At 42.1% G+C, this 144,179-nt stretch overlaps 1 protein-coding gene across 3 annotated transcripts; it reads right to left on the bottom strand.

The window, feature by feature from the left end:
- Positions 1-34,087: 34,087 nt before the first annotated feature.
- Positions 34,088-128,765, bottom strand: WNT7B (Wnt family member 7B). Of its 3 annotated transcripts, none has more exons than XM_058853076.1 (4): positions 128,355-128,765; positions 76,403-76,629; positions 49,564-49,835; positions 34,088-37,447 (listed from the first exon to the last, which is right to left on the bottom strand). In XM_058853076.1, exons 1-4 carry the CDS (start codon positions 128,423-128,425, stop codon positions 36,968-36,970), a joined length of 1,050 nt encoding a protein of 349 aa, XP_058709059.1. In that variant the 5' UTR covers positions 128,426-128,765; the 3' UTR covers positions 34,088-36,967. The 3 variants fall into 3 exon arrangements, with proteins under 3 accessions (XP_058709059.1, XP_058709060.1, XP_058709058.1); XM_058853077.1 differs by lacking the exon at positions 128,355-128,765 and adding an exon at positions 120,878-122,041; XM_058853075.1 differs by lacking the exon at positions 128,355-128,765 and adding an exon at positions 121,504-122,041.
- Positions 128,766-144,179: the final 15,414 nt, after the last annotated feature.

Genomic DNA, 144,179 nt, shown 5'->3' with positions numbered 1-144,179 from the left:
GTTACCCCAAGGGTAAATTTTTGGGGGTGTTTACAAAGTTTCTGCTTTTCATGGGGAAAGCTGTCAGGTGGTTATGTCTAGTCCAACCAACCCAGTTCAATTCTGCTTGACAATAGGAGTGCAAAAAGCACATGATCTGAGGCTGTTAATTTAGGCATTAAGTTAGGCTTTTTGCTGCACGAGTGTCTTGCACACCCACCAGTGTTCCAGAGCCTGATGGAGAGGAGCACAGTTTGTTTTGTGGAACATTGCTGTCCTGTTCTCATCTCCACTCTCATGGAGGCCTCACGATAGTCCAGGTGCAGCCAGGGCCAGGTGAGGTCACTGAATCACCCAGACTGTGCAGTGCAGTCCCCTGGGGAAGGAGTGGACCAGGCACACAGTGGTTGCTGGGCTTCAAAGGAATGCTCCTTTTCCTGGTTGATGCTGCCCAGTAGGACCATTGGGAGGGCAAGCCTCTCTATGGGATCCAGTCAGAAACTGACAGTGTTGGGAGCATCTCAGCTGCCATCCTTGTAAAGGTTCTGCTTGCTGGCTCAGTAGTCCTGAAGCTGCAGTTTTGGATGACAGGAGGTGGTGCTGTGCAGGGATAGTTTTGAGGAAGGATAGATCAGAAAGGAGGACATTGGCTAAGAAGTGAAATATGTCTCCAGTCTTGGCTTCATTACAGATTTATTCTGTAATCATAAAACTCTTTCTCAAGGTACAGTAGTCAAGTTAGCCCAGGAAAGTAACTCCTAAATTAATATAGACCAGTAGGAGCAGTTCCACAACAAAGTTTTTGCCTGCTGCTACTCTATGGGTACTGGACTATGTTTTATTTTCCTTTGGACTGAAGTGCTTTTCCCTAAATATCCTTAGAGCAAATAGTGCCTCGAAAATGTTCAGATGTTTTTTTGCTTTTTTGCTCATTGTTTTTCTGGATTAACAGTTCTCCATCTTATAAACCCAATGGCATTCCGCAGATTTAATGGTAAATATATGAAATATTTTAAAATAGACCTTTTGGTGGTGGAATCATAAGGTGGAACCATAATACATATATTAGATAAATGAAACTTTGGAATCCCACTCTAAAGCAATATGCTGCAGTCCAGAAATACTTGGAAACTGGATGAAGTTATGGAACTGTGATGTGGCACTCACCTACTTCTGGTATCATTTAGAGGTCTTGTAGCTGTATTTATTACACCCAGCTTTGTGCCATGTGGATGCCTCTTCACATCTTGGTCCTGCGCCATCTGGGTTTACCCAGCTACTCGTTTCCCAATGAGCAAATTATGTGACTGGTGGAGATTTAAACTGCTCATGGCAACTTGAGCAATTGCTGCCAAATGATGTGGAATTATAATCCATCAGATAGGCATTCCTGTCAAGATCTTTGAGCCCACAAATGAAAACCTGTAATTCTAATTTGCTATTTAGGAACATGAAAACAGGATCTATGTTTTCCATAAAGCTGGCCCTGCACCTGATACCTCCTGTCAGCAGATGCCTGATACTCCAAATCTTTGAAAACCAAAACCAGTTAACAAAGTGCTCCAATAAGAGTTTAGGAAAGGAGAATTAGGCACCACTTAGGGAATTTCATCTCTGAACAGAAGGAGCTTGGCATAAAACCACACTGACAATGACTCAGTGCAGTCTTTCCCAAAAGAAGTGAAAGATGGCATGGAAGCTGGCCAATGTGAGATCAAAGCAACAAATCAAGGCTGCAGAGAAGTCAGCTGCAGATGAAAAGCAGAGATAAAAAGCTTTGCATATTTTTGTCTGAAATCCTAAGAGCTTGCATTTATGTGGGTGAGTATTACTGATTTTATAATGAGTCACTAGGGCAGTTGAAGGAAATGATTAAATGAGGAGTAATTGTGTGTTGCAACAAAAGTCTGAAGGAAGTGGTGTGTCCACAGTCTCCTGATGTCTTCAGACAAATCTCCTTCTGGAAGGTGAGCCCTGACAAGACAGAAGTTACTGACCCAGGTGCAGAGTAGTTCAGGGGTGTTTGGCTGCGCTTCTCTGCTGACTGGCTGTGGGACTGGGAGGCTGCCAAGTACCCACTGAATTGCTAATTTGGCTCTGAGGGGAGAACTTCATCTCACTGGCCTAGTCCAAATAGCTCCTTCACAAGTTTTCTGATCATAGAACAAGCTTAGATAGACTGTTACAACCACAAACTGGATATTTTCCATATTGAGTTAAAATTCTACAGGACTCAACCAGGTGGTGGATACCCTCTACAACTTCCAACTTTACCCTAGGAAAATGAATGGGCTCTGTTGTTTCAGAGGCTTGTTTTTATGCTCATTTGCTTTGCTGTATCACAGCATAAGTGACTTCACCTGCAAATCTGTCAAAAGCCTGACAAAATTCAGAGTATATCAGTCTGCACTTACCTCATCCCACTGGTAAAATTCGTTCCCATTTTATTCAATCACTTTATTTCATTTATTTCAAAGTAGTTTTGCAGAAGTTAGGCTGGTCTATGTGCATTTCTTCAGTAAGGAGAAATCCTGAATAACTTACAGTTTTTTTATGACTGTACCTTTACATGCAAAGAAAACTGGATAAATCTACAGAGTTCTGGGGAAAGGGTTGTTTTCTTCTATGTGCAGCTTTCAATAAATTAGAAATACTATTAACTTGAGGGCTTTTTCATTTCTTGTTGAACAGTGATATTCATTTTGGCTACTGGAAAAACTTAAATTCAGTGCCACCATGTAGATTTTCAGTTGGACAAAATGATGCCATTGCCCTGTATATTATTATAAAATGACCACATGAAACTAGGCAAGTGTCTTGTAATGTCATGATTGGAGTGTTAGGCTCATACCAGTTGAAAAATATGACTAATTGAATATTAGAATATTCCTTCAATTATATATTTGGTTGTCCACATAGATGTAGGTAATCTGTTAAAATACTGTATCAATTTGTACTATGGCAAGCTTGGAAGGTTCCTGAGAAGGGAAGGGGAGGCTGGAAGTGCAGGTTTTAGTATGTATTGTGCACCTAATTCTGCCATCCCATCAGTGACTGCTCATGGAGAAAGCTATGGGAAAGAAGATCCCAAAGAACACCCATGCTGGTGCTGGTGGTCATCAGTGACAGGCCTACGTTTTCCAACCCAAACCCATTCCTTGCTGTGGCATGAAGTGGCATTCTGAAGTGGCAGGTGGAGCCTGTTTTGGATGATTGGAGAAACAGTGGGGCTGGTCATGGCACAGCTTCTATATGTGTCTTTTTGTGAGAACTTATAAAATCATAGAATCATTTAGGTTGGCAAAGACTTCTAAAATCATCAAGTACAACCATTAATGCATCATTGCCAACTCCATCAGTAGACAATGCCTGTAAGTGTCTCATCTATACATTTACAGGGACAATGATTCTACCACTTCCCTATTTCAATGTTTGATAATCCTTTCAGTGAAGCAATATTTCTTGATATCCAACACAAACATTCCCTGGCACTACTTGAGGTCATTTCCTCTTGTCCTGTTCCTTGCTACCAACCCCTCACCTTGCTACAACCTTCTTCCAGCCTGTCTGTGCAGAGCACCCAACACTCCCACCCAAAAGAGACTGAGGGTCATTGATGAAGGTGTTAAAAAGCTGACCCCAGTTCTGACCCTCAGGAACACCACTGGTGCCTGGCCCCAGCTGGATGTAGCTCCATTCCCCACCACTCTCTGGGCCCAGATGTCCAGCCAGTTCTCCTACCCAGTGAACAGTGTGTGTCCCTGCCCAAGCCATGAGGAAAATGCTGTGGGAAACAATGTCAAGGGCTTTCCTAAAGTCCAGGCAGACACATCCACTGAAGAGGTCACTCTGTCCTAGGAGATCAGGTGGGTCAAGCAGGATCCATAAACCCTGGCTGGCTGATGCCCTGGTTGTCCTGCACGTGTTGCATGATGACACTCAAGAGGATCTGCTCCATGACCTTTCCCAGCACTGAGGTCAGGCTGACAGGCCGGTAGTTCCCTGCATCCTCCTTCCAGCCCTTCTTACAGGAGTATCCCACTGGCCAACTCCCCTTCACCTGGGACCTCCCTGGTGAGCCAGCTCAGCTGGGAAATGATGGAAAGTGGCTCTATGAGCACTGTCACCAGCTCCCTCAGTACCCTTGGGTGGATCTCATCTGGCACTGTGGACTTGAAATTCTTTTTGAAAGAACATGATTTCTACTGCCAAATTGCCGCCTCTGTAATTATATTCTGGTTGCCTCCAGTAATCCTGCTATTTCATTTTAATGCATAAATAATAAATAAATAAATAAATAAATAAATAAATAAATAAATAAATAAATAAATAAAGTGCTTTAAAAATGCTAACTGGACAGAATGGCAGGAGGCAGAGGGGTGTGGCCATTTGGTTTGTAAAAGCATACTTTATTTTTTGATACTTTAGCCTGAAATAGCCTCATATTTTCAGGTCAGCGTATGGCCAAGAAAAACGCAAGAAAAGCCCACAGGAAAATGTAACAACTCTAAGAAAGACCAGCTAATGAAGGTTGTAGAAAAATCACTGTGAATTATATCATTGACCACTGGCAGTGGGAAAGTCTGAGGACTTGTAGCTGATCATGAAAAGTAACTGGGGAAATGAAATGTTAAAATATTCTGGATTTTTATTTATTTATCTTCTGTTTTCTAAGAATCCTGGGAAAAACAATTTTGTTATGATTACCACCCATTGCTTTCTGACTTTTAAGGTCCCACAAATGCAATTTATGCTTCTGAGTTGCTATAGATAGATATACAGGCCATGAAATCTCTTCCTGGCCTTGCTAAAGTTGCTGGGAGTTTTGACATTCAGTAGGGGACAGATTTCACTGTAGATTTTCAGTGCCACAATCTCAGCTTCTGACGGAGTCAAAATACTGCCACTTCAAAGAGCAACGCTTTGCAAAGAAAAAAAGCTCCCATGTACCTGTTTGTAGAATTGCTTCTGTGACTTTATTGGCATCGTGTGTGCTGGCACAGTGTGAAGAAAGTGCATGGGATAAGAATTTGGGTGGTTCATTGGAAACAGCTTTTCTCAGGTTTGATGTGGACCTCTTGCTAGAAAGCAAATGTGAGGAAGCACAGAAGCAAAGTGAGAGTGCTCCAGGTGCATATTGAGCTGGACTTATTAGATAACAATCATCTTCTGATGCCACAAAAGGGCTTTGTGTTCAAATATCTTTATGTGACTGGCCCTAATCTTTTGTTAATGCATCTGAATGCCCTGGTTTGTGGGTTGGGGTTGTATTGCTCTCCTCTCCTGTCTTTCAGAGACTTGATTGCGTTCGTGTGGTGGACTACATTTTCACACAAAGCTTGTATCACAGATCACCTTTCCTGCTGTTTCTAAGCACAGACTGTGCTTCTGTAGTATCTGTTGCAATGATTTTAATAGAAATGTGATACTGGGAAAGCAGGAAAGATATTGCATATATGGTTTCCACTGCTCAAAAGTCAAGGAGCAAATGCCATACGATGAGGCAATTCTCAGCCTACCTCAGCCTGGGGAATGTGGAAAGTGGCTGCACTACCCTGATGCTTTCCCTGTGGGAGAGGTGGGAGTTTCTGAGCTGTTCCTGTTCTTTGGTGTGAGTGCACCCTCTGAACAGCATCCATGGCACAGTCTGTTTGGTGCTTTGCTGCTGCTCTTGGGGCTGTGTGTAGCACAGAGAAGCCCCAGCCTTCCCCCCACAGCTGCAGATATTCCTACAAAAGTGTGCTGCAAGATCACCAAAGCTAAAATCGGAGCCAAGTGAACCAGGGCCAGGAGTGAGTGAACCCAGGACAAATCCATAGCTCTGTGTCCCAGTCTAATGCCTTTTCCACCAAACTCGGTGGGTTGGGGCACCTTTCCAAGCTTCAGCATCTGGCTAATGCTAGAATTAACTGGCTGAATTTCAGTCCAAACAAACTGAAGGTGACAGGCAGGTGTTGGTGTGGCTCATCTCATAGAGATGGTGAAGGAACCATGTTAAATACCACAGTTTCCACTATTTTTCTTGCTATCATTGTTCCCCAGAGTCCAAAATACTTTTCAATGTTAAATTATCTGTATTAAAACTGATCTCCAATTCAACTGGAGACCACCCAGAACTGATCCTAGATACAGCAGCATTCTCTCCAAGGAGATAGGCTGAAATTATTTGGAGTTCACTGCCCATAGGGCATTTTCTGGGCTGGATTTATGCATGCAGGCAGTGCTCAGGGGACTTTTCTCAGAGCAGTGTTTCTGGCGTGCTTTGTTTCCATTTGTGTAATGGAACCATTTAAAAAATAAATATCGGTTTAAAAATAAGTGAGTGATCTTCATAGCTAATGTTTATCTAGGACAACTGGCATCCATGTCCATGCTAAAAAACCTTTGCTGGCTTTATGAATCTGTTTATTTAAATATCTTTATTTGAAATGAGGCTTATAATATTTGCATGTTGACTAGCACAGAATTTCTTCTATCAAGAAAGCTTCTTCCATATATCATTCTATCCTGAAAAGAGAAAGTTGTGCTTTATAACAAAGCACCAGTTGCTCCAGTTTAGTTTTGCTGTGCCTTAATTTTTTGTCATAGAGTCCAGACATGGTGTTAAATCAAGAGTCTGAATTGGAATTGTTATTTTGCTCAGCTGTACCTGAAAAAAGGTCGTGTGTGCGAGGCCATCATCAGAGGACTTTAGAGAGTTTTCTGTGTGATTTTTTAATTGAAAGACAAATGGCTTATCATACATTGATTCTGCATATGCAATTTTTATGGTCAAAGGCAATGTGGAATATTAGAGAAGGGTTAATAACAAATTAAGAAGATAAGAAGATGTGAGACACTTTTAGCACCTGTGTGTTTTGTACGTCTCTGTGTGGATTTTCCTTCCATTTTACATTTGTCATTTGATGAATTTGCCATACTGTTCCAAATGCTCACTTCCTCAATGGAGCTGCCTCCATCTAGGTCCCCTTTTGGGCTGTGAGTGTTAAATGTCCTCTTGCTGAAATATACCTGATTCTCGTTTCAGCTGTGTTAGCTGGTGTCCATGGTGCTAATAGGAAATACAACACAAGTGATGTAATTTAATTATCTAAAGCCATTTTGAAAAAGCTTGGATCTTTCTTAGCCAGCCCTAGTGTAAATTACATTGGAGTGAGCTTACTGAGGGGATTTGAAAGACAGTTGCAGGGATCAGACACTGAGAGTTCATACCCATACCAAAGGAACAGAAGAATTACAATGCTCTGTGGAGCTTTGATTAACTGTCTCCAGAGTAAATACAACCTCTGGAAACAAAAGCTTTCTCTCACACCAGGCCCCAGAATTGGCAACTTTAGCACATTCTCTTTGTTCACCTCCAGGATGGCTGGCAGGTTCAGCCAAAGGAGAGAGACTGTAAATTGCAACAAAAAGGGAATTAGAAGATGTTATTTTAATCAGACTACTGAATGACTTCACTGCTGAACTAGTGCACTGTGTGCACAGTAATCAGACTTCTGTGGGCCCGAGCAGTAGCTTTCTCTGTGGGGTTGTGCCGGAGGAGGCTCAGAAAGAAATCTTTCAGCACACCCTTACGGTTGAATGATCAGGCAAGTCCTGTATCCCTTCCCTTGTATTTCTATTGTATCTACCTCAGACCACTCTTTGCATAAACAATAAGGCCGGATTGTTTTAGCTGGCATATCAGGCACCAATTTTGCAAAACATGATCTACTTATGTAGACCTGAGTGCCCACAAAGCATCCAACACATTCTGAAAGTGATTCAGGGAATCCTTGCTAGGAGCTGCTGTTGAATGATTAATTTTCACCCAAGCCCCCTGCATTATTTTAAACTCTACCCTTGTTCTTACAGAGAAATGCAAAATATTACAAGGTTCCTTATGCTGTGCTATGCTTTACGTTGTCAGAGTTATAATCTCACTGTTAATTACTGTGTTTAGTTTCTCGGTCTGCCATAGCTCTCCCATGCAAGCAAGCTGAATTTCCTTGCAGTATTTCAAGTGAGATATTTACTGCCAGTGTTAGCCAAAGAAAGGATTTTTGAATGCTCCCTTATCTTGAATTATCTTCTCTTTTCTTTGTATGCTGCTTCACACTCACTTTCCCTAGGCTCCAAACAGCTCTCAGCAAAAGCTGCCTTTCCCACAGCAAAGTTAAGGAGTTGTCCCCCAGAGTCTGTTCCTGAGAGTTGGCATGTTTGAAGCAAAACCAAACTGCAGGATTGGATTTTTCGAGAGAAGATATCCGCCATTATTCAAAAGAAAAGTATGTTTTCTGTTGAATATTGCCATCACATAGCTGGCAGCTGTGTGAGCAAGAAGGAGCAGGACTAACAGACTGTGCCATACTTAAAAACAAAGTTGATTTTAAATTGTCTATTGCGAATCTGTTTAACAGGATTATTTACAGAAGAGCATTAGTCACCTGAGTGTTTCTGTGGAGCTTAGTGGAGTGGATAGCATGACTATTTGAGCTTCTCTTATGGGAAAGAACAGCTGGTGGTGCAAATTTGGAATATTCTTTACTGCAAGGCTGTGTATTTGAGGAAAATATGTGTGCAGCCCTGATTTCCAGGTGAAGATGCACACCAGATGTGACCAGAGGAGGTCCATATTGCCTCACTCAATTCTCCACAAGCTTCTCTGTTCAGGGCAATCTCCACTTTTGTACCTCTGTCATCCACTTCCTTTTGCTAAAACCACTGGCACATGTCCTTGCCCTTGAATTTCCCCAGTGCTCCTTGTGTCACGAGGCAAGGCAAGGAGGACTTGACAAAATTAATCTTCTGCACTTGCAGATGTGTGTTGGGTGCCCTGTAGTCATGGAGTGGCCACATGAGGCTGTGCATGTGCAGATGTGTGGTGTGCCCAGGCAGCAGCTGGGGCTTGGCAGCTCCACTGGTCATTTCTCCAAACACAGCATAAACGTTTCCCCTGCCTGGTCTTTTGGGGCTGTCTAGAGAAAGTCTTGAAAAGTTCTGATAGTTTTGTTGGACTATGCTTAACCCACTCCCTGGTGAAGGCTGGGACTGATTGGCCTTCACACTGATTGTCCCTCAGCACCTTAAAGCCAGGACACCCCTTGGAAGGGCAGTTGTCTGAGGCATTAGGAACTCTGGTTTTACCACTTCATTTCTTACCTGGACAGACATCTCTTGCAGCATATAGTTTGCATCATGCTAGAATAAAAACACACTATAAGAAAAAATAAAATACTGTATAAAAGAAAATCCAAACCAGAACTCAAGATTTTTCCTTAAATTTGTGATTTTCTGTTCCTTGTATGAGAGAAATTAGGGACCTGGGTTTGTTCCCTCCCCCTTAGCCCTGTTGAAAGTAAGTGAGACTTCTGCTCCTAAAGTGCTTCAGCCTTTTGGAGTGCTGTTCAATGTCTTTGCCATCTGTTTGTCCTCCCACCTCTTCTCCTTGCTCATGCTGCCAGCTCTCTGGAGCACTGCTGCTTCTTGCTGCTGTTCCTGTGCCTTTGGACTAGTATGGTGGGATCCTGGTCACAGCTCATGGTGACAGCACCTCGGAGCAAGGACCAAACTGGAGCCCCCTGTAGACAAATCTAAAATCTAGGCTGGAATGACCTGACCAGGGGATGTTGATATTAAATGTTCTTTTCTGTTAATCGGTTACATATGGTGGCCTGACTAAATGGGTGCATACAGGGCTGGGTGCAGCAGTTTAAGATTCAGGAGGTTGTGTCTGCAAGCAGTCAAACACAATGGGGTCACAAATAATGAGGATGGACGAAGCAGGAGCCTCCACAAGTTGTGGAGGGGTCCAGGGCACATGGACAGGGCAGCAGCTGCTCCTCAGGGCTTGCAGATTCCACACATCCAGGTACAAGAGATGCCCTGATCCAGCCAGGCAAAGCAATGCTGCTGCAGCTGCTGCAAGGAAGCAACAGCAGAGGCCCAGTAGCTGCCCTTGTGTAATGTGCCCATCTGGAATGGAAAGGAAGGTGCAGAAGGTATGGGTGAGACTGTGATACAGATATATTTTTTTTTTTTCAATCTCATTTCGGTTGTGGAAACAGAAAATGCTGCTATGTAAAATAGAACATTATTTATTAAAAACAAACAAAACCCCAAAAAAACCCAATAGAAATTGGCAGGGAGTTTATTCCTCCAGCATTTTCATGTGCAAGTTAAGATACTTGAATCAATGTTTTAAAGAGAGGAATTTAAATCAAGAAAAGCCAAGATGTAAGTTTACCTAATTTAAAGCAGAAAACCCAATATATGAGTTCACCTAAATGAATGACAAATATGCATCAGTTCCATCAGAGGTTGATGTGAGGCGCACAAGAGATACTATTGGATAGTGGGAGTTGTTACTCACTGGGCTGTGTCTTTGCAAGTGGGAGTTTGAGGTCATAACTTTATGGCTTTAAATCCAGTATCACATTGCTCAGTGGAAAATGTTACAATCTCTGCAAACTGTAAGTATTCTGTGCCACAAGCCTCAGACTTTCACCACTTGACTGTCACACCACCTGTGTGTAATTAGCAGCTTGACATCAGAGGGTAAGTAGACAATTATATTAAAATGGAAAACCTAGGCAACCTGATTTCCTATTTTCATTTTTCACAGACAAGAATGGACAACACGAATGTATAGTCCCTTGTGCACATATTCTCTCAAACATTTTGCAGTGGCTTTACTCTTTTAACCAAGGATATAGCTGTCTGAATGCACATGAAATACATTGTAATTCATCCAAATATTAGCTATCTGTGTTAAATTTTACAGAAATTGCTTCAGTGTTAGCACAGCACTGCCACATGAAACCCACCTGGCCAACCATGAGGTTTCTGGTTTCAGAGCCAGCTTCACTGAACCTGGCCCTTGTTGCAGAGTTAATTGGAAATATTTGTCCAGGGAACTTGCCTGGCAGATTTTGTGTGGTGTGTGATTTCCTCATTCTTGGTGTTTAATCTGTCATATCAGAATGTGTGGTTTGGTGCAGTTCTAGAGGAGGGGATGGAGCTGGCAGTGCAGCTCCTGGTCCCGTGGATCCCCAGCAGCTGGCAAGCCTGACCAGGAGGAGGGGGACAAGACTGTGGCCAGGGATTTTGGAGGAGGAGGAGGGCTGATGGATGGCTGCCTGCTGATAGCAGACACAGGCTGGATCTTTGGCATTCAATCCAATGCCATCCTTAGGGTAAAAGTGATACCAGCACGATATCTCTGTGTGGGATTCCTGCTTCAGTTCCCCAGTGTAATTGCCAAGTAATCCTAATTGTGTTTGTTCTTTAATACAAAATTAATCTGAGCTAAATCATCTGGACTCTTGAAAGTAAAAGCGTTTCTTTCATTGATGCTCTAAGAATAGGTAAATCTCTTCTTTCTTGCTCTTTTTAAACTTTTGAGCAATACCTTGACTTTTTTTTATAAAACCCTTTTGCCAACATTTTTTTCTTAAATACCAGTGACAAGAATATGAAAGGAATTAGAAAATTATTATGGGATTAAGACTCATGCACAAAAGACATGCTGATTCCTTGTCCTCCAAAGAGGGCAGTATCAGTTCTGCAATCAAACCTGGTGTAGATGAGTACAAAAGGGGCTCATGTGCCATAATGTATGTGCTAGGCAGGGTAGTGTGTAAGGTAGGAAAGTAACACATGGAAAAATCTTTGATTAAAAAACCGAACACCTCCCTCCCCCAGACAGTCTAAAAGGGAATAGTCAAAAACCTCTTTCAATTTTTAGAACTGAAGAAAATTGATTCTTCAACTCTGTGAAAAAATGTTATCTGTCAGTGGTAAATAGCAAACTGGGTGCATTTCTGACTTTACTGATTTTGTAACCCCTTATTTCTATCTCTTTCTCATCAGCAAAGTGATGCTTTGCTGCATGGACAGATATCTTTCAAATTCCATATTAAATTCCCATATAGTGTAACATTAGCTGAGATACAAAAAATATTTATTTGATGCTTCTTTGATAGTTGTCCTCCCCACCTACTTCTCAGCAAATGGAAATGTTACTGTCCATCTTCTTCCTTCTAACCACAGATATGCCAACAGTTTTCATATCAGTGCTGTGTACATGAGAAGAAAACTGTTTTTTGAGGAAATTTACATACAGGTCTATGGATTCCTGCTTGTTACAAATTACAGATCATAAAATCTGACCAAGAAATAATTACTTTAAAACTCCACTGACTGGACTTCGGGCTCTTTGGAACTCCCAGCTAACTGAGGGCCAGTCTTAAACCATGAACTCTAAGCTTAGTGCTTGGAAACCATATAGGTAATGTCATTGGTAATTTTGCATCAGTGAGGGCTTCAGGATGTGGCTGTGTACATTACTCTGCACCTTCACCCAGTTCCTGTTTTCTTCTCTCTTTGAAAGCCCTGTTTGAAGTTGCTTCTAATCCCCTCAGTTGTTGACTTGAAAATGCAGCAGCCTCCTAAGTATGAGTCATGCCAGCCCTCAATCATCAGCATTGTCCAGAAATGCTCTGTTTCCCTTCTCATCTCCTCTTACCCCTTAACCAAGGGCAGTGATGATTCATAGTGTAAAAGGACTTGATTTGCATTTGATATGAGTCAACAACTAATTCAAGATCAAGAAACAGCATCAAACAGGCCTTGCAAAAAAGGGAAGGAAACTTTCTTATTTAATGGTGCTGAATCAAAAGTACAGGTATAGATATTATTCTTGAAAAATCAAAAGATAAAATACACTGGCTTGAATGTCCCCTCATACAGATTCTGCAAATGTTTGAAGAAATCAATGTGTGTTAAAATATACTATGTTCCAAGCAAACCAAAATCATGTTTCTCTTTTAAACATCATTGCAAGGAAAGCTTTCTGCTTTTTAAGTGGATTTTTTTTTTGTTTGTTTGGGTTTTTTTTGGTTTGTTGGTTTGTTTTTTGTTTTGGGTTTTTTTTTTCCCAGAAATTTTTGTGCTAGGCACTTTACAGGCGAGCAGAACAAGCTGAAAAAATCTCTTTTAAGAAATCCTTTTAGGAATGCACTTAAAGTGTACAAATCTCATCTTTATTTTAGACATAAGTAATTATGAGCTTACCTGCTATTAATGTTTTTAGGTTTAATCACCTCTTTAGTGTTAAGAACATTTCTAAATTATTTTCCTCATTGAGATCTAAATACACAAAGTAGAGGAAAATCTAGGGAGGGATCAAGATAAAATGTCTACAATCAATCTTGCAAGTCTAGAAAGTTACTTCAGGGATCTTGAACTGCTAATATTGATCAACTCTGGGTGAGTAATACAGCTGAGCAGACTTTGCAGGATGGGTCAATTTGCTGTGAAGCAAATTATTATATACACTACAAATATTGCCTGTCTCTCACCCTTTCTTTTGCAGAACTTAGTTAGCCCAGAAGATGACTTATTTCTTTAAACTGCCTTGAAAAAATGCCGATGGAGATGGAAATAGAAACTTTTAGTAACATACTGAAGGAATTAGAAGGTTTCCTTTCTCTCTGCCTGTCTCTTGACATTCAGCTTCTGTTGCTTCCCTTTTCCCATCTACTGTCATTATGGTTGTTTACCTGAACTCTGAGTTCTGTGAGGCTCATCTTGTGTCTTTAGCTGGTGGCCAAAAAAATCGCTTGGCATTTTCAAAGAAAGCTAACAGCTGCTCAGAGGAAGAGTTTGGGAGAAAAGGAGATTGCTCCCAGAGCAAAACCAGGCTGTTCACATTGGTATGTGTAAACTAAAATAAGGTCTTGGACCTCACTGAGGACTTTCATTTCTCCATGAAGAGGTGGACAAAATTCACCTGATGATGCAGCAAATTCTTCAGAGCAGTCCACTGAGCTCTGAGCTGGTGCTCCTTTGGTTATAGGTCTCCACAATGTTTTGTCCAGTTCTCAGACTGATGTTTGCTAATCCTCTCTCCATTTCTAGTCTGCCCTGATTCAGATATTGGAGCCTCAGGATGTCTGTTTTCCCTTCTTCTTTTGTGCAGCTTTAAGGTGGGAACTATTTGTGCGGATTTTCTTAGTAATCTCAGAGAAATAAATGAACTTGTTTTACAGGACACAAGTGATTTTCATAACCGTGTTTGATGTCAAATATCTTCAGTGTGCTATTGTGTGCATAAAAAGACTTTTAGTCATGTGATATACTGTCACAGCGTATCTTCTGTATCAGCTTGTTTCAGTATATGTATACAAATTTACAAAAATGCATTAATACCATCTTTGGCTTTCCAAGGCAAGTAGCTTTTGTGCAAACAGAGATTTTGTATGCGTGGTCACAAATTTCATGGTTGAGTACCCTAATGATCATAATTCTGGAAATTAATAATAACCATATAATCATAGAATTTTTAAGATTGGAAAATATCAAGATCATTGAGTCCAACCTGTGCCTGATCCCCACCTGGTTGCCCAGACCAGAGTGTGGAGTGCCACATCCAGGCATTCCTTGGACACCTCCAGGGCTGGGGACTCCATCACCCCCATGGGCAGCCCCTTCCAATGATTAGCATCCCTTTTGGCAAGGAAAATCTTCCTGATGTTCAACCTGAACTTCCTCTCATCTTTAATCTCCTTCTGCTTCTCCTGTCAACCAAAATATGAATACTTATTCATCTACGTATACCTGTATACATCAAATGTGGTCTATAGGTCATAGGTTCTTTAAAATTACAGTTTCCCCCCTACCCCTCTAGTTACTGAATATTCCTGGTTTTGACATTTGCTACTGTATTGTTAGGGTTTTATTCTCCCCTGAATCTGCACTAATTTTGAATCAAATATCATATGACTTTAAAATAGTTTTCTCCACTCCTGGTGTCCACAGACCTTGCATATACTCACTTCTGTATTCCCTATGTTGCAATTTTACACACCAGTGACATAGAATCTCTGAGCAAAGTGCTGTCTGCCACATAAATTTCTCCTTCAAAGTTGTTAAAAGGAATAGGTTTACACTCAGAAGTCAGCCAGCCTTAACCACTGGCATTACCTTTTGCAAAGCCTCATTTTTGCATTAGTATCTTTTGCAGTGACCGATCTCATCCTGCCTGAGACCGAGAAAAATTTCTTGAACCTATTTACATTAGCAACATCAAACTCTGGTCTTTGTACTACCTCTCTTGTACTGAAAACTCAGACAGAGTGTTTGCTGACACGAGATCTTTTCCAGGTTTATATTCTGGCTGTAAATCATCCATCTGCTATTGAAATAACTTTTTCTGTTTGAGAAACTCTTTTCTCCACCACTGGCATAAGCAGTTTACAGCCTGCTTTGGCAAATGAGGAGCTGGAGGGTTGTGCATGCACAAAAGCTCTGGAAGCTTTTCATTTTCCTGTCCATATTTGCTGGCATTCACCTTCTGTTAGGTTTCCTTTAGCATTACCTACAGTCTCTGATGATTTCCGTAGTTGCAAAAATGTTGTTGCAAGACCTCACATAGCAGGTTCAGGTGATAATTCTGTATAGCAATTACCTCCAGAAAAACAAAGGAAGGGTGTCCTCTTCATAAGCTGTTCCTAGGCTAATTACTATAATTAATGTGTTTTGTACACATTTCTTTTCAGATTAAGGTTTTTTAGATCAACAATTATGGCAGTCAGGTTGGATAGAATTTTTTTTTACAACCAAATTTATCATTCATGTGTACTTTCCTTCTCTGTAAGTTAAGAAATATTGATAGCCATCTCTAACCCCCCAAGGCCTAGAAGGGCCCCTAGATCAGTCCTGGTTTTCCTATAGAAGTTAATTATTCACTCCTACCTTTACATTGCTGTCTGTTATGTTCCAAGCTTAAAGCACCGACTCCCTGTCCGTGATACCATTCTATTGTTTGTACTTACAGCAAAATACCATTGCTAAACTTCAGTATATTCCCATGTCTGATATCCTTTCAGGAAACAGCAGAACACGGCCTAATATTTATAGTGGAGCACTATGTTTAAAGGGTCTAAGCTAAAATTTCATGGGCTACAACTTTCTTTCTAAAGAGATTTTCCACCACTGCATTGAACTAATTAGGGTGAGATGAGAGGAAGAGGGGGAAAATGCATGTGTTAAGAAACACTCTTCCTGGTAGATATGTGAAGATCTGTACAGGCATTGGCTTGGCTGTTAGGAGGTAGGTAGATCATAAAATCACAGAATGGTTTGTGTTGGAAAGGACACTAAAGGTCTTCTCATCCCACCCCCTGTCATGGTCAGGGGTACCCCAGGTTGCTCCCAGCCCCATCCAGTCTGGCCGTGGACTCTTCCAGGGATGGGGCAGCCACAGCTTCCCTGGGCAGCCTGTGCCAGGGCCTCACCACCCTCACAGAGAAGAATTTCTTTCTAATATCCATTTAAATTTACTCTCTGTCACTGTGAAGCCATTGTCCATGTTCTGTCACTCCATGCTCTTGCAAAAAGTCCCTCTCCCTCTGTCTTTTAAGCTCAAGGTGTGGGTAAAAGGTTTCCACTTCCTCTTCTGGAGCTGGTAGACAGAAGACCCATTCTAAAAGTGCATCAGTACTCTCTTCAGGACTCAGAGCAAGAAGTCTAATTTCTTCCTCAAGTTTTCATCTAAGTATGCTTCTAAGTATGTGTTGGCACATGCATAACAGGGAATTTGAATTCTGTTAACTTTATTTTGTGTTCTGTTGATAGCTTTTCTATGCCATTAAAAACATCTGAGAATATATTTTTGAGCTTTTAATGGCTTCTGTCTTCCTACTGTATTGACTTTCATAACAGCCTAATATCTGACATTTTCACCCCCTGAGTAAGTACTCCTTTTCCTGAAAATGTTTTATAAGAAAACAATTATAAATGTTATTTCTTCTAGATTTTGTTATACCTTCACATGAAGTTCACATCCACACAGTATGGTTTGATTTTACCCTAGTGTCATCAAAGAAAGATTTTATCAATGCTTTCCCTGTAAATAGGTTTTCTTTTCAAAATTATTTTGGTAACTTCAGCTGACTAGTATCCTGTACACACTGTCTGGGTGTGAGAATAACTTATGCACCCACGTCTAACCTATAAAAACCTGTAGCTATCTATGAAAAGAGTTCCACAACATTTTCTTCTCCTTTATTTCTCACAGTATTGGCATGCACAATCTCTTGCTTTTTGTCTTGGTATTTGGCTAAGGCAATGGCTAGAGTTTTGGTTCTGTAATCCACAGAGCTAAATCAAAATCTGATTACAGCTTTAATCAGTCACAACCAAAAAAATTGCGCTAAATACATTAGAGGTCTTCCATCTTTTTGTCTCTCCTAGGAAATTTCTATCCCACAGCTTGATTTTTCCCAAAACAGCAGCATTGTGATTCTAGTTGTGAATGGCAAATAGTTTACTCTTCTCCTCAATAAATCTAGTGTTTCTGACCTAGTTCTATGTAATAATAGCCACTCTTGCCTTCTCCCCACTCACTGTCTTCACGAGGAGGAAAATGTTTCTTGAACCTCTTCCAGTTGTGTGACTGATGTAGTGGAGCAGTGCTGTGATTGACATGAGCCCTGCACTTATCCCTTTATCTTCTCCTCAGGTTCTAGAGGCTGCTTCCAAGTTTTTGGGACCAGATAATGCTCAGTCACCACTCCAGTGAGAATTTTGCATTGTTACTTGTAAGTCTTTTCTTGAATAAGCCAACTGTGAAAAGAGGGAATTAGTGAGGAACCGAGGCAGAGAGGGCTTGCCACAAAGTCAGTAAACATCTAAGGACACGATGAAATGAAATCCTCCATGCCTTTTATATGGCCAGTTCTCTTACAGTATGTGTCCTCTTTTGCCCTGAGCCACAAAAAACATTGCCATCATGCTCACAGGAGCAATAACATGGGCTTCTTTTTAATCATGTTCCAGTTGCTCCTGTGCTTGAGCTGGAAAGGAAAATACATGAGGCTAATACTTGGCAAACTCTTCTTGTGTAGCAGCTAAGATTAAATAAATGTACTGCTGAGCTAATAATCAGAGCAAATTTATATCCAAAACCATTTCTGAAAATATGTATTCATTTTTAAAAAAAATTTTTCAAACCAACTTTCCTTCCACAATTTTTCAAAAAAACTGTTAATTCTTCAAATTTTTCTGTGAACTGTCTTCCTCTCTGAAAAATCTACAAACATTCACTGAAGGTACTAATGCTTGGGATGACATTCTGCTCTTTGTCAGACACTGCTGGTTTAACAGGATTATTCACAGTGCATAGATTGCATTTTTAATGTTTTTTGGGGCATATATTCTGAAAATTATTTTATTCCATTATTCAAGCTTTTGGGAAATTCTTCTTTTCCCAATACGGTTTGTTGAAGGATAAGACTTAGTCACAAAAATAATTGAGTAAAACTCAAGTTAGCATTTCTAACAAGTTATTTACTGTTCATCTTAACCACTTCTGCAGTGGAGAAAAGGGGAGGCTTCAGGTAAAAGCCGAGAGCCTGTAAACTCATCTTTTACTCGTATGGGATAATGCAAATTCTGCCAGAGGAAAGACACAGAATGGGTTTTGCACAGGTTGTTAGAGTCAGACTGATTTTAAGTCAAATAAATACAAAGGAGAGCAGGTTGAAGAAGGAGCTCAGTAAAACTCCTGAGAGCAGGGTTCAGGTTTTTTATATATTTTTCAATATATATCTGTTCTGATGGCTACAGACTTATGAATATGCTCACAATCTCTTTTGGTCTTACCTTTCCACTATAAAGAAATTTACAGTAAAGTTTTGGGTTATTAATATACTCATAAGTTAAACTAATACCTTGAAAAACACCAGGTGAAATAGCACTTTCCAGTGTTCACAGCTGATTTTCCTGTGTTCTGGAGGAATGTAACTCTAAGCCAGTATGTCACAGTACATGTAGTTCCTGTGAAAGTTGGTCAGGATATATCCTGGAGGATTGTTATGGAGCATGCAACCACGAAATATGGATCAGAAACATAAAAATGGACACAGAAATCTGCAACTACTTTGGGCTATGCAAGATGTCCACAACGAAAACAGAAACTGCATGAGATTTGTTTAGTTTGAGGATTTGTTTGGAAGTTCAGAATAAAAACTGTGTTAGTATGAAATTTTATTCAATCCACTAACTTGTCTACTAATTCTGAATTTTTCTTTCAGGTAAATCTGGGCTGATTTATAAACTGGTATCAAAATCTCACTAAACTTGTGGTTTTGAACAGTTTAAACTGGCCATGCTGTAAAATCGAGGTAACACCCAGTGGTTTTGGCTGGGTTTTGAGTGGCTATTTTAAGTTCAGTCGAGCCCCAAGCTCAAGATGGAAAACCTGGAGGTGCCAAACCTGTCCTGCTCCCTACTAGGAGCCCTTGGCAGGGCTGCAGGAGTGTGCAGGGGAGATGGGTCTGCATCTGCACAGAAGGTCTTCAAGTGGAGGAATCTGTCCTTTCTCCCCCAGCAGAGGTGCTCTGGTGCTCAGTCACAGAATAAATTGTGAGTGGTGTCTGCAAAAGGCTGAAAAGCTGGTCTGGGCAGTGAGCACTCAGGCAGAAGAGTAACTGCTGCAAGTTCAAGACTTTTATCCAGTTGTGAGTTGAGAGCGTTTCTACTTGTGTTATTATGTCTACTATTATTAACCTCTTTCTTCAACTCATACCAGATTTTATCAGTAATATGTGTCTTGAGAGACAAACAGCTCTTTTTGGAATGGGGCTTCTGTTTCTGTGACCACTTGTTCTGCATCTGTCTTGGGTGATTCAGGAGCAAATTCATCCACTTGTCTCCTCTGAAGTATAACCTGCTGTGCTTCTATTATGTGCATGATTTCACGTATTAAATTTATTTCTTGTACTGAATTAATTTTAAAACTTTATTCAGTCATGTGCCTCTCTGTGCATTTAAAAGGAACCAGTAATATTTATGAGGCAATTTTAACACTTACTAATTCCTTTGGTGGGGTTTGGTACTTTAATAGCTGTTGTTGTATCAGCCTTGGCTGATATTTCCTAATTATTCATATCTTGACGTGTTATCAGCCATCATAGAGCATTACCAGCATCATTTTAAGCTCTCTTCACCTTCTTCAGTCTGGGTTTTATTTGAAAAGCAGACATGCAGTCCCCAGTGAGAATTAAAGTAGAAGCATTAGCTTGCAAAATATATGCCAATGACCTAATGATTCTGACATTTCCACAATACAAGCTTTACAAGAAGGCATGCAGACAGCAAAGTCTGTTTTTCTATCTCATATTTTTTTAATGGCTAAATGTTTGGAAGAAACAAAATGGATTTATTCTGCTCAATCCAGGGTATAATATCAGGACTTATCCGGTTCCGGGCCCCAGGGCTTCAGACAACTAACAAAACACATCTTACTTCTGCTCTGCTAGTTCTCTGTTATGCTTTTCACATGCAGGAAGAAAGAGTAAAAGCATAACCCAATTGAATAAAGCAGCATGGCCTGCTATTCTTTGCTTATGAAGCATCACATGATAGACACCAAATTAAGAAGAGCCCCCCACCTGTGGTTAAGTATGTATGCAACTGTCAAGCCGTTTTATCTAATATAGAGGGAATTTTACCATTCCCTTCACTGCCAGAGTACAAGAATATGTTTAAAATGTTAATGCCTTACCAAAGCACGCTTCATTGTTTTTGAATAATCCAGTGACTTTACATAATTCAAATAAAATCAAAGCTTCTCCCTGATCTATTTTGAAATGCTCCTACCTTTCAAATCCTTTGCTTTGATATATGGAGAGAAGACTAACCTGAGGTGGTTCTCCTTGCAGAGTTTAAGCTGCAATTTGTTTTTTGGCTCTTCAGTTGCTGTCTATGTAAGGATTTATTGGGATAGGGCTGTCTGCCATGATATGGTAAAAAAACCAAAAACATCTTTTCTAATAAAATAAGATGCTATTTAAACAAGAGGCTAAAGGAAATCTATCCTCTCTGTTGGCCTTTCAGACTGTGGTAAGTATAGAACATACAGTGCCAATTTTATGACACAGACACGTCAAGTAGATTGCATGTGACATATTTGAGCTGTGATTTCAAAGAAGGTTTAGATGTAAGAGTAAGGAGGGAAAACCCATTCAAATGTGTTCTTGCTACTTTTTGTGCAGTGACTTCATGGACCAACCACCTAATGACTAAGACATGCCATATGCAAGAACATTCCCTTAACCACAGATTTTTCTGGTTCATTTGCTTGAAGAACTCCAAATTTTTCCTGTCGTCGCCTGGGAAATCACAAGCAAATCTGATGATGGTGTCAAAGACTTAGAGGTGCCTGGCATTTGATCGGATACTGGGCTGGTCACTTCCTCTTTGTGTTTTTGCTTTCTCTCTTTTGCAGCCTTTCTCTACTCAGGCAAGGAGCTCGTTATAGGAATTTCTCATACCTACAGAGAGTGGGGTCCTTGCAGCAAAAACGGCTTAAATGTCAGAGGTGGCCTTTGGACATTAAAACCATATAAACCTGGATTGTTTTCTTGTGGTGCAGTGTTCAGAAAACAAGGAATGAAAGAATCACTTCAAATTCAGCAGAAGGCATCATACTGCAGTTGTCATTGGCAAGTTCTGTAACGAATATTCCAAATACCTGTCTGTAGAACAAGGACATGCAAGCTTCAGAAATGGCTTCTCACTGGGTGTAAAAACCCAGTCCTTGCAGAGCATAAGAATCATTAGTTGCTTTCAGGGATTTAGCTTGGAATTAACATGAGTCCTTTTCTTCCAGCATTTCGTCCCTGCAGTTGTTGATTCTCTCTGTGCATGTAAAAGCACTGATAGGGCCATCATTAATGTACAGCAGCTCTTTTCTTCTTAACATTGGCATCTCATTACTGCAGAGGTGAAAGCTGTGGAAGCCTTCTGCCTTTGAAGACCTACTTAAGATGAAATGGTTCTGAAGTGCATTTAAGGGTGTTTACTTTAGGCGCTTTATTTTTTGCTTTATTTTTATTCCTATTGGGACTGGCTCATGTTATTCATTAAACTAACAATTTCTCCCCTGCCTGTTCTTAAGTGTGACTTGTGACCTTGCAATCTGTGTATTTTGTCATCACAGTGTGTTACCATGGAACTGATTTTGATGTCATGAATAAGGGCATTGTGAGTTTCCACGTTCCCAAGCATATTTGAGACACAGGTTTGGAAACAAAAATGACTTCACCAGTTAAATATTGTTAGATCCTATAGTATATCAAAGGTAAGAACACTTGTGCCCTATATTCCTTTACATAGAAGAATCTAAGGTTAGGAATTTCAAAGCAGGTATATACAAGAATGACACTACAAATAGCATTTCACATGATTAAATATTTTGTGAGGGTATTGAACTCTAACCCTTTTATGTTACTGTAGACAAAAATCTTTCATATTGTTCATGGAGCCTCCTCAGACTGTCTAATAGGGATTCTGTATAAAGAGGAAGAAATGCAGTGTTCTGAACAGCTCCGTGATGCTGCAGGGACTTAACTCCTTCAAGACAATAGTGGCCAAAGGGAATTTTCCACCCAAGATCACTCACAGGCAGACAGAGGGCAATGTACCATTGCTGCTTTTGAAGCTGAGAGGAGTAGTAAGGATTTTTTCAGAAAAGAGCCTTACACAATGCACAAAGGGAAAATACACTTTTGTTGTGCAGCAGAATACATGTATTGCATGCTTTAAATTGAAAAAAGCAAATTCCCTCGGTGATCTACCTACCCACATGAGGTTAAAAGAGTTCAATGGAATCTCTTGTCAAGCTGTTCCCCAGGGTGTTTAATTCATCACATTTAAAGACTTGATAGCATTCTATTATAATGGAGAAGTTTGAAAAGGCTCAAGTGGGGTTAAAATCCTGGGTTGCAAAAAAAAAAAAAAAAAAAACCAATCTAGTTTAGCAGGAACCACATATACAGTTCTGTTTACTTTATCTGCTAGTTTTTTTTTCCAGATGAGACTTACCCATCCATTGCATTTTACGATCTATCTCAGTAGCATTTTGCTCCTGGCACCAGGCAAATACGTCCTCATTAAGTAAAATTTATGCTAATACCATTCTGATTAGCAGCAGTCATTGATATTCACTCTCATTAACTAAATTGGTTCGCTGGAAGACATCCCGTCGAGGGGTTTTTTTCTGTTTTAAATGGAATATAAAATGTATGGATTCACAGAGAAGACAGATGATGATAATTATACCCTGTGTTTACTCCAGACATTTTTTTTATCCTAAAGCCTCCTGAAGTACTTTGCAGCATTTAGATCTGCAAGGAGGGAGAAGACATTTTTTTCCCCTTAGAGAAAAATACCTGTCAGAAATACAGAAGCCATTCTTGTTTTACTATTATTTGCAAAGATTACACAAAGGAATCCTCCATTCTGAATGTAGGTACACTTTTTGATGAGACAAAATGCAGGACATAGGAAATCTAGCTGGGGAATAAGCTCAGTTCATGGAGTAATGGGAGTTTCTACATGCAGCCTTTTTGGAATAACCTTGTGAATGACTTACCATCTATAGGAGTTGTGCCTGCAGTGAGATTGCAAAATTAGCCTCAGTGTGAACCTTTCATCCAAAGTGCAAGGATCCTGTCTGCTCATCTTTATAAATCTTGGTTGAAGGGAATAATAATTCCAGCTGAGAGTTTTGTATTTTCTTATGTTAAAACATCCATGATCAAACCATGGTTTGATGAGGCTGTGATGAATTACCACCTGTTTTCTCTTAACTCTCTTAAAGGGCTTTTGTTGGACAGATCAGACCAAGGTGGAAGCTGTTATTGCTGAGGTGAGAAAATCTCACCATTAACACTGTTAGGTCCAAGAACAGGTTCCTTTGTATCATAGCCTCCATTTCAAGTGCAAGAAAGAAAACAGGGCTCTTAATGCCTTATATTCTTATTCATATAAACAAAAATCCCAGTTAATGTCTCTCTTTATATGCAGACGTATCTGTCCTTTACAAACTCTGCCCCTATAGCTGTCTGATAAAGTTCTGTCTGCCTTTAAATATTGACACTGCACATACTCCATTCTCTTTAAAGAGGAAAAACATTTCTCTGGTCCATTCAACCCTTCACCTTACTAGAAGGATTATAAACAAGAATGTCTCTTCTTGCTAATATTTTACTTCTTGGATCTGCAATCAATACTGCTGCTTCATGGAGGCTGCTGGGCAGTGACCACTGACCATTGGCAACGGTGAGGTGGGAAACACTGGCCTACAGTGACCTTTGACTGGGCTTGAAATTCCTCAGTTCGCCTTTGAATTCCCATCACTGAATAGTTCACATCACTCCTGTGCAATAATTGCAGTGTTTTCACATGTGCACTTCTCACTCTTATATTGATCTAATCTTTTTTTCTTTCATCAAAACTAGTTCCACATCCAAAAGATGCTTTGGAGGGGAGGTCTGTGACGGCAAGAAGCGATGTGAAACCACCCAGATGCAGATAAATTGCCATTCTCTCGTACTGCACAGAGAAATTGGGTCCTAATGGTATAGCAATTACTTTGTTTCCATGGTAACCTGTGTGAACACTATAAATAATGTTTGATGTTTATAAACAATTCAGTTTACACTGAATTATATACACTATTTGTATGCTAATAAATGGGACGCACTTCTAGTTGTTTCACAGCAATAGAAGAGCAAACAGAAAGCTGAAAGTTTTGTGAGCACTGCACTGAACCATGTGATTATTATTTTTTTCCCATGTTTATTTCCAAAGGAAAAAGTGCATGAGCTGAATCTATTTCCTTTCATAATGTATACACTCAGTAATGGAAAAAAAAAAAAATCCTGGAAAGAAAAACTTGCAGAATTAAGAGATTGTTTTGCTATCCATCATTGTTACTGTACTGGAGGTTTTGTCCCAGAAGGTAAAAAACATTTAAGTTATGATTCAGCAGAATGCTTCTGTGCATGCTTATTTTTAGGCTTGTAAAGTGGTAAAATATCTTAGTTTGATGTTTTAAAATTACTTTATTTTTTCCACCTTTTATTACGTAATAGCAAAATATTGTCTCTGTTTTAGCTTTGGCCATGAATATTCATGATTTTTTCACAAAACCCACAAAGACCTGCTGGTATTTGTTCAAATAACATAGTTAATTCATTGCAATAGCAGTTTATTTGCTAGTCACAGATAGTGGTGGGGAAAAAAAATGAGGCTACTACAAGTATTTAATGGGGTTGCAAGAGTGGTTGCAGAGAAGGCAAATTTTAAGAAGGGGCATGTGAATGTCCACTGGCAGCTGGGAGCACAAGGAAGCTCTGAAACGATGAAGTTCTGTCATTATGAGCACACTGGGAGGCGTGAAGGGAATTCCTCCTCTCTCCTCCTGCATGGCTGAGGAAGCAGAGCTCCCTCGTGCAGCTCCTTGGCCACGGGCCAGCCTGACTAGAGCGCTGCACCTACCTCAGCGAGCTCTAATTGCTGCCTACACACTCTGAGAGCAGTGTTTGTACTTGTTTGTCTTGGGACCTGTGATAGGCTTTAGCAGCCAGGCTGGAAGAGGGAAGCAAACATGAGTGAACAGATTTGTGTTACCAGACCGTGAGTGTTCACAGGGCACAACACCTGTGGGCAGACACGTAGACACTGGTGGGTACACCAGTGAAACAGCAAGAGAGTGCCATTTACCCTTTGTTAAGGAGCAGATGAAATATATTGCATTAAATTTGTTCCTTGGCAGTGGTCCCCATTGAACTGCCGTGCTGGTTAGCTGTGGACGCCCCTGTATTTACATTAAAATAGTTTGGAAGATTTCGCCTTTATTCATGCCCTGAGTATGTAAACTCAATCTCCTTGGTGTGAGCTGCAGGCAAAGCATCAAGGTGTGCTGAAGGCTGAAATGACACTTCTCTGGTTCCTGGTTCCACACCATGGCCCTTTGCTGGTGGCAGGGCAGCTCCCACGGGCAGAAATCCCAGCCCGTTCCCCTGAGCAGATGGGGTCCCCTGGGCCTTTGATTTCCTGACACAAGCCACAGCCAAAATGACATTAATAGAATGTTTGCTTTGTCATCTGGGAAAGAGTTGTTTGTTTGCCTCATCCACACTCAGAGTGTGGATTTGTTTGCCTCATCCAGAGTTGTTTGTTTGCTTCATCCACACTCAGAGTGATTCCTCAGCCTGTGCTGAAACTGTGTAGCAACATGCAGTGTGTTTATCTTTCACTGTGTGGTTGCTGGTCCTGAAAGGAAAGACACTTGACTTTTGGGAAAGCACCAAGAAAACAAATATGAGTCAAATAATAAGGCTTAATAATGTGGGATTCAGTAAAGGGCTGTTAGCATTGTGACAGGGCTCCAGTGTCACTTGGGAGCCTCTGCTTGGGCACTGGCTGTATCCTGTCCCTCCCTGCCTTTAATAACTTCTCCATCACTGGCCTCCAAGTGTTCTCCTGAGCTGGTGCCATGAGAAGCAGAAACAGTCACACCAAGCTTCACAGCAGTTTGCCTGTAGCTCTCAAAGATCAAAGATCCCCAGAGGATACAGAAGTAGTCATTAACCAAGAAGTGCAGAGAAGCCAAACATCTTCCATTTGGAAATACTGAAAATGTCTGAAAATAGTTCCAGCCATATATTGACTGTTGGTATGAGTATTCCTGTGTTCCGCAAATATCTGTGGTGAGGTTATAAAACCCTGCGAAGTCTGTGCCTTGCTGCACCTGCCACGTGCTCCTTGATCTGTTTGTTTTGATGTCTCTGACGTGTCCTCTGCTACACCAGACCTCAGGACTGAGTCTTAGCAGGGTTTGCTGAATGAAGGAAAGGGGAAACTACCCAATTATTGGGCAGTATTTCACAAGTGACATCTCAGGTCGGGCCAGTAAGCTCCTATTTAATCTGTTGTATTTATTTTAAAATTATGACAGAATACAATAGCCTGGTTTTGTTTTAATGATAAGCTTCAGTTGTTTAAATTCTTTTATCTGTGTTTTGGGGTTTTTTATCTATATCTTAATATCTTTAAAAAGTACTCCTAACACTTTTTGGCTTCATATATTTCTCTAAAATGAAGATGGTGATATATTCCAGTTTTGTTTGCTTTGCATGTCTAAATTTGGAAGAATAACAATAACAGAATATATCTGAGAAAGCTTAGAGAGTGGAAAAATACAGATCTATTTTCTTTTGGAACTGAAATATGGAACTCTACACTGTCACCCAGTCAGAGTTTTTACAAAAGCAGGAGGAAGGAAAGATTATGGGCTGCATTGGAACAGAAATGTTCATAAAACTAACATGCTCCTAACTAGGAGTACGATGGTTTCCCCATCACGAATACACATACACACAAACAAAAGAATCCTGAAAATTGTTCTCTGTCCAAGGAAGCAGAAAAATCCCTTGATTTAGTATAGGGTCTGGTTTGAGGCAGCCAACTAACTTCAGTTTGATACTTGTGAAATCTTTCTGTATCTTGTTCCTCCTTTTTTAAAGCTTTTTGAGAAACTATATTAAAATATATAATTAATATAGTGCAAAAATTAGGACACTGAGGAAGCCTGCCTGAAAAAACATCCTCACTCCCTAGTCTTCTGTTTTTATATTGAATTTGAGAGATGCATCACAACTCTATTTTGGTCTTGATTAACCTGTCTTTTGTCACCAAATAATTTTTTTGGCAAAGTTTGAGAGGCACACCAGACTTAGAAAGCTTCCTTATTTAGTTCGTGGCATCCTCTAGTCTGGCTTTACTTGGTGTAGAATCAGAGCTGAATTTGGTGAAAACCATCGCTTTGGACAGGTTTCAGGTCAGGAGCTTGAGCAGAGCCTGGTTTGATTTATTGCTCCTTTGATTTGATTTATTGCTCCTTAAGCTGATATGTCTTACCTTGTAGTCATCCACAGTGGAAGGGGAAGCTCAGCTCCCTCCTCTTTCAGCTGGAGACGATGGGAGCAGGCAAACACTTCACTGTTTTGAAGTGCCAGCAGAAAGGCTTTCAGGATCGTGGCCAACACCCTCTGCAAGTGTCTTTTGGATCTCTCTCAGCTTGAGCAGAGACATTTGAACAGGTATCAGGTTGTGAGGGAGTTTAGCCAACTAAAAAGCTGAAGTGGAAAAAGAAGCTCAAGTGAACCCACCTAGGGAAAAGAGGCAGCTCTTGAATGCAAAAGGCTTTAAACAGAAAACGGAAGGTACTGTTTTTAGAGGAAAGCAAACACAGGTCCTTGGGAAAGTATTAATTTAGCAGGGTTTTGAAAAAATTTATTTCTGTTTATTCTCTTTGCTGGTGGGTATTTAGGGATGGGGAGAGAGTTCCAGGAATTACCTAAACCAAAAATTGACAGTACTGGTACTTTCACTAAATGTATTTTATGTATACATGACTTCCTAATGCAGAATCAAAAACTGAAAAAAGGTTCAAATACTAGTAAAGGGCATTCAATTCACTAAATCTTAACTTCCACTTCAGAGAAACATCCCCAAAGGGGTGTATAACCTCTTATTATCTTCTTGTAAAATTACAAAGAATCAGAAAGAACTCTAGCTCTCACTTTAAAAAGTAATATGATTTGAAAAATATGCACTGATTAAAAATTAACATATTCCCCATGTACCTTTTCATTTTAATAATAAGTTTGCAAATACAGCCAAAGCATAAAGTGGCATCACCAGGGATTGTTAATGGCTCATTGTTTCTTCTTCCAGGTCCTTGTGACTGAAAGTTGATATTTACATATACCTCTAAAATGGGGATGCCTCTGGATAAGTTAATGGGAGCATTACAAACCCAGCAGTTTCTGGTTTATGCTCCTGAAGACTAGAGAAGCTGGATTTTAATAAAATGCTTGGGAAAAAAAAAATTTGGTGTTCTGACCTGATGTCTGTGTCTTTTTGCTACATTTATTCCCTTTTCTAAAATTAACTGTAATTAATAAGTCTATTGAGTATCTCAGGGATTATTTCTATTTCATGGAAACATTTCAGCAAAGACTATATGAACTCTTGCAAGGGGTTTGAAAATGTAGAGTGCTAGGGATGTAAGTAGCCAAAATAAGTGCGGCTAAAAAAACTCCAGGATATTCAACTTCTGTAAAAAGACCTTGAGCTTGAATAAAAGAACAGAGGCTTATACCAGGAACATTAATGCTTAGGAGTGGCTCTGTTTGACTAAGAAAATGCCACTAGAACCAAGTATTTATGACTAAACACACTTGAATAGAAAACATGCAGAGAAAACCCTTGGTAGTTCATTTGTCAAAAGCTGGCTGAACTGTAGCCCTGTAATAATTATGTACTGGATATCGCAGCCAGAGAAGCTGGTAACCACAAACTGACTTCCTCATTCCTTCTCCTTCCTCCAGGAGTGGTTTGGATTAGGTAGTCAGCTGAAATTTCCAAAGCACGTATTTCTTTACCGTGCTGCTGCGACCCATCTCCAGGTATTTCTTGTTTAGATTCTCCCTAACCCCTTCTTCTTTTATTTCTTTCATGAAAAGTAAAGTTTATTAATGCCTTGACTCAGTAAATTTTTCCCAAGTCCCTCTGCATGTATGCACACGCACAGAGATTAAAATAATTTAGGCACTGTAAAAAAGACAACTGGACACTGTTGAACACAATCCAACAACTCTCTGGTTCCTTGTCCTGAACAACAGATATTCTATATCACCTAATATTAACAAACAAAAGATTTTTTCCCACGCCATTATATATTTACGTTACCCTACTCTTCAAGCTTGGCATGTTAGCTTCCTAAGACTGTTTGATCCCAGATGCAGCTCAGTGCCAGAATTGCTGGAACAAAATGCAGTAGGTGGACAAACCTGTCCTGCTGCATTGCTTCTGGCCTTTTAAAAACAGAAAGCATTTATCTGACTCATTACTGTAAATGTACTAAGAGAGCATACCAGTGATGGTTTTCTGACTGAAAGTGCCTGCATCTGCTCAAAAGGTTAACACGGGTGCAGATCAAGTGCATATCATGACACATTTGTTGATATCAGCCAGGGGCAAATATTAAGTAGCTTATCTTTTAAAGAGAGAGATAAGGAGGAAGGGTTGTGAGGTGCTTGCCAATAAACATATATTCACCACAGCTGTCGCTCCTGTGCACTGCAGGAGCCACAGCAGTAGGGCTGGTAATAGCTCTGAAAACCAAGACATCTGAATTCAGCCCTGACTCTTGGCCTTTGCTGGGGCTTTTGGCAAGGGATTTAGAACTAAATTAATCTGCCTTCTGTTCCTGACTTGGTGGAGGGAGAGAGGTTTCACACATATCCCCTTTCAGCAACTGCAAAATCATAGAATTACAGAACAATTTTGGTTAGAAAAGGCACATAAACATCACCTAGATCCAATTCTCCTTCTGCTTTCCATTGAGACCTACTAATAAAAGCAAAAATACCTCCAAATAAAAGAAAGAGGTCTTATCAGAAGTTATTGGATGCTGATTACACAGACATATGGAAAACAATGTAGAAAATTTGTATCTCTATATTTCAGTAGGAGGCCACAAAATCCACTCCCCTTGAAAAGGGAAAATTGAGGAAGGAGCTTACAGAAATTGTTCTGAATATCTGCAGTGAGTATTTTTCAGCTATGCACACACATATGTATTTTTATGTATTTACATGTATCTGTGCGTGTGTGTGGAAATACATGTATAATGTGCATGCATTTTAGGCTTTTTTTTTTGGATATAAGAGGCAATTTGAGGACTACCTTTTCTCCCTCTCTCTGGGTATGCTAATTCATTCAAATATCATAGAATCATGGAATATCCTGAGCTAGAGGGAGCCCACAAGGATCACTGAGTCCAACTCCTGGCCCTGCACAGACACCCCAACAATCCCACCCTGTGCATCCCTGAGAGCGCTGTCCAAACGCTCCTGGAGCTCTGGCAGCCTCGGGGCCATGACCATTCCTGGGAGCCTGTTTGGTGCCTAATACCCTCTGGGGGAAGAACCTTTTGCATCCTAAACTTCCTGTTATGTATATATTTCTATGTCTTAAAAAATGTAATACTTACCTAAGCAAAGTGCTGAGATGGTGCTTAGCACTAAGGAAAATTCCGTGTTGTGTCTAGAACTATTGAAAATACATTATTGTTAAATTTCACTGCCCTTTGAACAAGCCTAACCTGGAAGCTGAACTCAGCTGGGTGCAATGGTAGAGTGCAATCCTTGCAGGTAATTGGGATGAAGTTGCTGTGACAGCCTTTCTGTGCAGCCTGGATTCACTCTGGTGAAAGAACCAGGAGAGGATTGCCATGAACATCCATTAGATTGTCCACAGCCAGTATCATGACACTATTAAATGGTTACCCCTTGAATAAGAGTCCTCTGGACTGCTTATATATTTAAAGGAATTCAAAATCATAAATAAGATGTTTTGTAGGAAACTACTTCAATCAAATCACTGGATAGTAGTCTGACTTTAACAATCCTCTTTGAAATAATTTCTGTAGGGAAATAGTTTAATTTATCATGCATTAAACAGGGGTTGGAGATTGGTTGGAAGAGAGGAGAGGGTGGCAGTAAAAAGCAAAAGCAAAAGCAAATTTCACTGATGTAGTAGAATATCTATTCCACAACATATAAAATAATAAAGCTTGCACTTAAAAAAAACCTAAGGAAAAGAGGATTGGTGTCCAAGAGCAACTAAGGAGAATGATAGAGGGGAAATGGAATTTTTTTCCTGTGATATAATTTTTTGGTGTTTAATTTCAGCAGATAAATTATCCAGTGCTGTCTTCCTAGAGTTTTCCTCCAGATGAGGGGCAGAAGGTCTGTCAGAGCTGAACTAAGGCCCCCCCTTGCAGCAAGTCCCTATTGTAGAGGGACTCCAGAGAGGCTGTCACTTCCCTTAGCCCATCTTTTAGTCTTTTAAGCTGGGTAGTGTGAATAGCCTTCAAAATGCCTTTGGGTTTCCCTTTACCCAAAGATTGAGGGAATGCTCCTTTTCATTCTCAGCCACAGGAATTAAACAATAAGATCAAAATCTTGTAATCTCCTTGGGAATTCCTTTTAGTTGTATGGGATCTAAAATGCAGGGTTTTCCCTAAATTGCTGGGCAAACGAAGGCAGAGGCTAATCATACAGCTGGCTTTCAATGCAAACATTTCCAGTGTCTAGTGTGATTCCCAGTTGTTTGGGATTGCCTATGGAACAAACATCTTAATCGTTTTTATTACCTATTCAAGTTTATGTCTCATTAAGCTGATTTTTCATTGATCTGAGGATATGTTTGCATCAAGAATAAGAGGACCTGGAAACAAAGCAAACTTTAATATTTCAATTTTTTGATCTTTCATGGCACTGACTTCTGAAAAGGATGATCAAAATAGACTCACACTGGGGCCTCCAAATAGCTAATAATTACTATATTGCTATTAGTAAAAGAGCATGACTGAAGATTTTGAGTATAAACTAGTACTATTCCCTCTGTCTTTGTGCTCTACGGAACACATTGCAAACAATTACCATGTATTATGTGAACTGCCATTCTTCACTGAACAAATCTTTTAAAGCAAACATATCTGTTCTGCAGGAAGGGGGGCAGGGGGGGGGCGGGGAAAACCTAAATCTTCATTTAAAAAATGAGATGCAAGTTTTAAATTTGCAAATATATGTTCCCTGCCAGAAATCAATCCCCTACCATTTCCTAATAGTGGATAAAACACAAAAAAGGAAATACTTGCCAACCTTTGGGTAGGCTTGTTCAAGTCTGAACATGTAGACATGCAGACAGGGACTTCGGATTTGAGGGGAAATGAGTTTGTGGGTGAAGTTTAGCCTACAATGCGGTTTGTTTAGCACACAGGAGGTTTCTTACAATATCAGTAACACAAACTGAAATTGCTTACAACTTCCCCTGCCTTTCCAGCTTTGATTTTTTTTTTCCTTAGGCATAGTTTTTGTTGTGTATATCCCACATCTTGTTGTGGCCATCACTCAGAGAGAAGAATGTTGGGTCTTTCTTGTACCATTTACTATATTGCCTTCACTATGGGAACTGTCATTGCAACAAAAGCTCTGACGGTTTGGAAAGGAAATGTGCAGTCATTCTGTCCAGTTTTGAAAATTGCTATGAATGCAAATTAGCTTTATAGAAAGCACTTTGTGCTGAATGCTAATGTTGCCTTCAGTAGTGGAAGCTACACTGAGTTATTTGCACAGGAGAGTTGCTGTAAGGGAAGGTCTTGATTTGCTACCTTCAGTATCACTTTGGGGTTTTAATCTTCAACTATGAAAGAAACCCATGGAAGTATGTTTAAAACTTTAGGTGACCTACTTACAACACGTTTTTGATTCGTTAAAAGATTTTCAGAGCTTTTGATAAGATTCGTCTAGTTTCCAGATGTCATTGTAGAAACAAATGTAATATTACCATGTGCTATAAAAACTTCCTGCAGCTCTATTAACAAGTTTCCCATGATGTAATTAGAAAGAAGGCGCAGTGTTTTCTTTGGCATCTGGTAAAATACTGTGCATACTTATGCTGCTATAAACCCAGGCCAACTTAAATTTAATGAAGTTATTTTGGACTCAGTTCATGTAGAATTTCACTATAGTTCTATCTATAGCTGGATATCTTCCCTGAGGGGTAAATACAGCAAAAGTTGTACAGTTTCTTTAGATTTTGTAAGGAAGACACTATTCTCAATATCAAAGAGGTTGTGACTGTTCTAGACACAGTAAATGCTGTCAAATCTTTCAGGGTCAAATTCAGGTAGGGATTTCAGATGTGCCCATAGCTGGCTTGAATAAGCTGGAGCATATACAAGTGTCTAAGTCAGGGCCTTCAACCCTCTCTTCTATGGCTCTTATTTGGCCTCTGTTTGCTAACCTGTTATGTGAGGTTCATGGTCAAGCACAATTTTTGAGTTGGATGCTAAATTTCTATCGCAAAATATTTATTTTTCTTTGACCAAGAAATTTATCTTTTCATTGTAGCCAGCTAAAGTCCCTGGTAGCAGTAATGTTGGTGCTGTATGTTGTACTAACATTGGTTTCTCTGTAGCACTGGTGTAGGTAGATGGCTTGAGACTGATACCACACACAGACATGTTCTTTACTATCTCTCCTGAAACACAAAAACTGCTTAACAGTTGGAATTTGCCTATCATTTCTCATGTGGAGAAGCCTGTACACAAATGGTCTTTTCATAAGACCTTGTTGTTTGGGTTTGGTGGTTTTTTTCCCTAAACAAAGAACAAATGAAAGGAAAAAGAATTGGAAGGGGAAAAATTAAGTTTTAATGGAAACACATTTAGTCTCTTGTTTTCTGTTTGCCATAAAACATTAACATAGTAAACAAATTGATCTTTGCTCTTAAGTTCTTTAATAACATAAAGTATGTTGAGTTTTGTCATGGCTAAGGTATAGTTAAACCACATGTTGCTGGTCGTGTTCCAACCTCTATTGTCACAGGTCTTTGACATCAAACGATATTTTTAAAAATAAAAGTTGTGTGTAACCCACTTCTACTCACAGACACCTTCATTGAAAGTTGTGATTTTGGGGAATGTTTTGGTATATTAGTGGCAACGGTATTTTCTGGCCAAAACTACTTTTCCGTGGGACATATTTCAAAGTCCAAGCATTCCCACTGCCAGCCCCTGCTTTGTGTCATACATCATCTTTTTGAATGCTGCACCTCCACATGAGCAAAGCTTCTGTAGAATGCTCTGAAACATTACATTCCAGACTGCTCACCCAGTCGTGGGACTGTTACAGTGGTCTTACAGTAGCAGACAGAGCTATTTCAAATAGGGGTGTGGAAGAGAGAAAGTGTCACCTTGGTCCACTTTTTGGAGTGGTTGGTGTTATAATATATAACCTTTTTTCCTTTTTTTTTCTTTTTTTTTAAACACAGTGTAGTTCACAATAATTTAAAATACTCTATAGACATTTAAACGATATACAATAATATAACTTAATTGGATTCCTCAATTGTACTTAACAAATACTATTCTAATATATTTACAGTATCTAGTACCATAAAACTGTGCATTACTGTGTTTGGGAGCTTTATTTGCTTCCTGTCAAGAATGTAGTGAAAGTACAGTATTATCACTATTATTCAACAACAATACCCATGAATCCAAGGGACTTTCAATTACATGGAGTGAATCTAGTATTTTGGGAGCCCCTGTTGACTTCTGTGTAGTTGCACTCATTCATGCCAAGGCATGAATGAGTGTATTTAGAAATCAAGAGCAACAACGTAAAAAATAAGCAATTTTGCATTGCTCTGTGAGGGAGTAATCAAAGGGGTCTGATTTTCAGAGGGTAAGTGCTTGGGGTCAGAAAGTCAGGTCCTCACAAGTGTTCAAATGAAGGTCCCCAAATCATTAGTTACCTTTGATAGTACAGGTCCACAAATTACAGAGGTAATTCTGGCTCATTCACATGTCCAGCATGGGAGATGGTGGAGCTCCAGGTCCACCAGCCCCTTGCCCCAAGAGCACCATGTGGATGGACAAGTGCTTCCATGTCAGGTGGGCAAGGCTCATGGCTCTGCAGCCCCTTAATATAAGTAATGAAATAAAACAAAAGCTAAAAATGCAGATATGCAGATGTAAGGAAATTTTTAATTCAAGTTTTCAGAAAATCAGGCAGGGACCCATGGGAAAAGAAAACAATTACATGGTTAAATGGGCTGTGTTCTAAGTGGGCATATCTGGGCTCTTGGGGTTAAAACACTAGATTTTACAGCAGTAAAATATCTGAGGCTGTTTTTAAAATCTCTCATAGGGAAAAGGTGTGGGAATTAGGATTGAGTGCTATTAAGAAGTGAGCTTCTTTTTTTTAACATTCATGTGCTTACCAGGGGGTACATTATTGCCAACCTTAAAATAATGATGACACAGACTAACTCAAATTTTGGCTTTCTTATGCTCATGGAGCCATGGCAGCTCAGAGGTTGCAGCAACCTAGAGCTCAGCTGCCACACTTTCATTGACTTCTGAGTGCATACTGAGCATAAGTTTTTTAAAAGTCTTGGAAATATTAACTTTTAACCATTAAAGGGAAAACACAATGCCTGGAAGATCCTGCCAGTGCATTCAATGTCAAAGCAAAACCTTTGATATTTGTTGAAGCATGTCTCTGTATCCTAAAACTCCCTGTGAGGAGCTGTGAGCAGGTGCTCCACACCTCAGGCCTGAGTCTAAAAAAAGTCATTCCTATTCAGGAGGCAAGTGGGAAACATCTATATCAAACATTGGTAACCAAAGTTTCATGTGATGTTTTTGCTCAGTTCTGACAATTGCTTAAACCTACAGTAATTGAACTCTCTAATAGTGGAGTGACAACAGATCAGTAGCATTGAAGAACTTAGGGAGAACCAAATACAAAAGTCATTAAGTCAGAGTTCCAATAAGTTTACATTTAGTACAGAGTTAAGACATAGCTACCCGTTAGTGCTTAGAATTTTTTGATACTATTAAAAACATAAATAATTATTTTTAATGTTCATTCAAAGACTTCCAGTGTCACTGGCAGCTGATGTAATTTTGTGAATGTTTGTTGGGTTTTTTTCCAAACTGATAGTGGAGTATTTCTGCCATAGATTTTGCTCCCTAAGAGTTGTTTTCTCTCTACCTACTTTCTTAGAAATTTTGGTTTTTGCAGTGAGAATGCTGTGTTCTAGTCAGTGACGATTTCATTTCCTTAAAAAAAGTCTTCGTTTGCACAGGGCTAGACAGTTTTGTTGCTGTAAAATAGGAGAAAGTGTCTTTTTCTTTTAAATGTCATGGGAGCTGCAATGCAATCAGCTTCTCTGATATGTATAATTTAAAATACTAAAAGAACTCTGCTACACCCAGATTGTAGGTTTTTTAAAAAAAAAAAAAAGAGAGAGAGACAGAGAGAAAGTTTCATGTGGTTGTCAACATCACCTTAATCTTGTTGCCCATGTTTCCAAAGCAGTTACAACAGCCAGCCAGCCAAAATGCACCATCCTTAGAAGTGTAAGTAGTGGGGGGGAGTGGTTGTTGTGGTGTTGGCTGGGGTTCTTTTCCCCAAGAGGATTAGATGTGCAAAATGATGCTGTCGTTGTTTGTTGTACTCCACTTTCCTCAGTCGTGATTTGCTCTGTTTGTTCACACGTGACGCTGTTATTTGCAGGTGAACACCTCTGTCCGCTCACTACACGTGTTGCACTTCACAAAGCAGCACCAGTGGAATTTGCAATTGCATTGCCACACCTTGGTGTACTGGTGTGTGTTGTAGCCTCTCCCGCAGCACATCATGTCGCACCCGTCCGCGTTGGGAGAGGTGCGGTTGCAGAGTCGTCCCTGGGTACCGATGCTCCCTGTGGAAGCATCTTCCTCACAGTAGTTGGGTGACTTTTCGATATACACTAAATCCGTTTCCATGGGTTTCTGGTAGCTCTTAAGCTGCTTGATCTTCAGGAAGGTTGGCTGTCTCAGTCTACTGGCTCGTACCACCTCCACTTGCACTGCAGCATTGTATTTCTCTTTCAAAATATATCCAATCTCTCTGAATTTAGGAAGTGTGGTCCAGCAGGTCTTAGTGGTACAGGAACCTGAAACTCCATGACACTTGCACTCCAGTTTCATTCTCTCTTCGAGAACCTATGTGTACAGACATTTGCATATTGTTACTGCAGGAAAACAATATTTCAAGCCTGCCTAAACCTCAGTCTGTTCAGTTCATATGAATATTCATTACTGCTGGTTGAAATTTTTCAAATGCATGTTTATAAATCTTCTCACCTCCCAGCAGAATGCTCATAACATTTTATTTCAAGTTGCACATGGTTGGAAATATAGTGTTTTGTCTTTTTTTGGGAAAACATTTCCATTCTTTTTTCAAATATCAGAGAATATTTACTTACATTTTAGAAAACATTTCTTTAAAGCCACAGGTTCAAATAATTTTCATTTTGGAAACAGCAAAAAAAAAAAAAAAGGGTTTGGGGGTTAAGAGGCGTAAGATTCAAAATATTTAATTGCTTTAAGTAACGATGAAAGAATGCTTTAAAAGAACATATATACTGAGTGACTGAATAAGCCTACATGCAAGGAGCTGGAACTAGATGATCTCTAAGGTCACTTCCAACCCAAACTGCTTTATGATTCTATATTCACTGCATATTGCATAATTAAATATTTTGCCTATATACCTGGTAAACTTATGGACTATTCCACCCACAGAATGTCCCACCCCCTTTAAAAGCAGCACTCATTGCCGTATTTAAATATTTAAGTGAATAATCAGCCACAAATACATTTTTTTGTCCACCAGGGCAATGATAAGACAACATTAGAAGGAAAAAAATTCCACTCAACAGTGAGCAGGAAATGTATTGCTGTTGTAGAGGAGGTTCAGCTAGAGGGGTTTAATTCACAGTCAGAAGGGACACAAACTGGTGGGTGCTCAGGCTCATGCTCCACTGTCCTCCTGCTGTTTCTGCTGCAGCCAAGCTGTGCCACGACTGGCACATCCCTCCTTCCCCAGGCCAGGTTGTGCCCGGGGGGAAGGCGAGTGATGTCTTCCCTCTTCGTGTGCAGCAGAGGGAAGCCAGCCCCACGGAAGTGCCTCTCTGTTTTTCTGCCCTTGCGCTACCACTTAGGCCTGACCATAATTACACCCACAGTCATCATTAGCTTATGAAAATCAAGGCTTAGAACAAAGCGAGCTGATCTTTCCCCTTTGCAATGGGATGCTAACAAAGAAATATGAGCTACCGAGCTTGTCTGAAAGCATTACTGATGCTGCAGACCATCTCCTGTAGTGGTTTCACTGCAGATCCCAGAACATGACTGAAACGGGCAAAGGATAAAAGGGCCGAAATCTGAGTACAATGGCATAATGAAGTAGGAGGGAGTAAAAAATGCTTACGGCTTCAGAAACTGGCCTTAAAATAAAAGCTGTACAGATCTGGTTATCCCAGCAAATAGAGGGCACCCTCCTGAGTTGTTTGTGTTTCACTTAAATTGTATGGTTTGTTTTTTCCCAAATTTCTGGGGTTTCAATATTAAAGAGAATATTTGGATTTGATTCTCCCTTACCAATATACGGTAGCAAGTATAAGATAGCTGAGCAACCTATGCAAGAATCATAAAATACCCTGAGTTGGAAGGGACCCTTAGAGTCCAGCTCAGGACAACTCACAAACCCACCCTATGCAACCCTGAGAGCATCGTCCAAATGCTCCTGGAGCTTTGGCAGCCTTGGGGCCATGACCATTCCCCAGTGCCTGACCATCCTCTAGAGGAAGAGCCTTTTCCTGATACCTAACCTAAACCTCCCCTGACAGCTCCAGCTGTTCCCTCGGGTCCTGTCCCTGGCCACTGGGAGCAGAGATTGGAGCTTCCCCTCCAGTGCCCCTCAGGGGGAACTGCAGCCCCTGCTGAGATCTGACCTCAGTCGCTCGTACCTTAGACCTGGAACCACAGGCTTTACCAGGGTCAAGGTCAAGTTATCCGATCAGAGGCAGAAAAGGTGTTTCCCAGTCAGGTTTACTGAGCTGGGCAAGAAACTTCTATAGTTGCAACTGCTCTAAAAGAAGAAAATCAACAATGCTGTGTTGAGCTAGGTTTTTATGAACACTGGAATGCACTGTATCACCTTCCAGTCTTCCACACTGATAGAAAACTTGCCACCTGCTGCTGCAGCAGCAGCATTTCAATGGCAGTGAGGAGATGGATGCACTGTGACATACTCTGGGGTCTTTTAGGGGCCTCCAGGGTCTCCTCTGTATCCATTTCTGACCTATGGAGAAGGTATTTTTCCAAATACCTCCAAATAAGATTTCACGCCTGTTCCACAAATCTGGATTCAAATAATCTATTGATATTTAGATGTATTTGTTGATATATATATAAACGTGCTTAGAAGCTGTGCTTGCTGAAAAACGTTTGGTTTTCTTGAAACTAACCCATTCCTACAGCTTTCTCAATATGCAGTTGCAGCTGTAGGCACTGCAGCAAAATCCACGAGAAGAGGGGGATGGAGGCAACACCTCCAGAGTATAGCACTAGGATCCAAGGATTTCCAGGAAAGCGTTGCCAATGGGATCTGTCACCCCTGAGTCATACTCCTCCCTGAGCAGTAAATCTTGTGAAGTGTACATATTTTGTCATGCTCTACATGTGTTTCTGGTGTCTGCATTTTGGTTGAAAAGGCCAAATTAGTAACTTGTTAAGAGAGTGGGAAGAGGTGAAGTTCATGAAGCTCGTTATTCTTCTGTGGGCTCAACACTGTGGGTACTGTCCTGAGGAGCCTCTGATGTGCTTCCCTGATAGACTGGAAAGTGTCATCGCTCCTGAAAAACAGATGTCACCCATTTCAGTGTCTTGGGTGACATCTTTGGAAGTGAATATTTATATATGGATGCCTGTCTATCTATGTAATAATTGTTTGTGTGTATTTGGTTGAGGTGCTGATGTCTATATACATTATTACATACATTATATATATATATATATTATTTATCAACGCTGCCTGGCAACCTCTATATTTCAATCTCCAGCAACTTTATCCGAAGTCTTGATTTTTTTTTTCTTTTGCTGTTGGATTTCTGAAGGTCCAGTTTTGTGATTCATTTTGGTGACCAGAAACCTGATTTCACTGCTGTGTTTTTTCAAAGATTCCCACTATTTTTGATGGTGGGAGGACTTGCAAATGCAAGCCATGCAGGCTCAAAAAAGCTGTAGTTTCAAAAAGTATTAATTCATGCTCCTGAAGCCAATCTTACAGGTTTTTTTAATTTTTTTGGAGGCTTCTCTCATGAATGTGGAATGCTTGGGGTTACAACACTGAGAAGGGGCCCAATCATCAGGTAGTTAAATTCCTGAATGCTATAATTTGTGTGCCCACAGTCAGCTGTGGGTATAAAATTGTGCCCAAAAACTTGGAGGTCAGGGAAAACAAGGCCCAAACTAAGCAGATTCTAAGCAACATTTTTTCCCCCCTCTTTCCACCCAGATGCTGCAGAGTGCCCTTCCTCGCTGACAGTCCAGCATGCTCTGGCCCTCCAGAGGAATGTCTCTCTGCGTGGTATCTTGAGCAGCTTCCTACTTGCCAGGGAGGTGCCATGGGACTTGGAAAAGGTGGCCAGGTCTGGCCTTGTTTGCTCAGTGCTCTGAATGAAGAGCAACCAACATTTTGCTTCCTAAAAGTCTCTCCAGCTCAGTTTTCCTCGGCAAAATTCCCATCAAAGCTCTGACCCTGAACCTTAAAGGTACTTATTTACTCAAATCTAAGACACTGTGCCAAGCTAGGTGCTTAATTAAAGATTGAAAATCATTAGCTCATATGAGCCACTCTCTCAGCAGTTTCATTTGTCATATGTCAGTGCCTGGTATCTAATCTTGAATGGTGTACAGCAAGATCTACCTCCAAGAGCAAATTCCCATAGCTGGGCTGTGCTGCCTCAGATTAATCATAGGAACATTCTTCAGGTCCCTCTTCCACATACAGGCTCACTCCCACCCCAGTATGGGCTTGCCAAGTGAAATTTTCTAAGTACTGCTACTTTGTTAAATGAATTGTGAAATATAACATTAAAGCTTTCTTAATCCCACATCTTTTTATACCTATATAAATCATGCATTTAAAATGCAATCTGAGGGCTGTCTGCTGCCAGTTAAGTAGAAAAAGACTTGCAAAGACCAAAATAAAACAAAATGATATGTATGAAAACAAATTCATTTTTTCAAGTTCCATATCTAGACCCAACTGCATAACATCAGACACAGTTTTCGTACATAGTAAAAATCCTAATTGGATAAAGTATGTAAAAACAAGTTACATGTTGCATGTGTGTGGGTTTTGGCTTAGCCCTGCTGGTTTTTTTTTTTGTTCCTTAATGGAAATGCACATTGTTGGAACAAGTGTTGAATGTAACAAAATCCATATAATTTTTTGACTGAAGTATCAAAAAGAAATAAAAGACTAGAAGAGTTTTGCCTCATCAAATATGCAAGTGATCAACTTTTGTTTTGGGTAATAACTACCAAAAGAGATGGATTCTGGTCACAAGATGTCATCACTTCTTTGATGCTCATGCAGCTGCAGCCATGAGAGCTGATGCCTTGCTGATGATGTGTGGACACTGGCTAACCCAAGTCTCAGTGCAGCCTGGGGCCCAGCACTGCTGACAAAATGCTGATCTCCTGGACCCATCTGGGAATCCAAGATCAGTTGGTTTGGGTTTGTTTTTTTATCTTGGATAGGCGGGAGTGTAACTAAGATTGGTAGGGTGTAATGCTGCTTTTCTGTCCTGAAATTATTCTTTGTAAATAGCAGATCAATTGAGCAGTTCATGGTGTGTCTCCTTGGGCTGTGCCCAGCCCTGTGAAGAGGGAGCATGGAGCCAGCAGGAGAGGAATAAGGGTACTTCAGCTGCATGGTTTTCTTTCTGCTCCTCTGTGAAGCTGTTCAGTCAAGCATCATAACAGTATTTATATTCTGTGGGATGAGGAACAGAGTTACTTGTTTACTGCTCTTGTCACATCCCTGTTTTCCTTATTGTTTAATTTAGTGGGAGCAAGGAGCCCCTGCTTTGCAGCAGGTCAGAGTCCAGACAGCAGCATGAGCTGGTTTTTCCCTGCCACTGGCCAGAGCTGAGCAGGGGTGGGGACAGTTGGGGGTGTCAGGAGGTATCAAATCACCTTCTCCTGTCCTCCACTTGCCTCCCTAGGTAACACACCCTCTTCCATAGCGTCCCCACTTAATGCATTGAAAAAGCTGAGGAAGGCCCACTGCACTCTACACAAGTTCTCCTCTTGGCGGCTACCGGAAAATTAACCCAGTATTTAGGGACCTGCTGCCCAGTAGATGGATGTCCCTACTGTTACCAGGATGAACAATAGCCTAATCCATCAGTGTTTCCTCTTTACTTTCTAGGAGAAGAGAAAATAGCTTTTTGAGCAATAAACTGCTGCAATTGGTTAAAAGGTTCTGAATATTACTTTCATGGTGAAATGTTGCAAAGCAGATTCCCTCAGAAGCATCCTCCCAATCATCCCCAAAGCAAGTGTGCTTGCTGTGTTCCACCCTCTTTTCTATGGAATTTGTTGTAAACCTTAAAGGTAAAATATCACCTGAAATAGTTAAAAATATTTCACTGGTAGTTTTATTCTGACAGGCAGAACAGATGTGTCAGGTTTGAGGTCGTGCAGTGATATTTCACTTAATGTTTGGTACATGCCTTGCATGCATTACACGGTATGCATGGGCATGCACATTTCTTGAATAAAACTGTTTAACAAGTCCTAAAATATTTGGCTATACTCCCCTCTAATTTTAAAGCAAATTGTTCAAAAAGTAGGGTAGCACCAGATGTAGCTGCTGGCAGTCTGTGTTAAGGGTGTGTTTCTGGAAGAAAAAAAATAAGCTAACAAATCCAGCCCAATTGGAAGCAGGAGATCTATCTTCATGAGATTTTGAGCCAAAGCTTGCATATTCAGAACATATGGATAAGCTCCTAGTTATCCATCTAACCCACCCAAGCTGTAGCACCAAAATTTTTGAAATTGGATTTATGTAACTGTCTGCAAATCACTTTAAGTGGGAAGATGAAAAGTATGGCATTAAGCTCAACTATAGAAAGATTTTCTTTCATGAGTGGTCTCACAAGGATGGGAAGTGAAATAATTTGTCACTTTTAGAGAAAGAAACTTTCAGCAAATGATGGACTCAAGGCAGTAAAACCTGGATAGTAACATTCTTTGCATCCCTGAAATGACTTAGGAAACAAAGTTACATTTAAAAGAATATTTTAGGCTTATAAGAGCATAAAATTAGTCATCTTTCACGTTTGAAACTGGGATTCAGCCTCCACTGTGACTTCAGAACATTTAATTCAGAGTCTTTTTCTGGGCATTGCTTCTTATCTTTACATTCTGTCCGGTGACAGTGTGGGCAGTCTGCAGAAAATTAGGCCTGTGTATCTTGCAGGAATGATCTTTTTAATTATAATGTTTCATTATAATTAATGAAGGTGAAGGTGAAGGGAGCTAAGACTGTCTTAATATATGCACAGAAAATACACAGAAATATGTATAAATATCCATAATTATGTGCACACACACTACATATATTTATGTCTGTGTATGTATTTAGAATAGAATAGAATAGAATAGAATAGAATAGAATAGAATAGAATAGAATAGAATAGAATAGAATAGAATAGAATAGAATAGAATAGAATAGAATAGAATAGAATAGAATAGAATAGAATAGAATAGAATAGAATAGAATAGAATAGAATAGAATAGAATAGAATAGAATAGAATAGAATAGAATAGAATAGAATAGAATAGAATAGAATAGAATAGAATAGAATAGAATAGAATAGAATAGAATAGAATTTTTATATCTTTATATGTGTATATATGTAATGAATGGTAATCAACATATCACCTCATTAGCTGTTCTAAGCCAAAGCAAGTGAGCAAAAAAAACCCCTTCCCAGTACCACAGGCCTATTCCACCAGAAACTATGACAAAAAGCCATGGCTTAGGTGGAAATGTTGTTCCAAGTAATTTAAAAATCTCTTCTGAAGTGAGCTTGAATTATTTGTTGTTTCCCCACACTCATTTTTTCATATGTAAAATAAGCTGTTGTCATCCAAGCATTCAAAAAAAAAATAACAGGAAAAGCCCATTGCTGTTACAAAGGAGTAAATACTGGGATGGTGTCAGGCTGAGCTGCCGGCAGTCAGTGTGATGGGTATATTTCTGGAAGGGCCAGTTTTTTCTACACATAACCACAGTAACTCCATTGTAAGAGCCTAATTGATTGATAAACTGTTAGAAACATTTCTACTTTTTGGTAAAAGCTGCAATCTGCTACCACTTTGTCAGTTTGTTCTTTTAACTCAGCCCACAAAAACAAACGGAAACCTCCATTTTTATAAATGAGATTCCCCATGAGAGACGGTCATTGTTTTGAAGATTTCAACAAAAAGTTAAGCTTAATGATGTGTGTTCCCAGATGTTACTCTAAGCTCATTTATCCTAGAATAAAGATACTTATTTCTAAAAATAGATGGTAGAAAGCTGTCTCATAAAACACCATCAAAGCTGACTTGGTTTGTTGGTATTTAATTTTTCATTACTTTGACAAAGTTTTGCCCACAGATCTATCTATAATCTTTCAGACTTGCAACAAAATGTTCTTTCAGTAACATTTGTGTTAGACTTATACTAGTCCTCCTTTGGGGGCTTGTTTTCATTTACCACACTTGTACTTTCCATCCCAAATCATAGCAGATGTTTGGAAACTGACAGGGAAGTTTGTTCCTCTGCTCTTCCACACCCTGAGGTGCCGCTTTGCCACAAAGCATAAAACTTCCATCAGGAGAGTCTTGTGTCACCAGAAATCCCTGAGCACTTATTTATTCTAAATTACACCAATGGCAAGATTATGATTTTGTCACTGGTGCTGTTTATTGCAAATTTATCAGAAATTTTGCAAACCTGCTATTAGCTGAAACAATTCTTAGAAGTTCAATGCAGAGCCATACAGGATGCAGTGCCGGGCAGTTAGGGGATAAACCCACTCCACAGTCATCAGATATTCCTTGAGAAGCCTAAGTGTAAATTTTTTCGAAGGAGATAATTTATTAGAGGATTGTGTTGAACATCTCAGCCCTAGACTCCAGTAAAAGACCCCCAAAGACTGTTTTTCCCCTCATCTGTTTGCAAAGTTTGTGCAATTATTTTTACAGCATGCTGCTTATTCCACAAAGGGAAATTCCTCTGGGCTCTGTTGTTAGCAACAGTGGAATAGCAGCAGACCAGCTTTTGAGAGCATCCCAGTGAAGACAAAATATTAGAGCCATGCTGCTGGGGTAGTTACAAACCCCTCTGACACCCAGGCATGTGTGGCACAAGCGCTGGGAGAGACAGAATGGGCAAGATTTCTGGCAGCACATGAGAAAGTCCTTGTGGTGGTATAAGAGACCATTCAAATAATTGTTGAGGGGGCAAAACTGGTGGCCAGAGTCTTGACTAATGATTGTAGCAATGAGCCTCTGGCCACCTGGTAGATGTCCAGTGAGCCCATCAAGGGCCTGCCAGTGACTTCAGAGTAAGTTGGGAACAACTGTATGTGGGGTTGAGAGTTCTTCATGTCCTTTTTCTTCATGTTTCTGTCCTAGAAGGCTCTATGATTCAAAAAGAAGCCTAAAAGGAAGGTAGAACATTTGTTGGCTAAAAGTTGTTCTTAGCTAACTCAAAAAGCTGATTTGGTATGACTAAAAAAGAACTGCAGTCCTTACCATTACAGATGTGAATGCAGGGTTTTTCAATGGTGAACGTGCTGTGAAATCTCTGTAGGAAGCTACAAAAGCATATACTTACTTTACTATCTTTACTGTTCATTACCACTCTAAAGTTGAAAATACCTTATTTGAAAATATTTGAGAACTTCTAAAGCAAGGAATTAAAAAATAAACTGAGTTGCCTGTGTTTTCCTTCTTACTTTTTATTCCTATTCATTACACAGATAAAATATCCATATTTTGGTTCTTTATAATACCAGTCAGGAACCAGAAGCTTGGCTCCAAATGTTAATACAAGCCACATACAGATCAGCAGGATGTCACTGACAGATTTCCTTAGAGCACTACGAGTTGTGTTGTGAGAGTTTTGGAAGGGAAAAGGAGAAAGATGCAGGCTCAGTGTTGCACCCAGGCAAATGGAGGAGCCAGTGAGGAAGGTGCACTGCTGGACCTTACTCTAACAAACAAGAAGGTACTGTTGGGGATGGGAAGTTTGGGTGCAGCCACAAGTGTAGTGACCATGATCATGTAGTTGAATATCCTGTGTGGGGCAAGGGAGCTGCAGCAGTTGGGGCTGTCCAGCCTGGAGAGGAGCCCCAGCTGGGAGGGGCTCTCAGCCCTGGGTGTCCCTGTGAGCAGGGAGGGCTCAGAGCAGGGATCAGGCTCTGCTCTGTGGGGCCCAGCAATGGCACCAGAGGAACGGGCAGGGTCTGATACCCAGGAGGTTCCACCTGGACATGAGGCAGAACTTCTTCCCTGGGCAGTGCCCGGGCACTGAACAAATTGTCCAGAGATGGTGGGGAGTCTCCTTCTCTTGACATACTCAAAACCCATCTGGACACAATCCTGAGTAACCTGGTCCAGGGGATCCTGCTTCAGCAGAGGGGTTGGACCCTTACCCATTCTGTGTTTCTGTGATTGCTTCTGTGATTTGGTGATTTCTGACTGGAGTGTGAATAAGGACCATGTGGAGTATGTAAAAATGACACCCATGCATAAGCAAAGTCTCCTGGTTTCAGATATTGTGTCAGGGTCACAGTCCAGTCCAGGTTTACCACGGACCCCCAAAACTGGCAGATTTCAGGTGAATGTGGGTCAGATTTCAAGTTTTCCTGGATTCTCAGAAGGAACTTCAGATTTCACACTGAAATTGCAGAAAACTCTGTAACAGCTTTTGTAAGGGTCCAACCCAGAAACACAGAAAGCATGTCCTAGGTTCCAGAGTTTTGTTCTAACCTTAAGTCTTAGTCAGTCTTGAATTCAAAATTCTAATTTATGCAAATAGCAAATTATTTCAGAAGAAACTAAATCACTAAATATTGTTTACTGTACAACTCTGAATATTCAATTAATGGGAATATATATCATAAGACCAACATTATTTCTAAACATGACCTCAAAACCATCTTTTATATTAGCACATTCCTCTGGATTTGATGGATTACACTTAAAAACAAAAAACTACACCAAAACCTTCCAGTCATTCTTAGCTTTTGAAAGCAAGACAATGAATTAATGAATAACTATGAGTATAAATAACTACTGAAAAATGCTGGCAACAAAAAATTTAATAAATTCCAAAATACTATTTATATTTTTAAAAATGGAAAAAAAAATATTGTCAGTATTGCAAGCCTTTTTATTCCTTTGTTAACATATGAAAGTATTATAATTTGCTTTTTGCAGGAACATTTGCAAAAATTTGCAAAAAATAATTTTTGAATTGTTAAACAAAATTTATTTGCATGAATACCAGAAGTAACAGTAAAAACATGCACTTCTTTGGTCTGCTTATGTCCCTCTGCTTATGAAATTCTGATGAAAAGTAAAATATAATGTGCTTAATAAGAATCAGCAATGTGGTTTAGCGGTTACTGGGCTGTATTTAGAATTGGGGGACCCATGATCAGTGCCTGCTTCACATAATGAGCTCTTTCTGTCCTTGGGACTCCACTGTTTTCCATCTCCATATCTGCTTTTGCTGTTTTGTCCCTCTTTCACATCTACACTTTGATGCAGGTCCAAGCAGGACCTGCATCAGGATCTCCACAGGGGTGGCACAGCACACACCACCAATGATGCCAGTCTAAGCAGGGATGAAAATGGATCTAGCAGTAATAAACTCTCCCTGACAAGTTTAAGAGTCGACTTCCATCTTCTTCTGCCTCCAAACACAATTCATGATGCTGAGCTGAAATTCCTAGCCTAAGTGATCAGACCTGGAGCTGGTCTTCCAATGTGATGGTCACCTGCTGAATGAAGTTCTTTTATACCTGTGGCAGCAAGATTTAGGGGAAAAGACTCAAGGCTGTTATTCTGTTTGGTTATTCAGTCAGCTTTCTCCTGCACACCTGGAGACCTCAGTGTGAACTATCACTGAAGTACCAATCTTGTCTCTATACTTGAGATTATGCCTCTCTCACCACACTGAATTTATGTAGGGTTTCCATCCCAGTGAGCTCCTGCCCACACAGAACTTTCCATATCAGTGCATGGCCAATGCAGCTGTGCTAATAAGAGCCAGTAAGATAATTGCACTGTTTCTGTCACCATCGATTCTACTCTCTCTGCCCAGTGCTCAGTGCAGGACTGAAAACACACATGGTTTTAGAGGAAAATTCAGTCTCACTTTGGGGACTAGAGGAGGAGGATTTTATTGGATTGCTATGTTGCTATGTTGAATTTTTCTGCAACACTGGAGTGGAGGGCTTTTCCTGGAGGAAAACACTTTGAAGGCTATGATCTCTCCTGAGGTAGTTATATTTGATGCAGAAAGATTTGTTGCACTTTTTAAAGGACAAGCTTTGAGAGCTATGAGGATTGCTGGTGAACATAAATTAGCATAGCTCCATGATGTTTATTGTTTCCATGACAAGCAATTCAGTCATGGGTGTAGACATGAAACTGTTTCTTCTTATGCAGCTTTTTTAGCTTTTAGTTACAAAGAGACAGATGTGCATCTGCTAAGAAGTGTATTGTATACTACTATGTGTATTTCATTAGAGCTGGGGTCAGATATGTGATTGGGATTTTGCTCAAATAAATATCTGGAAATGCTGTGGAAGCTGAGCAATGCAGACAACTCAGTTCTGTCCCATCACAAGCCCTGACACCCCTTGCTAGGTTTTTGCAAATTGGATGAAAAGCAGTGATTTATCCTTATGCCAAACAGATCCAGCCAGGGGGGATCTGTTTCCTGTTATCGGGGGGGCTGGAAAGAAGGCTTAGGAAGCAGAAATTTTTACAGGAGTACCTATAATACATGGCTAGCTCTGAATAAAAAAAATAATAAAAAATAAAAGTGAACAACAGATGCCATCTGGTGAGTTGATGTGGGTGCAGGATAACATCAGAGAGGGGGGTAAGTTCTCAGGGAATGCCTCCTGCCACCAAGCCAGCCTCCCCCCATCCTCCAGCACACAGGCCCCCATCCCTTGTTCTTTCTGGAATACCTTTCTTCCAGCCTCATTGTTGTGCAAGTTCATCAGCCTCCGTGCATTCTTTTTGATTTCTCGGGCATCAACAAACCTCCGGGAGAACTCAATGCCGTATCTGATATCCGCAGAGCATCCTCCCCACTTCCAGCCCTCCTCCTCGTTGTAGTAGCCCTGTTTCTCTCGGTCACAGCCACAGTTGCTGAGGTTGCCCTGGCTGCAGGCGGCCGTGACAGCGTGTGCAACCCCGGCAGCAGTAATGGCATAGGTGAACGCGGCTTCCCTGCTTCCTGTGGAGAGAAGCCAAAAGCTGATGGGTTGGCAGAAAGGCAGCACGTACTCACTAAAGAAAGTATACACATTATCTACAGCAAGGGGGTCAGGCAGCAAGGTGAGGAGGGCCTGGTACTCCTCAGTGTGGATTTCTCATCTTACAGAATTCCGCACGTATTTTAAATTCTTGGCTCGGCTAGGGCAAATTACCCCAGGTATGCAGCCCTGTGATAGTCCACTTAAACCCCTTCACCAGAGGGGAACTTGGCAATGAATCTGGACAGTGGTGAGGTGAGGCCACAAGATTTGTTTTCACACTGTCTAGTCAGGTTTGCAAGCTGAACTTTATCTGTTTCAGATGAATAAAAAGTGAGTTAATAGCTACCTCTAAGCATTGGCACTGCGTGGGAAAAGATAATTGTTCAGACAAAAACAACCAAAAAACCCCTAGGATACAAATGGGGCTGATTATTAATGTAACTTTATAAATGCTCCCGTAGCATCCGTTAGTGATGCTGGGTGTCAAGGTCAGCAAGAGAGGCCTATAGAGACAAGACCTGGGTAGGTTTCATTTTCTTTCAAGGTAGAGGTTACCCCTTTCCCTTGCAGATTTCTCCTGTGCATTAGTTTTGCTGAAGTGACCCTTTTTCACTCCCACTCTGACCCAAACCTCTGCCTTACCATGGCTATTGATCATACAATGTTGTGACAGCAGTTTTCTCTCCAAAATAGGTGAAATACTGTCATGGAAGCACAGACTTATTTTTTTTAAAAAAAAGTTGTTTTAGAAAAGGGAGTTGTTTTTATTTTCTGTGATGCTGCTACTTGCAAAGGTTCCTGATTTCTATTCCATATAACAGCTGTTGATAATGAGTATATGAGGAGAGGTGAATGAGGCACCTTTCTATACTTGTTGGCTGAGATGCCTGTGAGGTGCAAGGGGGCAGATTGATGGGAGGGGAAGCTACAGCCCATCCACACTGTCACTGACTTCACATAGGGCTGGACCATGGTGTTTTGCTGTTCTTATTTATAACACTTTCCCTGCAAATTCCCTTCTCAGTGCTTTTCTCTATGCGTTTCTCCAGTAATAAACAGACAATCCTGTAGTGCAGCAGCCAAAGAATAATTGTAAAGAATTTGCAGAAAGTTACTGAAATGCTTTTAACACATAGAGCTTTAGCATCATCAGTGGATGTGGGAAGGGAAGAAAGAAACAAATTTTCCACAGGAGGGGGAAAAAAACTTACTTAGAAGCTAGTTTTAATTTTTTAATTTTTGGATTCATAAATCTCATAACTATTCTGGAATCATAACTTCACATTATAGGGGGATTTATATTCTTATTTTCATAGGTAACTTCCTGAAAAATTACATCATTGCCAGATGTGAGGAAGATCCTACAAGAAACAAACAGAAACTGAGGTTTGGCACTATTTACTTGTTTCTCCAAAGCAATAAAAAAAGAAGCTTTGGGTAGTGGAAAAACAAAAGGGTTCTGTGTTCTTCAGCTACCAAAAAGGTTGAACTGAGATGTGCATTATTTGAGTAGAAGGTGTGGTTGCAGGACTGCCTCTGCTTTCAGACACAGGGTGTTTTTTGGGATATACAATGTGTGCAGTCTGGTTCAGCACTTCCCAAACCATGGTCTGCAGAACACTGGTGGTCCAGGAGGCCACGGTAAAGGGTTCACAGCTAATCCACAGAGCCATATTAAACACTATTTTAAATAGTGTTTTCAATTAAAAGTTTGATGATAACGATGCCTGGTGGTCCGTAAGAAATTCTGAGGGTGGATAGCAATCCAAAGCAGTTATGGAACCACTGTTCTAGTTCCTAGTGTGATCTTCACATGTTGATATTCACTCCTCTCCGCTTGCCAGCTGAATTCTAATCTGGGACTCTTGCTTTAAAATGTGTTCCGTTGACTTGCAGGATTTCTTTCTTCTTTTTAAAAAATTCTGTTTCTAATCTATAAATTGAAATATTGGAAGTATGAGCTGTAATTGAAGCTATGTATATAGATACAGTTTGCTTTTTTTCAGGGTGAAGGAAAGCAACAATGCAAAATCAGACCCAAGGACATTCTTGGTGAGATACCTTTGAAGTACATGTAGAAGGGCTTATTAACAAGAAGAAATCCCTATGATTATTCCTGTGAAGGAAAATAGCAGCTGTAATCTACAGTTCAGTAGATTTACTCAGAGATTTAGTGACAGTTGCTCATATTTTGTGTTTATGCTCAATATATTCCTCATGTCTCCAGAGTATATGGTAAGACATTTTCTTATGGGACATTTTCTTATGTGTCTGTGACTTCTTTGTAAATTTTCACACATTCCTCCCCTTGATCAATTTTATAAAATGAAAGAAAATCCTGTTTTTATCTTCCTTTCTCTGTCTCTCATCCCCATTATACCCCTGACTACCATCAACAATAAAGGAAAATATCTTTCCTTTATCCATTTGAGAGCTATAGCAGTGTCATGGGATATGATCAAATGGAAACCACATTGACTCTCTTAAGAGATTACTCTCCTGTTTTGATGCAGTTCTAAAATAAGAAAGTCTCAGAAATTAGCAAGTTAAGTTGTCCTGCTAAGAATTAAGGTTTTGGGGGATTAGTATTTTTTAACTAGAGGATGCTCTAAAACTTGTGTTCCTGAAGAGTTCGCTAAGGTCCCAGGATCAGTGGAGTCTATAAGAAACTGCTGATGGGGGAGGGAGGGGAACCTCTGTGCTCAAATAATCTCTGCTGTACACAAAGCTTTCCATTAGCATGTCATCACTTGGAATCAGTTCTAAGCAAGTCTTTGTTAGGCAGCTAAAATATTTAAGTAATGATTGCTGTGATACCTTAATGGAGAACAATAATCTCATTTTACAGAATTTTCTGAAATTTCAAAAATATTCTTGGTCTGAAACAAAAAGAAGACAAATCTTTCCAGAAATGTTCATTAAATGAAGACATAAGTAGCAGCAGATTTGGGATTTAACCCAAGTTGGGGGCTAGATTTTTCTTTTTCAGTGAATATCCTGATTATCTAGCTCTCTGGCACAATATACCCTCTGTTTATCAGTCTCAGAAGAAAAATCCTTGACTGACTTACAAAGTTTTCTGTCACATAGACCAGATTAATTATGTTGGGATTTTTATTTTGGTAAAAAAGACACTGTTTTGGCTTTTATTGCATCCCTTGGATTCATCCATTTCTGTTAGAAATGCCTGCTTTGATATTTTCATGAGGAACATGAACTAATAACCATCTGATCTGATAACTGTCTGATCTAATAACTCCAAAAGGAGATGACTGCCAGTATTAATTAAAATTAAGCCTTTTTTCTATGGTGAAGGTGCTCAAGGCCACTTCTAACAATCTGCCAGGCCATCAGAGTAGTCTGTGGTTTTCCAGTCTGAGTTACTGTCATTTTCTTGAGTTCATTTGCATTCTAACAGGGGGCTGTACTTTAAAAGTGCTCTAATGACCAGCAATGCAGGCAGCTGCTGCTCACACAGACAGATATTGGACCACAGATTCCTTAGCATGTGTCTTCTGGCAGATAAGCAGAGAGGAGCTTTTATCTGTCATTGGAGTCATGGAGTAGCCTATATTTTACCCCTCATTTAGATGTCATTTCTGACTAAGTTTTAGACTTCTAACTGAGCAGTAAACTTATTATGGTTTGATGTGGAAATTCTTACGAGTTCCACAATTGCTGTAGTTTACCAGACTCAAACGTGCACAGATTCATCAGAGTATTTTCAGCCTGGAGCCACAATGAGCTGAGAATCACACAGGCTAAATACATATACAATTTTGCAGCTGTGAGCACAGGGTTAAAGATTTAACTGTCCCATAGCTATTTGAAAGACATTTGTTGGAGTAACTAGATGAGAATTCTGCTATTGCACACATCATCCTGAAATGACTCATGTCAGCAGCTAGATGAATAAGGCTGCCGCTGAATGTCAGCTCTTAGAACTGTAATTTAACTTGAAATATTAAATTGTAGAACATACAGTGTTTGGCCAATAATTTCCTAGATCTTGCATCAGCAATGATAGAAAAAAGTACTACACACTGCTGTTAAACAAAACAAATTCTTCATGCAGTTACACAAGACACCAGATTGATTATAGGACACAATATAACATAGGTCAATGGGAAAAAGAAATGAACCACAGAAGAACTAAAATTTTTTTGACAAACCTACCCTTTTCAACAAGTCTGGTAAGCTGATGACAGATTGAGTCATTTTTTATGGCAAAAGACAATAGATACTCTAGATGAGTAAACAAAAACTCAGACAACAGCACCCTAAGTAGTGTTGGATGATGATTTTTACAGACAAGTTTATTTCCTTTGTAATTCTGTATTTTATTCAACATACATATTAACAGTTCTGAAGGAAAATAATGCAGACTCTTCTTTTTGTGTTTGATCCAAGGGCAATACAAGTCAGAGGGAGTTTTCTCACTGTCTGGAGCAGATCCTTTATTTGCATTTTCAGTGAAATTAACTTTGAGCTTCTTGGTTTATAAAAGCAGGGACTAATTTAATTTAATTTAATTTCTCTGTCCCTCTAACTTAGTGTATGTACCCAGTGCTACATCAGAACTAAAGGCCACTGAAAACACCTTGTACAGGCAGAAAAGGTAAGGCAAAAGATCAGGAAACAGGAGGGTCTCCACTCTCTCAACCCTGACATATGCTAATAAGACAGATCTTTCTCACAACAGCTTTTATTCTTCCTCTTATTAAGGCTCTTCAGTAGAGGAGGTTCTAGGGTCTAGTCCAATACCTCAGGACCCCTACTGGTATGTATTTCACTAATATTAACCTGAAACTGTTTTTCTGAGTGCAAACCCACGGTTTCTTTCTCTAGAGCTGCCACAAGCAGGTTATTCCCTCCTTCTAGCAGCAGCCTTGAAATATGTAAATACTTCCACCCCTTCCCACATGTCTTGCATCATCAGTTCTTGCCCAGCACCCCCAAAAGCTCTGCTCCTTTCCCCTGCTCTCCCAGCTGGCTTTTTGGTGCTGCGGTGCTGGAGATGTGACACGGTACTCCAGCTGAGGTCTTGCCTCCTTGGGGCCAGAGCAGAAGGAGCCTTTCATATGCCTTGTATGTTGTAGTCCTGTTTATTTGTGCCAGCATTCCTTATTTCACAGCAGCAGGACACTTTTGACTCTCAGCAATTTGCAGCCGTCTTCTGTGCAGCTGCTCTCACACCAGATGTTTCCCATCTTGCATTTGTGCAGATGATCATTCCCACGTACAGATCTTTGCCTTTTGGATTTTCCTCCTCTTTCTTAGCTTTAAATCTTTTTTCTGGCTCACTTATCCATGATCATGTTCAATTTTGACCCCAACTTCCTCCAGCTTCCCTGTAGTCCTTCCTAACGCGTTATAATCACAAATGCCATGTGCACAGCTTATTCTCTTGGTCAAGTCAAGAATATAATGCTGGCTGGTACCAGCTCCAGCACAGATCACAAGAAACCTAGTCAGCACACCTTTCCATTTTGATAACTACTCTCCAAGTACAATTTCCAGATCCTCTGTACCCATGTGATGTGTTCTCATTTTTCTTATGAGAATGTCATATAAAGCAGTGTCAAAAGCTCCTTTTAAGGCCAAGATTTTTGGCATCAACTGCTTCTGCTCCGTCTCCGAGGCCCTGGGTGGCCAAAGAAGGAAATTAGATTGGTTTGATGTGATTTGCTCTTGACAGATCCTGGTTAATTCTTACTCATGTCCTTATTCTTAGTTATGAGCTTACAAATAGGGGTTTATTCCCATATTTTTTTCATTTACTGAAGTTAAGCTGATTGGTCCTACAATTCCTCAATTCCTTTCTATTATTTTTTTTTATCATTTATTTTTTTTAGACAAAGGCAATACATTTACCATTTCAATTCTTCTTAATTAGAGTTCTCTGCTGGTTTTCAGCACTAGTGGCTGTAAGGACAACCAACAACAGCTATACACTGACTCATTAAATGTCCTGAGATGAGGGACAGCTAAATGGAAAACAATCAACACAGACAAATACTGCTCTCTAATGCTCAGAAGGTGTTCCTCTGTTGATGGTGTTAGTTTACAGCCACCTGCTCACCATTCACCTGTTCAGTGAAGTCTGAGGCAAGAAGTGCTTGGCTTGCTTGATATTGTTCTTGGTTTGCACTCTCCTCAGGGGTCCACTCCACTGGGTAGTGGATCAGCCTTTGTTCTACATCCACTCACTGACAAATACTGCTAACTCTTTGATTTCTGTGCAGCCTTCTGTCAAAAAACGGTAAATATAGCCATCCATGGTTGTGAGGATCCTTTGTAGCACCTATGCTCAGAAGAGCTCCTGAACAGTGAACAATGTACTGGCTGAACATCTCTTACTGGCAGGACTTTCTGGTCAGGTCTGATGGAGCCTGTTGATGGTCATGTTCAGTAATGTTCTCTTTACAGTATTCATTCATTTCACTTTTCCTCCTTAAACCCCTTATTTTCTACTACAGTCTAATTAAAATAGTCTTGTTTAATTTTTTTTCATCCATATAGGTCTGTTTAGCTGAACTAGACCTAGAGCAGGAGTGATTACAGCAGCTTCTTCCTGGGCTGTCTGTGGTGTCTATTTTCAATTACACGTGGCCAGGACAGAGAAAATTGCAGATCTCAAAGTTAAGTATGTGTAGTGATATGACATAATGGTTTATTTACAGATTCTTCTCTTATTCAGCATTTTTTATCTCCAGGCTCCCACTAGCTTTTTATCACTGGAGGTGCCAGGATCTTGGCCATCAGTTTAGAATTGCTCTGTCAACTGGACTGTTTTCTGTTGCTCGTGTGGATTTGTCAAATCTTTTAGAATGGGCTGTACATGAGCGAGAATTATTTCACACTAGACTTACTGTAGCTTCTTGTTGTCACTTGGTACATACTTTTGGAAGCATGTCTATTAAAAAGATATACGTACTCTGCCTCTCCTTTTCATATTTTTTCAAACATTTTTTGAAAGTCATGGTTATTTTCTAAAGGCTTGGTGTTACTTTCCACAGTGATTTCTGTAATGAGTCTTCCAAGGATTTAGAGGGATTTTTTACTTAATTTACCCCCTAATTTATTCAGTTAAGTCCTGGCAACCTTAAACAATAGTCAGCATTTCTGCTCCAGTGAGCATAATTCTGTTGTGTTTTTGATTGTCTTTTGGCAACATGTCTCTTGGTGAAGTTTTCTGGGACAGTTTCTGTGAGGTTAGTGAGTTTGCTGTAATCTTTGAAAGGATGTTTAGCAGTGCTTTCATGTTTCATAGAAATATGAAAGTTTTAGGTTCTCTGCTGTAAAACTAGATTTGCCATAAAAAATATTTCTAACCAGCTCAGCCCTAAGAAGCAAACTGTATCCCATTCTTACAGAAAATAGTGAAATTGAGTTTTGATCCCAAAGCACCACTGCTTGTTTTTGTCAAATCAGAACATTGTGCTGAGCACACATTTAAAGAGTGCACAAGAGCATGGCTTGAGGAGCACGAGGGGGTAGTTCCCAGATGCACTGTGCCTTTGAGAGGAGCCTGTGTGTGTCACAGACGGCTGTGTTTTCACAATGCTGCTGCTAATACTATCAAAATAGCATGTGGGAAGCAAGAGCTGGAGCAGAGAGATTGTCTCCTGCTTGTGTTCTCTGCTGGACCTGCTGATGTCCCACTGGGGCACTCAATGATTCCCTGCTGAATGTTTGGTGCCTTTTCTTTTCAACAGTGACAAGAGGTTTGGTATGTCATAGTATGTGAAAGCTCAGCTGGAGACATCTTGCAGTATGCTGAGGTTCAAAAAAGTTCTTTGCACCCCTTGCCAGAAAGCATGGAATTCTGAAGGCATCCCAGAGAAACTGTGTTCTAAAGTACACCAATGTCCTTAAATTAAATCCATCTGTGAGGAACCAGATGTGTTATATATTCTATTCTATTCTATTCTATTCTATTCTATTCTATTCTATTCTATTCTATTCTATTCTATTCTATTCTATTCTATTCTATTCTATTCTATTCTATTCTATTCTATTCTATTCTATTCTATTCTATTCTATTCTATTCTATTCTATTCTATTCTATTCTATTCTATTCTACTCAGCTGCCTCAACCTGTTAACAACAGTTCTTAGGTAGGATTTGATAATGCATTACTGTCACTCTTTTAAAGGGCATTTCACAGAGAAAAATAAGTCCAATATTTAGGAGAAAAAGGGAAGGAAATCTCTAACTACGTGGGCACATATTTTTATCTTTATTTTAGGTTTGCTCTTGAGAGTATTCTTGCACTGGTAATATGGCCTGGTAAAGGTTTCTGAGGTACCTGTGCGGTGCTCAGCAAGGGAAACATTATCCACTCAGATTTAAGAAGTAGAAAATATGCTTGCCACATAATAAAAAACCAGAAGAAAAAACAAGCAAAAAAAAAACCTCCACTCTGAACCTGAGAAGAAAACAGAGGACATTTTTAAAGTACAATTGCTTTCAAGTCCACTTCATGCTCTGTTTAATGAGATACAAAAGCAGAGCAGGTGGCTACCATAACCACTGAGATTTTCATGTGCATAGATTTTAGAGGCTTGAGCATTCCATAAGTGAATCAGTTCAGAATGGATTCACTCTAGGTAGGATCCTACCAGTCTTAAGTTATTCTGTGATTTTGTGACTGCATTTGATTTTGCTGTGAACCCCATTTCACAAATACTCTGTCATTCCTTCTATTATACTCATGAACATTAAAGATCCACTACCATGCAGAATCAGACCTTCTCAGTAGACTTTTTTCCAGGGCAGTATTTTAATTAACTTAAATAATTTCAGTGGTCTGACATAATTGTACTGTGTTGAAGAGCACCTCTATAAAAATAAATCTGCACTGCCATTTGCATGAAGTCATCTCTTGCTCTATTATGTCATTTCTACCCAGATAACAAATCCCCAAGGGCAGTGGTCATGTCTCTGTTCTTTTGTAAATCACTGTGCATAGCTGTCCTTTGCTGTAGGAACATGTTAAATATAACACATTGTAAAGGGTCCACTGAATTATGGGTTGTTGTAAGCACCAAGATCCTATATCTGAGCATGCCAGAGTGTCTGTGGATGGGTTTCTGTTTATTCTGCAGATGAAATTTCTGATCTTGCTTCCTGAGGTGGTTTAGTCAAATAATGAATATTACCTAAATGTTCTGTACAGAGCCTATGAATGGGCCAGTATCACTTTTCCAGAATTATTGAATTACAAATATCTGAGTGATATTTGGATGAAATTTGTGTTAGACAGAAATCTGTTTCTGCGAGAGGTAGTCCTTGTCTTAAGGAGACACATCTTTCAACTGTAGAGGGCAAGAGAAGAGAGATATCATTAACTCTCCTTCACAGGGGCACAGGGAGGTTAAGGTATGTATCCAGAGGACAGAAGGACCTGCAAAAGGACAAGCTGTCCTCTTGTTGGATTCTTTTGGTGAGGAGATAATGGAGTAATTCAGTTGCAGTCTTCTCAAGCAACAACTGAAATACAAATTCAAGCCAGAGAGAATATCCATGGAGCTGCACGGTGGGACAGGAGCCCTCCCAGAGAGGAGTAGCTGTCCTGGGACTGGGAATCCTCTGCTGTGCTCGTCCACTGTTCAGTATAGTATTGAACTGGACATCTACTGCCAGAGACACAGAGGGATCTGACACAGCAATGCTCAGCATCCCAGTGCCTGCCAGAGATGGACGTGGGTGTTGGAGTCCACTCATTACATTCACACATCCTCACATGCCATACCTGCCTAACATCCATCCACATCCTTCCTTTACTTTTACTTTGGAAAAAATAACTGACTAAAAAATAACTAACCTGTCTTATTAGTTCCGTTTCAGGGAGATACCAAGTGATTTCACATCCCAGTTTGGAATTGACAACATTTCTTGACTAGTAGTGGGATAAGTGCAGCTTCAAGCTGGATCTTGTTTATCAGCATAGACTTTTTTCTTGTACTCATTCTTTATGTTAGCCCACACAAATGTTACAGATAGATAGATAGATAGATAGATAGATAGATAGATAGATAGATAGATGGATAGATAGAAACATAAATCTAGAAACCTCCTTTTGGAAACACATACAAAGCAAGTGTAGCCCAGGACATTCAGCAAGTATGAGATACTGCTTTCATACTAGGTCCTAATGTGTATGGGATACAAAATAATTTACATCTACAGGGAAAGAGCTAATCACCTAGAGCTAAATCTGCAACAGGGTGTTGGCTCTAAAAGCCTGTCTTTTAGACGTTCTTACACATAGAATTTTCCATGTGGCTGGCACAAAAATCCAGCCTCACCAAGCACTGAGAGAATTAGAAACCAAAAAACAAGGCTCCCAGAAGGTATCAAGCTGCATGGGGAAGCCCCAAAACTGGCGGTAGAAAATGCGAAGAAAGGGCAAGTCTAAACTTATCCCATCAGAGTTAAGCCAGATTTCCCTGCACAATGAGTCTTTCCAACTATACTGGCAGCAATCATCTGAGTGTAATTGCTGGGGGGACATGGTGGTTTTAGAAAAGGAGAGCCCACCCTTAAAATATTCTGACTGGGGAAAAAAGATTTCTTCACATGAAAAGCCAGGCGATGACTTCGTTGGTTTCGCTGATTAGAAAAAAGACATTCTTCTGAACATAATACCACTTCTTCTAGTGTGTTTTTCTAGGGTTGTGTTTTTCAGCATCATTTAACTTGGTTCTATCAAGTACAGAATAAGGATGAGTTTATATAAAGTTCTAATTCTACTTAGTCATGAGATTTCTAAAGTAAGATTTATGAAGAACAATAGTATCTTTTATTAAACTGAATCACATACACTAGGTTTCTATGTGACCTAGGAAGGGTCTAATAAATATATATATATTTTTTTATTTTTTTTTAATTATCTTTCAGACTTCCAATCTAAATACAGACAAATATCATGAAATGGAATAACCACTGACATTTTAGTTTTGACTGCAACAGCAACCCAAGATGAGCATTATGTCAAATAACTATGAATTAATGACCTCTAGAAATACCTTGCTCTACACAACATTTCATGGTAAGAGCACTGAATATGGAGGACATACTGTCCAAACTGAGAAAGGGTGACAGCCAGACTGAGAGCTTTGAAAACCATTTCAGGCTTCTGGTCATGGAGAAACAGTTCCTGTATGCCTAGGACAGCACTTTCCAGGCACAGAGATTGTTATGCTTTCTTTTCTGGTGACTCTGCTCTTCAAGGTGGCCTTCTTCTTAAAAAGTGCATAAGCATAGACAAAACAGTGCATAAACATAAATATTTGACCAAAAGAAGGAAAAATAATTTGTGTCAAATAGTATACCAGAATGCTGTCTTCTGTAAAAATTCTGCACAGGAACACAGCAGAGAGGTTCCTGCTGCATCTCCTAGAAATTGCTGTTGGATTGTCTCCTGGAGGATAATTCTATATGAAGGTTGTCCTACAAATCTGTAGCTCACATAAAATTTCTGGCACGGTTTCTTATGCCTGGCAGGATACCTTAGAGGACCAACTCAGTAAGTTAAATTGCACAAGCAAGTCACTTGCACTGTCACAGGTGACCCATCCTGTAGGTGTGGGTGCTTCCATGTGTTTGGTGTATTCTTGGCAAGGCAGAGTTTGGGAGGGGAGACAACAGCGAGTCTTATGTGGCTGTTTAGGATGTTCTCACTCTCTGGATATCTCCCATGGCAGCAGATGTGCCTCACTGGCTTTAGCCCATCTCACCCAGCCCTTCCCTGGTGGCTGTAGCAGAGGGGCTGGGCTGGCAGACCCCTGTCATGTGTCTGTGCTCTGCTAATTCTGCTCAGAGGTCACAACTCCTGGGCTGCAGCAGATGGGCTGGGCAGTAACCCTGACAGTCACTGCAGTCCTCTCCCCAAGCTCAGAGGCTGTGGAGAGCAAATGAGAAAGTTCTGGTGGAAAGGCTGGGTCAAGACTTGCTTCCAAATGTGCTTAAATATTTTCCAAATGCTCTTTTACACTGCTTGTGTGGCTGCATTCACCTTTCTGATGCAGCTGACTTGCCTGTACATCTTACTGGGAGGAGAGACAGGATCAAGTAATGATGTCCACCCTCCATGGAGTTTAAAAGGTCCTTGCCTGGTAGTCACTTTTGTAACCCCAGGGAGTAAGACACAGCACAAATCACACATATGAAAGAGATTTAAAAGAGTAAAGAGCTCAAAGAAGTTTGGATAAATACACAAAGTTTAGATTTTGATCCAAACCTCTCTGGTTTGCAAAATGAATTTGGAAGCATCACAAGAGCAAAGTCTGGCTTTTTTCAGCTCTGGAGTTTCTGGTTCTGACAAGAGTTGTGAATTGACAAGATTCAAATAAACAAGGAAGGCTTGTCTGTATCTTCTCAGGACTCATGAGAAATACTGAATCAGTGCTTAATCTGAGCCTGTCCAGCTAACCCCACTGGGTAAGGTTATCTGATCTAGCAGACAAGTGGTTGCTATTATTTGTGTTAAGCTTGTGTCTTGCCACGGAGCAAGCTCACCCTAAAATTGTTATCCAAACCTGCTTGAGATTGACAAATGGCAGATGCAATAACAACCCTGTAAGTTACCTGCTGAAAAAACTTAACTTTTATAAGAATAAAAAGATCAAATTTCTAGCCCACAGTCAATTGTTTTTAAGCACTATACCCTATAAAGGAATTATGAGTTTTAAACAAAGACAAGAAGAAAAATTTCTGGGTTTTCAAGGTACACCAGCTTCAGACCAGGATCCAGGCTTTATGACCAGGAAAGGAGGAACGTGGCCCTTTCTGCTGTACATGAGTATTTCAATAGATAATTTGGTATTAATACCAGTCTTTGAGATTCTACTTATGTAAAACTGCTTCTAAAAGCCACTAGCAAGTGTCTCTGCTGCAAATCCCCCATTAAAGCAAGATATGGGTCTCACTAGATAATCTTTCCAGCCCCCCACTTTCCAGCAGCTCATTTCCAGATCTGAACTTTGGAGCTGACCCCTGCCTTTATGATGGGCCAAACCAAAAGCCAGATCTGAACACCGCTGAACTCTGGGAAAGTTCAAATCTATCGTTTGTGGTTCAGGTTGAGCTCTAATTAAAACAGACCAGTTAGAAAGGCAAATGTCTTCAAACCAAACCAAATCAAATGTTTCACGTGAAAAGTTTTGGATCAGGCTATATGGTACCAAGTAGTGTTTTTGTCTATCACATGATGTCATGTTCTTCTGGTTAACACAAACTGACAGCATGCACATGCTGCTGTAAGAGATATTCCATGCAGACACTTTGAATCCAACTTGAAGAAGAAGACAGTATTCATGAAAATGCTTTCATGATGTGAAAACCCCACCAGCAATCTTCCTGCCACTCATCTCTGAGGGTAGGCTGCCACCTTTTCAAACTTTCTATGCCCATCCCTTCTAGCACAGTAGTCCAGGGTCTCTCAAAAAACAATGTCTTGCCTTCTCTGAGTGAAGGCTATGCTTCATTATGTCAGCAGTATGTGGAATATTGCCACTAATCCCTGAAAACAAACAAGAAGGGAGTGCTGCTTCAGTTGCGTAAGAGGGCAGGGAAAACCTAGCTAAATCTCCTGCTCAGAGCTTCTGTTTATGTTATAGTTAATACTACAGTGTAATAATCAACATGGTTGATCAGTGGACAAGGGAAAAGCAAACAAAAGGGGAGGGAACTTGGTTTCAGCAATACTGAACTGCTGAAGTGAACAAAAATGGGAGACAGCAAGGAGAAAGTGAAAGAGGGAAAAAGTGTTAATGCCCCATCTCTGGTGTCAGGATATCACAGTGCACCAGTAGTAGAAAAAGAGAGAACTCAAATGGGAAGATTTACACAGAGAACCACAGCACACAATCAATAAGTAACCTAAATTTACTCTCCCTGTGGGCTTTATTCTCTCTCTGTTATGTTATATATAAGTACTGAACATCAGTTCAGTATTTTCACTTTGTGAAATTTGACTGGACAATTACCTAAGGTTTACAAACTTCCTTCTTCTTCTGCAAACTAAGCTAATAATCCTACTAGGTCTCCTCTCCTGAGATTTTTCACTGTGTTTTTTTTCAGGCCTGGACTCATTTTTTGGAAGACCAAATTCCTCCATGACATTTCTTTCTTTTCCTTTTTCTTTCCTCTTTGAGTAAGAAGACTTTAACAGCAACCAGTTTTGTTTAAGTATACATCCCAAAAGTTTAAGTGGAGGTTAGTCCTCAGCCATTTCAGTTCCGCATTGAAATTAATCATCTTTACTTTCCAGAGAGTGAGGTATGAAGTGACTTGCTCAAGGTCACAAGAAAAGGCACAGCTTGGAGCAGGGAACAAATCCATTATCTCCTGGTCCACACTTTCACCATAAAATGATTGTTCTTACATTGAACTAGGAGACACCGGTATGTGAAAAAGGATAAGGAGGAAATGGTATTGAGCTTTTCAACGTCATGCCTTCCTCTCAGCTTAGATAAAGAGAATGAAAAATTATTTTATCCATCCTGCATGAATACTTTTCAAGTTAAAGAATATTCAAATGTTTTCACTCAGGAAATTTTCAGTTCATTTTCACTGATGAACAGTCTTTCTAATTAATCATTCTTAGCAATATGCTAAATTCTATTTGTGGCATCATTTTAAACACACCATAACAACAGAAAGCAGAAGACTCATCTAAGCAAAGGAATGAGACACAATATTTTCTTCTGCTTAAGTTTTGTGATGTTCATGAACTAGGATTTCCAGGAACCTAGTTATTACTTTAGAATTTTCTTTAAAGCAAGGAATGGAAATAGTACCTGCTCATGTGCTGCACATGATAATGTATTGATGTCCAGAAAATCTAGTTGAAAGAATCACATGGTCTTTTGTCATTGTGACAAACATGGCAGTAAATACATATTTGTTGATTTGTGCTAATCCTTCTGAGTGTGGAGGACTCAAATGCTTAGGAGTGAGAAGCAGACAGAGAATAAAACCCGCCAGACAGTTTAGGAAAGTTCACCACCTTTGCCATGCACTTAATTAAATACCCTGTCTGATTCTCCCTGAGACAGTGGCATTAGCAAATTTCCAAACTATAGACATCAAAATTATCCTTCAGAAATGCACTGACAGGTACCCACCATTGATAGCAAGAACTGTCTCAACTTAAAACAGCAATGCACAGGTGCTCTGTGCTGGCCACTTCTGATTTTGGATCCTGTCATTGCCCTTCACCACTATTAATTTTTCCTGCTTCTGGTCCATCCCTTTTTCTTCCTTTCTTCCTTCACATGAATTTATAGGTCTGCTTCACTCTTTCCCACTCCCTCATCTCCCTGGCCAGGGAGTTGAAAGGCTTCCATCACAAAGATTGAAAACATACTCCATATTAAATGTAACAGGATAGGACGACCAGCAGGTCCATGTTTCAAACACATTCAATTTATATCACAGCTGAAAGTAAAGAGCAGGGGAAGCTACTTGGTGGGTTGCTGGAGGCTGTGGCTTTCATTTTTTGTGTAACATGTCTCTGTCACTTGCTAAATAGGTGCACCATCTGGTGGTAATTTTGGACTCCCACTTCTTAAATTTCCAAAGAGCAGTGGTGGAGCCTGTGGTTGCAGCATTTATTTTTGGGTTTTGTCATTATCTGTCTAAAAGTCCTTAGCTAACAACTTTTGCAGGTACTACGGGTGGTTGAGTACTAAGAGTTGGTTGGACTTTCAATAGGGATCATGTTCCATGTCTGCTGTGTGGGGCAAGCAGGTAGGATTTTATCAGAGGACCAAATGCACCCCTGAGAAGCTATATACATAAAGATAGAAAAATTTCAGACATAAAGAGAAATTAGGTATTAAGACAGTCTAATCTCCCAGGGTAGGCAATAGGGGCCATTGTGCAGTCAAATTAAGATCCGAATCACCCTCTGGAAGCATTTCTCCCTGTCCTTTGACCATACAAGGAATACAGCCTGACTAAGTTCCTATCTCAGACATCTCAAGCAAATGCCTGGAGCTGTGTGATGTGAAACTGGGACAAAGGAAAGAAGTGAGGAAGAGGCTCCTCATTTTTCTGCCTTTGTCTGAAACCCTTTAAATCAGCAGCAGAGAGAAACCACTTCTACCTCTTGTGCCATTCCCCTCAGGAACTGCAAGGTTGCACTGGCCATGTCTGATGGGACTTACGATGGAGATCTCTTCTGAACAAGACGGCTGGAAGCTGAATCAGACAGAAAATGAGTTTCCACATTTTGGTGAAGAAATGAGTGAACATGTAAAAATAAGTCATGATCCATGAGTAAATTTTTTTTTGTTTTAGCAACCTGAATAAAGCAGTAAAGTCTACAGCAGCTTTGTGGGTGTCTGTTGAGCTTCTATCTAGAGACAGCAGCGCTTTCTCCCAGTGCACCAGTGAGCTGCCTGGGGTGAGAGCAAACCAAAAAGACACCTCAGTAATTCAAGCCCATTTAAGCGACACTGGATAAGTCTTAGGAATCATCCTTCTCACGCAACCCCAGAATTGGAGGTTGAACCTCTGCAGTGGAGAGAGCATTACAGATAGCAACAAATTATACTTGTGGCTAAAAGCAGTCTCCTAGATCCACTCCAAGTGGATCTGGGATGGGCAGAAGGACCCATCGTTGGCTTGATCTTGCATGCTGGCTTTCACTATGACTTCCATATTCTGCAAACCACTTGGTTCTGCCTTTAAAATGAAACACTTTCAAAGCCTTTTTAATAGCACTTACAATGGAAGGTTTAAAGTTAAGCACGTAAAAAAGCACAGCTGGAGTCAGTGGCCAGTTTGAATCCTGAGAGAATGACTACCTTAGAACAATACTAGATTCACTTTTTCAAGCCTCTAAATAATAGATTACAGAGTCCTCTTGCTTGCTTGCTTTATTATTTTTTTTAATTTTTCTTTTCTATCAGTAACAATAATACTATAATTCATAGTATGAACATCAGTAAGAAATAAACTACAGTCATGCACAATTTAATCCAATGCCAAAAGGTTGATGATATGATATGCACAAAGGAAATTTTGTCAATTAGAAAATGAGGTATTTGTCAGATGTAATATTTTGCAATACACCAGCCACTTTGTTAGGAAAAGAAATTACTCGTGACTGGAGGCACGATGGCAAACTGCATGGATCAGTGATCTAATCCTGAATGCTAAAATACTTGTTTGCAAAGCAAAATGTGCAGATAAATGCTGTGGGTTTTGTAATGTTTGTACATGCTTCTCTCTGCATTTCAAGCTTTTCAATTTAGATAGTTTACCAAACAGAACCTACCCCTAAGAACAGAGGAGGAAAGGGAGGGATGCTGCTACACATGTAACTCCGAAGCCTAATGTTATGTTTAGCCTGTCTTGCTTGATGTAGAGGTTGGACTAGATGACCAAACCTATCATCTGTAATTCTAGGGAAGAGATTTTGACAACACACTTAACTGCAGTAGTAAAGCTCAGGGAATCTCCAAAGTCATTAGAACCCTAAGTTATTATTGGATCACACACCAGCAGGTGCTGTCCTGCACTCCCTGTCACCCTCCATAAAGAACTTCCCCTGCAGTGGCAGGGTTTGGCAGCACCTGCTTGTTTGCAAAGTTGCTCTGTACTTAAAAAGTCAAATGTTGTATGGTTGATTGCCATTTAACTAATTGGGTTTTAGCCCACTCACTCAATGAAATTCAGCTTCACTTTCAAACTTCTGCTCATAACCAAAAGCCAGGAGAGTTTTTAGTGGTTCTGGTGAAACCAGAAATCTGGCAAAATTTCTACTGACAGAAACAGGACAAGAACTTGGCCCCCGTCCCTTTGGATTAAGCTGAGTCCCACTTTATCTGACTTTTAATGTCATTTGCCTTCCAGGTTTAAGCATGCATTACATTGTAAGTCATTGACCAATAGGACTGGGATGCTGAAATAACTAATGAGTCAGTGTGCTATGGAACCTTCGTACTCAGAAATTTTATTTAAAAGTTATAAAAATGACATTAAATGAACAATAATGCTCCTTGGAGGCACTTGGAAGTAAGGAAATGCCAAGCTTAAAGCTGCTATGCAAAGTTAGCCCTGTGTCCAAACTTTGGTACAGTATTCAACAAAACCATAGCCTAGAATTTGCACACTATCTTTTCCAGAGGAACTCTGACTGACTCATCCCAAGGGAAACCAGAAAAGTAATATGGAAAATGTTTCCCTGGATAGCTACAGACAAAGCTAAAAGGGAAAAGGGGGACTTTTTTTTCCTTGCCAGTGCTGAGCAGGAAACAATCATCACAGACCCAAGGCCCCATCACATGTTCCTGTTTCCTTTTCACTACACCTAAGTACACAGTAGGATGATCAAATGCCAAAACTTATGAATACCCACTCTTCTCCCCACAAAATATTTCTTTTCCATACTTATACTTTAATGGAGCAATTCCATACAGTAAAAACCATCCATTTTGTTTAGTTAGTGAACCATGGAAATGATGTTTTAAACCCCGTCCCACATCAGTCCATTGGTTTTTCAGGAGATCTGAGGTTTAGGGTCACAGGAAGACAGTGTGTTGTGCCATATGATGTTTCCTACCAAGCTGTGCAGTGTTATGGGACCTTGCATCCCAGAATACCCATGGAAGCACATGAGATCAGAATTCAGGAAATCCAGAGACTTGAGTCTCCCAAGTTACAGTTCTTGGCATTAATTTACATCAATGCATGGAACAAATTTAAAATTAAGTGCTCTGACAACAAAAATGGAATTGCTCACAGTCAGGTATGTCAGTGTATTTAAATTTGAAAATGTCTACAGAAAAGCACCAGTTCCAAGAAAATCTTCACTTTTATATGAAATGGAATGAAACAGAAGCCCTTTCCTTAGAATGGAAATTCCAGAATTCATTCAGATCAATAACCACCATTCCTCATCCAGCTGCAAGCCACACACAGCTCACCAATTGTATTACCATATTAATACTGTGCTTGGAATAATGATATCTGCCTTTTAAAGAAAATTTGCTGCCAAATAAGTAATATTTAAATGGCAACAAGAACATTTTAATTTAAGAGAATTTATAATATTCTTCACACTCATGACCCTTGAGGGAAGAAAAAACACAATTGAGCTGTACTTGAACTAAACAGTAAAAGCTTACAAAAAGACAAGGAAGACAAGGAGAAGATAAATCGAGATATATAAAAATCTGTCTCTTCATGGCTGGAAATTATTATATGCTGCATACTATATATGCTTTTATTTCTTTTCTAGGAAGACAAAAAAATAAATATTATAAAATTAATGTAGCAAACTGACAGTTTTTCTAGTAAAGTAAAACAAAATTTATTTTGGTCAATCCATAATTTACAAATGGTACTGTCCATTTAAGTTTGTCTTTTCCTCTATGATTTACAATGTATTTTGAAAACATTACTAAGGCCTCCCTGAACCATTTTGAGGTTCTGGCATCTAAGAAATTTTTAAAGCACAGAGAAATTATCACCCACAAATGTTCAAATGGATTCACCAAGCTGGGAATCCTCCATCCTGTCAAAATAGGATGTTTCTTCAAAACACTACTTTCTCAGTATAAAAATATATTTTTCTTTTTCTAAAAACATCCACGTGACAGACATTAAGAGTCTGAACCTACCACTCCCACAACAGCCTGTCTCCCCAGTTAAAAAATACAAATTCTTAGCACCTTAGTGGTTTCATAACTTTTTTTACTGCTCCTTCACAACCTCAGCTACCTCCAGCTGGGAGGGTTTATTTTCCTATTCTGGTTTGGGTTACTGTCTTACTTTGCTACTTGTGATAGTAGAGAACTTATCCACCCCTCTACAGTAAGAAAGTATGAACAATTTGAATCAACTCCTCAATTTCCCCCAAAGATGATAATGCAAACTGAAATGCCGTCTCACATACTTTGCCTTGTAATTGCTACATTATCACACCTTTTCTCCAGTGTTCAGCTTCCAACTGAGATCAAGTGCACTGAGGAAACTGTTCTGCTAAGGCAGCCTGCCTTTGAGGACTTTTCTCACTGCCTGTAGCATAACTCAGACCAGCATGCAGGGCTTTGGGTGGAACAGCTCAGCTTTACCTCTGTAAGGCAACTTGTGGGATAGACACTGACACACCAGAGTCCTTCTGCAGTAATATATAGCTAATAAGTGAGAACAAATAGACTGGACATTTTAAAGGCTAAACATATTTTAGTTTCTCCTTCCAGCAACAGCATGCCAATTGTGAAAATAAAGGTGCTGTTTGAGACATTTTAAGAGAAGGCTTTGCAATGACTGTTTTTAACAGTGGTAAATCCTTGCTGCAAAATGAGCATGTGGAAGAAGTCCACAGATTTTGGGGGTTTTACCTCTTTTACCTCAGTGCCTGCCTCTACCTGCCAGCCACTTACCTAGCTGGAGGTTCATAATGCATGTCCTGTTTTTTGGGATTTTTTTATTCAGGCTAATAATGAGAAAACTCTCCCTGTCCAAATAACCAAGAAATATACACCTTGTTATGCACCACTGTGCTTCTACTAAGAGTTATGCTTACTTAAGTCACAGATCATTAAATTTTGCCATGGTATTCATACTTAAACTAAATCAAATGTGCAAATGCAATGACTCCACATGGCATCTTGGGAAATGGACATCAGCAGACACTCCAAGTTGGCTACATGAGCAATAAAGACACTGTCTGTATTGGTCCTCCATCATCTTCTGGAGCTGCACACATCCTTAGTACAGATTGCAGCCAATTGAATGCATCCTGTGCACCTCTCTCCTGGAATCCCTGACTGCCTGCTGTACTAGGAGCTGAAAGCTGATGCCATGCCCTGAGAAGCCACCCCTCCCACTGGAAGGTTTTTTCACTATATTCCAGCACCAACAGGGAAATCCAGTTCAAATTACTGAAAACAAATCTTTTTCTGCTCAGTTGCTTGAATGCTCAAAGGACACTGTTGTCTGGGCCCATGCTACATGACAACAACAAAAAAACCCAAATTTTTCCACATTAGGTCCAAAAAGCCACTGTGCAATTGAGGTTCCCCATAGCTGACAAATGCCTAAACCAATCATAGCACCTACTGCTATGACAAAGATAATTACTGCCTTTCTGTCAGTGAAGTGTGTACCCGGCTCTGTATCGTATTTAAAATAATCTAATTCCAACTAATTTTCTCCCTCCAAATTGTTTCCAGCTGTACAATTTGGGTTTTTCCTCATATTGTTTTTATTGGATATAGTGCAAGTTCGTAAAGATAGATTTTCCCATAATAAATACACAGATGTTAGAATAATAAACATACAGTCAACCTGATATATGAATATCACTGAGCCTTAACAAACATATAACAAACAACATAAATTGATTTTAAAAAATTGAAAATGAGAACATAAAGTAGCAGAGAAAGAAATGGCAGGAGAAAATAAAGGCAAAAAGTGAGCTAGAAATGTACTTACTTTAGCAAACTGTCTGGATTCATTTATGGCTCCCTTTATTGACTTGCTGATAGCACTAAAGCACAACTATGGTTGTAAAGCATTCCTAAGAATGCCGCCTGTCTTCATGTATTGGAAGTTTTCTGCTCACACTGAAAGCCCAGATTTCCAAGTTGGCCAATTCATACCACACTAGACACTACTGTGCTAGATTAATCCATCTGCTTGGACCTAAATATCCATTTTTGGAGAATAATGAGCCTCTCTACTCCTCCCATTTTTGGTAGGAAGTTTTTATGAACATTTGGCATCTCGGTTAAACCATCATCATAGCCCAGAATAAAAATTACTGGATTTAAATGTGGAATCCAAATTTAATTAAGCCTATATATGGCCTGAACCAAGAATAATTTACTGGCTGACAACCCCTCAGCATGTATGATAAGATGCCAACCGCTTCTCCATGACTCCATCACTTAGATATCCTTCATGCCCAATTCCCATGTTTTTTCAGGCCTGCAGTTGAAACTTAGGAACAATGTTATCTGTTTCCAGTACAGAATAAACTGTTGTTTATGAGTATCTCTCTCCTTCAGTGAGAGTATTTCTCTCCCTCAGAAGTTGTCCCCCTGCATTTCCCAGTCTTCTGTTTGGAATTATCCATCCTCACCCTGCTTTATGTGTGCATATGTACAAGTGCATGCTTGTAGAGAACTGTGACATTGAAGTTTATGTTCTGATTGTGTTTGCTAAAAGTCTTCTTCACCTGGGGGTTAATAAAATCCATGCATATATTTTGTTTGTCTCTAAAACTGTAGGGTTTTTCTTCTATCACCCCCTCTTTCTGCCTGGAGAGTGGATCAAAAGTTGAGTGAATGGGAAGAGATAGGAAAATTCTTAACATGTTCTTCTCCTAATCCTTCCCTAGCAAGCAGAGCTGTAACTTCCCTTCAGGTGCATCCTTTCAACACACCAGGAAACTACAGATCAAAACAAAGGGTATGACATTAAAAAAAAAAAAAAAAGCCCAACTTCAGAACTCCCTTGGGTTTGGCCTATTTGTTAGTATTTCCCTGTCAGGTGTCCAGTTTAATGATTTTCCAAATCACTGCACCAGTGACACAGCCAAATATTGCTAAATCATTATCATTTTCCACATCATGAGTCTGAAAGAGACAGGTAAGCATCACTTTGGATATCTTGACAGATACTACTTTCCAAAACACCAAAACAGCTCAGTTTTGCCCTGGATTTAGCACTGGTAAGAGCTGCCTGTTCATAAGCACTTCAGTTTAAAGGATTCCAGTGGAAAAGGTCAATGCACAAGTTATTAGCCAGAATAATCCACTGTCAAAGAAGAACAGTAGGTTTCATTTCTGTTATTGATTAAGACTTCATACTACAGAGCCTGCACTGCTTACTTTTTGGGGGTGGAGTTCTTTGTTTTCAATGCTATAAGTCATCTGCAGCTTTTAGAAGTGTATAAGTGACAAATTGTTCTGCCCATCATTTAGGGGAATAGAGACCTAGTGCTGGAGCTGTGTTGTATCAACAACCTAATAGGAGCAGAGGCTTTACTCATCCAGATCAGGGTCCTTTCAAAATGTTAGAAGGGCAATTATCTTTTCAACAGTGATTACTAGTAATAACATTTGATACATATTTTTGAATACGTTTTAAAAGTTTTAATTTTTATTTTTGAACCAACTTTTTTAGGAGGCAATCTTTAAAGAGACTTAAAGCAAGAAGAAAGAGTGGAGAGTACAGAAGATTATGTGAGAAGCTGGCATGAAAACTAGGGATGAGCTCAGGAAGGTGACAAATACAAGCATGTACAAGGACAGCATGAGTAAAGTAAGTGCAGGACTGATTTTCTTTGGGGATGACATGACTATGGAAGAGTTCCCAGCTATAAATATATCAAAATAAGCTATGCACACACATTGCTTGGCTAATTCATCTCATGCTACAGCCTTTGTTCATGCTAGTAATTTAGATTTCTCTGTCACTTTTATCTCTGGCTGCTATAAATCTTTCACACCAACATGAATGCCCCATCATTTCTACAACTGTTATTCCATCCTCTGGACTATTTCAATTGTTTTTAATACGGATTCCATATACAGTATTGTTGACGCAGCCCTCATTCACTGAAGTACCTCTTTGAATAAATAGCTCCTCACTGAACCATCTTAGAGCTTAGCTAATAAACTGAGGACTAGTCCTGGCACAGTAGAATCCCTGGAAATTACAAGGGGGGGACACATGTCCCTGTGTCTTCTGGCTTGGTGGTGGGTGGAAGACATGCACAGCTAGAACATAAAGGCACCCAAGAGGTGATGGTAGCAACAATCTGTTGGAGAAACCTCACGTTGGGTGAGTCTGAGTGTTTGCTTTGAATCTTGAAGGGGGAGTGTTGCATCAAAATCGAACTTAGAATAACCACAAATCTGTACTTGTCAGTGTAGTGGTAGAGTCTTGGTCAGTGGCTAAAGCATAGGTCCTCTCCTTCCCATGCAGCAAGAGAGTGATTAATATGTTATCACTGCTTACTTTCCCTCCCCACCCTGAGACCTGGATAACTCACCTTCAGTGTTCATCTCCCCAAAGGGTTCTGGGACAAAGCTTTCCTTTGGGGTGAAGTGAAAAACATGCTTGTCTTTTTTTTAGTTTTAGTCATTTCTTCAGTGTGCTCAGGCAGAACCAAATGTGTTTCTGTGTCAGACATGGGTGTGTTTTGTTACACGTATGAATATTTATGGTTAGGAGTACCTTGTATCTTTTAAGTAGTTGGGTTTTTAAATAATTGTCCGTTTTTTACCTTTCCCCCCCTTGCTATAGTGTAATGACGCTGCTTCCTAACCCTATCCTTTTCCTAGGTACTGACCTCATCATCTCTGGGTGCTACTCCAGTAATAAAAAAATAAAAACTTGTGGATTATGGGATCCTTTATAGACCTGCATGGAACTCATCTGGCTCAGTTGGAAGGGGTCGTGTAAACCTTCTGCAACTGTTAGAGTCTGTGTGGTTTCACACCCAACAAATGTCAAAGCAGAACACAGCTGCAACAGCCAAGTTTCATCTATGTTTGGGTTAACCCATAAAAAAACCCACCAAATTCCACATCAGTAATTTCAGACTTGGAAGAAACCACCCAGGTTCAGTGAAGAGGTCAAGAACCTGGTAAATATTTTGGCAAATATGGCTTGAATACTGGCTCAAGAAACTCTGTTTTCTTCCAACTTTGTATAGTCTGACCAGTCTGATAGCTGGTCCATCCTAATGACAAATAATTTCTGTTCCTTGTAGCTCTCACTTTGTGTAGAAACATTGAGAATTAAAGCACAACTACAACTTGTCCTCTTTAGGCATTTGAACTGCACTCAGTTGGAAAGTTTTGGGGGATGAAAGGAGTCTCTCTGGTGAAGAGGATTGCTACCCACGAGCACAGTGGTGCAGATGATTCTCAGCTTGAAGAGGAGAGCAGAAGTGATGAAAGCCTTTTCACTGAATAGCTTTGTGATGACACCAACTCTTACAGAAGGTAAGACAACTCGTTTATCTAAGGTCAGAGCATGTCTGCAAGCTCTGGCAGATGAAAACAGAGCACAAAGAAGTACAGAATGCTTGGCAGATGTATATTTTCTGGCAGGAATGTAATTGTGGTTGTCAACCGAAAGCAAGCAAAAATAACACCAACCAAGGAGGACCAGACCATGTTTCTAACAGTCAAGACAAGTGACTAGATTTTTTTCTGGTTCATTTAAATTTTAAGGTAGGAGTCAAAAGTTAGGTTAATTCCTGAATATGATGCCTTGAGAATGTAATGTAAAGCTCACAGAGTATGATAGACCCACTACAAATGTAAGTCAATTTCCCAATGCCAACAGATTTATTCCCTTGCAACATTTTACTGAACCACTGTGTCCTTAAAGCACCCAGACCTCATCTAGACTCTCAAATTCGGATGTTCTTTCAAAAAATATTTTGTTCCCTTATTGACCCAAACATACCTGTTTCTGGCATTCATTTCACAAGGGTGTCAGAAAAAAACCCTGAAGCCTTGACCACCACTAACAACCAAAGCACCATGTGAGTCAACACCTCTTTGCACAGATGAAATTAAATGTTCTGCCTTTTTTCATACAGGTTTAATGAGATCTTATGTCTGACCACACTCAGCTGTGTTGGAAGCACAAGGCTCACCCGAACCATTGAATCCAAGAGGTATCACCCAAAGAAACATGAGACACAAGAAGAATAGAGGACAACCCCACTGAGATGGTATCACTTTGAGTGCCCCTGAGAGAGCCACACAGTACAATATGTTATCCCAACCCAGAGTGGCAGACAGGAGAGTGGGCAGCCCTTGGAGGAGAAAGAAAAGGTCAGGAATAAGCTAAGGATACCCAGTTGGGTGATGAGGAAGACAGTGATCTCAGTGCTGGAAAAAAAGTTTACATAACCTCCCCAGTGAAATAATATCAGACATAGGGTAAATGAAAAGGTATTGATTTAACTTCTGACAGCTAACAGCTTGTCAGGCCAAGGCCATGTATTATTTTCTTTGAATGGGTTTCCTGCCTCAAATCACTAGCACTATTTTCTTTTCAGTATGATAGCAACATTAAAATGTATCATTGCCACATATTGGAACAGCAGTGTGGTATGCACAGTACTTCCATCAGTTATTTGGGACTCTCCCATTACTTAAGCTTCTGGGAAGTCTGCAGAGGGATTTTTCTGAGCTGCTTTTTGTTCCTTTTTGATTGGCCATAATGAATGTTCACCACAGTTATCATGACAACCTTTACGAGGACAACGATTGGAAATTCTCTTTTCATGGGCTGTAACCTTGGATGGCTGTGCAGGCACTGAGGCCATTGCTGGGTCTGAAGTTGCACAGATATGAGTGACTTCATCTACAGAACACTGGAGATTTCATGTCTCTTGCCAGCTAATTTTCAGTGAGTGGAAACTCACAGTTGTTCTGGAAGCATTGCTGTTGAACTCTGAGGGTTATAAATCGTTGCAGGACCATAGCAAGAAAGGTAAAAGAAAACTATCCCAAACAGATCCCTACAGCACCATAGTAGATACCCTTACCTACTCGAAGCTCTTGTCCAAAGACTGTTTTCTCTCCCAGCGCAGAGCAGTTCCACCTCCCGTACCGAAACTGGTACTGGCACTCATTGATTCCCATTTGTGCCCCTTCCCCGATCACAATGATGGCATCAGGGCGGCTCTGGCAGATTGCTCGCTGCCGAGGGGCCAGGCCTGGGATTTTGTTGCAGATTATATTAGCTCCTAAAGCCACCACGGATGACAAAGCTCTGAAGAAAAAAAGCAGAAAGACACGTTATAACCAAATTGAGGTGACCAGGTGCTGCTGTGTGGTTGGGAAGGCGCTGTGCAAAAGGGGAAGGGTTGGAGGTTGAGTTCCTGCAATTATGCCAACTTGGCACAATGTCTCTGGTCTGGTATAGCAGCCTGGAAATCTTGAAGTAGTTCCTGATCTGATTTGTGCCAGAAAAAAAACAAGAAATAGAATTTTGGCACTTTTGTTTCCCATCCTACACAGAGACATCAGCTTGTGGAAAGAAAGACTCATTTAAAATCAGAAAATAGTGATAAGCCATCATCCCCAAATGTCTGAAACTCATGTCTATTTTGAATGCAGGTTCAGACTTAGTATTTTAGTTACTGCAACCAGTTCATCCACCCCTCATTTGAAACTTAAGCACAATTTAGGAAATGACTTGACACCACCAATACTCTTGCCCATTATTATGCTCAGGGTATTGAATGATTAATGAAGTTCACCAGCATAACTGTACTTTTAGATCTGGCAAACATGGAGCACATAGGAGCGATCTTTAATGTGTACCATCCAGACTAGAAACATTTGCAGTTCTCATTCTTCAAGTATATTTTCAGAATTCATTATGAAGTTTGCATATAACTTGCACCTGCCATATGTTTTCACTTGAGCACATTTATTTTTCATTTTTCAGCTCACTTTTCAACATCTTCGCAGGCTCATTTTTCAACATTTTTACAGCTTACATTTTAAATGGTAATATTTTGAAAACAATAGGACAGCAATGGGTACACTTTTTGTGGTGCCTCTGGTCACATCTACTGAGTACCTGACAGGCCTGTGTGGAGATGCTTCAGCTGTCTCTGGACAAGCAGACTGACTGCCTCATGATATTACTTCCCTCCCTGAACATCAGCCTAAGCCTTTCATCTTAGTGTTAAAAATTTCCCACTGGAAATGCTCCCTTGGGGAAATGCTGACTAAACAAAATTAAAGAATTATATATGAATTTGTAAACTTCATCACAAGGTAACTGCAAAATTACTTAAATGCTGCATTTTAATGAAATCAGTGTTTAATTTTGTCATTTCAATGAGATACAGTAAAGCCAGAGCAAGGAGGGTGAAACTGGGGGCTCTTCCCTAGCCAAAATGAGAAACTGCCATTTCTGTGGAATGGAAATTCTGTGATGACCCACTCTGATTGTGGGTTTTTATTTATGGTGGTGGGGGGGGGTTATGGGTGTAGAAATAGGGCATCACACAGAGCATGCATGTCCTATTGTTCTGCCTATTAAACTGAAGTAACAACAAAAGGTAGCTGCAGTCTGAGCACTCTCAGTGTTGGAGTACAAATGCTCAGACCTGCAGCTTTCATTTGTGTTCCTCCAGGTGCTGAGCAACAAAACTGGAGTATCAACTGGAACCAGAGAGTCCCTGAGGTTCATGCAGATTTTGAGCTAAGGGGTTCTTTCTGGCAAAAAGTATTTCTCCACTTTAAAATAAAAATTAAAGAAAATTAAATAGTGACGTCTTTAAATTAGGACTTTCCAAGAGATGTGATCATCTTAAAAAAGTATTATGCTTGATATAGGGATAAGATTCTCTTTATAGTGGTTTATGACCTTTATGCTATGGCTTCAGAAGCTAATGAAAATCATAGAGGAAAGTATCAATACTTAATTTTTCTTTTTCTTTAAATCAGATACTTCTCAATATTGAAAAGTGAAAGTGCTATTTCCTTTGAAAGGTCATGGAGCCTTTCTCTCTCTGACTCCATCCACTCTCCACACGAACTAGGATGGACATTCTGAAAATACTGAAGTAAGACACAAGGGAAAGCATTTTTCCTTAATAGATAATGTGTCAAATTCAGCAGCATACATTCCTTGATGATACTAAAAAGCTGTGCCACATTCTTACCGCATCCTCTCCACCTGGCTTTGCCCAGTCCCCTGGGACAGACCAGGTGCCCAAGAATACTGCAAGACCTTCCTACCTGGTAAACCATTTCTATTGCTGCTTCAGACACTGACCCTTCCAGGAAAATCTAACCCTGAGGAAATCTGGGGCTGACTCCTAAGAAAGAGACATACACAAGGCATTCAAAATTCCATGTGATGCTTGGCACATGCACAAGACACACAGTTCTGGTCTTGTAGCTGCCTGCTGCTCATCAAGTTACTGAGGCTATGCCACCAACTTACTAACAAAAATTACATCTAAAAAGTCTGTATGATATATAAATACTTTTTTAAAAATTAAAAAACTGACAAAAACTGTGCAATGACTTCCTGACATCATTTTTTTAAAACTGGTGGGCTTCCACAGTTTCCACTAACTATTCTCAAGTTAAGCAGCAAAACCTTTCAAAACAAAGGAAAGCAAGAATTGGCCACAGCATCTAAATGTATAATTTTCAGTAAAGTTGCTTCCTTCATACATGCCACTGCTGTCTCATAATTAGGTTAAAGGGTATATTCTTTGGTCTCCCACTGTTTTTGGAGCAGGTCTTGGTCAAAGCATTTTAATATAGTGGGTTGGTTTATTCATCCAGAAAATAAGCATGATAAGCATGATCATATCTGTTTCAGAAGGTATTGTGAGGGTGTCATAATCATTGTGTGCTTGTGAAGTGTATTTTAACAATTAAACTGCAATTATTGGGGGTGGAAAGGGTCTTAGTTTTTCTATTATTACTTCCAGAAACTTTCCCCTCTCTGGCCTGAACTTACCAGCATATTCCCTCAGACTTGTTTAGCCTACTTTTAAATTGTTACAGTGCCAAAAGAAATGCTGAATCATGAAACTGAGGTTTTGGAAAAACTTTTTTTATTAAAGAAATGCACCCAACAGCATTTCAAGCTTCCTCTCCTCTATTTCTTGTGGCATCCCTCAGTTTGTGAATCCATCACACATTCAGGAGGGTTGTGCTCTGCTCCTGCCCCTTGGCAGGTTGAGGGCTACATTATTTTTTTTCAAAGATGGAGATTCTTTCACTTTATAGCTGTCAAAAGGCAGATCCTCCATGCCACATTTTGGCATCTTCTTTCACCAAATCTTTCTTTCTGGTGCAAATTGCATTGATTCTTATCACCAGAAACTCCTGAGTGTGGCACTTTGTTAAGATTTCTGATGCAGTTTATAGTAATTGCAATCATCCTGCACCACAACAGTCTCCAAACGGCTCAGAAAGTTCTGCTGGGTCATCCACATGGGCTATCCAATTAAACATCCTCCACATGGCTTATCCACATAAACAGACTTTGTGGAATAATGGCACATATCCTAAGGAATTGGCATTAGTGTCTGGCATATGAACAGCTTTCACATTTCTTCATGCCTATGCCATTAATCCAAGGGAAACACCAGCACCAAAACTGAGCAATATCTATAAACAGAATTATGCCTAAATGTAAAAAACAACAAGAACCCCAAAAAACAACAGCCAAAAAAACCACAGGAAAAACCAAAACAACCTAACAGCAACAAACAAACCGAAAAACACACACAAACACAAAAAAATTCCCTTGGTTCTCGGCTTGGATAGGACATTGCAGTTCAAACTTCCATCAAATTAATCCTGATGAACAAAATTTTGGAAGGCTTGGTTTTCGCAGAAGAATTCTGAAACATCAGGGTTTTTATCCTTAAAAAAAATAACTAGGATTGCGTCACAGCAAGCAGAAATTCATGTCAGTGGAGACAAGTTTCAGATTACTTTCTGAAATAATGTTTCTTACGTATGGAAAGACAGATGAATCCTGTTACAAAAAGAGAAATTTCTCCCTTCAGATGTATTTGCTGCTACAGTTGTATCACTTCTGTAGGACCTAAGGAACTCCAGCTTCCCTTTTCACAAAGTGAAATGAAAATTATTATTATTATTATTATTATTATTATTATTATTATTATTATTATGTCATGTCTAAAAGTAAGATCTTTAAAATACTTCAGAAAATAAACAATAAGGCCACTTGAGTTTTAAAAACTGCTTTTTGGAAGAGAAATGTACTCTTCATTCCTTGTTGGCTTGCTTGGGTCCCCATTTTATATTTGCAAAAGCAAGCATTCACTTAACTTGAGCACAAGTCATTTTATGGATTTCAAATGTTATCATGTCCTTGCAACTTCTGATTAATTTTAATGTAAGAAGGTCATCATGTGGAACTCTACAGCAGTTTACAAGTCTTTGCACAGGTGGAAAATAAATTAAGTAAATCCTTATAATGAACAGCTGTACAAACACATGAGAAGAAAACATCTAAATTGCATTCTCATTAAAAGAATCTGAATTTTGATAAAATTATGAAACTGAATTGTCTTCTATAGATAAAGAGCAGTACCTAACAAATCTTTGGCATTGCTCCCAAGCTCCTGCATAGGCATAGATGTCTACTGAGATTTCTCCAAGAAGTTTAATATACCATTCTGACAAATACACCACAAAAGATGTAAAATAAGAGATTAAACCACCAATACACTGCATGCAGATGAAACACTTCTTCAAGCTGATTTTAACCTTTTGGCTGAAAAACTAAAAATTGCTTTAAAAATTCTCTGCCATTCTATGCTCCCTGGGAAAATTATATTTAATTTGAGCCCAGGACTGGCTTCAAGAACTTCTCCTCCAGCACCCTCCCTCACTTGCATTCCTGGCTGCACAACAGCACAGCGTGCACTTCCCACCGAGCCAGTCCCACTGCAAGCCCTTGTGTAGGGCAGCTGTAGGGTCACTGTGATCCCACCCCAGCTCTGCTTCTCGATATTCACCTGAAACTGCTGTTGGGCAGGGGGTTTGATTTCAGCAAGGAATGAAGAGATGAACACATGAACCCTATTAATAGCAGGGGAGCTGTGCAGCTTTTTGGTACACTGTACCGCAAACTTGCCCCACCATCTCTGACAAAAAATCCACATAGTGGGTTCTTTGTTAGCAGGAACCACTGAGGTATTTTGTGGTGACACTGTGACACATCTGAAACCCTACACCACTACCAAATGGTTGACTTAATTAAGAATTCCTAAGTAAATATTTTAAATGCGTATCAGTTGTAGAAATTGGCAGGATTGTCCTGGGCTCTGACTGCCATCTGCATATGTTTAGGCTTTCAGTTTTGTTTTCCACCCCGGCTTTGGGAAATCATGGTTCGGCACATGTGTTATTGAAGCAGAAACCCAGTAAGGCTGTGCAGTGCAGCCCTGTGCTGCTCTCCCCACTGCTGCTGCCCCGGACCTGGGGGCTGCACACAGCAGCATGTCCATTCCCACCAAATGGAAGGCAGAGATGTCTTTAGGGAGCTCACCCAAAGAAGTGCCTGATATCCTATGCAGTGTGCTTGCTGGCATGGTCAGGAATGAAAGGGATGGGTGAGTTGAGGGATGACTCACACAAGGGCAGAGCATGCCTTGGGCTAAATGCCTGCTTGAGAGAAGAGCGAGGGCATGGTCCCCATCCCTCTATGCCATAGTGATGGGGGAACACCAGCAAAGCCTTGGACCACATCCTCCCCCACCTGCCAGCTGGGATGGTTGCTATGAAGCCAGCAATGAATCCTTAAGCTTCAGCAGAAGGAAGGGAGACATTGCCTGAGATGCCACTCACAGATCGGCACCAGCAACCAGCACCGGCCTCCTGCAAGTTCCTACTGTTCACTGAGCAAGAGAATTCTGATTTTGACACACATCTTATTTGCTGCATGACTGGTCCACTGCAATAATTTTTAATAATCTTTCAGTGAGGCAACACTTGATATGTAACAGCAGGATATCTTGAAGACTGTTACATCTGTAGTTTACCTGAATTCAACTTTTTTACACCAAAGAAAGGCTCATGGAAAACAGAAATGCCTCACAGGCCTGATGTATCCTATTGTAAGGGCCATACTAGCAAATTTACATTTCCATTTTTATTGGAAATTCACTGCCCTCCAGAATTTTCATGGCAAACTACTCTATAATGAGGATTTCCTTTCTTGTCTCAAATCACTTTATTCTAAGGGCATCTTGTTATATGATGGAAAACACATCCTGTGGGTATAAAAATTTATAAAAATAAAATCGGGTGTTAAAATATCTGAAAGGTGGTAAACAATGATTCCAAAGGAATTTGTGTTTCAAGAAGTGTTTGGTTTGCTAAACCAGAGAAAACTGATAGGCCAGTGTGGGAAAGCTGCAGGAAGGCAGCAATTCTAGCATTCTCCTGGGCAATTCATGAAAAGCTGGAATACTCCTGCTTTGGTCTTGTCAGTGATGAATGTGGTGACATACATGGTGTGACTGAACTTATCTGAACAGGCTTAATGAAAATTGGTGTGGGTAAAAAATTATTTGATTCCTTTTACAAACAGAACTTTATCAGATTTAGAAATCAAGCTGAAATGCTTTTGATTTGCACAGTTTGAGTTTTTTTTGTCTCTATAAACACCATTAGCAGGACCTAGCAGTTCAGTTCTGCAAACTTGCACATGCCTTACCTTGCAGAGTACCAAGCAGCTTCCACCCTCAGTAACAACAAAGTCCATTCCTCAATGCCAAGATGCCCCTGAAGCACTCACAGGTGGTGTTGATGTCTAGCACTATAATTTGCCTTCCACCCCATTTCTGGTTCCCCTTAGCACTAGAAAGAGCCACACTGGTATCTGACAGGGAGGCAGAGAGCTGTTTGCTGAGCAGCAAACCACCACTGTGGAAAGCAAAGTTACCTTGCAGAATAACTGGGGTGGGATATTGCAGTTCTCCTGCTCTGGAATGCAACTTCTAGATACCAAAGTGGCTGGAAGAGATAACTCACAGATTTTCTGTGTCTGTGCAGACATAGAAAAATTAAAATTTCACACTTCTATATGTAAAGTCCACAGTTTTGTCATTTTTTCATATAGTAAATAAGAACAAATAAGCTTTCTCCAATCACATACGACATATATATAGATATGACATTTTCCAAGATTTATCAATTCCAAGCCTTAATTAAACTTAAGTGAAGTGCATATTTTGGCTCTGACCAAAGTTTAGCAGTCTGTTCTCTTTGGGAAATGGATTAAGAGGAAGAAAGAAACTAGTCTCCAGGCAAAGTCCAAGATTTATCAAGACCATGCCCGGCTTAATTTGTGAGATCTGATAAAAGCCTGTCACAGTCCCCCCATAGATGTCCTGCACAGAGGCACCTATCTGCTGGTTAGCTCATTCTAAAATGCCAGGTATGCATTGTGGCATTAAAATCCTTAAGGTGGATTATTACTGGAATCTATCTTAAAGTATATGCTTCATGATATTTTTCATTAAACATTTATGAAAGATCTTAAATATTTTGCTTTGCATGAGCAGGGCTTTTATGGATGTGATACAAAAATTGAAAGAGGGAAGCATGTAATAATGGGTCTACAGAAAAGGAAGACTCTTCCTTCTCAAAATGAAGTCAGCTGGCTTTACTGCTGTCATGGTTCAGGCAGGAACTCATTTTGTTAGTCAGGATCTGAGCAACCAACAAGAATAAATTCTGAAAGTCTACCAGTGAGCCATTGTGTTGGAGAATTTAGTCTTTTGTGTTCAAATGTTGAGACTCCATTGCAGTGTCTGTTAATCATAAGGATCAAAGTCTGTATGCAGCCCTGAGGTACACCTGAAAAGCCATACAAAGTTGTCTCAAACTTTCTTTCATCATTAAGATGGAGAGGCCACAATGACCCTTTCTACAATGTGCATTTCAGACTAAATGACTACTGAAGGCTGCTATTCGTGCATGGATCTATAACCACAAAACAAGACTTACTGATCTTGAATTAACAGCAGAGGAGAAAAAAATTAAATTATCTTTGTCAGTGACACTGAACTTTTATCCAGTGAATACCCCACTATGATGAGCCATAATTTATTTATTTTATTCCTTCCCTCACCACTGTTTTCATGGTGGTAAATCTTTCCTAAGGCCATAAAAAATTATGATATGGAATTGAGTAACATCCAGAAACAAAATTAAAACAAAAAACCCATAGGCTTGGTGCTGTCAGTTTTACTTACTGGCTCCTACATCTGGAATGGGTGCATTTCTCAAACCAGCCACAAAATGTGTTGCTCTCATCTGCTCTAAACACCTCACTTCAGGCAGGACATTGTCAGGGGCAACAAGGGGAAGAACGAGTTCTTTTGATGTTTCTCTACAACTGCTGAAGCTTTGGGATGACAGACCATCAGAAGGACAGCTCCTCCTGCTCTGGTGTGCAGCAGGTGAGGAAGTGAGGACTGGGCACATCCTTGGCACCACCCAAGTGGGACCAGGCAGATCACTGGTGCCTTGACATAGGCCCAGTTTGGTTGTGAAGCCTTGAGCCCTTGTGTTTTTCCTCCTCACTTACCCACTTTAACCTTTCCCTCAATCTACAGTAGTTAGGGGACACTCATTCATAGTGAACACACCTGCATTGTTCTCAAGATGTGGGAAAAACTGGAAAATAAACACAAAGTCCCAGAAGCAGAAACCGTGGACCTCACCAGGTTTCGCATGAATGGATAAGAATGAGGAAAAGTATGGGGTTTTAAATTTTTTTTATATTTCATTTCCGAGTTTATTCTTTCACAGGAGAACTGCAATATCCCACCAGACATGGGTGGTGTGTCTGCATGAGGCTGGGTGGTCGTGCAGCCATATCTCTGTCTGAGACACAGGTGGAATGAACAGCTACTCTCCATCTCCAGCACCAAGGACAGGAGGGAGGATGCACCTTCCACATCACTCAAAAAGAAACAGATGCTGCTTTGCTCCTCAGAATCATGGAATTGTTTGGGTTGGAAGGGACCTTAAAGCCCTTCCAGTCCCATGCCATGGGCAGGGACACTTTCCACTATCCCAGGTTGCTCCCAGCCCCATTCAGCCTGGCTTTGGACACTTTCAGGGATGGGACAGCCACAGCCTCTCTGGGCAAGCTGTGCCAGCCCCACTTTCCACTGAAGCAGGTTGCTCAGATTGGCACAGGCTGATTGCCTGGGTACATGTTCTGCTCCCAGGACAGGTTTGGCAGACAGGAGGTCACGGTAGGGCTGGACAGGCAACTTTAAATGAACTCCCTGGGCCAGCTGCCACTTCAAGCAAAAGTGCCCTGAAAGTCCCTTTCAGCCTGCATAGCTCATTTAAGCTCTTGCAAAGCTTTGATTTAGAAAGGAAAATGCTTTTAGTACCATCTTACTAAATACAAGAGATCTATCACAGATTTCAAGGCACTAGATGTATAGCTGACACTCTTTGTGTTTTCCTGGTCATGTGGTTCTATTTGCGTTCATGGAAAAGTTGTTTAGCAGCAAGACAGCCCAAGTCAATGTACCAGAATATGTCCCTGTAAAGACTTCATGCTAAATACCAGATCCCAAAATAAATTAAGAAAGTAGAGCTGTTACACTAAAGTAGTTGCCTAAGAAATGCAGAGTGCAGAAATGCTCATGTGGTAGGTTTTGTATAATTTTAATTACTAGTTATTGAAAAGAAAAAAATGCAAAATATTTTTAATATGCAATAATGCAAACAGCAATTGGAAATATTTTTTTTAATAGTCTCTTACTATGTTAACTAATTTTGTCTCTTGTTTTCTGAGTCTGTTCCTTGATGAGAAAATTATTTACAGCCTCTCTTGTATCACCACATCAGTTGTAAGTAAAACTGCTTGGCACTTCCATGGAGCAGACCTGCATTCCCTGTACCCAGGAAAACTCCCACAGGCTATTGGTGATCACAACAAGAGAAATTCTTATCCATCAGATAGATAATTTATGGTTAGCTCCTTACATGAATTATCCTACTGAAGTTATGAGACAGCTTGTCTACTTGAGATTATACATGTTGGTTAGACATGGAAACAGGGTTTGATCACCTGTCTGATCTGACCTTAAAATCTATATCTAAAAGTTGGATATTATTATAAAACAGCTGTAGTTGGAGAAAGTCTCAAGTGTAGAAAAAACGGGGAGGAACCCCTCAGAAACTGCAGAATATAACAGTTTATTTCCCATACAGATTTCCAAGCATTTAAAGCATGTGGGGTTTCTGTGAACAAAAACTCTCAGTTTTAGAATCTGAACTGTCAACACTGGCACAAAATAATGTGACACCAAACAGGGATATCTATGAATTTCTAAGGTTTCTTTTAGCTACTTATTTCAAAATTTTAATTATGAGTGATGTAAGAGGCCTGGTAAACCACACAGTAACTTTTCTAGTTCCCTGGCTTGTTGAGTCTATTCTAGGTGTTCAGAAGGATTAGCAAAAGTAATTTTGAGTTGTTTTTCTAGAGGGAGTTTCTAAATTTGGTATGCAGCCATAAAAGTCATGCATCTGTGTTATTATCCTAGTGGCCCGTGCTGGGTGTGTCCTTGGTGTTTTGCAAATCACTGTAAGCTTGTGAAAGCAGCTGGATGGAATACTTCTTCTAAAATCCTCTCTCAAAAGATCACACACACACTGTCAATCCTGCACATGCAGGCATTTACCTGCTTTTTTGTTAGGTGGCATATTGACCCCAATTTAGCTGCTTCGTGTCTTCAAATTGAAGATGCTGCTGACTATGGGCATCTTGAATTTCTTTTTCCTCCAGTTCTCTTCCTGAATTTAACATTTTGGAAAAAAAATAAAACCTTTATGGCCATGCAAACCAAAGAATGAAGATATTTAAAGAGGTAAGTGAAGTGATGAGAATTGTTTGGGATTCACAGCTGGGCCTGCAGAGGTGGTACTAAAACAGCTCTACCAAAGTGAGTTGTATGCAATCTACAGGGGCTATAGGCAGCTGGTGGCACACACAGTGTCAGCCAGTGAGCACCCAGAGCAGGTTAAGCCTGGCTTAATAGCTACATCTGAGCCACAGTCTAGTCTTCATCTTCTGTCAGCCCCACGCTCTCACAGAAATCTCCTTTCACTGCTAACAAATGTTTACTCTCATTTTTCTCCCTGATGCTACCATTCTTTTGCCATTAATCTTTTTAACTTTTTGCCCTCAGGTAAAACAGAAATTGATAGAGAAGTGCTAGCTTTCTGTCTAAATTACATTTATCTGTTCCACGGAAGAAAAATTTAAGCAAACAGCAGCATCACAGACTATTAGGAAGCTGAGAAATTACCAACATTTCCTAAAACTCTATGACTTATATAGCACTATGGCATAGTCAGAAGATGAGTTTGTTTTAAAAGGGTTGTGATCATAGGCAAGGACTGCCATGGACATTTTCTAAGATGTGAAGTCTGCAATCTGCCTCCTCAGTTCCCAGTGGTTACCCTGATGATGTGATATGCCTTCGTGGTTATGTGATATACCATGGTGTTAGGCCAAGAGCATGCCTGTCTTTAGGCACTACAGCAGAACTGCACCAAGGAATCCAAAAGCACATGTCAAGGCATGTCAGACTGGCAGCTGTGCATGCAGAACTGGCCCCTGTGTCCTCACGTGGAAAGGCTCCTGCCAGAGTATGAGACCGTGAATGCTGGGGACTGAATGAGCTGCATTCCCCCAAGAGAGCCTGGTGAGAAAGAAATATGGTGAGCACTTCTGTCTGGGTGGTGATGGGAAGGCACAGGATCCACAGAAGGGAGCAAACTGGACAGCAAGTGACTTTGAGGAGACAGTAACCCATCCATCTTCCCTGGGCAGGATCAGCTACACCTTCCCCACTCCTGACAGGTACTTCATACATTTATAAATCATCCTACCTAATTTTTTTCTGAAAAAACTGAACAGGCTCCCCAGGGAATGGTCATGGCTCCAAGGCTGACAGAATTCAAAGAGCATTTGAACAACATTCAGGCACAGGGTAAGATTCTTGAGATTCTCCTGTGCAGGGCCAGGAGCTGGACTTGATGATCTATCATATTCCAATGTTTCTATTCTATGAATCTATCAAGTTTCTGCAATTAAAGCTCAGGGATTCTTCTATGATACTCAATGGGAACAGAGTATTTTGTCCCCAGAGGCCTTGCAGTGCCCTTTACATTGTTTATAAATCTTCTACAAAGCAAAACAGCCCTCATTCATTTGACCTCTGATCATTTCTCTCCCCCTTTTTAATATTTCCTCCCACTGGTCCAAGCTCTTCTGCACAAGAAGATAAACTTCACATCATGACTGGAATTACACTCCCCTCTTCTCCTCTCAGGGATACAAAAAACAGATAACCGCTTTTGCCATTCCACGCCTTTAACTCCACTTAGTAAAATGGAGTTGAGACTTGAAGTGGCTCTTTAGTCCTCATTCTACAGTGAATTGCCATTGCTTCTGACTTCTTCAGTTCCTGCATGGACTGCATTGCTGCTCTGTAAAATGGGTCCAAAAGTATTTTGACTGCTTGTGTCTGTGTCTCACCTCCTCATCAGTGGAACAGTAGCAGTTCAGCATTTAGTGTCCAGTTATGAGCACTCTGATTTGCAGCATCAGACTTCGAGAACATGGGGCAGATGGAAGGGAAGTGTGGTTAAAAGTGTAGAAAAACAATTTACTTAGATTGTGCTTAATATTTACATTAAAGGTTTTACTGTCTGAGACAGGTCAAGTAAAAGTATATTCACTAAGTACCTAAAATACACAAAGCTTGTGTTTTAAAAGTACCTATCCTAAAAGTCATAAAAATATTGCATATATTGCCTCCCACTGATACACAGCCTGTATAAATCTATGCCAAGTTTTGGTGCAGTATTGAGTGGAATTTCAGCATAGGAATCAATTTTCCCAATAAACAGTAGCCAAAGTAAGCTTGATGTGTTTTCATTGCATGTCTGAAAATCGGAGCAACTGCTTAGGAGAATGAGAATTGCTCCAACTGGAGATCTGAGAACTAAGAGGATGATGTGGCATCACTTCCAGCCTTACTAAGTCTTTCTCTTGTGTCTCAAAAAAAAAGCCAAAGAAGTTTTTCTTGTAAGGAACTACATGTGTTGGTGAACAAGTGTCTTTCAGTTGCAGGCTTAAATACTGTCACCCTTTGTTCAATTTCTAGGCCAGTCTGTACATTCAAGGGACCCAAGGAGTTAAGATTTACAATTCAAATTATTCAGTGCTTCTGAATTTTCTGTAATTCATGGATTTTCTATAGAGTATGAATGATATAAAAGTTTCTATCCAGTAACACTTCCAGAATTAAGCCAGTGTTGACATTTTTTTAATCCAACTTCTGAGCATTTCATCCCCAGTAAAAATCAAAGTGCCTGATTTTATTTGATTACCGTTGCATTATACCATTAAAATGAATCATTAAACTCCAGTTTCTCTACCTCACACATAAAGCATTTGCATCATATCCTCAGGTTTTCCTAGCATAGCCTATATGATCCAGGGTGAAAGTTTACTGCCATGGCAGAACAAGCATGAAGCATGGGAAAGACATTACTATAGAATAAAATTGAGTGTAAGCTGAAAGCCCAGAATAACTTTGAGAGATGGGTTTTGGTTTCTTTGGATCTTTAATCCCCAGAATGGCTTCATTTTTTTTCCCAAATTGTTCACCCAGGTCTAATGACCATTGAACAGTCTGGCAGGCACTACACATGAGATAGGATTAGGAGGTCATGGGTTCAGTCCGTAAGTAGGACCACTCACCCCTCTCACAAATCTACTCAGTTGACAGACAATTCTTTGTGATGAGTTGGCCACCCATTTGGAGGGTCAACAGAATTCTCACTTATTTTGAAAATTTGACCATGAGACACAAACTGCCTTTCTGTGTGGGGAAGCCCACCCAAACGACAGGGAAAAAAATCACAGTTCATGCTGCTCAAAATCCATCTTCCCAAGGCTCTTCCTGGGCTGGCCATTGTTTTCCAAGCTGAGCACTTTTATTCTGTCTTCCGGTGTGTTCTAAAAAATACTTACAGAATGCTAAAAATATTTATTTTAAAGGAAAAACTAGTTGCACTAATGGAACAACATATGTATTTGTTCATTTATTTTAATGAAGAGAATGTTTCGTATGCTTTCAGGAAAAAAAGAATCATAAATAATACCTTAATGCCATGTCTTAAAGTATGCTTTAGAACTCTCCTAAGCATCTTCTTTGTTATGCTCCAAAACTTTCTGTCACCAGAAAGGAAAAAAAATCAACAGCATTCCTTCTGTCTTAGAGAAATATAAGAGTAAGGAAATCGCCCCTATGGGGTTTTTTGTTTGGTGTTGGGAAAACTGTAACTTCATGAAGGATCTGATAACTAACCCATATGGTGCATGATCCTGATAATACAATCCAAACATCACAAACCAACTCCCAAAAGCTAACAAGAATCAGCATCTTTGTTGTAGAACAAAACAATGAGATTTCATGCTAACCCAAAATCCAGTTCCTCTGGAGATACCAAATGCCTAATTCACAATGAAAATAGATGGTGATAGATGATGACACATGTCCTACAGTTTGTTGTTGCCTCCCACAGATGAAACAGAGGGCTTGATCTCTTGTGGTGTTAAAAATCCTCTGGCATTTTTGGAATCAAAGAACTGATGGGAAATCAGATAATTAAACTTTCCTGCATAGAATTCCTGTAAGCATTAACTATATGTTGTATTCTTCTGTTCTTTCGCTTTAAACAGTTTTACTGCATTTTTTTCTGTATAAAAACCATAGTAGCTTTTTTATTTTGGGGGTAAGAAACCTGCTGATTACTTAAGTAAAAGGGCTTAAATAAAGGACTGATATTTTCCAGTTCAGATCCAAAGGATTGAACCTAGAAGTTTAGACATGATGTTTAACTCTATGGCAGAAGAGAACAATCCCATGAATGAAAAATTGAGCACATGTCTCAGAGGCCTGCAACCATTTTGGGACTCACTGGGGACATAAATATTGTATGACTTATCTGTATGAAATGCATACAAAGTATAGGTGAATGTGGGTTTAACACAAAAAGAAAAGGCATAAAATTTTATGCATTTCTTAGGGCTCTGTCTGGCTGGAGAAGTGATGCCAGGATAGATTTTGGCCACAACCTACCAGAGAAGAATTTCGGGTGGCAAAACAGCCAGATGTATGAAATAGGCTCACTCAGGGCTTTCTAGAAATGGTAATGAATGAATCCACACTGCACAGAAGAGATGATCCTCCTTGTTTCACCAACAGAGGAAAATGTGATTCACAGATCTAGAGACTTCAAATGGGAAACTTGACCTTATAATGATTTTTATACCGTGGACTATTTTTGAATCATAACTGTCATGATAAGCTCCCTATCCACTTTGGTTATTTAGCTCAAAACCACCACTGTGCTATTTAAGTGAAAGACAAACACTGACAGCCAGTTTCTAGGTGAAGGGATTATTCTGAGTTCTGCCAAATATTCAGCAGCATATCATCATGTATGTCCAAACAACATCACTGCATGAAACTCAAACACAGAGAAAAGTTCATAATGAATAAGAATGTTTCCCATGCCAAAAAATCACTCATTCAGAAGAAAAATGTAAACCCAAAAGAGAGATCAAATAGCTTGTGGTATAAGGTCCTAACACACTGCAGCCAGCTAAAGTCACTTTTACTGACTGAAGTCTGCAGCAAGGCTGAAATGGTAATAAATTCCAGGAATAAAACAGGACCAACCAGAGAAAACTGGAAATATTGGGAGAAAGAAGTCTCACAGAGTGAACCTTCTGCTCCCCACTGTCAGTGTCACTTTGTCCATGATGTAGTCCCAGCTGTGACAGCACCAGGAGAAGCTCTGCACAAGAAGGGTGATGTGGTATGGTCCATGCCAGGCACCACTGACTGCGCTGCCAGAGGCACCCAAGCCAAGCTGGGCCTGGGCATGCCAACAGCTATGCTGGAGTCCATCAGGACAAAGGGTTGATAAGGAACTTTTCCCCACACCCTGAGAAGAAGGATCTCCTGTAGCTGGGGTGAGCAAAAGTTCACCCACAATGCCCCCTGAAAAGTTATATGTTAATAGTACTAGAAAGTTCTGTAGTTTCTCTGTTATTATTGGTTAGAATTTGGTGCAATGTTTTACATATTCTTAATCCCTGTTTTTTATTAGGCCCTTTCCCTCAGATTCTGCCCCTAACCTACTTTATATAAGTTGGTAACCTACCCTGGCCTTGTCTTTTAGTGAACCCCACACAGCTTATGTGTTTGTTATTTTATAATAAAGTATTGGTTTTTGGCTCACTGAATCGTGCCTGTCCGTCATTTACTCCTCACCCTCTTGAGGACCTCTCACCAAGGATCCTGAGGTAGCACTCAGCCAGATCATCCAGGCCCAGTGTGCTACACAGCTGCACTGTGCCAGCATGCCAAGACTGATCCCAGAAAAGATGGGCACTATGGCAGAGAGGATTGAGCTGCTTGACCTCAGATGACTCAGTGTGACAAATACAGGGCTTTCAGAGAAAAATAAAACTCTGCATAGCCAACATTAAAAAAAAAAGTGATAATTCAGTGTTTGCCTGATGGCTTTTTTCCCAGTTATGAAAAGCTTCTCGTTCAGCTTTTACAAGATATAGCTGGTGTATTCTTTTTTATGCAAGAATGAAAGGAGAGAAAAAAATTCTGGCACACATCTTCGGGTAAGTTTCTAGAAACTGATATTCTCCCTCCCTTATTTCCCTACCCACATGCAATGACTGCTGTATTCACTGCTGAACTGGAAAAATCTTCTCTGAGGATAAGGAGAGAGTTCCTGTTCTACAACCAGTAAGTCCTTGAATTCTGCATAGAGACCATCAATGATGCAATGACAGATAACAGCTGTGATGTTCTGGGTTCTGGAAATTATCCCAAGGCTGGCCAAACTCTCATCATTCCAAACTACTATTTTCATCATAATCTGGATCAAAAATGTGAAAATATAAATCTGTATTATATTTGCCTATAATGACTTATCTCACTGGCCACTTGCATCTTCATGGATTTAAAATTCTGCAATACAAAAAAAATTTTGCAAAACAAAATACCAAAATTCCACACACATTTCCCACACTTCACTAAATTCAGTGAACTCACACAGAAGTAAGCTAATACTTTCGAACTGCTGTTACTCCAAGCTAGAGGGAGTGGAATTGAATAGGCCTGACACTGAATCATGGTAAACTGGTGGGTAGCTTTTATTTTTGTCTTATTGACAGACTGTGTTCCTAGTGGCTGAGATCCTTGGGTTTGATTGCAAGCTGTTGACTTGCAAGCTTACAGCTGTCCTGGCCTGGATATAGTTATAAGGAAAGCTGTGTAGAAAGCTGCCAAATTGTAACCTGACACCGACTAAAAAGAAAACATGAAGAAATAGGTGTCTGAGAAGATCTTGTGAGTTACCAAACACAGGAATCAAAGCTGAACTCCAGAAATTTTTGTACAGCAACTTTATCAAGAAATTAAGTGGTGCTGCAGGAACTCTACTCTTATCCTGGCTAAAATGTGCTAGTTTCCATCATTTCTTCTTAATTGCCATCAGCTGATGGTGGAATCCAAAACATTCCAAACCTTCCTTTGAGCATGGTGAGACACTGTATAGGCAAACAAAATAATCTTCAAACCTATCCCATGTGAAATAAAGAAAAGCCTAGAGTCTTAAAAAAATCAGAGATGGAAATTCCCAGCAAAAGCAATAGGTGAGAAGTGGCACTCTAAGATGTGAATACTGAAGCACAAGACTATGCAAATAGCTGTTTGTTTTGAATTTGAACGTGGCAGTTAATCCAAAACACCTTCTGGTTTGCAAAGGTTTTAATGAATTTTGATGAAAAAGCTGACAAAAAGTACATTAATCGGCTCCCTACCATATTAACTCAGTGACATCTTTCACATGCAATATCTCTGTCAACTAACCTCTTGCTCAGCTCCTTGGTGATTACTGAAACTTAAAAAATCACCCATTCCTTTTTTGGAGACAATTCCAACCATTATAGCACAATAAAAAAGGAAGGGATTGAATACCCACACAAGAGCTTGTAGAAAAATGTTAGTTAGAGTTTCCAGCAGATGTACAGATTTACAGGATCAAACTGTTGCTGGACATGAGATTCCATTCTGCTGGTTTTAGTTGCCTGCACCAGTATCTCCCACATTTCAGAGGTTTACAGCTCCTAAATGCATGGGAAGTCTCCATGCTACACATTGAGGGCAGTATTTCACAACATTTATGTTCCTGTTATCTTTCTAAGTGAAAGACCTTAGGACTGTAACGTCAAATCAGAGGAATGATAGGCCAGTTCATCCCATAGCTTAGGATTTGAATTGAAAATCTGAGGTTGTCCTCTGGAGTCACAGACTCACAGAAAATCAGGCAACCTGACTCAGGTCTTGCACTGCTCTGTTCACACCTAGAACATCAGCTCAGTTCCCATGTTTACAAGCTAAGGCAGGTTGTAAGGAAGGATGCATCCAGTAGGTGCAGGATACTGAGAGTCTCTTGGTCCTGAAGAGCAGCCTAAACTTGCTCTCCCTGTTCACTTATTCTTCCTGAAGATCTTCAGATGAGAAGTAGGGAACCACTTCTCCAGTGGCTCCAACACTGGATTAAAGTAACAAAATCTGATCCTACTCTTGGCTCTGATTTGCTGTGTTGGTTTGAGTGAGCCACCTCCTTGTCTTGTGCTGCTTTCCTGCTTCTTTGCAGTATTACCTTCCTAGACAGAGTGTGAGCCAGGACAGTGACTTGCCTGTACTTGCAATCTCTTCCATGCTACAGACCGAGTGCTAGGCATTAATTTATTTGAAAAATAAATTAGAAGATAAATATCAGCTGACTCTCACATAGGTACCACCAGTAGCAAAGAGGCTGACAGCAAAAAGGAGAGGCATTAAAAAATTAGAGTACCGTCAGTTATAGTCTTCCCTCTGCCATCCAAACTATCCTTTTCAAACTCTTTTAAATGATCATTTTTGCTGTAGCTGCTGTTACTCATTCGCACAGAAGAAAGATGTTGGGTTGGAATCTGGTCTTGCCTCTCCAGCTGCCCATAGATTTTTCCTAGCTGAGCTGGTGTTGTTGCCAAAGTAGTAATTCTAAAACAAACCATCCTCCTCACTCCTACCAAACATGTGTCAGTGCTTTGCAACTGCAGAGAAGTGTAGGCCCAGCAAATCTTCAAGATTTCCTTCAGGTTGCTCAAGAGTACAATCTTAAGGACAATTTTCAAATTCAGCCACGTTAGACACACACTAACTAACTAGCGTGTTAGCTACATGCCATGGGTACTAATGCTAGTTTGTGGATCATCTCCCATTAAGGATGAGGAGGACATCCTGAATATATTAAATATCAAATTCTTAACATAGATGAACCAAGTATAAATCCAGCACAAGTTTTGTGACTTTTTAAGTGCTGACTCTGCACTTGGCAATAACACACCTCTTCTCTGATACGCTGTCCTTGCCTCCTGCACGTTCCACAGGTCTGAAGGAGCTGAGATCCTACAACACACTGAAGTCATGGTGCTGTGCCTTGGCTGGTGCAAATTGGACACCCATATCTGCACTGCCTCTCTCTCAGGAATCAAGTGGCTGCACAATTCCATGTAACACTTTGTAGAATCGTCCAAATCCTCTTTTGACTCCTGAAGAGGTCACAAATTACTCATCTGAGAAACCCAGATTTAAAGTACATGCTGGAATGGATTTTGATTTTTCATGAGCCCTTTCCAAGATGAACAGCCCATCACTTCCCATAGCAGTTTGCTCTAGCAATTCCAATTGAAACAAAAATTAAAATATTAATTTTTCCTGTTTTCTGCCTCCAGCAACTGATTCAGACACACACATTTGTCTCAGAAGAGCAAATGACAGCCAAAAAGAAAACTGAAACATCTGCAATACAAAATTCAGTTCTACCTTATGACTCTGACAGTGGCATCCTAAGATACAGATGCTTTCTCTTTCTTCACTAACAGATCTAACTGCTTTTCCCTGAGTTAAATAGCAAGAGACCAAGTTTAACCCATCTCTTTCCCTATCTTAGGTTCTTCCCAGCTGCCCACTCTCTTTGTGTGCTCAAAGGATACTACAATGCTCACTCTACAAGTTTAGCCACAAGCCAGGGGCCTCTCAGAGGGAAATCTCTCACCTTTCCAGATCTGCCTCATGGCCATGGAGCTAACACTGAAAATAGGGGTGTTAATTACTACTGGTTACAGAAGTGGCCTGATGGGCCCCATGGGGGAGCTGCTGTGAAGCCACATTTATTTTCTCCTCAGCCACCCAGCAGATGTGGTGTGGTGATGTCCCCCAGCTAATACTCTCTAGACAGAATTTGGGCTGCTCATTGTAAAGCTGGGAGATCTCTGTTCAATGGACTTTGGTAAGCCACACTTCTATCAATTTATGTGCCTCAATAGCCCGTTTCTACTACCTACCACCTTTCCTCATTTACCCTGGGAAACACAGCCAAGCTGCTTTGCAGGCTGTACCTTTTACAAGGGTCTTTTTCTTAAAAAAAAAAAAATCCAAAGCAAATCCAGAAATTGCTGAGATTGATTTTCTTCTTTCAACTAAGACTCAGCTCCACCTTGTTTCAGATACTGGCACACACGTACACACATACATATGCTCATACACACCCAGCCATTCACCCTCCTCCCCTGCTCTTGCAGACCGCAATCAGCCGCAGAAATTACAGTGTTCTAACATCTTTATCTAAAAATACACCTTGTTTTAATTAGATCAAGAGTTTAGGAGTTAGAATGTATTTAATCAAGAGTTTGTAAGCAGGGTGCAACCTTTAGCAAACTTACTAAAATTATCACTTAGCAGTTCTCCATCACCCATGTAGCAAAGTTTTCATTTGCCCTGTGAATGCTTCTGTTTCTTTGGCAATACACAAAGTAGTCCTTTTTCATTGTTGTTCCCTGCAAAGGCATCCAGGTATGTCTCTCTGTTTACTGATTTGTTGGCACAAAGGAGTCCAGTGTAATAGGACAAGCTGATGTATCTCTTCACTGAGTAGGACTAGCAGGATTAGCCTTCCAAAATGAAAGGGGTGCAATAAGCCAAATACCAATGTCATTAGAGCAATATGATGGATGAATTTGAGCAATTCCTCTAAAATGCCAAACTGTTAAACTTTAGGATTTAGCAGGCTTCAATTAACTTGGTAATCTAAAAGTGAGTGAGCATGTTACTATATATCATAGATAAATCCTCAGAAAATTAAGTATTAAAAGAACTGTTCCTTAAAATGACAAAAAAAGTTTACATCAGGGTTTTATGTCCTAGTTCATTCTGCCAGTCTTTCCATTCAAACTTCTCTAGCATACATAATATTAAGTGATAGAAAGCAACTCTACACTAACATTTTCAGGTCATGAGGTCAAGCACTTGCAAGTCAGAAAATACCAGGACAAGGACTGACATTGAAACTTAAATTCACCTGTCTCCTGTGCATGCACAGGAATGCAGCCTGCAGTTCTACAGCAACACAACAGGTTTTTTTTCCACAGGACCCTCTCATCCACTTGGTGCACAGTGTAGGTGCACTCTCTTGAAGAGGAATTGCATTGTCTTGCTTCCTCCTTGTTCACTGTGCACACCCAGACTTTATAAGCATTTCAAACTCCATTTTACTGAAAGATTCTGAGCTTGACCTTACCTTTTGTATAGTGATCAATACAATGTGTGAATGACAGAAAAATTATCCCGTACTACTCCTTTGAGGACAGGAGACATGATTCCTCCCACCCTAGAATTTCAACAAGATTTAGCTATGAAGTATTCACTGGTCCAAGGAGTTGAGTTGACAACTCTTAGGACTTCAGCCTTCAAAACATTTTTTTTTGTCTGATCCTTCTGATATCTGCAGCTGGGATGCTTTCCCATTTCAGCAAGTCACATTCTGGGAGCCTGAATCAAACAACCAAATACAAGGAATACCTACTACTCTTTCATTTGAGCAACACTCAAATATTTGACTCCGAGGAGCCTTCTGCTCCCGCTGCACAGTCCGTGCCCAGACACAGCCCCTGGAGGAAAGCCTGCAGTTCAAAGCCACTTGAAGTAAATGCCCCTGAAATACTGTAGAAATATGACTTAACTAGAGGTCAGACACTAATGCACATGTAGGTGGGAACCACATTAAGGATCCACTGGCAGTTGGATACCAACTGCAAGTCACTGTCCAAAAGCACATTATGACAGAAATATGAAGGTCATTCTGCCCTGCTTTCTGCAGCCTCTTTTCTAAGCATCTTCTGAACTGTCTTACCTGAAATTACTGAGGCAGAAATTTCATGCATAGAACAGAAAAAGTCTTGACACCGTATCAAATGCATAACAATCCCTCCTATGATTTCAGATAAAAATTCTCTCTCCCTGCTCAGGTTTGTATGCATACCCCTCACTTAGATCTGTGACCCATTTTCCCATGATTAAATCCATTCTGAGTAGCAGTACACTTCACCTGTAAATGGAATCAGTTGAAATGGCTTAGGTGCATTATTGACCATTTCATTTGAAATTCACTGCATTCTGTCCTGCAGAAAATGGGGGGAAAAACCTACTTCTGAATTTTGGGGATGCCCAAAATTCAGGCTTTATAAAATTTTACAAGGGTTAGAGAAAACTCTGCATTGTCCTAGACATTGTTTTGCTGGCTTAGCTTCAAAGATGCACTTCTATCTTTTTCATGACACAATGTCTGTTTTGTTACGAAAATCTGAAAGCTGAGTAAAAGGGTTATCATGCTTATTCACCTCTCAATGAATTTTCTAAGGAAAGAAGATAAATAAATCGCTGATAGACTATTGCACCACACAGTACAGGCCTTTGTAAGGGATAATGTTGCAAGTAAAAGCAGTAAACAGTGATTTCTGCACTGACAGAACTCTCAAAAAGAAACTTCAAGAGTTAAAAATGTTTCTGCTGACTGTCTCACATTTAGCACCACCTGAAAACCAAGGCAAGCAAGACATAACACTGAAATGAAGCAGCGCTAGGAAAAAAAATCATGTCCCTCAATGCTTTATGGGCAAAACTTACTGAGTTATGGAAAGAAAAGCCGCTAGAATAAGAAGGGTTTTACTTGTATTGTTCATGCATTCTAGCACCCATTTAATAAGAGATTACTGGGAAAAACAGCACAGCATCTTTCTGGAAAAGCAAATCATCCAATCTTGTTGCCCATGCCACATAATTGCTGCTAATCCATATTCCATTATGTCATCCTCCACAATACTCCTTTCCTTGCATTTGCAGTCCTGAAATCCCCTCTTCCTCCACTCATGTCATCTTCTCTGGTCCTCCTAACTACAGGAAACAGCTTTCCTTTATTGCTTTCTGAAAATTGGTTCCTAAAACCTCTTTGATATTTATGATAACCATTAGTATCTATAGGGTTCAATTGAGTCACACAGCAGCGCTCTTTCATGGTAATTGCCTTCCACCCACACTCTTTACCCTCCCAGATCTGAGCTCCCTCCTCTTTCTCTCTGTCCCTCCCTGTAACTCACCCTCACTGCCTGGAAGTCCCAAGCACATGCTGGCAGCTCTAGAGATTATGTTCCCTGTGCCCAAAATGCTGCCAAGCCTCTAACTTGTTTGAGGAAGCACCTTTGCTCTGCTTCCTTCTCACTTGTACATTGATAAACCAAAACAAAGCTGGAGAAGCTGTTTTGCCTCAGGAACAGGAGTGGGCTGTTATAAGTGAAAGCTCTGTCAGGAGGGGTTTAGGCTGGACATCAGGGAAAGGTTCTTCTCCCAGAGGGTGTCGGGCACTGAACAGGCTCCCAGGAATGGTCATGGCCCCGAGGCTACCAGAGCTCCAGAAGCGTTTGGACAGCGCTCTCAGGGATGCACAGGGTGGGACTGTTGGGGTGTCTGTGCAGGGCCAGAGGTTGGATTTGATGATCCTTGTCTGTTCCTTCCAACTCAGGGTGATACACTATGCCACTTTCAAAGAACTGTAGCTACCCGTCAATGTCATCACCCTCCTCAGTCCAGCAGCCTAAAAAAAGGTGCCACCGGTACAGCACCTCAGGACTATTTCGATTTAGCAACCCAAAAATCAAGCAGCACAAAGATTGCCATTGTATTTCCCCCAACATTGCTTGGGTTCCTTGGATGTGGTGGATCACAGGCACAGAGCAGAGTTTCATCCTCTAGTTGCTCCCTTCTAATTCTCTTTCAGCTCAGCATTCAGGCAACCAGGCTAGGTCTAATTAATTTTAATGGGAATTAAAAACAGGTTTTTCACAGAATCTTAGAGCATCCCGAGTTTTGGTAGACTTCTTCACTGGGTCCTGTTTTCTGTCCATTCACAGTGCTACCAGATGCACCTAAGGGAAGCAACCAGGTGCACCAGGTTCCTTCTACCATGAAGGAAAGAACCAGACACCTCCCAGGATGATTCAGAGCAAAGGTGGATTGAATTACCCCATAGACCTGCCTGTCTCTCCATTAATAGGAGGCACCCAGAGAGGATGGACTCCTAACTTGAGAACCTCTCCTCATTGCCTAAATTTGACTGTGTGAATCCACCTCTGCATGTTGCTGCAGATAAACATTCAAATAGATTGCAACATGCCACTGCCTTTCACAGCTCCTTTTGTTCTTCTCTGTGTTTACCTCTCTCTTATCATAGAGCAATTGTGGTTTCCGCATATTGAATTTTTCAGAGTAAAAATCTGACATACAAATATGTATTCCAGTTTACTTTGAAAACAGCTCTGGATTTTAACAGCCAGGCCAATTTTCTGTCACTCCATAGCAAGTCATCTCTGAGGAGCCACTCTGGTGTGCTTTGGCTTTAACAGGAGGTGCCGAACATTAGCAGCAATGTCTGCTATCCTTCTGGACCATGCAGGAATGTGCAGTGTGTGTTATCAGCCACTCCTGGGCTTGATCTAAAGCTCATTGAAAACTGCAGGAGTCTTTCCACTGGGTTAATTTGACTGGGAAGTCAGTTCTCATAGCAAAATGATTCCTTTACATGTTCACCAGTACATAACAGACAGGTGGGTTTCAAATGTTTCATTATGAAGGGGCCATGTGGGTTTGGTGTTATATCTCGTGTCCATGTCTTTTAATTCTGATGGGTGTGCAGTAATCTTCTTTTACTAGACTGGGATGACTTGTCATACACACAGAGGTTTCAGAAGTGAAGCTAAGTGCCTTTTCCAATACTAAGCTCCTCTCTATGTGCTCCTTCCAACATTCTGCATTTGAGTAACAGGGTGCCAAGTAATCTCAGACTCGCACTCCAGTTTATGGCTTAGTTTTTAATTTTTATGCAATTAGAAGAAGTGGTAACATTTATCTGCTTTCAAAGAAGGCTATTCCCTCTTCCTCCCTCCTACTGCAATCCACATTTTCCCCTTCAATCAGCTGCATCTCAAACTGGAAGGAAACTGGAGTAATTTGACTCACATCCTTAAAGCAAATTATTGTATCAAAAAAAGGCAACCTGAGACAAAGTCCATTTAAGTCTACAAGTCTCTGGGGACTTGAAAGAAATTATTGTTCTCACTGGCAATGAGTATATTAGGAAGCCAGGATTAGTATCCATGCTCATGATTGTTGCCTCAGTGCTCCTGTCTCCTGCGGGACCTTGCCAGTGAATGTTTTCCCCTTTCCTTCCCTGCTACACCAGGGGATGGATTGTGGATGATGACCCCATGGGTGCTGATGACTGGGTCTGCTAGAAATTTGGGAAGCTGTAGAATCTATCTTAAAATAAATAGCAAATGTTAGAATGGCAATGAATGGGAAAGAACAATGCTGGGGTGACCACCCCTAGAGCAGAGATGGAAAAGACCAGAAATAAAGGGTCAACTACATCTTTGCGTATGGATGGGGTGGTGAGGCAGCCCTGGGGGCACCTCTGTGAAGAGGCACTGAAACGGGATCCAGGCTATAGCCATAGCCAGGGAATGTGTGCATCTTTGGCTGAGTGTACTGGCAATAGCAGAAGCATGCAAGGGAATGAATGTTCTTCAGGCCTTCACAGAAGGTGACTACCTTCACTAAGCTTTTAGCAGTGGTAGGAATGGCTTCAGAGACAGACAATTAAAAGGAAATCTGTCCAGCAGCCAAATTTTCCAAAGAGTTGAAGCAGCACAGAAGCAGTCTGATTTCCTGAAGAGCTCATATCTCCTTTGGAACGTAACTTTCACAATTCAGCAAGTTACATATGCAGATTTATCACTTCCGATTTTAGTGACTGCAGGCAGATACCCTAGAGGCCTGAGCTCCTGTTCTAAAGGCAGCTCTTAAAAAGAACAACACAAACTTTGTAAGCAATGAGGAAAGGGATAAACAAAACACCCCTGGTCAGGGAAGAAATGTAACTGAAAACAGCCTGGTGAAGAAACCTCCCACCCGGGGGAGAAGGCTGTGACTGAAGCATGCACGTCACTGGCAGCTGCTGATGGCACTCAGCCTCTTGGTGCTGGCCCCATAGAGCACACCAGCCGTGGGCTTTTGACACACTCTAAAGTGCATGTGGAAAGTTTTAAACACACATATGCTCCCACTGAGTTCAAACCAGAGCCAGTGGGATACTCCCAGACTTAAACATTTTGGTGAAATTAAGCCACAAAACACCAGAACTGACCCTAGACAGGAACCCAGTACAGCAGATTGCTTTGTTCAGCAAGACACTGATACCACTTACATTGTGGTGATATCAGCTGCTAAGCTGTGGATATCCTCCTACGGTACTTATCCTGCACCTCTTGTACCCATTAATCCAGGCTCCCTGGAGCCACTTCTGAAGCCCCAAACCTAAGCAGCAGTTAAAAAAACCACCAGCACATACATAAACATATTTCCCCCCAGAATCAGTATTTCCTACCCCAGACACAATAGTCAGCCTTGGATGACGGACAGGCTTCGTGTGTAATATCTCATAAGTCATTTTGGCTGGAAAAGAGTATGCTGCACCCCTGAGGAGCTAGGAATTGTCTTCTGTCCATTTCTAGGTCTTATAGGATCATATGATCCCATGGCAATCCACAATTTTACATAGCTTATGGTCTCAGGTTGCCTAAAAGGCACCCTTGGTCCAACACATTCACCCTGTGGTCTGTAGCTTATGAGGCTTTTTCATACTTAGAAAAATACAATTGCATTTTCTCTTGGCTGCAAATAACTACACTAGGCAACAAAATGGTCCTAGATCTGGATGGGGTAAATTGAGAGGATATGATCATAGAACCATTAAGGTTGTAAAAGACCTCCCAGATGATCAAGTGCAGCCTATGACAATTCCTACCCTATCAGCCAAGGTCTTCCTTGGACAGCTCCAGGGATGGGGGCACCACCACCTCCCTAGTCAGCCAATGTCTACAACCCTTTCCCTGAAGAAATTCTTCCTGACTTCCAACCTGAACCTCCTCCTAGCACAGCTTAAGCCGATGTCCTCTTGTCCTGTCAAACTGGAGTTGAACTTCAGTTTCCAGATTTTCACCAAATGCCAAGCCATCAGAGCAGTGCCAGCTGAAATGATTTTGCACAACTGGGCACTTTCACACCCCTGCAGTGCCAGTACTGTGTTACAGACAAAAACCTGAACTGTCAGTATTAGAGACACCTGGCTTTGGGGGGAGGTTAGCATGACCAGCAGTAAAAATAATGTATCATAACTTTCTCAGATATTTCCAGGACAAACCTTGTTTTTCTGTACAGAGCATCACAGAAGAACACAGAAGGTGTGGCAATCCCATCCCAGCAAACAAGAGCACCCACAGGGCCTCCTTGTGCCATGTGTGGGGCTCCAAGAAAACCATCCCTGGAACACATGATGACAGAGGCAACAAGGCTTTGCTTCCAGCAGCTACACACCCCCAGCAGCACTCTGCACACGTGCTGGCAGGCTCTCCCAGACAGGAGCCAGGGCCAACTACATGAACGTGTCCTCACTCACTGCTGGAGCTGCAGCCCTGTTTTGATTGCGAGTGCTTCCACAACGAGTTCATTAGCCCTTCAACACGCCAGCTACTGCAGCTGACTGCTCCCCTCAGTCTGCAAGGAGCCTGAAACCTTAACTCCAAGAGAAACATGAGCTGGCTATTTCACGACACAAATCTGCTTTTCCTGAAATCTGGAAGAAATGGGTAATTTGTGCACTTGATTTCATTCCTAGTAATGCACCCAAAATCTTTTAGTCAATATGCTCATGGATCACTTTGGGCTGAAGTAACATCTAAAAAGGATGCAGTATGGAAAAGATTCCTCAGAGCCATTGCTGATGTGGGACTTAAGGAACGAATTCAAGCTCTGCACCTTTGCATATAACCCTGCTCCATCTCCTGTCTAAAAGATATCGCAAGCACTCAAACTACCAAAACCCCTTCCCAAGTTTCAAAGGTGCCAGCTTTCAGATCCTTGTGTCCAAATACCTACTTCTCTTCTGACAGCCTCTTGCATCAAGAAAACAAGCGGAAAGGATTCATATTGTAAAATTAAAATTTGAAGCAACACAAAATGCCATGCATCTTATCAGAATATACAAATGCACAAAGTAAGGCTTTTAACAGACAAGAGGTTATGCCCAACCAGATATAATTTAAATGCAACCTTGTTGTGACATATTTTGCTGGTGCAGGTTGTATGAGAACAGATCCATTTACTTTCTCTCTCTTAAAACTCAAACCTGTTTCCAAAGTCTCAGCTCTAATGAGATATGAGATTTTGAACATTATTCAAGTTAGTTCTTGGAGCTAGTCCAGCTTCAGAGGTGGTGCAATATAGAGGAGGAGAGCAAGCAGACACAAAAACACTAATGAGAATGCATTAGGATCTAGAAGGAAGAGGGGCACATGAGTATCATTCAGGGGTACCCATATATCATTCTGACATTACTTTCCCTCCTTTTGCTCCAGGATCATTAGCAGCAAAGTCCAGCACTTTCCTGTCTGGTTCAAATGTGCCAGCATACTGCCAGAAAATTTTTGAGAATTCCCTGCTCCTCAGTGGTTAAATTTTTGTCCTTTGCAATTTCCAGATTTCTGAGAGAACTCCTAGTGACAGTTGTAATAATATTCTGTAAAATGTTGTGGTGATGATTCTTTGAATGCCTTTGTGGTTTGCTGTCCAAAGTTATAATAACCTATGCTTGCCCAGATATGTGTTCTCAACTTGGAAGCACTGGAGGCAGCATTTACTCTTCTGCCTGGGCAACTGCACGTGTGTGCCTGTATATGTTACTGAACATGGGAGCAAGTCTCTCTCCAGGTATTTGCCAGATGCTTCCTGGTCCCTGGGAAGTGTATTTTGGGGTCCACATCTTTGGGAAAGTGAGTGACTTGAGGTTTATTCCAAACAGAGGTATACACCAATGGGAATCATAGGTGGTTTCTAAGCCTCCTCTGAGTTTCATGTTATCTCCTGCCTTAATCATTTTATTTTAGAAACAATAATAGAGGGAAGAGAGGAGGGGGAGAAAAATGCATCTCTCTGACTGTATGGCAAGACTGAAATGGCATAGCTACACTAAGCCTTGATAAGATAGCTTACTTCAGATACCAATCCTTGTCTCAGGAAGTGAGTTACCAAGAAGGATGAGATACAACAGTCAGTTTATGTTAACATTTTCCTAGTCTCAGGTCTACACATATATGTCCTCGGTGAAAACTGCCGAGTGAAACTCTGAGGGCTTGGACACAGACCAAAATCATATATGTATGGGTGAGGCACCAATTTCAACTAAAATGGTATGTAACTTTGAAAAGAGGATTCTAAGAAAAGCTGAAATTAATACTGCAAAATCAGTCAGACCTTCTCTGGAGTCTTTCTACACCTTAAAAATATTTTATACATATTTGTGTCTATAAGGAAAACAACAGAGAAGAGAGATGTGAAATAAGAATTGTACTAAATTTAGTTTTATATAAAGAAAGATATATCCTCAAAACACTTCACAAAGTAATAAATTGGACCCTTGTAGTGCATAGATGCTATAATAGCCAAGGTCTCTATTCTGTGCCAAGCAAAGGCTCCTATATATATTTTAGAAACTAGATCCAGTCAGCTGAAATATTGAAAATAGTTCTGAAGATGGCAAGGAAAGAGCTGAATTTAATTTGGGAAAAAAATCCCTTATGGTTTGGCTGCACACAAACAATGTTATACTCCCTAAAAGCCTGCTTTTGAAAGGAATTCATGCTCTAGAGGAAGGCAAAGCTGAGCATCCCCTCAGCACTGACTGTGTGAGTTCAGCCTCACACTCCGATGTCACACCAAAGATTCGCAGTATTATCCAGTACAATTTGCAATCCAGTACACACTGCAGTTGTGGACTCTCAGGACAAAATATTTTTACCCCACGCCCACAAATTAAAACCAAGCTTGGCTGTAAAGACAGCCCTTATTCCACATCTCTTTTGACCATCAGTATTAGAGCATTTCTGAATCTCAAAGTTTAAAAGTGCACCCACATAAGGCCTTAGGTCTCTCAGATGTTAAATTACAAAACTGTCCTTAGGGCAATTCAAGAGCCTCATCAGAGACCCCAAAATCCTGCAGCCATAGAGCTGAGCACAATTTATGTGGAGCAGCCATGCAGAAAATCTTCTTCCAATAACAAATTCTCTTATTGATGTAAACTGTGCTTTGTCTCTTATCTCTTTTACATTCCCTCTCCTGTGCTTCTCCCTTCAAAAAAGCAGATCATGGTCTGCTAGCTAAAACTAGCCAGCTGTGACTGGCACTCTGTCCTGTGCTGTCTCTCCCCCTGGCTAGCAAAGGTCAGTCACATCCTGTCTGGGGACAAACAAGCCACAGCAGCACAGTGGGTGTCTCTGGGCTGAGCTTGGTTTCCTGAGCCACTCTGCTCACACCTCCTAATCATACTTCCTAACGCCCCACTTGCATTCTGCTTCCAGGATAGGCTCCTCTCCAAGCTGTGATCCTCATCCTGAAGGCCAAAAGAGCTGCTGTCAGGTAATTAAATTTCAGACCAGCTGATGGGGTCATGGCTTGGACCAACTGGACAGGTTGAGCAATGATTTGGCTAAATGCTGAACCTCCCAAGAACTGGCTCCCTCTCTGGCAGCTATCCTAAAGCCTGTTTCATCCTCCAGATCCATCTTCTCCAGACTTTGTGGACTTCTGTCTTCCTTTCAGTTGTTAGTCTCCTTCCAGATGGGTTTTTCCACCCCTGCTTCTCTCCATTCCCTTCTGGGAATTTTTCTGACAAGATACATATTCTGTTCGTTTTTCATAGGTTTGGAAGGGAAAAAGTAAAATTGAGAGATGCCACTCAAATCTAGAGCTTGGTTCAGGAAATAGTTAAGCATGTTTTGGAATCTCTTTCTACTCAAGTAACATACAAGGGTGCTGGGCACTGTGTATATCCTGTATTTTCTACCTGTGTGACATGGTCTGTTTAGATATGTGATGTAACTACAAGCACTCCAAAGCCTGTATGCTTCCAGCTCTCCATGAACTTAAGCCTCAGCTGTAGCTGAAAGGAAAGCTTCTACTCTGGATAGAGAAACTATATATATACAGGGCTCCAAATAACATAGAAACTTCTAAAAGAGAAGATACACACTTAAAAATAAATAAACAAATAAATAAATTATTATTATTATTATTTCTATGCATATCTATATGGCTACATGTAATCTTTTAAGCACAATTTATTCCCTACTCTTTATCTTCCTCTATTTCAGTCCAAGATTAATAAACCACTGGTAAGATTCGTCTGACACTTCACCTGTGTGTAAGATAGCAGGTTCTACCACAGCCTCGCAATACCATTAAATACCATCATTTTTTCCTCTATTTGTTGCTGCTGAATATCCATAGCTGCAATGGATTTCCACAGAATTCTCTATCATCTTAACAGTCACTCCTTTGTTATCCCAACACGCATCACTCCCATGTGTAATAGGGAAGAAAGAAACAGGTGACTCACTGTTCCAAGGAACGAAGACAATCAAAGTAGTGCCTTCATACTAGCTTCACATCAACCCCAGAAAAACAAAACCAGCTACCCTTCAGGAATTGCTTCAGCTCAAGGGAGAGGTGATGGCAACACTGCATGGTTATAAACTAGCTGAGAAAGTCCAGAATCTTCCATTTGGCACACTGAAAATGTGCTGCTCACCTTCCGTGTTCTCTGGGGATGGGTCTCCTCTGGGCAAGAGCTACAGCCCTAGGAAGCAATACCATTTATTGCCAACAAAACTATTTCATCTGGCCCTAACTCCACTCTCAGGTGTGCTGAAGAGAAGAATTTATAGTTTGGGGGTTAAGCTGGAACTCCACTCTATTTCTATTTCATGGCCCCTGCTGGGCCATGCGATTTGAGAAAAAAATATTTAGTCTCTATCTCTGAGAAATAAATCACCTCCCAACAACTCAGGGTGCTACCGGACATGTACAGAGATTTGTGGTGGGTTCAACAGGGGCCACTGACAATATAAACAGCTGCTAGAAATGCTACCAGATCTGACCCACAACTAGGTATCTCTGAAAGAACAAGAACAAGAACAATGGAGAATCTGATCTTCAGTTTTAATGGCAGTTTTTCTCCTGAGGGATTGTGAGATAAATTTCAAGATGTAAAATCAATTTTAGTTCAAAATATAATGTAAGTTGGGGTGCCAGAGTGTGTAGCCACTATTTCTGAGATATCTCTCTGAGAGTTTATTTTGAATTACACCACATGGGTCTGCCACCTGCCGTCTTCCAAAATCCTCCCCATCATCTGAGCCCTCTACAATCAAGTAACGAAAATTATGTATTTTTAAGTGCCAATACGCACATTAAAAATCAGCATATCAAAGTCGAATCTAGGACAAAAAATAATGTTCTCCTTTTTTAAAAAAATTATTTCGGGAAACTTTGGCTCAGGGGCTTGGTATTGGGATATGGAGCCTTTCATCGCTGATCCAAACATGACCCAAGTTGGTAGTGACCAAAAAAATGGTTACTGGTTGGCAGAAGCTTTGTGGCCTAGAGTATTTGAAATGAGTTGATGGTCTTAATCCAGTTCCCAGTGGATGACTATCCACATCACAGAAACCACCACCACAATTGGCACCCTCTTCAGCAGCCTTGGCAGGTTGGCCAAGGATTAAATAAGTACAGAGACTGAGCCACCCGCTTATGCCTAGCTAGAGGTTGCCCCTCTAGGTCATGGATGAGACATGAGGATGGGGTGGAGTGGGGAAGCTCACACACCCTCTGCTTGTGCTGTGCTGGTTTTGTGGGTAAGAAGAGGAATTCATTTTCCAGGGCTGTGATTCAGGCACCTTTCACAAGCAGTATTTTCATGTACATCTGTTTAATTTAAAAAGGAGACAGAAAGTGAAAGAATTTCAGGATTCTTTTTTTTTTTTTTTTTTTTTTTTTTTCCCTCCAAAAACTAAGGCACCAATTTCTGGAGAATTGATCCAAGTCAGAGCAGTTATACCCGGGCTGCATTTAACAAAATGCACACAACCAACCTGTAAAGTGGCTCTGCTTTGAGAAACATTCCTTTTGCTGTGCTATGTTTTCAGTCAACGCTTTAATTATCTCACAAGATGTCTTAGCGTGTACATAAACTATGCCAGCTATTGTCAGAAAGCTAAAGCTGATTTCTAATTAGGTATACAATGGCAACTATCATGTAAAAAAGATCTGATACACCTCAAAAAATCCTATCTGGGCATATCAAAGAAAAGCAGGACTTTGTTTAGTGCTGAAAGAGGTTTTCAGTTTTGGAGAGGTAAAATACACCAGTTTCTCTTTCCAAAAAGCAGCACTCTCCTAACAAAATACTGTGAGCTAAATTCTGAAGCTATTCAGGCGATGTTTGGGTGGAACCAAAGTTTAAACTTCAACTTTAAGCAGTACCTAGCTGGCTGTGAGAAGGGCAAATAGCACAAGCCTTGCACATGCTTCCCTGCGTGAAGGCACAGAGCCATCCTCCCCTGCTTGCAGATCAAACAGGCAATGCTGGAAGAACTTTCCTGTGCACTGTCAGGAAAGACTTCCCCAAAGTTGCAGCAAGACTCGGCAGCACTTCGAGACACTTCTCAGCTCTCTCATTTCTTGCCTCCTACAGCACTGCAGCAAACATGGCAAGCAATGACAGCTCTGCCCAAGGAAAGACACAGAGAACAAACTGCAATTCACTGAAGCCCCCCCTTGCCTATTCACCTCCATGACAGAGCACTTCATTTTCTGTTGGACTTTGCTACACCAAGTCTTTAATAAGAAGGTGTGACTGATTCAACCTCTAGCTTCCACATCAAGAGTAAGATAGGAAGGCATGCCAGTTTGCGACAGCAAGGCATTTTCAAACTACAACTGATCTCTCCTGCTGTGTGGCCCTCATATGTTTAAGATTTAAAAGACTTTCTTGCAAAATGGAAATCCCAGGAAGCAAAGTGGCAAACCCTTAAAAGATTCCTCATCTATTACACACAAAATGGAGAATCTTATCCAAGGGAGCCATTCCATTATTTGCACCTGAATCAATGCTCACATTTGTGGGTCTTCTTGAAGGAAAGGTCTAGATTTGGAAATAAGCAGAGATTAAAGTGGTGAAAAGTAGGATTTCTTCCTTGTTAGTTGGAGGAACACCCCTCAGCCTAGTGCATCTCCTGGCCCTGGACATCCACACATTTCTCCCATGCCAACACATGTTAGGTGTGAAGAGCACCCTAATAGAAGTACTTGACCCAAACTGAACAAATTTACTAACTCCACTAAGACAACACTTGAGGGTGTGGTTATGGCAGAAAATCACACCCATGGACAGATCAGGAGCACCTGGATGCACCTCATGACTCCTAATGTCCCAGGGGCACAATTATCTCATCAGGTGCCACCTGCCAAGTCTTGTTGCTGAGGAACTGGCTTTGGCACACTGCATAACTGGGGTGGGGAGAGGAGAGGAGCATACAGGGCCAGGCACACATGCTTGTTTTAAGTGCATTCCTTAAAAGTGAGTGTTTACATCAAGGGTTTACACCTTGGCTCTGCTCAGAAGCATGTCTGCATTTGGGGGTTACAAAGGAAGGAGCAAGCTGTTGTTTCTGAATCCTGTCCTGCACTTCCACATCCTTGGCACAGCTTGCATTCCGTGTTACTGTTTAATGGACATCCCTGAACTTGCCACTCTCTATCCACAGCTTTTCCAGCCACTCAGTGCAGCCTACAAGTGTCCTAAAGAGACAGACAAGCCTGGAAAACTTCTGGGCTGGCAATTTTCAAAGTGTTTTGCCCTTTTTCTCCAAAGAGAGGACAAAGCCACAGTGTGATGCAGACTTTATGACTTCCAAATTGTTCTGACCATGAATGCAGCATACTGACTAGAGAGCACATGTCCAGGTGAGGCACGTCACCTCTGCATGCAAGTCCTTCTCATCTCCCTTGCCCTCTGTCATCCCTAGTTCAAGGTGTGAAGCCTAACCTCAACACAATGAATGGATCATGGCCCAGCAAGAGAAGACAGAACAAACCTCTGCCTCAGCTGTGGAGCTTCTCTGGAACAATGGAGATCGTAAAACACATGACAAAGCTCTGTGCCTAGAGGTAAGTTACTCTCGGTCAAAAGGATCTGTCTGGGGAAGAAAATTTTAGAGATTAGCCTAATCCACAGTCTGATGACCTTTAGGTCATAGTGCAAGAACTTCCTCTTTGATACATCTTTTACAACATAACCAGAGTGACACTAACAACAATAACCTGACCCCATCCCTCCCCTTAGAAGCACCTTCCCTGGGTAGAGCTCCCCAGTGACAGAGCAGGCAGAGGAACAAAAGACTCCAGGGAGTCTACTAGGGATGTGCCAATGTAATTATTGTGGGCAGTGCCAATGAAAAAAAAAGGTAACCAAAAACTCTAAAGCTAGCTGATATACCCTTTAGGCCATGGGAGTGAAGAAAAAGGAATTTACTGTGAATCAGATGAGGCCGTATTTATTTGTGCTTCCACCTTCAGCCCTCTTGATAGCGTCAAAGTCCACTGAGTTTAAAGCTACCCTGAGAGATTTAGCAGTAGTCCACAGCAGCAGGGAAGGGATTTAAGTTCCATCCTTTGCTTCTTGCTCACTGTGCTGCAGCAGAGCTGTTCTCCATCCAGAAAAATCATCCTCTTCTTTAAGGCTCAGCACAACAGATCTGATTCAGGAATGTTTCCCTTCCTCCTTGAATTTCTCGCCCTGAGTCATCGGACTTCAATATAACTTTAATGTGGAAAGTTTTGTGGCTATGTTTTGTTTTCTTTTAACTTCAGAAAATAAAAGGTACAACCAGAGGGGGAAAAAAGTGTCTCATGGTTGAGAGGACTCTTTTGACCAAGGAGTCACATGGCTCCCTGGCAAGCAGCCAAAGGAGTCATGAGAGATGTGGCCATTCCCCTCAACACTCCCTTAACCATGTCTTGCCTGGTGCCCAGCATGCCAGCCACCACCTTGTACCCCTAGGCCGGCAGCTCTCTGAGGCAAAGACTTGCTCCATGCTGCCCACAGTGCCTGTCTGGCTCCCACGGAAGGAGAAGCCACTGTCAGAAATGATGCTCATGACTTTGGTGAGAAGCCCTTTCCCCTGACCTCTCCCCAGGGCCATGCTGGTCACGGTGGTAAAGAGAGCGGCGGTGACGCCGTGTTTCAGATGAGATGCAATCACACTGTCTTTGTGCTTGTGGTCAGAAAGAGAGTCACTGAAAGTAATGACGAGGCACTTACGCTGCGTTTTCTCTTTCCAAAGTGCTGTGGTAGCTCTTGCTCTCCTGCCCCTCCCCTACCTTCAAGCCTTGCCAGTGCTGTTATTGCCCTATTAAAGCTGTGGGAAACTGAGGCAGGCAGAAGTCACGATACTGCTATTCAGCATCTCAGACATTGGCCCGGTCTCAGACCATTGCTATCTTCACCACAGAGTGAAACCCACCATGGGAAAGTACAGTCTTTAGAGGGACTGGCCCTGGCCAGGGTTCAGTTCAATTAGAGATGTGCTTGGGCTTTTTCAGATGCTTTCCTGCCTTGCTGCCAGGAATGTCAGGACCGGTGATGGTCCTGCATGTCCGTACAGCTCTGCTGAGTGCTGCACAGCAACTGCTGCATTCCACCCCAGCAGTGAGGGAAAGATCCTTGACCAATTCACTTCAATACTGGTAGAATTAATTCACTTACAATCACTGAATGAAAGAAATTATTATTAAATAATAGTAGCATTTGATAATTATGTCTCACTTTAACCGGACAAGGAAGGTGCATACGATATCCAGTCCCAGTATTGCAGCACTTGAAAATTTTAAATTAGATACAACTCAACATTTCCCAGGCCCTGCTTGCATGCAGACAGTGGTTTATATCTTCCTGGCTTACGCTTACTTCCAGCTTTGGGCTGCTCTGCAATGCCTCACATGCAACAGAAAATGCTACAAGGCTTTTGATGTGTTTCCCCCACCAAAAAATTAAATAAAGTTTTGGATTTATGTCTGGTCTTGCTGATTCCAAAGGCCATGATTCTTTCAGTGGCCCATGGAACTGATTTTGGGGTTTGTCTGGCATGGTCTCCTATTAATACTGTCTTTGGTGTATGTTCTTGCGAACTATAGCCAGATTACCTGTAAATTGTATAAAATAGCAGCCTGTGTCAAGGCTGCATTCAAATAGATACCGTAAGAACAAGGCTGGTGCTGTCTTTCTGTTTGGTACTCTTCTTGGTTGCACTGAAGCCACTTGGTTGACTGCAGCAGAGTTACTCCTGCTTTATTAGCTTGCAAAGCTGTGGATATGGCCTCAGAGGAGAGAAGCCTTAGGCCCTTAGCGCTTAAAAGGCAAAATATAAGAGCTTCCCAAATGCAACACAGTGATGGCCATCGAGAAGGAAATTATTTTGAATGCCTTTGTTGTGCATTCCAAATACGTGCTAGTGGAGACACAACTCACCAGCATTACTTTTTGCATCACAAATCTGCCAGTAAAGTCCACAGAGTTCCATCGGCTTTGAAAGTGGTGCCACTGCCTAGTAACAGTGCAGTTCTATTTCAGATAAAACATTTGAGACACGCAGGGACCAGTCGACTTGGTGTCACTACACGGGGCAAATGCTTCTGCCACCTATCAAACACCTGACCCTCACTTCTGCCCTCATTTGCACACTTGCTATACCATTGGATGTCTTTTTTTTCCTCATTAGGAACTCAGGGTGAAATCTGACCTTGGACAAAGAGCTGGAACAAAGACTGTCACCATGATGATTAAGTGGGATTGTTGCATAAATGCGAAGTTTATCCTTTTTTAAGGGAAATATGATCCACAAGCATAGGCTGAAACAAAAATAAACGTTCAAAACTGTAACAGCGATACGGGTACAAACTGTATGCACTATTAAAATTGTTTCCAGAAAAGAAAGATACACTAACTCTCTGATTTACTCTGTCTTGAGATTTTCTACAGAAGGTATGATTTGCTGAAAAATTTTTAGTAGGTGATAATCATCTTACTAGCAGATCCTAGTGGAAGAAAGATGTTTTTATGAGACCAACTATTTGGCCTTAACTTCAGAAAAACTGCCCATACTCTATTGGAACTGAACAAGGCAGAGAACTTTCAGCTCCATCCAGAAAACTGACTTTTAGAAAGAAAGCCCAAGAGGAAAGCATAGAAAAAACAAATCAGCGTGTTATCTAAAGATTTGTCCTGAAAACATTTTTTTCAGTAACGGCAGTAGTGGAAGGGAGAAGTCATAGAAATGCCTATGGACAGAAAAACCTACTGGGCAAATATTTAAGTCACTGTATCTAGAATTCATTTCCATTTTTTCTAGTGCAGAATTTGCAATGTTCCTAAATGCAAATACATAGGAATTGTCATGGCAAGAAGTTAACAGCAAGTCCTACACAGCTCTCCACAATGGAGAGAAAGTATATCCTATGTTTGAGGGAAGACTGAAGGGACAGCAAAACAGGAGAAGGCTCTAACAACCCTTAAAAGACTGAAAGACATTCTCCAGAAACATGCCTTCCTTGGCTTTTCTTCCAGAGTACTCCTGTGCATACACTCCTGGACTTTCTTATCCTCCTACATAATTCTGGGTTTGTAAACCTGAAGCTTTTGGTGACAAGTTTCTTCAGCTCATTGACAGGGTATTCACATGTGCATGGCACAGTTCCAGGACAAAAAAAGTCATGGAAATTTTGCTTTTCAGTCATGGTTCTGATGGAGAGAGGCTTGTCTGGTTCTCACCGAACCCTTCCCTGTAGAATTTTACTGTAACACTATGCAAGCTACATACCTGGGGTAGGTTGGAGAGATGCTCTCCAACCTTCTCCAGAAGGGCAGTGGAGCATCAAGGGAGAAAGAGCAAAAATCATGAGAAGAACCAAACAGACAGGTGAAGCTGTATTGCAAAAAATTCATCTGTCAGGTAATTAACAAGTAGACGTGCTTTGCCAGCAGCCATGAAAGGCACTGGTGAGAGTCCACTGAGGGTAAAACAACATGCAAAAGTTGTGGGCTGAAGAAATTGGGCTTGCAACATTAACCAGTTCTGTAACTCATGATGTCAGCACATCTGTAGAACTCCTTTGATCTACAGCTCGTCCTAGGTCCTTTTGTTGCTTGGCATAATTTGGGAGGTCTAGAGGGTTAAACTGTATTTCGGGGTCAGGAGGTTCTCTGACTGCCTTTTAGCCCAAATTACACAATCCTGCACACTGACAAAGCCTATGACACCATTCAACATGCCACATTGCCAGGTATACATGGTTTTTCCCATTGCAAAAAAGGTGTTTGTCAGTCTAACTGTATAATTGCAGGTCATTTTGTTTAGCTCTTTAACACCTTCTTTGAAAGTCTCTGCTGAGAGATTAACCTTGTTGGGTGTTTAATATGCAAACACATCTGTATTCACCCTTACCTATTCATCTGAATATTTCACATTGCTTTATACACACTTTTTATTTTATGTTAGTAATACAACATATGTAGTAATTCCACGCTGTCATCCTGCACATTCTGGATGCTGCCACCTTTCCTTATAATTTCTAAAGCAATTATTTTTTTGCAATTTCAAGGTGTGGTGGAACCTGATCTTTGTAAAGGATTGAGAGAGTTGCCTTCATCCAAATGCATTTGATTCAAGGATATTCAGGACCCGAGTGCCTAATCTAGACCTTCCTTGGCAGGGAGAGGAGTGGTCAGTCACAGATTTACCAGAGGTCTCTGGTTTTAGACAGAAAATTTTATTCTGGGTCTCACAGTGAAATGCTGGACTTCACCTTCTAGAGCTACCAAGAAATAATTTCACAATCATTCCCCCATCTTTGTGTAGCTGCTTCAACACATGGAAATATCCTGTTTTGGGCAGGTAGCCAAGCTTATGGCAGTCCAGCATAAAAATACTCTTTATCTTTCTCTTTTCTGCTGAGCAAAAGCATTAGCTTTAGATGAGCCTGAAAATATTTGATACTCTTTGAAAACTCACCTGTTCTCTCTGTAAATGAACACATATTCGAGGGATGGTAAAGTGGAAGGAAGTCCTATAACAAATCCTCTTACAGAGAATCATATTACAATACCACTTAAAAGAAGAATCTAAAGATCTCAACAGAGCTCTCCTTGGGCATTGTACATTGCATAACTAGAGGCTGAGAGAGAAAGCTTGCCCTAAAGTCTCAGTTATAAAATGAACAAGGTGCAAAAGCAGGGAAACGATGGATTTACACTGCAGCACAGTGACTGAGCCAGAGACAATCACATTCCCATAACAGCCAGCTTAATCACAGAGGTTGATCCTGCCCTGATCAAACCAGAATGAGAAGAGTGGGTGAGCCTGCGTAACTCTGACTGTACCAGCTGAAGTGAGAGCATCAGTCACACTGGTTGGCATTGCAGGTGAAGCTGTGCCCACTGTCCCCTTGAAGGCTCTGCCTCATAGAGCAGCCAGGCTGTTCTCTGCCTGTGCAGCTCCCTCCAGCACTGACAGGGATTAGGAGTCAAACTCCAGGAGCCCTCCCCAGCAGTCCTAATCTTTAGGGATTAGGCATGACCACTTTCCTGTAGGCGTATGAAAAATCTGCATTCCTTCTAATCTGCTTCCCACAAGTGTTGAGGAGCCCTGCTGTTAAGGATACAGAATTGTAAGGATGTAGAAGCGCCAGGAGAACAAATGCAAAACAGGCAGAGGATTTTTCTTCCTCTACACTTCCTAACCGTGCAGTGATATCTACTCACCAATATAAACTATTTGTTGTGTTATGGTGCTAGAAAATGTATCTGCTTTGAAGATTTGTGCTGCTGTTATTACATACACACATATTCTTTTAAGAGTTATTCCAAAACACTTTATAGCAAATAACTGAATTAACTGTATCTATGTGCCATCAGATAATCCCCAAAATAAGCTTCTTCAGAACTGACTCTCATGTTGTTGGTGAATGCATCCAGCCCTAAATAAGATGAACAGTGGAAGGAGTGCACCAATGGAAAACCAACAAGCACCATCTTCTTTAGAAGCAGCTAAATACGTGTATGTGTACAGACACATGCACACTTCCATATGCACTGCAAAAAAACAGTGCCAGTGTTCTGCATAATTCCTGGTGTTAAGACATTTATACTAATTACAGTGATATTATTTAATGGCAGCTTTATACTTTAAATATTTAATTGGATTACTAAAATATGTCCAGCATTAAAATGCATCAGCTATTGAAGCCACAGTTAGTTTTCTTTTTCAGACTCAGACATTAATTTTTTCTGGTTGTAAAAATGTTCACAGTGCCTCAGCAGGCCAAAGGTTACTAGGCAAGCACACTGAAGAAGATGACTTTGTCAGATAGCACACTTACAATATAGGAATCAATTTCATAAAGGAGCTGGGTTTTTAATTAATTTTGGATGTAGTTGACTATCATTTAACTTTCTTCCCAGCTATTGCACAAAAAAACACTGAAGTGTGGTGCCCATTTCATTTCATCATTTCATTTCATTTCATCATTGCCTTTTCCATTCTGAAAACCCCATTTCATCACGATGGGATTTTTGCTTGACAGGTTTTCTCACAGAATAACAGGGCAGCATCCCATCTCCCTCGGCCTGCATTCCCCACACCAAGAGATACTGAGTATGGACACCCTGCACTCCATTTGCTTGCCCGCTGAAAGTCACCCCTTCTGTCCCTGAAGGAGCAGCAATGCACAAGCCAAGGAGTCATTCCCATAGCCGAAAGATGATAGAGATCTCGGGGAAAATTAACATAACCATTGATGGTCCCTGAGAGCTCACTAAATAGCAGCTTGGGAAGCATCCTCTCCTCCAGAGAGCGAGGGTAGCAGAAACAGACGCCAGCAGATAATGCTCCAACAGGCTCTACTATGCTTTAATGTTCAAAAGCTACCATTAGTAACCCAGAGAAGTATATTTACCCACCAGACAAACACCACAAGTTCAACAGGCTACTCTTCATTAAGCACTGAAATAACTCCTTCTTTTCACTTCCTACGGAGAGAGGCGAAGCACCTCATCCCAGCCGGCTCTCCCGCCGCAGCTCTCGCTCTCTGGGAGGGATGAGGGGGGACACAGCGGAGATGGAGCAAGTGTAACTGGGGGCTGGGGCCGGGGGCCAGAGGAGAAGTGGGGGCGGGGGTTGGATCCCGGGCACCCTGTCCCCGGCGGCCCCCTGTGCGCTGCTTTCTCCCCGGGAAAGCAGCCGGCTCCGTCCCTCCGGAGTGATGGATGGATGGAGGGAGGTGCGCGTCGCTTTGGGGCTCCGCTTTGTTAGGTTTCACCTCCTGATCCCTTTCGCTTCTGCTCTGCTGGGCTGCAATAGTCACATCGGCCCCGGCTCCGCGGGTCCAGCTCCGAGTGACCTGCCGCGGAGGGGATGAACTGGGTACGGCCCAGGGAAAGGCGAGAGAGCATTATTTATCCACCACAACTTCTCATTGTAGCGGGGCAGCGCTCAAAAGATCCCAAGCGGTTGGCTTTAAATAAAGCAGGCATTGCTTCCCTTGTATTTCCCCTCAGCATTCGCCTTAGTATTATTATTATACTTCTATAGCTTTTTCTTTCGGACCTTATAATTATGTCACACAGCAAGGGAAACCGCCAGCATCCCAGCATCTGGTGTGCGGTTGCAAACTTTTGTTTTAAGATTTGAACTATTTATAGAAGGAAAACTTTGTAGGATAGTAATTTCCTACGGTTTTGAGAAAAATATGGCTACGCTTATATTAAAAGGGTGTATTTATTTATTTATTACGACTCCTTCCTCCTGCATAAAAAAAAAAACCACAAAAGAAAAAGAAAACACAAAAAAACCCCAACCAACCAAAGATAGCACGGCTAGCGTTTTTACAAGCTATTCGTCACCTACACAGCAGACATATCCCTCCTGTGAACAGAAACAGGCAGCTCTGGCTGGATTAATCAAACGTGTTTCCAGAAACCTAAGAGCTTTTAAAAATCGGTGCCCAAGACATGTACATTTCACTAAGAATTAAGAATGTAGAAATAGGCGTTTAGTTTTTGTTCGTTTTTTTTTTTTTTTATGGGTGTGTTTATTCCTACTTTTCTCCCATAGCAGTGGGATATGTTTTTTCCATAGCCCACAGAAAACAGAAGGACACACACACAGGGGAACACACGCACACGTGCTTGTTCATGTGCATGTCCTCCTATGTGCGCATAGAGAGAAAAAAACCCAAATATATATAAATCCATGTACAGTTCAGGGATAGGATCTCAAATTCGCATCCGTCGGGGCACAAAAACCAGATCGGCATGGGGGTAGGAGAGTAGGAAAATCCGTCCGCCGTCCGGCTCCGGCAGCCGAGATAAATGCGGGGCCGGGGATGCTGAGGCGGGGTTCCCCAGCACCGACAGGGGTGAACCCCTCTGCCGCAGCCCCGGCAGCCTGGGCACGCTTCGAACAGCCCCAGAGCTCCCCCGGGCCCAATCCCCGCGTTCCCGCACGGAGACTCTTGCCCCGGGGCTGGAGGGATGCTCAAGGGAGGGAGAAGGCTCCCCGATTTTAAAGCGGCCCCTCCGCCGGGTACTTGGTGCCCCAGCGTCCTCCTCCCCGCACTGCAGCCCCGCGGCGCGCTCAGGTGTCCTCCTGAGTGCAGGAGAGCAGGAGCCCTTAAGAGCTCCCCGATAGCCGCTCCGGACTCCGGCTGCAGTCCCGGATGGGCCCGGCTCCCCTCCGGCCGGCGCGGGGACCCCGACCCACCACCCCCACCACCCTAACGCGGAGGCCGGCGGGCACAGAGACCTGCTGGGGGACCCGCAGGAGAACGACGGCGGACACTCTCCGCAGCCCTCAAGGACTAGCCCAGCCGCTTCTTATCCACCGCAACGATAGATACAGATATAGATACTTAAAAAAGAGACCGAAATTCCTCGCAGTCCCACCCACCGACTCTCATTTCCCCCACCCTTACCTCCACCCCCTTCCTCACAAGGAAAAGATCCCGGAACCAGCTCTAACTGCGGGACCGGAGATCCCTCCGGAGCGAAAGCAGCCGGCCGGCGAGCGCCTCGGCGGCGGGAGCTCTCCGCGGGCGGCCCGGGCTGGGCACTCGCCGCCGGCTGCGGCAACCCCGCGCTCCCCGGGATCTCAGCAAGCAAACAGTCTTCCCCCGACGGGCGCGAAGCGATGCCCATCTCCGGTTTGGCAGGAGGAGGAGTCGGGGTCGGAATCCCAGGGGAGACGCCGGCCGCTCCGCGTCCCGTTGCCCCGCCGCCCTCCCAGGTGCGCCGCCCCCGCTGCGGGCACGCCGGGCCCCGGCCTCGCCGGCGGGGCAGCCCCGGGAGTTACCTGGCGGTGCGTCCCTTCCCCCGGCGGGGTCCGACCAGCAGCGCCAGCACCGCCACCAGCACAGCATCTCCTCCTCCTCCTCCGCCGCCACCACCACCACCATCCTCACCACCACGCACCGCACGGAGCTGCCGCCCGTGCTGGCTTCTCCCGGCTCCCTCTGCTCGCTCTGCGCGTTGCCCCTAGGTAGCTGCTAGCGGGGGCATTGCAAACAGTATTTCGAAAAAAAAAAAAATCTGGATCACTTACAGGTAACTCCCACTGGTAAGGATGAGGAAAATCTGAGGGTAATACACTGAGAGTAACACACTGCGAGATGAAAAAAGGATCATGGCTGAATGCCGTTTACACTCTTGAGTTCGCTTCCTTGGTTATTCCTTTCGGGCCCCCCCTGGTCGTAATTCCCCACCCTTTTTGGTGTCAGTTGTGGCTTGAATCTGAGTTGGAATCCAGTCCCTTGGGCTTGGGGGGGCTTTGTCTGTTTGTTTGTTTGTTTGTTTGTATTGTTGTGTGTAGTATTCCCCTGGTGCTAATGCTGCTCCCTGTGCAGAGTGTGTGCTGCTGCTGCTGCTCTCGCTGCTGCTGCTGCCTCTGGGCTCCTGCCTGTCATGTCTCAGTGGTTGGAAGTTGTTACAGTGGGTTCTCGTGTTGGAATGAGGATGGTTTAAGGGATTTGGATGGCAGAAAGTGCCTCTCTCTCTCTCTCTCTCTCTCCCCCTCTCTCTCTGTAACTCTCCTGAGACCCGGGGCTGCCATTGGGCAGTCAGTCACTGCAATCCGCCTACTTTTTTTCTCTCCCTCTCCTTTTTTTTTTTTTTTTTTTTTTTTTTTTTTTTTTTTTTTTTTAGTGGGAGGATGACAATGGAAAGACACTGATCTAGCCCTGGCTGCAATGAATTCGTGCTCCCTAGCTGAGCCCTCTCCTGCTAGCGTCGCCCTGCAAGAGCTCCTTTCGCGCTCCATGGGGCATTTTTAACTCCCCTCCAGTGCTCCGTGGGCTGAGAGCTCCCTGCGTCTGCCGTGGCACCCTTAGCTCGCCTTGGGGAGAGACTGAACGAGCTGGCAGCTCCCAGCTCTACTCTGGGTTAATCGCTTTATTGTGGCCGGCTGTCCCTGTTCCACCGAAGGGTTCCGCCTTCCCTCCAGCCTCTGCGGGGGCTTGCCTGTTGTCGACCCCCCGATGTGAAAAATTAGGCTTCGATTTCAGGAGCAAAGTCAAGAAAAAGGGGACGTATATGTAGTCATAGCCTTACTGAGTGAGAAATAAAGACATGCACACTCGTAGCTTCCTGGCGAGATTGGGTTTCGCGTGAGAGCAGGGAAGTTGGAAAAGCCAAGTGTGGAACAGCCGCTGCACGGAGCGAGCGGGAGTCGACTGCCGGCGGCTGCCGGCTCCCCACACCTCTTGCCATCCCAGCAGGAAGAGCTTTCGTCTCCGCTCTTGCCTCTTCTTCTCTCCGAAGGAAAGATTTTCCGAGAAGATGCAAGTCCGAAGAGACGTTTTCCGGCAGGTTGGTTGCCTTTCCCCCGCCTTTTCCCTGAGCCGAGAGACTCCTGCCCCTTGGCACCGCCGCACCCCGCGGCAAAGAGATGCTCGATCCTTCCCGCTCCAGGCGTACAGGAGACAGTCGCCCTTCCTCTGCGTTGCTGGGTGTCTGTCCTTCATTTCGGAAGTGCTTAGAGCGATGGTGAAATTCGTGCGCTGTGGATACCGGGGCTGGGGGCTGAAAACGAACCCCGAAAAAGAAACGGTCACCAAAGACACTTAGACCGAAATGCAGCCGAAATGAGCAAGAAGCAGACTCCGAAGTGTCCTCGGTCTGTAAATGTTCGTCTCAGGTTAATTGCCTAATAACTGAAGAAAATGTCTTGGCTAAGAACTCTACCAAACACCCCTGGTAACACCTCCTCCGTTTAACCAGTCCCAGAAGATGGGTGCAGCTGTCTCAGTAGCACAACGAAATATTCCCTCAGATAGAATGAGAATTGCAGAATTGGTGCAAAAACATTGTATGCCGCTAAATATGCGATAAAAATCTTCTCGGGGTTTGGTTGCTTTAACCACTTTAATCTGCAAGTTCAGCACAGACGTTGAGGCAGTCAATGTCCCTCCGAGAAACGCTGATCTCGATTAACAAGCGACGGACGCTTAAGCCTTTCAACGATTATTTACACCCCAGAACCGTCATATTTATAATTATTTAAGATTCTAAAATGGACGTATTTACACTTCTGTAAGTGTGCATGTAAGTCTATATATAGCGAAAGAGTTAGAGATGTATATCTCCTGCAGTGCCCTTTCCCCTGCTAGACATGTGGCTGGGGCAACTCTGCTGCACGTGAAACCAGGAGAACGAGTAGCCACTTTGAATGTTTTATTTCTAGCATTTGTTCCGCTTCGGATAGGTATTTTAAATGTGCGTCCGCTTTTAAAGATTTGCCCGGGGGAAAAAGGAGGGGGAGAGAGAGCTGTAAAAATGCAGAGTAAATGTTGGCTCTGGAAAGCTTCGGACTTGTGCTGGCAAAGTTTGACCCACTCCACCTGAAACGAAGACGGTTTGCCAATTTCCAGTTTTCAGGTAGAAACTGACTTTATCCACAGATGTGTTCTGTAGGGGAAGAAAAGTCGTATAAAGAAACCAAATCATGCAGTTTCTTTCCGAGGAGTTAATTTTTACTCTAAAACCACGGGCCGGTTATTATGTCGAAAAATTACTGACGATGAATGATGATTAGGAGGACGAGGATGACAATTATGATGATGATGATGAGAATAACCTTGTAAATTCTATCCAAATGGTTTATATACGTATGTCAGCCGGGGCAGAGAGAACCACACTTATTTTGTTGATTGAAGACGAAAACATTCCCTTCAATAAAATGTCACACTGGAAGAGAGGTACTGTCGGTAACGTCTAATATAGGCACTTCAATATGGGCATCTATCGCTCCTTTTTCCACAAACAGCTGTATTTTGTACAAAATGGGGCAGAATTACACTGAAATAGTTGCCGACACTATAGTCGGGCAGGCACTAATAAACTATTTGCTTTCCAAGCCCCCCTCCCCGGTTCTGCCCCCCGCCCCCGCTCCATTATCTATCTATTCCCAGCCGCGGTTCCTTTTTTACCCCAAGCCTGGGGAGAATCCGGCAGAAGAGCCGTGGGAATCAGGAAAGGGGCGCCAGGCGGGCAACAGTCCGGGTCCTTTCAGGGCAGAACCGTGCTTTTCTTGTGTCTAACCGAGCTGCAGGTCCAGTGCCGGGGAAAAGAAGGTAACGGGTCTCAGAATGAGCGGTGTCTGGCCGACGGCAGGGCAGGGAAGGCGGTGGCGGCAGCACAGCGGCAGGGGCCCGTGGAGGGGCCGGGAAGCTTACAGTCCCGGCGGCGGGACGGCGCCAGGCAGCCCCGGGCCGCTCCGGGCGCAAATCGCACGGGTCTCCTGTGGCGGCCTCGCCCGGCTCCCGGAGCTCCACGTGCTGCCCGCCTTCGAGGCTGAGCTGCCCGCCGAGGGCCGGGGGGACAGGGCCGACCCGGGCGGGCTACCCCCGGCCGGACAGCTCCGGGGACGTCAAGGGCAGCGCAATTTCGTTGGCCTTTACTGCAAACGCCGCAAAGTCAAGGCGAACTTCGCCGTGGGGGCGGCGAGTGAGAGCGGCTCCCACGTTCCCCGCCGCAGCATCCCTGGGAGTCCCGGGAGGGCGCGGTGTACTCCGGCCTTCCCAGAACGGGCCGAGGTCCCCGACGTCCGTAGTCCCTTGAGCCCTCAGCTCGGATGGGCACTCAAGAAGCGTCCCTGCCGCCTCCCAAAGGGGTGCAGACACCTTTCGTTGCTCCCTTGGGCAGGGACAGCTCCCGCCGCCAGCATCCCTCTAATGTCATAGTGACCTTCTCCCCCCGGGAAAAGGGGGTCTTCTCGGCTCTCTTTGGAGCTGCCCAGCTGCCACCCTTCTTTTCCTTCAGAATAAAGAGGAAAAGGATGGGGTTTGCTTCCAGATCTCTGATCCGGGTATTGCCTGCGACTTCATCTTTCCAAAAGACACTTCACTTAATACCCAGAGCTTCCGCTGTGATTTGCATCTGTGGTACTGCTGTGATTTTTAATTTCTTACATATTCATTAATTAAGCGGTATCTGAATGCTCTATGATCTTGGCAGAAAATATTTCTGTTTCAATCCTGCCTGAGGTCAATATTTGATGTGACCTGCTGTGGAGGGGGGGTTACATGAAGTCAGCAGGGCTGCAAATGCTTTTAAGCTTCGGTGCCTGGAAACGTCACGGACAGAAATATAAAGGGATGCTTCACCTCAGCCTTGTTTCTCCGGCAAACTGGGGGACCGGAAATAGAAACGAGAACAACGGAAGATCCCTGAGAGGAAGGACTACCTGAGTGGGACTCTGCTTTCTTCTCCTAACTGGAAGAGGTAGTGGCTTCTTTATGGGACCCTGCCATGTCACCCCATGCAACATCCCGGCCCGTTCAACAGCTTATGTATTGGGTTATTTTTTCTCCCCTCGGTGTCACGTTTGCCACCAAAAGCGGAGCTTACAGCACGTTTTATTAAGATACGAAGACGTGCTCAGCAGCAAGGGAAAAAAACCCAAAACCCGTCAAGCCTTCCCTCCTTGCCATAGCTGACACGACGGCTCTCTCCTTCCAGCCGAAAATCAACCGAATGCCCTGGAAGACATTTTATCCACCTTCACCTCCCCCTTTTCAAAGTAAAGAGCTCACCAGAAAAGGCATCATTACACCCAAAGGATATGGTTTCAACAAAATGGTAGTTCCAGTGGCTGATGAAAGAGGAAGTAACTGCATCCCACATGCCTAGCCTAGAAGTAGCCCTGGATCTCAGAACAAATTTCTCTCCTATTGTTCAGAGAAAGTGAAGTATCCTCATCGCCTTACAGGCATGGTGATGGATCTGATAGGGTTTCCGCAAAGGCTTTTACTGTTCCTGGTGTCCGCTCAGTTTCACTTCCAGGCTCAGTCCGACAGCATTCTTGTGATTTTTGCTCCGAAACCCCTTCTAAAACAGCCAGAATCAATTTCTAAGAGAGATCTACCTTCTAGACTGCGACACGTGCCCAATCCTCTGTTCACTTCCACCACAGCGAAAGCAATAGCTGTACCACTGCCCTTATTTTGCAAAGTGTTTTGTTTGAGCTCGCCTGCTGTACAAAGTCCTCACACTATTGAAGTAGATTGGGTACCCTGTCATCGCTTCATTTATGGATACACAGCCTCGACAGATTCATTACACATCTGAACTCCCGGCAATCCGAGCCTAGAAGGGGACAGAGCCCATCGCTGCCGACCCCGGCTACGACAAAGGGCGGCGCAGATTCTCGGCCGCGCAAGGGTTAGAGCACTCAAAGGACCTGTCTCCAGCAGGCAGGATTGGGAGCTACCCCCGGCATGTGGCTCAGCAGGGGCAGGGGCGGACGCGGGCTCCCCATCGGGACAGGGCAGGGGACAGAGCGGAGAGCGTCTTCCGTGCCCCTTCCGTATCCGCGCATCCTTTGGGGGTGGCCTGCGGGGCAGCGCCGAAGTGCAGGAGCGAGAGCCGTGCCAAAAATACCTAAATAAGCAAACACAAAGGGACGCGATCCGGATAGCGCCCGCCGAGCAACCCGCTGGGAACCCTCTGGGAAGTCGACCGCCGGTCTCGCCAGCACCCTGTAAATGAGTTCTACCCTTACTGCCCGCAGCTGCGGGAGCTCCCGGTGTGGTATACAGAACGTGCCGCTCCCTTTCTCATCCCCGAGGAGCCCGGTTTAATTCCTTCCCCCCGCTGTTTAACCTTAATCCTCGGCTCTGGCGCGCTTCCTCTCGCAGATTCCCTCCCTCTCTTCGCCCCCTCCTCCCACCCCTGCCCGGGCTGCTGACAGCGGGGATGGGGCTGTTCCCACCGCGCATCGTGCGCGGAGCAGCGCCCGCGGCGGCGGGTCCCGGCGCTCCCCGGCACCCTCCCGCTCCTCTGCCCCGACCGGGCTCCGGCCTGCCCGTCGCTCTGGGGAACTGTGACCGTTCTCCTGCCTTTGGGAGCTGCCCTTTGGCTTCCCGGTCCTCTTCCACGTATTGTTTTCAAGGTGGGAAGCGAGGGTTTTTGGTTTTCAACTCACCTTACGTATTCTTGAGCATTAAAAATTAAATAAATAAATAAATAAATAAATAAATAAATAAATAAATAAATATTAAAAATCCCGCAGCTATGCAAGGACAGGATCTTTAAAGAGTTTGTAGTTCGACAGGTAAGGACTCGGCTGGGGCTCAGGAATGTGGAAATTCAACTCAAGTCAGCCTACTGCGACAAGCAATATTAATAAGGGCATACAGGCACTGGGGGGAGAGGCTGAGGGAAGGAGGGCGAAACTTGGCAACCAAAATAACCGCGTGCTCTCGATTGCGATGATCAAACACCGAGGAGCAAACAGCGGGCTCCCCGGGAGCCCCCGCCGCACCCTCCAGGGCCCCGGGCCGGTCCCTTCGCCTGAGCCCGCTTGGCTTCCCGGGAGGACCAGAGCAGAGGTAGCCGGACCACTTGTCAAGTTAATTTCAACACGTCCGTGTGATGGATAGAAACGCAAATTGTGTCTAGGCCTGCATAAACCAAATCCCTGAACGCAGGTTCAGAGCAGGGATTCCCCTCCTCCCGCCCCTTAAGCCTAATACCTCAGCTCTGCTCTATTGTCCCAGCAGCAGCGCCTGAGTTAACTCTGTCAGGCTGCCTTTTCTTTTTTTCTTTTTTTCTTTTTTTCTTTTTTTCTTTTTTTTTTTTTTTTTTCCTCTGAGGGTACTGTAAGCCAGAGATAATATTTAAGTTCGCTTAAGCAGTACAAAATAAAAGGATCCGTCATCACCCGCGACCGGCTCCCTGCAGGCTCGGGGCGGGCGGAGCGCCCCGCCGCCGGGCATGGCCCGGGACCGGGGGAGACCCACGGCCGTGCTTCGGGGGGCTGCCGGCGCTTCGACACCCAGGGGCGGAGAGATAATATTTTCCTTTTTTTTTTTTCCTTCGCCTCTGCAGTATTTTGCTCCCAACTCCACACTAACGTGACCCAAAAGCCAAGGAGATTTGTCGTGCAGAAGGACTTACCCTAACTTGACATAGATGACTCCAAAGCATAGAAACACGTAGAAAATCCACTTCCGAAAGTTTCTGTGCATGATCTAGAAAATGGACTGAGCCATAAAAATTGCACAAAAAGCCGAACTGATCTTGTTGATTAAATCCCAGTCAAGAACATTGCTGAAGCTACCCAGAAGCAAAGCCGGCCGAGCTGTAAAAAGTCAACTCCGCGCAGATAGGCAGCTCTTCCCAGAGCCATGGTGACCGAAACCGGCTCCGATATTAAAGCTAAAGAGGAAGAAAAAACGGAAAGGGCTGCTCAAAACACTAAAATAAAACCCCAAGACAGACAGTCTGAGGGAGAGAATGAGCAAGCACTGATCTTGATCAACTGCCTCATAGAGCCCTGAAGTTCAATCTGTTTTTACTTGTTCTGACTTCCCCAGGTAACACTACGTATCTTGCAATCTATGGCTCCAGGTAGGAGGATCTCTCCCTCTCTCTCTCTCTCTCTCCCTCTCTCTCTCTCTCTCTCTCTCTCTCTCTCCCGCTCTTCTCTCCACCCCGCATGTGTCAGGACCTAATTCATATCTTATCTGTGTGTGCGTGTGCGAGCTGTGCGTGTGTTTGTGTTTCAAAAGGCATGTCCTTAAGCTGGAGTGTCGGGGAAAACACATGAAACGTATCCAATAAGGGAAATAAAGGACTCGTCCTCTCAAACCGAAGCATTTTTTCATTTCCTCTAGTATGGTAACGCGGCTGAATTTGCAATGTACAGACTTCACAAAAGAAACAGTAACTGTTAAACTTTTTTTTTTTTCTTTTCTTTTTTATTTTTTTTCCCTTTCTAAACAAACAGAGGCAGGCGGTAATCCCCACTTGCTGGCAGCTCCGTATCCTAAAAGGCAACGTGTGTCCAGACTACTTCTTCGGCCGTTCAACCCTGCTGGATACAAATGCCTGCTACCAGATTTGATATAATTTTCTGCAGTAAGAAAATATGTTTCCTCTGAGAAACAGATACACTTGGCTTCTGACACTGAATATCTTAGGATATTCAGTTTGCTGCTCCTAAAGAGATTAACCGGTGGGACAAAACCTCACTTTGTGTTCAGACACAAACAATGAAGCAAGGCTTCCTCTTCTTTCTGGTTTTGTTTTGTTTCAGGTTTTTTGGTTGTTGTTGTTCTTTTTTTTTTTCCTTTAATTTCTTTCTCTCTGTTTTTTCTGTTTTCCCTCCTCACTGATTTTTCAGCTGCTCCGTTTATTCCTGCATTCTGTGGAATTATCTGTTCCACTCTACTACACAATGTGTGCCTGTCCGGAGGCACAAATCTGCATGCATATGCACGCTTAAATAGCACTCCGGTACAAGTCTGTGGGCTGTAGGGAGTTACACAGATACGGAAAAACTCATGCACCTCTGCCCTCTCCTGCACATACATTCATATACGTGTAGCAACAGTCAGCACAGATGGCTCTAGGCACCTCTCGAAGAGAATCGGCTAAACACACACCAGGAAAGGCTGAAAGGAAAGCAGGCAGTGACAAGCAAGCAAAAGAGGCTGAACACAGAACTTCATCGTAAAGTATCTATCCTGACGGAGAAAACAAAGGATTTTTTAGAGGCCAGCCAGGCTGCCGTGGTTGAAGAGGCGCAGTGTGAAATCGCAGGTCATGTTTAGACTCCCACAGTAAAGGCTGTCCGCACCTTGTCATCACCCACCTAGCCCACAGGAACAAGGTCCTCTCCAGGCATCATGCAGAGACCCCATGTCAGCCCCCGTGAGGGGAAGGGGAAGGGGAAGGGGAAGGGGAAGGGGAAGGGGAAGGGGAAGGGGAAGGGGAAGGGGAAGGGGAAGGGGAAGGGGAAGGGGAAGGGGAAGGGGAAGGGGAAGGGGAAGCTAAGTGGGAGAGAAGGGCCGTGTTGGGGAAGCGGGGCTCAGAGTGAGCCCCCCAGTAGCGACGAACGCAGCCGAGACTTCCCACTCCACTGCCAGCTCTGATTCCTCTGCTGCAGATCTGTTTGGCTCTTTTCTCCCCTGCATTCCGCAATTTTATTCTTTAATAATCAGCACTCCGGCTCTCAGAGGCAGTCAGATCTCCTCCAGTCCACTTGGCTACACTGTCATCAATACCCAACTACAGACAATTTGTCCTTAAAAAATGCTGAGTCTTCCCTTCACACTCATTTCCTTGTATGTAAATGTCATTTATTTTTTTTTCCTGACCCAACATAAGGGGTTTTTAGTTCTTCATCCCCACTATTTTTAAAGCAATTTTTTTGTAAGATGAGACCGTGTTTCACAGAATCACAGGAATCCCAGGCACATGGTGCGATTCTCGGGGCTGTCCTGTGCAGGTCCATGAGTTGGACTTTGAGGATCCTTGTGGGGCCTTTCCAACCCAGAATATTTTGTGACTTCTCGAGTCTGTGTTTCGCTTTTGCAGAACCCTGTCTCCAAGAGCCTCGTAACTTTACCCACAGCTGCCTCCCAAACTCTTCCACCAACACCAAAAGGCCACTCACGGTGCAGCCCCACCAACACCTGTGAAGCTTTTTTCCCGTTTTTGAAACTTTTTGGAAACGAAGTGTAATATGTCCCTCACGAGAGTTGCGGGGATGCGGTGGCAGGAGGAGCGGAGTAAGCAAAGATCTTCCCTGCGCCTGGGGCCGGCGATGCCGCCGGCGGCTGCAGCGGGAGGGTGCCCCGGTGCTCTGTCCGGAGCGCTGCCCCGGGGATGTGCCCGGCCGTGTGTCCGGAGCGCTGTCCCGGGGATGTGCCCGGCCGTGTGTCCGGAGCGCTGTCCCGGGGATGTGCCCGGCCGTGTGTCCGGAGCGCTGTCCCGGGGATGTGTCCGGAGCGCTGTCCCGGGGATGTGCCCGGCCGTGTGTCCGGAGCGCTGCCCCGGGGATGTCCCCGGCCGTGTGTCCGGAGCGCTGCCCCGGGGATGTGCCCGGCCGTGTGTCCGGAGCGCTGCCCCGGGGATGTGCCCGGCCGTGTGTCCGGAGCGCTGCCCCGGGGATGTCCCCGGCCGTGTGTCCGGAGCGCTGCCCCGGGGATGTGCCCGGCCGTGTGTCCGGAGCGCTGTCCCGGGGATGTGTCCGGAGCGCTGTCCCGGGGATGTGCCCGGCCGTGCGTCCGGAGCGCTGTCCCGGGGATGTGCCCGGCCGTGTGTCCGGAGCGCTGTCCCGGGGATGTGCCCGGCCGTGTGTCCGGAGCGCTGTCCCGGGGATGTGCCCGGCCGTGTGTCCGGAGCGCTGTCCCGGGGATGTGCCCGGCCGTGTGTCCGGAGCGCTGTCCCGGGGATGTCCCCGGCCGTGTGTCCGGAGCGCTGCCCCGGGGATGTGCCCGGCCGTGTGTCCGGAGCGCTGTCCCGGGGATGTGCCCGGCCGTGTGTCCGGAGCGCTGTCCCGGGGATGTGCCCGGCCGTGTGTCCGGAGCGCTGCCCCGGGGATGTGCCCGGCCGTGTGTCCGGAGCGCTGTCCCGGCACCAGCACCGGTCGGCCCCGGCCGGTCCCGCGGGGTGACAGCGCCACCCTGCGGCGGTGTGGCGGGGCCGGGGGCGCTGCGGGCCTCGGAGGCTGCGGGACAGCCCCGTCCTGTCGCGCTGGGATGCGCTCAGGAGCCGCAGCCCTGCCGGGACGTGCACAGCTGGCCCCCCGATGCCGCTGGCTCTAGGAGCGCAGCACCTGGGAGCTGCCCCTGCGCTACTTCCCTTTGGCCCCGCAGCCGCACAAACCCGGGCGTGGGTTCCGAACCGGCGCGGGAACTGGGCACTCACCCAGGGAGAGAGGTGAGTGCCCAGTTCCCGCAGGCAGGGAGATTAGGAGGAGTGAGGGGCTCCGCATCACAACTATTTGTTGTTACAAGTCTCCTCTACAGACCCCTCGTTCCCGTTTTCTCACAAACCCCGTGGAAGTGGGAATACAACTCACATTATCTCCGTCTCCTTAGTGACTGTCAGGCTAGCACGTCCCACTTGCTTCTGCGAACCAGTGAGTATTCTTCATGCAAACCCAAGAAGTTTCAACAATAGAAACTAGACTAGATTGTAACATCGTTTAAACGGCAGACATTTTCTGTATTTTTGACCCTTACTCCACGGTTATCTCCAGCTAATTGATTTGAAGATCCTGGACTGAGGGAAAATAATACATTTTCTTACCTTCAAATATCAGTTTGACTATTCCTGAAAACTTAGGCTGAGGATAAGAAGATTTAAGGAAGCTTAATAATTCTGTGAATTAAGAAAAAAAATCTCTGTAGAATATTAAAATGCTTAATTCTCACATTATTATTCAGAGTTTCACCTGATTATGTGCAAAATATATAAAGCTCGTTGAGTTATTTTAAATAAATACCACCTTAATAAAGCTAAAAGGCTTTCTGGTTGCAAGGTAATAATCCTAAATACAAAAACACTGGTAAATGTGGGTTGGAACCGTTTGCTGAATGGTCTTCTAGTACACAATTCTTACCTGTTAAACAATTGGCATAGGAGGGGATATAGTCAATCAAAAATTCAGTAATTCACTTTCTCACCCACTGACCTTCTGCTGACATTCCCACCTCCACAACCTGCCAAAGGAGAGGTCACCTACACACACTGCTGCTGGTCCCCACAACCCTCCCACACCTCCCTATAGCCTTTTGATAAAGTGGCTCCTGTGGTAAAATATATCAAAGCACTACTGAGCTTTAGCTTTCCCAATCCATCATAAATGTATTTACCCCCACTCCAACTGGAGAGCCTTTTGCTTCATCTAGGGAGGAGAATCCAAGTGACCTTCAGAAGTGACCAGTCAGGCTGTGAATCTGAAAGCTTAGTCAACAGGAGGTTACTCTTGGGTGCAGGTAGTCAAGGGCAACTTAGGTGCACATCTCTTGAAAAAATGAAGATGACAGGAATGAGAGTCACTGGCCCAGAAATGGGTCCCGTTTATTCCAGGATATGCCACAAAGGACACAGTGTTGTTTGTCTGACCTGGTGCTTATAGGGTTTCACGAACAGGGAACTCTGTCCAAGCAGGAGAAGCAAACCCCACAGTATGGGAACAACCTGCAGTCTGTACAGCTCTGTAAATGGAAGTATGAGTAAGCAGGGAAAAGGAACTGTTTGTCACAGCTCATATAATCTTCCCTAGAATTTTTCCAAGAATAGTGTTCAAAATCAGAGTAAATCCCGTGACATTTCTAGGGAATGCAGACAACAGAGATAATTACTCTGTGACAGGCCACTTTTCTTTCTGTACTGCTCAGATCAACCACTGGACCAGGAGGTGGACTTCAGTGATCCTAAGTTCAGCATATTCTACAATTCTGTGTTTGCTTGCTATAAGTCCCAAAGGCTTAACTGCAAGGCAAATCCAGCTGCATTTATCCCAGCCAGCCACTCTCTGGCACTGTTGCTCCATGCAGTTGTAGATGAAGGCCCCATATATCACTGTGAAAACAATTGCACAAAAACACACCTACCACCCCTGAGAGCAAAACAAGTCAAGCACAGAGCAGAGACCAGTTATTTAGTGTCTTCAGCCATGGCCCTGGCATAGCAAATCTTCAGTTCTCTGTCATTTCTAGAATTGATTTATCTTTCTGCTTTTTTGAAAGAAGGATGGAACTAAGAATAGATGCCACTGTGCTTGTACCTGCACACCCCTACCTGTGCTTTCAGAAAAGTGAAGAATTGGAGAACCTTTGAGGAAGTACAAACAGTTCCTGTAAGGTGACCATGCTTCACCCCAGAGTATTAATTAAATTATTTCATTCTTTGGGTGCAGACAATGACTTTTTGCTACAAATTCCTATGAGGGTTAGCAAACTGCAGCCTAGCTTTGTGACCGTCACGTAATTGAACACAGAATTTCTGATTACTGAGGGCAATTGATTTGTCCCCAGCATCCTTCCAAATCCAAAGCATAGCTCCAACACCCAGTATCACTCTTGGGAATGTTCTGCACTACTTCACATTGTGTCCATGTGGTCTCTGGATGCAGGAGGGATTTTATACCGAATAAATTATTTTATACTGAGTAAATTATTCCCTCTAAAGTGATCAAAAGCTTTATTCATGGAATCATTCTGGACTTGTTCATGTGCATGCCAGAGCTAATACAATCTTTTGCCCTTTGTTATTTGGGACCTTCCAAACTCCAGTTGATTGTTGTGAATTGTCTACTGAGCCTCCATGAGCCATAAAGTGAGAACCTATTTATTGCCTTGATTAAATAGTCTCTTGGCTTTCTTTTTATCATATCTTTTCACTACATTTTTTCTTCTTTTAAAAAGACATAACTTGGGTTGATTCTAAAGTCAATGGCCCATGGACAGCATCTTCCACAATCATGAGGCATAAATATGGGGAGAAAAGCTCTTCTTTTGGCTGGCAGCTGTAGGTGTTCCCTTACTTTTGGCAATTGAGAAGAAAGAAAAGCAATTTCCTGGAAGTTTCCTTCTGATTACCATATTGCTGTATGGGTACTTTTCCTTTGTAATGTGAAAATCAAAACTTGTCTTTTATATAGAACTGCACTGTGGCAGCTCTTGTAAAGCTTGGCCTGTTAAAAAAAAATCTTACTTTTCTTCCTGTCATAACACAGAGCAATCTGTTTTCTATATGTAGTGCATGTTTTGGAAGAATATGATTTAGGACAGTGAATATTTAGAGGGCTTTAAGGGTGGCTATTATTTCTACTTACATACTGACCAGAAAACAGAGTCTGCAAGAGAACAGAAAAGGGAAGGTAGAAACTGAAGAACAGTGATATAAGAGAAAAATGGTGTGCAGAAGAGAATCAGCAGATAGAGGAAAGAGAAGAGGACTGAAGGAAATAGGAGTTAACTGAAATAGGAGTAAAGGAAAGAGAGATTCTGGAACGAAATAAAATCAAGCAGTTTGAAAAAATCAATCACTGTATTAAAATATATAGGAAATACAGCATTTATTTGGTATTTCTAAGAATTTGTTGTAAATCAACAACTGTATTTTGAAAATAAAAATAAAATCTGGGTTCAAGAGTGTAATCTGACAGAAAAGCTAGTATTTCTAGAATCCACATGATGCTGTTTCTTTTACGATTTCCATCCCTAGAGCTCCTTTTTCAAAATTATTACACTGTCTCTCCTTCAGACTGGCTTTTCTGATGGTCTGACTACTGTATCAGGACTACTCTGATCTCTCTGTGAGTTTCTCTCATATCTCTGGATATTATGCTTCAATTATTCCCAAAGGTGGGTTTCAGCTCCTGGCTGTTCCTTGCTCTGCTACCTCATGGGGAGAAGGACTAACCTGATGAAAACTTTTGGGGTGTCTTCATTGTGATGATGTTATTTGGGTGTACAGCTGTGTCCTAGTCAGCTGCAGGAACCAGTAATGCCACATGAGATGGCCAACCTGCTGAGCCCTGCAATTGACACATCCTTATGGGGCTTTATAGTCACAGGGATGCAAAATCCTGTTTTGTAAAGCGGGGCACTCTGTGGCGATGGTTTGCTAATGAGCATTAATCCTTAATGAGAGATGGGTGTCTCCTGTGCCTCTGAAAAGTCTGACTGGAGAAAGTCACTTTATCCTATCAGCCAGTTCTTTCACCACATTTTTTCACACTTTCTAGCTCTGTCAGAACATCATGTTCATACATGAGGAAGGAATTTAACTCTCTGAATGAACCCGGGTGTCATCAGTTTAATGATACTGTTCAGATGAAGAAAGAAATTCTACATTATGGTGCTTATCCATGCCTTTGACAAAACTGTATCAGCTGGAAAATTATCTAGAGAATAGCTTTCATCTTCATAAACACACATAGGCAAAGTGGTTTTGTTAGATTAGTGAGAACCCTTAAAAAAAAAAAGTGCTATATCATGCAACTAATTCTTAGTTTCTAAATCATCAGAAGTGGAGAAGGCACAGATTGATCAGGACAAAGTTACATGTGAACCAGCTGAATTGGGGGAAAAAAAAAAGGGCTCAATATATATCAGCTGATGAAAGGTGCTTGGGAGCCTCCTGGGCTCAGGGCCCAGGTGGCCTGCAACAGCCAACATCTACATTACTAAGATCCAGGTCCCTAAACCAAGGTGTTTGCATGCAAATTTTCAGGTGTTTGAGCTGCCAAATTGTGGCCAGGATACATCTGGAAGAGTTTAAGTTGGCCCAGGCCAAGCAGGGCCAGTGAACGTGGTCGTGGCACAGTCAGTCCTGTACCAGGGCATGCAAACAGTTCAAGCACTGAATTTATTCTTCTGTGTGAAGGTACAAATTTCATGGCCCCTTGGTTCTTAAACATGCCATGGTCTCACTTATGGCCCTCAGCCACTGCTTCACTGCTGGTTGCCTCTCTGGACAGATAAATCCCCTCTTCTTTACCAAAGGCAATGGACGAGTCTGGACTGAGAGGCTGTGCAGCCTCCATGCCCAAAAGCTTTCACGTCTGTCTCTCTGCTCTTCCCCGTGCCCTTGTTTCCCAGTGGCTCCTTGTGTCCCCTTCCTTGGCTCTGTTCTTTTTCAATCCCTCTCTGTCTTGCTGCCCATGCCAGGTTTTGGGTTTGGGTGGAAGTTTTGGTTTTTTGGTGGTTTGGTTTTGTTTTTGGTGGTTTTTTGGTGATTTGGTTTGGTTTGGTTTTTTTTCAGTTTTGTTTTGTTTTTCTATTTCATCCTACAGCCCATTCTTTTGTTCTTTCTTTTCTTCCTGTGTCCTCTCTGCCACCACTCCCTCTTTCTGCCTCTGGCCTGTGCCTGGGGTTTTTGGGGAGGGATTTCTGGCACCTGCCCCCCTTTTCTTGTTGCAGCAGAGCTCCTTTTTGGGAGGGGGTCTAGTCCTAGGAGGGCTTCCAATAAAGCAGGGTGCTGCTGTCCAGGGCAGTTGGAGTTGTTCTGTGCCTTCTTTGGGGGTGAGGAGCAAAGGCTGAGGGGGACGGGGTGGGCACTGGGGGGCTCCCGTGTCCCTTGGGGCACGCCGAGGTCCCCGGCAGAGGGAGGCAGGCGCTGCGCTGGAGGAGCAAGGTGAGCGGGGAATGGGGAGGGCTCGTGCCGGGTACCCTTGCCCAGAGGGGACCCCGAGCTGCCAGGAAATTCCCTGCGAGGGCTGGATGCAGAATCCAAAAACCTGTGGAGCTGTTCTGGTTTTTACGGTAGGCATTGGCAAGGAACAGGAATGGATCTCTCTAAATTCCCTTGGAAAGAAACCCCCTCTCTGTGCACGCCGTCTTTAGGGTTTTGTTATGTCAGGAACGGCTTAGGGTTAAGAAAGTGGCTTTTGTTTTTCCACCTCTTACTTCCCTGTAAAAAGTGAGTGTATAAAACACATCTGTGCATCCATGAGGTACTAAAATGCACCGAGACAAATTTCTGTGCCTAAGTTCCATAGTGACGAGCGCGTTCTGCACTCGGGGTTCACCAGGGCTTTATATTTTTGTCATTCTGACCTGTCAGCTGAATGAATGGGTAGAGTTTCAAAGAGAAAGAAATGCAAATTTCAAAAAGCAGAACATTAGAAAGAGAAATATATACCTGAAAAATAAATATAGGGGAGCTAGGTAGATATATATAGAGAGAGAGAGATAAAAAAGAAATAAATACAAGAAATCCATATCTAGACAAGTAGATTAATATTGAGTATGAAAACTATATGGATAGATGCTAATATAATAAATTTTAATATCTGTTATGCAACATATCTATGTCTATAAATATAGAAGATCAGTATGATAGAAGTAAATATTAAAAATATTTTAAGGAAGGGACTTTTTGTTTATTATTTGGTTAGAGGCATGGCATTTAAATGAATAATATAGAAATGAAAATATACACATCTAGAATAAAGAAATGTATATAGGGAGATAGATAGATAGATAGATAGATAGATAGATAGATAGATAGATATAGATATATACATAGCCATAAGAAAGAAATAAATACAAGTTATCTAAATCTAGAAAAGCAGGTTAATATTCAATATGAAAAATATACGGATAGATGGTAATGTATTTTAATACATGTTATGCATTGTATCTATATGTATAAATAAAGAAATCAGTATGATAGAAATAGATATTAAAAATATTTAAATCAAGGGAATTTTTGTTTATTATTTGGCTAGAGGCATGGCATTTAAATGAATAATATAGAAATGAAAATATACACATCTATACTAAAGAAATAAATAGAGGGAGATATATATATGTATATATATTTATTTATGTATAGCCATAAAAAAGAAATAAATACATTTAATCCATATCTAGACAAGTAGATTAATATTCAGTATGAAAACTATATGGATAAATGGTAATATATTTTATATCTGTTATGCATTACATCTGTGTGTATAAATATAGAAGATCAATATTATAGTAATAGATATTAAAAATATTTAAATGAGGGACTTTTTGGTTTTGTTTGGTTAAAGGCATGGCATTTAAATGAATAATATAGAAATGAAAATATACACATCTATACTAAAGAAATAAATAGAGGGAGATATATATATGTATATATATACATATACATATATAAATATAGCCATAAAAAAGAAATAAATACATGTAATCCAAATCTAGACAAGTATATTAATATTCAGTATGCAAACTATATGGATAGATGCTAATATAATATGCTTTAATATCTGTTATGTATTATATCTATGTGTATAAATATAGAAGATCAATATGATAGAAATAGATATTAAAACTATTTAAATCAAGGGTCTTTTTATTTTTTATTTTGTTACAAGCAGGGCTTTTGAATAAATAATATAGAAAGGAAAGTATACACATCTATACTCCAAAAATGAATATAGGGTGGTACATATATATATATTAATATATATAGCCATAAAAAAGAAATAAATACAAGTAATTTAATCTAGACAAGTAGATTAATATTCAGTATGAAAACTATATGGATAGATGTTTATATAATAAATTTTAATATCTATTTAATATCTATTATGCTAATAGAATATACTTTAATATCTGTTATGTATTATATCTATTAGTATAAATAAAGAAGTTCAATATGACAGAAATAGATATTAAAAATATTTAAATGAAGGGCCTTTTTGCTTTTTATTTGGTTAGAGGCAGGGCTTGCTAAGTTCCGATGGGGGGTTTTTTGGGGCGTTCCTTGGAGAAGGGTTTTTGGAAGGGGCTTGCACACCTTGTTTCTTGCCGGGCTTCTTTGCACGTGGGGGGGCGACCCCCGCCCAGCCCCGGGCTGAGCTCTGCGGCAGTGCTGCCACCTTGTGGCCACAGAGCGGTACTGCAGCTGTGCCCCGGCGCGGGCGGGGCCGAGCCGAGCCGAGCCGAGCCGAGCCGAGCCGAGCCGAACCGAGCGGAGCCGAACCGAGGCGTGCCGTGTCGAGCCGGGACCCCCCCCGCAGGAGCCGGGTCGGGCTGATTGCCACACTGAAGTTTGCGGCCGGCCGGTAGGACCCCGGCAGAGGCGTCGACTCCAATGCCTGCCGCCGCAGGCGCAGCCGCCGCCCAGCTCCGGAGCCGCTGAGCCCCGCCGCCACCGTCCTCGCCCCGGGAAAGGCGGCGGAAAATCGGGCGGAGTGCTCGGAGTCGGCCGGCTTCGTCGGGTTTTTCGTTCAGGCAAGTAAGGTAGACAGACGCGCTGAGAGCAGCGGGGGCCTCGATCGTGCCACAACAAAGATGGCCGCTCGGCCGGAAGTGGCTTCAGCCACAACAAAGATGGCGACGAGGAAGGGCGGAAGTGACGTCACGCCCCTCACAAGATGGCTGCCGAGTCGCGGCTGGCTTTGACCTTCCAAGCATGGCGGCCGAAAAGGCGGGAAAATGCAAGGACCCCGGGCGGTGGGTGTCTACTCGACTGCCTGACAAATACCCCGACGCCGACGCCGCTCAGGCGCAATTTTCCGCGGCTTTTCCGGCCGTGCCGACACGGGCTGTACGCTCAGCGGCGCCGGGGCCGGACGCGAGCCAGCCGGGCGCCGACAGGCAGCGGTGAGGACGCCTCTCTCTGACGGGGTCCTTGCCGCGGCCCGCTTCGGCTCGGCTCCGCTCGGCTCCGCTCGGCTCGGCTCCGCTCGGCTCCGCTCGGCACGGCTCCGCTCGGCTCGGCTCGGCTCCGCTCGGCACGGCTCCGCTCGGCTCCGCTCGGCACGGCTCCGCTCGGCTCCGCTCGGCACGGTTCGGCTCGGCTCGATACGGCTCGGCTCGGCTCGGCACGCCTCGGTTCGGCTCGGCTCGGTTCCGCTCGGCTCGTCTCGGCACGCTTCGGTTCGGTTCCGCTCGGCTCGTCTCGGCACGCTTCGGTTCGGTTCGGCTCGGCTCGGTTCCGCTCGGCTCGGCTCGGTTCCGCTCGGCTCGGCCCCGCCCGCGCCGGGGCACAGGTGCAGTACCGCTCTGTGGCCACAAGGTGGCAGCACTGCCGCAGAGCTCAGCCCGGGGCTGGGCGGGGATCGCCCCCGCACGTGCAAAGAAGCCAGGCAAGAAACAAGGTGTGCAAGCCCCTTCCAAAAACCCTTCTCCAAGGAACGCCCCAAAAAACCCCCCATCGGAACTTAGCAAGCCCTGCCTCTAACCAAAGAAAAAGCAAAAAGGCCCTTCATTTAAATATTTTTAATATCTATATCTATCATATTGATTTTTTATATTTATACACATAGATATATTGCATAATAGATATTAAAATATATTAACGTCCATCCATATATTTTTCATATTTATTATTAATCTACTAGTATATATTTGTTACTACTATTTATTTCTTTTTCATGTCTCTCTCTCTCTCTCTCTCTCTCTCTCTATATATATCTCCCTATATTTATACCTTTGTTATAGATTTCTATATTTTCATTTCTATATTATTTATTTAAAAGCCCTGCCTGTAACCGAATTTAAAAAAAACATCCCCTTCACCTTAAAGGATTATTTAAATATTTCTAGTGCTTATTTTTATCAAATTTATATACTATTTTGAACTAGCCCAGGGGCACTGGGACCGGCCCAAAGGGACCCCGGCAGTGCCCGAGACCCGCGCCCGGAGCGGACGGATCTGCTGCTCCTGCTCCAGCTGCTCCTGCTGCTCCTGCTGGCAGCCTCAGTGCTGGCAGCACAGGGCAATTTCTATGGGGTTGGGAGGAAATGTGCTGTTGCAAGCTGGGATCACTGGCTTCTGTGGGTGGGGAAATCTTGAAGACTCAACCGAGTCCCTCCTGAGAATTGCAAGGCTCGTGTCCCTGTGATTCTTGAGACAGGGTTTAAGTAGCTGCCATCGACTTGAGACAGCATCGAGTGGGTTTGTTCGAGTGGCAGAAATGATTTCTGTGCCTGGAATAAGGTGTCTTGGGATAAGCAACTCTCTTTGGTGGCAGAATGAACCGGTCTTTTTCCTTTTTCCTTCTTTTTCCTTCTAGATTGCGGAGCATTGGAGACCGGCGGCTCTGTGCTGCTCTTTGTTCACCTGTTGTGCTTGGAAGAGACGTGAAACTGCAGGGAAGCTGCGCTCGCCGTAGTGGCCAGAGGGAGAAGCACCTTGTCCATCTCGTCCATCTTGCCGGCCCCTGGCGTGGTCCTTTCCCCTCTGGCTCCTTGTTTCCCTCTTGTCCAATCAAGGACAGAATCCCTCTGTCCTTGCTGTGTGTTCTGCGCTCGGCCTTTTTCTGTGTCCTTCTCCGTGGCTCACTCACGTGCCTTTTTTAATTCCGTCTGTCTCTCTGCTCTTCCCCGTGCCCTTGTTTCCCAGTGGCTCCTTGTGTCCCCTTCCTTGGCTCTGTTCTTTTTCAATCCCTCTCTGTCTTGCTGCCCATGCCAGGTTTTGGGTTTGGGTGGAAGTTTTGGTTTTTTGGTGGTTTGGTTTTGTTTTTGGTGGTTTTTTGGTGATTTGGTTTGGTTTGGTTTTTTTTCAGTTTTGTTTTGTTTTTCTATTTCATCCTACAGCCCATTCTTTTGTTCTTTCTTTTCTTCCTGTGTCCTCTCTGCCACCACTCCCTCTTTCTGCCTCTGGCCTGTGCCTGGGGTTTTTGGGGAGGGATTTCTGGCACCTGCCCCCCTTTTCTTGTTGCAGCAGAGCTCCTTTTTGGGAGGGGGTCTAGTCCTAGGAGGGCTTCCAATAAAGCAGGGTGCTGCTGTCCAGGGCAGTTGGAGTTGTTCTGTGCCTTCTTTGGGGGTGAGGAGCAAAGGCTGAGGGGGACGGGGTGGGCACTGGGGGGCTCCCGTGTCCCTTGGGGCACGCCGAGGTCCCCGGCAGAGGGAGGCAGGCGCTGCGCTGGAGGAGCAAGGTGAGCGGGGAATGGGGAGGGCTCGTGCCGGGTACCCTTGCCCAGAGGGGACCCCGAGCTGCCAGGAAATTCCCTGCGAGGGCTGGATGCAGAATCCAAAAACCTGTGGAGCTGTTCTGGTTTTTACGGTAGGCATTGGCAAGGAACAGGAATGGATCTCTCTAAATTCCCTTGGAAAGAAACCCCCTCTCTGTGCACGCCGTCGTTAGGGTTTTGTTATGTCAGGAATGGCTTAGGGTTAAGAAAGTGGCTTTTGTTTTTCCACCTCTTACTTCCCTGTAAAATGTGAGTGTATAAAACACATCTGTGCATCAATGAGGCATTAAAATGCACCAAGTGAAATTTCTGTGTCTCTAAGTTGCATAGAGATGAGTTCCATAGAGACGAGTGCGTTCTGCACTTGGGGTTGTCCAGGGCTTTATATTTTTGTTATTCTGATTTGTTCGGTGAATGAATTTATAGAGTTTAAAATTGAAAGAAATGCAAATTTCAAAAAGCAGAAAAATAGAAAGAGAAATAGATAAAGATATAAATGTAAAAATAGAAGGCCCTATAAATAGAAAATACATAATAGAAATAATGTCCATAAATCTACACATCTAAAAGATAAGTAATCTCATGTATGTTATTGTAATATGCTTTAACCTATATTCCATAGAATTAATACAGGAATATATACAAAATATAGCATAAATAAAAACTATAAATCTCAGTTGAAAATAATTATTTAAATCTAGTTTACAATAAAAGCTTGCTTTTTTTTATTTGGGTAGAGTCAGGGCTTTTAAATAAAATGTACAATACAGAAATATATATATTAAATATATAAATATATATAAGGGTTATTAATACATACAAATAGGTTTCTATTTAATATATAATAGGAATAATATAGATATAGTTGTTAATAGAGATGTCTTTTAATATAGGATACCTTGTGTGTTATGCCTAGTTCAATATAGTATATAAATATGAATATAAATTTGATAAAAATAGGCATTAAAATATTTAAATAATCATTTAAGCTGAAGGGGCTTTTTGTTTTTTATTTGGTTAGAGGCAGGGATTTTAAATAAATAATATAGAAATGAAAATATACAAATCTATAATAAAGATATAAATATAGGGAGATATATATAGGCATAAATAAGAAATAAATACAAGTAATATCAATCTGTCTAGGGAATGAGCAATGGGTTCCTTCTGCCCCTGCCTTCGGTCTTGGGGTAACAGCAGCACAAACTGTGAGCTGTGAGGATGATGAGGGCTCAGAGCAGCCCCAGGTGTGAGCTGTGAGGATGATGAGGGCTCAGAGCAGCCCCAGGTGTGAGCAGTGAGGATGATGAGGGGACAGAGCAGCCCCAGGTGTGAGCTGTGAGGATGATGAGGGGACAGAGCAGCCCCAGGTGTGAGCTATGAGCATGATGAGGGCTCAGAGCAGCCCCAGGTGGGAGCAGTGAGGATGATGAGGGCTCAGAGCAGCCCCAGGTGTGAGCAGTGAGGATGATGAGGGGACAGAGCAGTTCCAGGTGTGAGCAGTGAGGATGATGAGGGGACAGAGCAGTTCCAGGTGTGAGCAGTGATGAGGATGAGGACGGGGT

This window comes from Poecile atricapillus, chromosome 18 (assembly GCF_030490865.1).
Source record: "Poecile atricapillus isolate bPoeAtr1 chromosome 18, bPoeAtr1.hap1, whole genome shotgun sequence".
NCBI classification, from domain to species: domain Eukaryota; kingdom Metazoa; phylum Chordata; class Aves; order Passeriformes; family Paridae; genus Poecile; species Poecile atricapillus.
The sequence above is the reverse complement of the archived record's forward strand: the minus strand, read 5'-3'. Positions and strand labels throughout refer to the sequence as shown.

Coding starts and splice junctions, on each gene's coding strand:
- WNT7B (XM_058853075.1), bottom strand. CDS start 121,586: ATGATCCTTTTTTCATCTCGCAGTGTGTTACTCTCAGTGTATTACCCT. Junction 76,630..121,503: donor CTTACCAGTGGGAGTTACCT/GTAAGTGATCCA, acceptor TTTTTTCTTCAG/AGCTTTGTCATCCGTGGTGG. Junction 49,836..76,402: donor TGGACAAGAGCTTCGAGTAG/GTAAGGGTATCT, acceptor TTCTCTCCACAG/GAAGCAGGGAAGCCGCGTTC.